Below are 114,195 nucleotides of genomic sequence, written 5' to 3' on the forward strand. Positions count from 1 at the left end.
TTTAAAATTAAATTTTCTATTTTTGTAACCATGTTAAAAAATAAAATTTTTAGAAGAGAAGTTTTAAATTTTAAAACATGGTTTTAATTTTTAAAACTTTCCTTTTTTAACATCCACTTTAGGAAAGAGAGCTTGTAAAATTTTATAAGAGGATTTCTTCTTGTAAAATTTTATAAAAAATTATTTTCTTCTCTCCTTGATGATGTGGCCGGCCACCCTTGCTTGGTGCCCAAGCAGGGGTCGGCCTATCAAAGTTTAAATCAAATCAATCAATCTATGATTTGGTGATTGATTCAATCAAGAGGAAAGAAAAGGAAAAACAAGAGAAAGATTTTAATTTTTGTAAAAGTCTTCCCTTATTTGCCTTGAGCAAATAATAATAAAAAAAAAGGAGAGGAGGCCTCATGAAATAACACAATTCTTATTCTCTTGTTGGTGATCTCTTTGGTGGCCGGCCCTCTCTCCCTCTCTTCTCCCTTTGCTCTCTTTTGCTCCTTGGTGGTGGTGGCCGAATTCTAGAAGGAGGAGAAGCTCTTTTGGGTGGTGTTCATCTTGGAGGATCGTCGCCCACACGATGTCTAAGGCGAGGCGAGGAATACGGCAGAAGATCTTGAGGTCATTAGCTTGCAAAGAAAGGTATAACTAGTAATTTTCTTCCGCATCATGCTAGTTATTTTTCTTTGTTAGAATTCCAAACACAAGAGGCATTAGATTCTAGTTTTTCGGATTTGTTTTGAAGTTGTGTTTTTTCTTTGTTTTTTCGAATTTGTGATTCGATTGTTCTTTTTGGTTAAACCTAGAGTTATATAAGGAAATTAAATATTAGCTTTCCTTAAAAGGCTTTATCTAGGAAGTGGTGGTTGCTCCCATATCCAAGAAGGCCTAGTGTCTCGCCATGTTTAACCTGGAAGCCAATTTTGGAAATTAATATTTAATTGAATTTATAACATAGATGGATTTGGATCAATAGTATTAAGTTCCACTTACGATCCAAGTCTAAACCATTAAGAACAAATAAGTTAAATTTGGAATCAACAATGTTAAGTTCCGTTTGAGATTCCTAATTTAACTTCTAAAGAACACAATAGGTTATTTAGGAAAGGTTCGACACTTGTACAAAAAATTTTTTATAGTGGAACCGGTATGATCTTCCTAGGTATAACGACCCGCCTTCTACTGACTAGGCTGTGAGGCCGATCGCTACATTATGCTGTGCTAAATTACTATTGCGGAAATCTGGAATGATTAAAATTTTACTAAACTGATTACTGTAAAATCTGAACTTAATATTCTAGGTGTACCTAGGAGTTGTACACATGCTAGGGAAGATAATCTATGCCTCTCGGATGTCCTGCTAGCTGTAACCAAGCATTTCAATCGATCCATGAATCGATTGGGCTGTCGGATCGATCCGGTGATCGATCCAACATGCTACGGAGAAACTGGATCGGTCGGTGACCGATCCATAAGCTATATTGCTTCAGTATGGCTAGATCTTTTGCAGTAAATGCTCATGATTGGTTCGGTCGACCGATCCCGTTTATCGGTCGACCGATCGAGCTTTCTCCTTGTTCGTTGCGATCTGCCGAGATCCATAACGCAACTTTAATGTTGATTGGATCGGTTGACCGATCCTCCAATTCGATCGACCGATCGATCTGGGTTTCTGATTTCGAATCAGAACCCCTGATTTCAGCACTATTTCGTGCCCAACTCATACACATCAAGTCTATAACAGCTAGAAACATTTTTAACATGTATTAGCTAACATTTTAAAAATGATATCACGCATGGTTCACTAATTCATGGCATGCAAATGTACTATGTGTAGAATAATAAGGTTCTAACAGTTAACTAATTTTGCTGAAAGTTCTAATGCATAAATAAAGCTTGTTAGATTCCTAAGATCTTTTTATTCCAAGTTCCTTCCACACACATCTTCATCGCATTGTCCTCCAGCCTCCGCTAGTCCATTTTCCCTTTACCTTTATCTGCAGTATAAGGAAAAAGTATCTGTAAGCTTAAAGCTTAGTAAGAAACCGACTACCTCACAAAACATGCACACGATGCAATTTATGTTTTGAAAACATGCTATTTGAAATACGTACTGAACATAGATAAGCATGACATAGCAAAGTTACTAAGCACAAATACTGAAACATAGCATGCATATCAAAATCTAAGCATGGAGCTAACTCATGGTATCAATCAGGAAGAACTAAACTGAAACTGAAACTGAACTAAACTAAGCTAATACTGAATTAAATCCTGATCACATAGGTGACTGAGAGTTTTGAAAACTGTATACATAAGTAGATTAAAATAATAATCATGCTGCTGAGGGCCCTGACAACTGTACGTGCTGTGCGCGCATCCCTAGCTAGAATCGGGATTGCAAGTTCCAAATCTAGTAGGGTTTACTAGGTTATCTGAGCCTAGGGACGACTGTGGGAGTCCAACCCAATGGATATCTGATCCTGTACAGTGCCACTGCTGAAAATAAAATACTGAATAGCTGTACTGTTTTATTTGGTCGTTTCTAGGTTATCTGAACCTAGAGCTAGGTTGTCTGAACCTAGAGGCGACTGTGGGAGCCCACCCATTGGACATCTAGTCACATGAAAGCTGTAATAAAGCGAATTAACTGGATCAATACGTCTATACGGCATTTGACTGAGCTGAATAAATGCCCACTGAATCAAAAGCTGTCCTAATCTTTTTATCGAGCATTTGGTGAGCTCTAAATCTCCTCTCTAGTAGGGAGACCACCTCTAGGCACCCGACAACGTCTAACACCTCAACTGAAGGGGGCAAACGCGTCCGGCCCATCTAGAGGTGCTCGACTAATCCCTAAAGCTGCGAGGAGGGTTAAATACACCCTAGATGTCAACAAAAATCCGAGTATAACTAATCTAAAAGCATGCATTCAAACGGAAGCTACTTATACTGCAGGTGAGGGGTTTCTTACCTCCTATTCGAAGTTTCTTACGATTCTAATCGCTAGATTTCCGGAGGAGACAATCCTTTCGACGATCTTCTCGCGTCTATGCGTTCTTCTCGCGGAGAGGAACGTCCTCGTGTCGAAGTCATCGCCGGAATTGCCCTTGGAACCAAACCCTTGCTTGTTCTTGTGGTTGGCGCCGAGAGAGGAAGAGAAGGGAGAGGGTCGGCGGAAACTAGGGTGAGGAGGAGCAAGTCACGTTAAAAGAGAAAAAATAACTCTTCACCCATTAATTCCCTATTTATATTAAGTGGGTATTTCCGCCCATCTCAAATATAAATTTAATTGATCTCCTTTCCTTTCAGCACGGCCCTGCTGGGTTCACTTGGTTACCATGGTTCACCACAAGTCATAGGACCCATAGGTCTCGGGTTCAATTCCCGTGTAAGCTATTTTCGTTTTCTATTTATTTTTGCTACTTCTGCTATTCTAAAAATTCCATAAAAATATTCTAAAATTCCAGAAAAATCATAGAATATTCCTAAAATAATTTTGAGAATTTTTGGGCGTTACAATCCCCCATACCTTATAAAAAGTTCATCCTCGAACTTAGAATAACTCTGGGTACTTCTGTCTCCATGCCTCTTCTCCCGTGTTGCCTCTTCTGCTGTGTGACTGTGCCAACTAACTTTGACTAATGGTACTTCCTTGTTCGCACTTAACCGCTCGGTCTATTATCCGAATAGACCATTGTCATCCGAGGTCCTCATTTGTACCGACGGGGCTCAATCACCGGTGGCATCGGGATATGCTTCTTCAGCATAGAGACATGAAATACGTTGTGGACAGCTGACATTTCCTGGGGTAGCTCTAACTCATATGCTACCTTGCCCACTCTTCTGCTGATAAGGTATGGTCCCACGTATCTGGGACTTAGCTTGCCCTTCTTCCCAAAACGCATTACTCCCTTCATGGGAGCTACTCTGAGGAACACTGAATCCCCAACTGAAAACTCTAAAGGTCTGCGCCGTGTATCAGCATAGCTTTTCTGGCGGCTCTGAGCTATCTCTATCCTCTGGCGGATCTGCTGTATAGCTGCTGTGGTATCTGCCACTAGATCTGTCTGAAGTTCTAGTTCTTTCTGTTCACCACTCTCATACCAGCAGATTGGAGATCCACACCTCCGCCCATAGAGAGCCTCGTAAGGTGTCATACCGATAGTGGCCTGATAGCTGTTGTTGTATGCAAATTCTGCTAGACTCAGATATTTGCACCAACTTCCTTTGAAATCTAGGGCACATGCTCGGAGCATATCTTCCAGTACCTGATTTACCCGCTCCGTCTGACCATCTGTCTGAGGATGGAAAGCTGTGCTGAACTTTAACTTCGTGCCCAAAGCTGACTGTACACACTCCCAGAAGTGTGATGTGAACCTACTATCTCTGTTTGAGATAATGGTTCGTGGGACTCCATGTAATCTGACAATCTCCTTGAGATACAACTGAACTAACTGTTCCATGGAGTAGGATATCCTGATAGCTAAGAAGTGGGCTGATTTAGTCAACCTGTCGACTATTACCCAGATGGTATCAAAACCATTCGTGGTTCTGGGTAATCCCACTATGAAGTCCATGGAAATATCTTCCCACTTCCATTCTAGAATCTGGATAGGCTGCAAAACTCCTCCTGGTCTCTGATGTTCTGCCTTAACCCTCTGACAGGTTAGGCAGGTGCTGACATATCGTGCGATGTCTCTCTTCATCCCAGGCCACCAAAAATGTTTCTTCAAGTCCTGATACATTTTAGTGGAGCCAGGATGCATCGCGTAGGGAGTCTTGTGAGCCTCATCTAAAATCTTCCTTCTGAGTTCTTCCTGATCTGGAACACATAATCTATCACCAAAATATAATACCCCGCTATCTGATATTCTGAACTCTCCACCTTCTGATTCTGCTAAACCTTGCTTGATTCTCTGAATTCCAGGATCCTGCTCCTGAGCTGTCTGGATGTCACCGAGCAAGGTAGACTCTAATGTCATAGTAGAGAGCTGTCCGACTATGAGCTCGAGATCGAAATCTGAGATCTCCTTCTATAGGGGCGGTGACATGGCTGCTAAAGATAATAGGGCAGCACTGGACTTTCTGCTAAGTGCATCTGCTACCCTATTTGCCTTCCCTGGGTGGTAGAGGATGTCTATATCGTAGTCCTTGACCAACTCTAGCCATCTGCGCTGTCGCATATTCAGATCCTTCTGAGTGAAGAAGTACTTCAGACTCTGATGATCTGTATACACTCTGCACTGAGCTCCAGACAAGTAATGTCTCCAAATTTTGAGAGCGAACACTACTGCTGCAAGCTCAAGGTCATGAGTAGGGTAATTCTTCTCATATTCCTTGAGTTGTCTGGAGGCATAGGCGATTACCTTGCCATCTTTCATCAGCACTGCTCCTAGTCCCAACTTAGAGGCATCACTATATATATCAAAGCTGACTGTGTTTTCTGGTAGAGTCAGAATAGGTGCACTGGTCAATCTTCTTTTTAGCTCATTGAAGCTATTCTCACGATCCTCCGTCCACCGAAATTTTCTTCTTTACGGTGAGAGCGGTGGGAGGCTATCCTAGAGAAGTCCTCTCTACGAATTTCCGTAGTAACTGCTAATCCCGAAGCTTGATCTCCCGGCGTTCTTGGGTCTTTTTCCAGTTGCTCACGGCTTCTATCTTCTTGGGTCTACCATGATACCATCCTTTGAGATGATGTGACCCGGAAGGACACGATCTAGTCAAAATTCACATTTGGTGAACTTGGCGTCTGGTGATTCTCATGAAGGGTGCGTAATCTTTTTCGGCTCGTGTTCTTCCCGAGTTACGGAATAGATAAGGATGTCATCGATGAACACGATAACGAACCTATCTAAATATTCTCGAATACCATGTTCATAAGGTCCATGAAAGTAGTTGGAGCATTTGTCACGCCAAAGGGCATGACTACGAACTCGTAATGTCTCGTATCTAGTCCTGAATGTTGTCTTGGGTATGTCCCTTCTTTAACCTTCACCTGATGATAACCTGATCTGAGGTCTATTTAGAGAACACTGCTGCTCCTTTAGCTGATCAAACATGTCATCTATTCTTGGAAGAGGATACATTCTTGATTGTGACTTGATTCTGCTCTATATCTATACACAGCGCATGCTCCCGTCTTTCTTCTTCACGAACAATACGGTGCTCCCCATGGTGAGTGACTAGGACGGATGAAGCCCTTGTCAAGCACTCATGTAATTGCTCATGAAGTTCTTTCAATTCTGCTGGGGCCATGCGATAAGGCGCTTTGGAAATAGGATTTGTACTGGGAACGAGTTTTTATTTGGAGCCGGAGAAACTGATGAAGTTAATATGGATTAATCCTTTCGTTTAATCCTTTGCCCGTCTCTCGGTCCACTTTGTCGTTCAGGCCACCCTGCACACTAATTCCCAAATTATTTTGTCCAATAATATTTCTAATAAGATTATGTATTGGATGAAATGGATGATGTTGGAGCTGAATCTTTTGTTCTTTCACCACTAGGCCTATTGTTATTCGCGGGGACTAGACCTACATCCTATGCTTGGGATGCCAAGTTGGACATTACAATTATAGGACGGACCACAATGACTAAAAGCCATGAAGTTTGAGATTAGCTTCACCTACTTTTTTGCAGGCTCAACTTTTTAAGCTAGTCAGTCTTTTAAACATTTGCATTCAGTTATCTGTTGCTCTTTGCCGCCCAACTTTCGTTTAATCCTTTGACATTGTAAACGAGTTTTTATTTGGAGCCGGAGAAACTGATGAAGTTAATATGGATTAATCCTTTCGTTTAATCATTTGCCCGTCTCTCGGTCCACTTTGTCGTTCAGGCCACCCTGCACACTAATTCCCAAATTATTTTGTCCAATAATATTTCTAATAAGATTATGTATTGGATGAAATGGATGATGTTGGAGCTGATACTGAATCGGCTGGGGTAGAGGAAGACTAGTCTTGTTCGCACCGCTTAGCCATATGCCCTTCCTCCTGTCCACACTCAAAGCATCCTCGTGTGCCCTTACGACAAACTCCGGGATGGAATTTCCCAAGTAGCACACTTTGGATAACGGGCCGCTTCCTGGTCCTCCTTTGGATAACTCCTGGTTTGCGCTTGTTCTTGGAGTTCCTTTCGTTAGAGCCGTGGAGGGGCCTGGTGTTTCGAGTACCGAGCTTGCTTGTCCTTGGACTCAGAGAACTTGCTTCACGCTTGATATCGCTCGTAGTGCTCGGTGGTGAGCACCGCCGACTAGTTCTTGGTGGTTTGTGGCTATGAGCCGCCACCACGTTCATTGCTATTTCGGCCTCGGCTTGAGCATCAACCGGACTCGTTCTTTCTCTGGCCGACTAGTTCGGGCATAGACGAGCCAATCTGTTGAATTTCTTCACGGCTTCCTCCACTGAAAGGTTGCCCTGACGAAACTCGGTGAACTCGTCGTAGTGGCGGTTGTAACCCGCATGTGAAAGAATTCCTTCTCAAGTCATCCCATGTCATCCAGTTTCATCCTCGCTTCCGCCAATTCTCACATACGTGCATCTCCTGCCGACATAAGGAGGCGCACTTCACCTTCTCATGTTCCCCGGAGCTCCATCGTACTCTCCAGTGCCAGGCCTATGCATCCCATGGTTCGTTGGTGCTGAAATTCTCGCTTGACTCTCCGCCACGGATCGATAGGCTTCTCTCGTGTTCCTCGCCGGAGCTACTGGGCTGCAGTGGATGGTGGAACCTCTAAGACTCTGGTCGCTAAGTTTGGTTCAGTGGTAGCTGTGAGAGTATTCTGATTAGCCTTTAAGGTGGTTATTTCTGTTCTTTGCTTCACTAGCTGCTGTATGAATGAGCCACTAATCTTGTAAGGTCGGGGAGGCACCGAACCGCCCGCCTCATCCGGGGCTCACAGATGGTGTGTGCCCTTCTAATCAAGGCGTCCTCGTGCCATTCTAGAGACATAGAGGACATACATGACTAACACAAGCATAATAGAGTAACTATTGTTATCATGTTAACTACTATCATAAACAAGCATGCTTTAGTTATATCCGAACATGAAAACAAGAAACATAACGAAAGTGAGAGATGTTCTTACTTGAGACTGCAGGTTCAATGCTGATGTGTGTGTAGGAAGTATGGAAACTGCTCTGATCTGTAACGACCCGCCTTCCACTGACTAGGCTGTGAGGCCGATCGCTACATTATGCTGTGCTAAATTACTATTGTGGAAATCTGGATTGATTAAAATTTTACTAAACTGATTATTGTAAAATCTGAACTTAATATTCTAGGTGTACCTAGGAGTTGCACACATGCTAGGGAAGATAATCTATGCCTCTCGGATGTCCTGCTAGCTGTAATCAGGCATTTCAATCGATCCATGAATCGATCCGATTGGGGTGATCGATCGATGATTGATCGATCATGGCTACGGATCGGTCGGTTGACCGATCCATAAGCTATATTGTACGATGCGGTTGGATCGGTCTGCAGGCCAATCCGAGTACATCGATCGGTCGGCTGGCCGATCCGGGCTCACGATCGGTCACCGACCGATCGGTGAGCTTCTGTACTCTGTTGCATCCGGATCGGTGGTGACCGATCCATAACAGACGCTAACTCTCTGTTCGCGATGGTTGGTCACCGACCGATCCGATGCCTTCGACTGTCCGATCCGATCTGGGTTTCTGATTTCGAATCAGAACCCCTAATTTCAGCACTATTTCGTGTCCAACTCATACACATCAAGTCTATAACAGCTAGAAACATTTTTAACATGTATTAGCTAACATTTTAAACATGATATCACACATGGTTCACTAATTCATGGCATGCAAATGTACTATGTGTAGAATAATAAGGTTCTAACAGTTAACTAATTTTGCTGAAAGTTCTAATGCATAAATAAAGCTTGTTAGATCCCTAAGATCTTTTTATTCCAAGTTCCTTCCACACACATCTTCATCGCATTGTCCTCCAGCCTCCGCTAGTCCATTTTCCCTTTACCTTTATCTGCAGTATAAGGAAAAAGTATCTGTAAGCTTAAAGCTTAGTAAGAAACCGGCTACCTCACAAAACATGCACACGATGCAATTTATGCTTTGAAAACATGCTATTTGAAATACGTACTGAACATAGATAAGCATGACATAGCAAAGTTACTAAGCACAAATACTGAAACATAGCATGCATATCAAAATCTAAGCATGGAGCTAACTCATGGTATCAATCAGGAAGAACTAAACTGAAACTGAACTAAACTAAGCTGATACTGAATTAAATCCTGATCACATAGGTGACTGAGAGTTTTGAAAACTGTATACATAAGTAGATTAAAATAATAATCATGCTGCTGAGAGCCCTGGCAACTGTACGTGCTGTGCGTGCATCCCTAGCTAGACCCGGGATTGCAAGTTCCAAATCTAGTAGGGTTTACTAGGTTATCTGAATCTAGGGACGACTGTGGGAGTCCAACCCAATGGATATCTGATCCTGTACAGTGCCACTGCTGAAAATAAAATACTGAATAGTTGTACTATTTTATTTGGCCGTTTCTAGGTTATCTGAACCTAGAGCTAGGTTGTCTGAACCTAGAGCTAGGTTGTCTGAACCTAGAGGCGACTGTGGGAGCCCACCCATTGGACATCTAGTCCCATGAAAGCTGTAATAAAGCGAATTAACTGGATCAATACGTCTATACGGCATTTGACTGAGCTGAATAAATGCCCACTGAATCAAAAGTTGTCCTAATCTTTTTATCGAGCATTTGGTGAGCTCTAACTCTCCTCTCTAGTAGGGAGACCACCTCTAGGCACCCGACAATGTCTAACACCTCAACTGAAGGGGGCAAACGCGTCCGGCCCATCTAGAGGTGCTCGACTAATCCCTAAAGCTGCGAGGAGGGTTAAATACACCCTAGATGTCGACAAAAATCCGAGTATAACTAATCTAAAAGCATGCATTCAAACGGAAGCTACTTATACTGCAGGTGAGGGGTTTCTTACCTCCTATTCGAAGTTTCTTACGATTCTAATCGCTAGATTTCCGGAGGAGACAATCCTTTCGACGATCTTCTCGCGGAGAGGAACGTCCTCGTGTCGAAGTCGTCGCCGGAATTGCCCTTGGAACCAAACCCTTGCTTGTTCTTGTGGTTGGCGCCGAGAGAGGAAGAGAAGGGAGAGGGTCGGCGGAAACTAGGGTGAGGAGGAGCAAGTCACGTTAAAAGAGAAAAAATAACTCTTCACCCATTAATTCCCTATTTATATTAAGTGGGTATTTCCGCCCATCTCAAATATAAATTTAATTGATCTCCTTTCCTTTCAGCACGGCCCTGCTGGGTTCACTTGGTTACCATGGTTCACCACAAGTCATAGGACCCATAGGTCTCGGGTTCAATTCCCGCGTAAGCTATTTTCGTTTTCTATTTATTTTTGCTACTTCTGCTATTCTAAAAATTCCATAAAAATATTCTAAAATTCCAGAAAAATCATAGAATATTCCTAAAATATTTTTGAGAATTTTCGGGTGTTACACTAGGACTAACCAACAATTCTCTAAATAGTAAAGAATATAAGTTTTCATAAAACCACTCTAAGAATTAAGGAAAAAACCAATGTAAAATTTGATGAAATTACTAAAGAATCTGATTCAACTCAACCTCAATATCAACCAATTGATTTTGTTAGAGATAACACTAATCTAGAGGGAGAAAGTGAAAATCCAATAAACGAATATAAAGATGAATAAAATCAACCACAAGAAAATGAACAAACACAAACTAAGCCTAGAATAATAAGAGTAAGTTCATATCACCCAATTGACCAAATAATAGGTTATCCATAATTAAGGGTTCAAACTAGATCCTCATTTAGAAACCTAAGTCAAATTTCCTTAATTTCTAAGATTGAACCCAAAGTAGTAGAAGAATTCTTAGTTGATCCAGACTGGGTTATTGTCATGCAGGAAGAATTAGCCTAATTTGAAAGAAACCAAGTCTGGAACTTAGTTCCTTTACCCAAGAATAAGAAATTCATAGAGACTAAGTGGGCATTTAGGAATAAGTTAAATGAAAAGGGAGAAATTGTTAGGAATAAAACTAGACTAGTAGCTAAAAGGTTTAGTCAAGTAGAGGGACTTGACTATGATGAAACCTATGCCTCAGTTGCCAGACTTGAGTCCATTAGAATGTTACTAAGTTATGCAACCCATAAAGGGTTTAAGCTCTATCAAATGGACACTAAATCAGCCTTCTTAAATGGACTAACAAAAGAAAAAGTATATGTAGGTCAACCACCTGGATTTGAAAATTTAGAAAACCCTGATTATGTTTTCAAATTAAAAAAAAGACGCTATATAGTCTAAAACAAGCACCTAGGGCTTGGTATGAGTGATTATCCACCCATCTAATTTCAAAAGAATTCAAACAAGGTCGAATTGATCCAACCTTGTTTGTCAAGACTGTGAAATCTGATATTTTTATCGCCCAGTTTACATCAATGACATAATCTTTGGATCTACAAACTTAGACTTTCTACAAGAGTTTATTGACCTAATGGAACAAGAATTTGAAATAAGTCTAGTAGGTAAGGTAATTTCCTTTTTAGACTTACAAATTAAACAAACTAATGAAAGTAATTATGTTTATCAAGAAAAATATATAAAGAAATTACTTAAAAAATTTAGAATGGATAATGCTAAAGAAATAAAAACACCAATGGCAATAAATAAAAATATAGATAGTGATCCTAATGGAACACCTATAGACCTAAAGTATTATAGAAGTGTCATAGGTAGTCTATTATACCTAACTGCAAGTCGACCTGATATACTATTTAAAGTTAGTATGTGTGCTAGATATCAGACATGTGCTAAGGAGTCCCATCTCAAACTTGTCAAACGAATCTTCAGATATCTAAAAGGTACACAAAATATAGGAATGTGGTACTCTAGGACAACTAATTTTGACCTTCTGGGATATTTTGACTCAGATTATGCTTGCTCTAAATTAGATAGAAAAAGTACAAGAAGCGGATATCAATTACTTGGACCATCACTTGTCAGCTGGTTTAATAGAAAACAACATTGTGTTGCTTTTTTACAACTGAGGTAGAATATATAGCTATGGGTGAGTGTGTAGCACAATTATTATAGATAATGCGCACATTACAAGACTTTAACTTAAATTATAAACATACAAAAATCTGTATTGACAACCTAAGTTTAATAAACTTAACCAAAAATCTAGTGCATAATTCAAGAACCAAACATATAGAAGTTAAACATCATTTCATAAAAGATAATGTAGCCAAAGGTGATATTGAACTCAACTATGTTGAGTCAAAATCAAATTTGGCTGACATATTTACTAAACCATTATCAGAACTTGAATTTAGCAACTTACAGTGAAAGTTAGGAATGTGTATGATAGACTAGGGCTACTACTTTCAAAATAATTTTTAAATATTTTATAAATTCTAGGAAAAATTCCTTATATTTTCTAAAAATTTATATTTTCTTAGTATTTCAAAATTATTTTTGGCCTTAGACTAGATCAAATCCATAGAAAGCATATTCCTTTATATCTAGATATCAAGTATCTCACAAACACACTAGGTCTACCTTGATTATGTATTCAAAAACTTAGAACAACGTGAGATACATAGGCCTATTGTCTAGACTTCAGATGCTTATATCAGTGTATCAACACAAGTCTAGGAAAAAAAATACTAAAATTACAGAGATCAAGTTAAGTAATTCATTTTAGTCAAATACTAATTGGATACATTTACTTAACTTGACTAACCAAGTGAATACTACTATCTTCTGATAGTTAGTTAGTAACTAACGGTTAGACAGTTAAGGCTAAATTTTTTAGATGAATATTTTTTTAAATATATCAAGTTCAGAGGGAGGATAATTGAAAATAATTTTTAAAATAATTTATCTCCTTTCCTAATACTTGTTGTAAAAATCACTTTCAAAATTGGATTCAATTTTTTTTGCAAAATACTTTCAAAAAGACTCTTAGGATACTTGCTTTGAAAAAAAATTTTATACTTTTTCAAACCATCCGTTTTGAAAAATAAAATGCAAGTATTTTAAAAATATATATATATTAAAAGATATTTTCGAAAAACAACTTTGAAAGTTTTTGAAAAGTCTTATTCATAAGTTATCTTTTCACTTTGAAAAATATCTTTGAAAAATCTTTAAATATTTTTGTTTGAAAACTACTTTGTAATTACTTCCAAAATTATTTTTTGGAGAAATTCTTTGAAACTACTGTAAAAAAAATATTATTGAAAGATAATTTGTAAAGTAATTATTTTTGAAATCTATCTTGAAATTAGTTTGTAAAATTTAGTTTTACAAATGGTTTATGTTGCAAAATTAATTTTTAAAATATTGAAAATCTTTTGAATGGTTAAAAATTTCTATTAAAATACTTTTAAATGTTACTAACTCCTCCCTCCAATAGACCTACAGTTTTGGTGGGTCAGATTGACGTCACGGAGATAACTTGACACATGGCAAGTGAAGGTAAGTCACTAGAGGAGAGTGACTGTAACACCCCACCCTCCTCACTACTGGTCTGTGAGGGTGGGGCGCTACTGGACTACTAACTTTACTTAACTATCCTTGTTCACATGTTGATAGAACTTCCTAAAACTCTCGGAGAACTTAAAACATACAATTAACTAGCAGCGAAAGACTAAATGACTCATCTAATACATTCTTAATAAATTGTTATGCTAAATCCCAAGGCTTCTATAGTCCAGGCATCACACATCCATCCGCACCTCCTTGTCGCCTTCCTTTGCTGTAACTTTTCCTTTCCTTTATCTGCAGTAAGAGGAAATGCAACTATAAGCAAAATTGCTTAGTAAGCGCTATCTAACTCACAAAACTCGAATATGCATGTTGCTGGAAGAAATCTAAAACTGAATGCTCAGAAAGAAATACTACTCATGCTCATCTAATAGCAAAAGAAACATAGGATACTGAAATACTAAACATGTAAGCAAATCTAAATAACATGTCAGCATATAGGAAAACTAAAATTATTGAATTCTAAACCTATGTGAAGCTTGTTTCTTTTATTTAAAAAAAAACTTATACTTTAATACTTCAAAATAATAATCAACTTTCTTCTTGGGCCCGGCAACTGTACTTGCTATGCGCGCATCCCTAACTAGACTCGAGATAGTTGGTCCCGAATCTAGTAAGGTTTACTAGGTTATCTAAACCTAGGGACGACTATGGGAGCCCAACCCAAGGACAACTAAGAGTCCAGCACAGTGCCACTGATAAAAATAAAATACTAATTTATAAGCTGATTTATCTTAATTACTTCTTCTTTAAATGCCTTGACATTTTAACGAGCACCTTGTGTGCCAAAATCCCTAAAGTCTTGACTTTGGGATCTACTTAAGGTCTTGGCCTTTTTCTTTCTTTTCTTTATCTTTCTTATACTTGTTAATACCTCTAATAAAAGAATGCTTCTTTAAAAACTGAAATGTTTTAAACAAATTCTAACTTTAAAATGTATAAACAAAAATCTGCATACTATGCTAATCAAAATTCTGCATACTATACTAATCAAGATTCTGCATTCTATGCTACACTATTTCTACATACTATGTAAACATAAATTCTGCACTATAATACTTAACCAAACTGCATTATAATCTTTTTCTTTAAAAACTGCATTATAAGTTCCACCAAAAATATGCACTACAAGTTCCACCAAAAATCTGCACTATAAATTCCACCAAAAATCTGCACTACAAGTTCCACCAAAAATTTGCACTATAAACTTTAAAGAAATCTGCACCATAAGCTCTTAAGAAATCTGCACTACAAGCTCTAAAGAAATCTGCATTTTAAGCTCTAAGAAATCTGCACTACAAGCTTAATTAAAATCTGCACTATAAGCTTACATAAAAATCTGCACTATAAGCTTGATTGAAATCTGCACTATAGGCTTAATTAAAATCTGCACCTATAAATTTAATTAAAATCTACACTATAAGCTTAATTAAAAATTTGCACTATAAGCTTAATTAAAATCTGCACTATAGGCTTAATTAAAATCTGCACTATAAGCTTACATAAAAATCTGCATTATAAGCTTAATTAAAATCTGCACTATAGGCTTAATTAAAAATCTGCACTATAAGCTTAATTAAAATCTCCAATATAAGCTCTACATAAACATCTGCATTATAAGTTTAATTAAAATCTGCACTATAGGCTTAATTAAAAATCTGCACTATAAGCGCTTCTTATACTTCGAATTCAAGAAGAACAAAGGTCCGAAACTACTCCTACTGCAGGTGAGAAGCACTTACCTTTGCGTTCTTGGGCTTACAACCGAAAAGAAAACTTCTAGGGTTTGCGGGAATTGCAAGCTTCGACCCCTCCTTCGTGCTCACGGTTTCCCCTTGACGAGAGGATCACAACTATGTGAAGATCTCCCGGAAATCTCCCTTGGTCGGCCGCCGGAGAGGAACTCTAGATCCCCCCCCCCCCTTTTTCCTTCGCCCAAACAGGAGATGTTGTGTCGTCGGGAGAGAAAAGGAGAGGAGAGGTTTTGGTTTTTTGGAAAATAATCCCTAAGTTCTCCCTTTTTATAACTTAATAATTCTGTTAACTATCTTAAATAAATTTTTCTAACTTTTCTAAACAGATTTATCCAACATCAACTTATCCCTTTTATAATCCAATATTCTGTTAACTATCTTAAATAAATTCGCTACCTTTTTTAAACAGATAAATCCGTTTGCACACCTAGTCAGCCGGGTTTTGACCGAGTCAAAGGTTGTGGGTTCAATTCTCGGCTTGGACATTTTTTTGTCGAAACTTCCTTCGTTTAGTAAAAATACCAAACGACCTCCAAAAATTACATAAAAATACTCTAAAAATTTATAAAAAACCCTAGAATATTTCTATAGCATTTTTAAATATTTTTAAATTACTTTTAGGACTCTAATTGAGGAAAATTGGGTCGTTACAGTGACTAAGTGAGGAGACATCCTGATTGAGTGGACAGTAGGCATCGGTCCAATTTAAATCAATTTCGGAAACCTAAATTAAGACCTTGACTAGATCCTAGTCTAAACAACAGGGTTTAAGTCATAAATTAATCATATTTTTGCTATGCTAACTTTATTTTGCAAGTTAGATATTGTCATATTGAACTAACCTAACTTTTAGGACAAAAGGAGCAAAAAGACCTCGGGTGAACAGTATATGAGGTACCTTCAAGCATTGGAAGGCACCTTTGTACTTCTCATAGAAGGCGCCTTTGGTGTTATGGAAGGCGTCTTAAAATGGATAAAATTCAAACTTCATTACAGATAAGGAGCAACGAGTTCAAGATCAAATTTTACACATTGGAGGCCCTTTCAAGGCTATGGAAGACACCTTCCATGCCCTTTAAATGGGTGTCTTGACCAAGTAATCAAATATAACTTCTATACGAGTTTCTACGCATCTGATTAGATTTTCGACTGCTCTAGCTTTGTTGGAACCCCAAGGTTGTTTTGATGTAATCAACCAAGTTAGGTTAGGTCCTGTGGTGTTTTGACCCTGCGTCTAAGTGTGTAGAAATTTAGGAGCACAGGAAGTCGAGCGGAGCACGCAACTAGCGAGAAGGACGACACGGGAGAGAGAGCCAGTGGGCTCAGTGCGTCTGAGGAACAAGGTGCTGCGGAAGAGTACACCGGCAGACAAGAAGGGAGTGTGCAGTGTTTCCGAGGGACAAGAAGCTGAAGCGGAAGATTGCTCGAGGAGCAAGAGACGCAGCAAGCAAGAAGGTCTACACGAGAGAGAGCCGACGGGCTTAATGCGTCCGAGGGACGAAGAGCTGTGGATGAGTACACTGGCGGACAAGAAGGAAGCACGCGATGATTCCAAGGGACGAGAAGCCGGAGCGGAAGCCTGCTCGAGAAGGTCAGAAGTTGGGTTTGGGTGAGCCCTATTCCGGATGGCCGAGATCACCCAAGCGAGCGGAGCCAAAGATGGAGACCCAGAGAAAAAGTAAACAAAATGTTGACTTTTTCATTCGGGGCACCCGGACCAGTCCGGGGCGCTCGGAACAGTTCGGGGCGCTCGGACCAGTCCGAGCGCCTAGAGCGATTTCGGGCGTCCAAAACCCTGTTTTTATCCATAATGACATGGATTTTGACCGTTGCATCAGGGATAACTTTTTATCCAACTCCAAGCACCTGGAACTCTTCCAGGTGCCCCGACCAAGGCTATAAATATAGCCTTGGTCCAGAAGCTTTAAATAAGAACATGCAATTGCATATTCTACACTTGTGCGCTTCTCTTGTCTAGTTTAGCTTATCATTTTTTTTACGTCATTGTTGTAAGAGGCTTCTCCACTTGAAGAAGATCTTTAGTGTGTGATTCATTCCTTGGATTAACAACCTCCTCGGTTGTAACCAAGTCAAAATCGTGAGCCTCGTCTTTTCAGTTTCGTTCTTTATTTAATTATTTACGCAAGTGTTTCTTTAAAGTTCGAGAAGGGCGTTTTTATTTTTGTAGGGATATTCAACTCCTCCGACAGCCAGCCACCAACGGTCCCTAATAAGTGGTATCAAATCCAAGGTGTTTCAGGAGGACTAACCACCGACTGAAGCAACGAGATGACTAGAGCTAACATCTATCCATCAACGTTCGAGGGGGAGTTCGCGTTTTAGAAGCAACTAATGGAGGTATTTCTTAAAACAAATTTAAGTATTTTACTAATAATGAAATATGGTTATGAAGCACTAAAGAATGCGAACGGAGAAGAAATTGAAAAACGCATCTGGACCAAAAAGCAGCGCGACGATTTCATGTCAAACGGTAAGGCTGAATATCATCTCATAAGTGTACTACCGGTAGAGGATCTCGACAAAATCGGCAACTACCAAAGTACAAAAGAACTTTGGGAAAAGTTCTTGAAGCTCCACAAAGAACTGATTGAAGTCGAATCCGACTCCTCGATGGACACCGAGTCATCGTCAGAAGAATTCGAGACCAAAGAAATTGTCGGGACAACCCTTATAGCCGAATTCCTTCCCGAGGACACATAAAGCTCATCCCAGATGAGTATTGATAAAGGGGGAGAGTTTTCAGAAGAAAGCATCTCAACAGGGGGAACATCAGAAGCGACAAGGTAAGTTAAGTACGGTCTCTACCACCTGACCAAATGTTTAAATTTGTTAAATTATTAACTAAAGATTGTTTCATGCTAAAAAAAAAAAGAAAATAAAAAGATTAAATTAACTTTAGATAAATCTTATCTGTCGAAAGATCTTAAAAGATTAGAAGTAGAAAATGATAAACTAAAATTAGAAAATGATAATTTGAAAATGCAAGTGGATATTTTGAAAAACCATGCATGTTCAAAGAATCAACATATTAGAAAATTTTATGAATTAAATTGGTACCTTAGATATCATAAGAGACAAATTAGAAATATTTCAAGGAAATATGACCCTAAGAAATATCTAATTAATCCAGTTGACTGGAACTTATATTGGGTTCCTAAGTCCTATCTTACTGGAATCTTAATTTAGACTTAGCGCTTTCAGCGAGAAAATTAAACATTTAATTTCCTTATGAGGCTTTGTCTAGAAGTGGTTGATGATCTAATAACCAAGAATGCCTAGTGCCTCGCCACAGTCTGGAAGCCAAATATTGAAATAAAGTGTTTAATTGACTAACTGATAAAGCATTAAATTGAAATTAGATAATGCTTTAAAGGGTTACTCAATTTTCTTTGAAAATTCTCAAAAATATTTTTGCTTGCAAATTTCTTTTAATTAGAAAAATTTCACAAAAATACTTTTGCTTTAAATAAATTATTCAAACAATTTTTGGAAATTACTCTTTTTTTTTTTTTTTTTGCAAAGTTCTCTAAACTTAGAAATTTCTTTTGCAAAGTTTTTAAATTAGAAATTTCATTTCTGCTTGAATTTTACTTAGAAATTTTTCAAAGTTTAAAAGTTTCTAAAATTATTGCAAATTCTTTTTGATGATATCAAAAATAATCTTCAAATTTTTCAAAGTTTTCAAAGTTATAACCCTTAGACTTGTTATGATACCCCATTTTTTTATGTGATCAAAGGAGGAGAAGGAAAATATTAAGTCTAAGGGGAGGTAGATCAAATTTTTGCACTTTTATGTAAAATTTATTACTCTTAATTTATGTTGGTTTACCCTAACTTAACTTGGGTTGCTCACATCAAAAAGGGGGAGATTGTTGGAACCCCAAGATTGTTTTGATGTGATCAACCAAATTATGTTAGGTCCTGTGGTATTTTGACCCTATGTCTAAGTGTGCAGGAACTTAGGAGCACAGGAAATTGAGTGGAAGACGCGGCTAACGAGAAGAACGGTACGGGAGAGAGAGTCAACGGGTTCAATACATCTGAGGAAGGAGGTGTTGCGGAAGAGTACATCGGTGGGCGAGAAGGGAGCTGTTAGGATCGATGGATTGCGGCTAGAGAGGGGGGTGTGAATAGCCGCCCCTAAAACGTTCGTTTCGTTCTACAAATCAAGGTTAGCGCAGCGGAAATAAAAATAATAGAAACAAAAGTGGAGAAATCAAACCTCAACACGCGTCGATGTAACGAGGTTCGGAGATATACTCCTACTCCTCGGTGTGTCCGTAAGGTGGACGAAGTCTATCAATCCGTCGGTGGATGAGACCCCGGAAACCCGGCTAATAATCACTCCTTCTGGGTGGAGAAACCTCGCCACAATGTCTTGCAACAGCAAGATGAACAGGAGTACAAGAATACAGCAGGAAACTAAGTACAATACAAAAATGTAATAACCCTAGCTTGCCTTCTTGCCGACTGGATGCAGCAGCAAGAAAGCAACTTCACGGATCCAAGCTCAGCTTGAAACCCAGTAGGGAAGCTCACGCGAAGCTTCAGCGAAGGAGAGCTCAACAAAGCTCAAAAATACTTCAGATCGGTGGAAGAAGAGGAAAAGACACTCTGAGAAGCCCTCACCTCTTTTATACCGCATCCACCGAAGAAGAAGCGAAGGCAAGAAGGTAAGACCGTTGTGAGCCAGCGGATAGTTACGGACCGATCGGGCTCTAACCCGATCGGTCCACACGATCGGTCTTGGGGACCGATCGAGCTAAGCCTGGACCGATCGAGGCTATGTCACGATCGGTCAAGGAAGACTCGATCGGTCACGGGACCAATCGCATCTTTTTCTCCCGAACTTCTTGCCTTGATCATTGTTTCGATCGGTCCGGTGATCGAGATAACACTCGATGAGGCTACTGTTTGTTACTTGATCGGTCACGGACCGATCGGATACTCATGTATCAACGGATCGATCCATCGATCGATCCGAGCTAATTTTGCCCAAACCAAGTCCCAAGCCTTGCAAACCAACATCCGGTCAACCTTGACCTGTTGGTACATCATGCTTAGCATCCGGTCACTCCCTTGACCTGCTAAGACTCCCCACCAAGTGTCCGGTCAATCCCTTTGACCCACTTGGACTTTTCTCTTAGTGCCAAGTATCAGGTCACTCCCTTGACCTTCTTGACCTTCACAACACCAGATGTCCGATCAGCCTTGATCCATCTGGATTTTTCCTTGCCCGGCTCCTCACGGGACTTCCCAACCGCTGGCTTCACTCACCAGGACTTTTACTGCCTGGCTTCACTCACGGGACTTTCACCCCTTCTGGTCTAGAGAACGAGCTCACCGAGCCCTCTCGGCCTAGTCAGAACGAGCTACGGCCTCTCGACCGTCCTGGTCCAGAACGAGCTACCAAGCCCTCTCTGACCTAGTCCAGAGAACGAGCTACCGAGCCCTCTCCGACTTCGTCCGGTCCAGAGAACGAGCTACCAAGCCCTCTCTGACCTAGTCCGGAGAACGAGCTACCGAGCCCTCTCCGACTTCCACATCCGGTCTAGAGAACGAGCTACCGAGCCCTCTCTGACCATAGTCTGGAGAACGAGCTACCGAGCCCTCTCCGGCTTCCACATGCCAAGTTCCCATACTTGGACTTCTCCGTGCCAAGTCTCCATACTTGGACTTTCTCCCGTGCCAACCTCCCTGCTTGGACTTTTCCCGTGCCAAGCTCCCTGCTTGGACTTTTCCGTGCCAAGTCAACTCACCTCGGGTCAACCAGGTCAACTTTGACCAAGGGTTGCACCAACAATCTCCCATCAAAATACAACTCTTCTGTTCTTGTCAAACATCAAAATACAACTCGAGTCAGGTCAACTCGAGTCGGGTCAACCAGGTCAACCTTGACCTAAGTTTGCACCAACAATCTCCCCCTTTTTGATGTTTGACAAAACCATAACGTAACTTAGGTTTTCTAATGTTCTTCCTTGAACATTCTCCCCAAACCTACACTCTCCCCCTTTTTGACACACATCAAAAAGAGTGAATCAAGGTCAAGAGTTTCTTTCTAATGAAGGTCCCACACCTTTCATTGAAACCCTTAATTTCCCCCTTGATACTAAGGTCAACAATTAACTTAGTGATAATCACATATCACTCAAGTCTTTAGGAGTAAAAACTCCCCCTAAAAGTCAACTTCCCCTTGACTAATAGGTAAAACTCCCCCTAAAGGTCAACTCCCCCTTGACCATTACACCAACAATGTCTTGGAGAGTTTCAAGCCTTTAGAAATCCAAAAACACCAACTCCCAGCTGAAATTTCAGACAAAACAGTCGAAAATCAGCATTTGGCACGTCCTGATCGGTCACCAGACCGATCAGGCTCCCTCTGGATCGGTCCAGTGACCGATCCACACAAACCTGGACCGATCAGGGAACCTCCTGATCGGTCCACGACCTCTGATTTCTGATTTCTGAATTTTCCTTCTCCCGAAATTCAGAAACCTCTAGAAAATCACAGAAAATTTCAAAAATTGTAAAATTTTGAGGATACATTCCTCATAACATATACTATCATGGAAAAATAGTTTTCTATGAAAATAGCTTCCATTTTTCAATCTTGATACAAAGCTCACAAGTCTTTGAAATAGCTCAAAGTTAACTCATCTTTGTATCACTTTGCTCAATGATGAATGCTATCACTAGAAAAACTTCATCAAGGTTTTTCAAATCAATTTTGAAATGAATTTAAACCATTTAATTTGGGACCACAATCTTAGGGCTAAATGTACATGACTTGTACACAAGATTTCCCTATGATCCCCAATTAGAATTAGGCTCATCTAGGTACAAGAACTATGCACCTTGATCCTAACTCACAATCCTAATATCTCACACACATCTAAGGTGTATCAAACACATTCAAGTCAATTTTGATGTGAGATATGGGTTTAGGTCGTCTTAAGCTAAGTTCTCATGCATTTTCTAAACAACAATTTGATCTCCATATCAAATTGTGTTTTTATCCTTAAATCAAATTAATTGATTATAAATGCAAAAGATGATGACATGGCATAAAATAGTATCATAAATGAAAACATGTGCCAATGTCATGATATCATGGCATAAAGTGTGAAACTTAACTAGAGCATGACATATAAATAACTTAAGCATTATCATGACATTTCAAATGATGATAAATTAAGTATGATGTCATGACATGGCATATGGCAAGCAATATATGGCAAATAACACGTAAAGGTATAGAAAATACCTAACTCTAGCCTTAGTTGCCATTTTTGATCATTTTGCCATAAAATCCATATTCCTAAGTGTATTAGACCTAAAATCATATACTAAGGATTTTTAGATCACTATGTGCCAATTAGATTGACCCTAGAAAACTCTTCAATTGTGATTGGCACATCCTAAACACCTTAGGAATAATTTTCCATTTCATTTCCAAGGCTTGATTACACCTTGAAAATTCCTAAAGTGCCACCTTTTTCCATGATTAGGTTAACTACCTATTCAAGTAAGGTTGGCACACCCTAACTCATCTAGCGTGATGAAATCACACTCCTAGGAACCCAATACCTATTGGAGCTCATTGGGTTCACTAAATATTCACTAGGGATGACTTCCCTAGCAACCCTCCTAATGACCCTCCTAGGCTTTAAAGCCTTGGTCATTTGGGACTCATCAAGATCCACTCTAGGGGTGACTCCCCTAGTGACCTTGGTGATGGTCTTTCTAGCCCTAGGTCTTGTTCCATAATCGAATAGAACATTGTGATAAGTGGGCTTGACCACTTGGGACTTAGGTTTGTGACCCAAACCTTTCTTGTCCTTGGACATTGGTTTTTAACCCTTAAACCCTAGAGATGACTTCTCCAAGTTCTTAAGAGCCTTTTCCAAAGTATCAAGTCTTGACCTCAAGACTTGATTCTCCTTCTCTAATACCTCAATTTTTAATTTTTCATTTTTCTTTGAGGTATTCCTAGGCATGTGTCTAGTTGATTTGGGATTTCTACCTAGGTTCTCCCTAACCTTAGATGAGTTAATTCTAGGGTTGGCTTTCCTAGTGTTATCCTTATCTAGGCTCACATGTTTGGCACCTAAGCATGTGTATAAATTTCTAATGTTATCATATTTACCATTATTAACAATAGCAATAAGGCTACTAGCATGTGTCTTATTATTATTGCAATAACGTGCCTTAGAGATAACCTTAGGGTTTGCCTTAGCTCCCCCTATCGATGTGCTCGTCTTCTTGTCCTTGTGAGGTTGCCTCCCCCTCGGACATTGGCTCCGATAATGTCCCCTTCGCTTGCATTGGAAGCACACCACGTGCTCCTTGCTCTTGCGTATCGGGACTCCTGCTTCCTTGATCTTTGGCGCCGGTGGAGTCTTCCTAACCCTCTTTGGACATTTACTCTTATAATGTCCAAGTTCCCTACACTCAAAGCATAATATATGCAATTTACTAGAACTTAAATTGCTTGAGTTACCTAGGGTTGAGGTGGGATGTAAGCTCTCTCTTTCATCCCTTCCGGAGGTAGAAGCTTCTTCTCCTTGCTCCGAACTTGAAGAGGAACTCTCCTCCTCTTCTTCTTTAGATGTTGAGTAGCCCTCAACTTCTAATTCCTCTCCTCCATGATGTGAGCTACTTGGCTCACTTGACTCCTCTTCATGACTTGAAATGGAGCTTCCCTCATGGAGCTTGGCCAAGTTGTTCCACAACTCCTTGGCATTGTTATATCCACCTACCTTACACAAAATGTCATTAGGTAATGAAAATTCAAGAGTTTTCGTTACCTCATCGTTGATTGTGGATTGGTGGATTTGCTCCTTCGTCCACTTTTTCTTCTCTAGGGTTTTTCCGTCTTTATCCACCGGATGGGTAAACCCTACTTGCACACAACTCCAATGAACTAGGTTAGTCATAAGAAAGTACTTCATCCTTACCTTCCAAAACGCGAAGCCGTCGCGATCGTAGAAAGGTGGAATTGTGACGTCTTCTCCAAATAACTCCATTCTCTAGCTTGTGCTCCCTTGGGTGTTAATCCGTCGAAGAGCAACCTTGCTCTGATACCACTTGTTAGGATCGATGGATTGCGGCTAGAGAGGGGGGGGTGTGAATAGCCGCCCCCAAAATGTTCGTTTCGTTCTACAAATCAAGGTTAGTGCAGCAGAAATAAAAATAATAGAAACAAAAGCGGAGAAATCAAACCTCAACACGCGTCGATGTAACGAGGTTCGAAGATATACTCCTACTCCTCGGCGTGTCCATAAGGTGGACGAAGCCTATCAATCCGTCGGTGGATGAGACCTCGGAAACCCGGCTAATAATCACTCCTTCTGGGTGGAGAAACCTCGCCATAATGTCTTGCAACAGCAAGATGAACAGGAGTACAAGAATACAGCAGGAAACTAAGTACAATACAAAAATGTAATAACCCTAGCTTGCCTTCTTACCGACTAGATGCAGCAGCAACTTCACGGGAATCCAACCACAGCACCAACTGTCCAGTTGAAGTCCCAGCCGAGGGAAGCTCACGCGAAGCTTCAGTAAAGGAGAGCTCAACAAAGCTCAAGCAGAAAATACTTCAGCAGTCAGTAGGAAGAAGAGGAAGAAGACACTCTGTAGAAGCCCTCAGCCTCTTTTATACCTGCATCCACCTGCGAAGAAGAAGCCAGAAGACAGCAGAAGATAGAAGACCGTTGTGAGCCAACGGATAGTTCTGGACCGATCAGGCTCCAACCTGATCGGTCCACACTGTCCTTGATCGGTCTTGGGGGCCGATCAGGCTATGTCCTGATCAGTTCAGGAAGACCCTGATCGGTCCTGGGGACCGATCAGCATGCTTTTTCTCCCGAACTTCTTTCCTTCTGATCGTTGTTTCCTGATCGGTCTGCAGACCGATCAGATAACACTCAGTAGGCTACTGTTTGGTTACTGATCGGTCACCAGACCGATCCAGATACTCAATGTATCACTGGATCGATCCACTGATCGATCCAGAGCTTGGTTTTTACCTAAACCAAGTCCCAAGCCTTCCAAACCAACATCCGGTCAACCTTGACCTGTTGGTATATCATGTTTAGCATCCGGTCACTCCCTTGACCTGCTAAGACTCCCCACCAAGTGTCCGGTCAATCCCTTTGACCCACTTGGACTTTTCTCTTCGTGCCAAGTATCCGGTCACTCCCTTGACCTTCTTGACCTTCACAACACCAGATGTCCGATCAGCCTTGATCCATCTGGATTTTTCCTTTCCCGGCTTCACTCACCAGGACTTCCCAACTGCCTGGCTTCACTCACCAGGACTTTCACCAACTGCCTGGCTTCACTCACCAGGACTTCCAATCTGCCTGGCTTCACTCACCAGGACTTTTCCGTCTGCCTGGCTTCACTCACCAGGACTTTCTATCTTCCTTCCTGGTCTAGAGAATGAGCTACCGAGCCCTCTCTGACCTAGTCCGGAGAACGAGCTACCGAGCCCTCTCCGACTTCGTCCGGTCCAGAGAACGAGCTACCAAACCCTCTCTGACCTAGTCCGGAGAATGAGCTACCGAGCCCTCTCCGACTTCGTCCGGTCCAGAGAACGAGCTACCAAGCCCTCTCTGACCTAGTCCGGAGAACGAGCTACCGAGCCCTCTTCGACTTCCACATGCCAAGTTCCCATACTTGGACTTCTCCGTGCCAAGTCTCCATACTTGGACTTTCTCCCGTGCCAACCTCCCTGCTTGGACTTTTCCCGTGCCAAGCTCCCTGCTTGGACTTTTCCCGTGCCAAGCTCCCTGCTTGGACTTTTCTGTGCCAAGTCAACTCACCTCGGGTCAACCAGGTCAACTTTGACCAAGGGTTGCACCAACAATCTCCCATCAAAATGCAACTCTTCTGTTCTTGTCAAACCAAAATACAACTCGAGTCAGGTCAACTCGAGTCGGGTCAACCAGGTCAACCTTGACCTAAGGTTGTACCAACAGGAGCGTACGGTATTTCCGAGGGACCAGAAGTTGGAGCGGAATATTGCTCGAGGAGTAAGAGATGCAGTAAGCGAGAAGGTCTACACGAGAGAGAGTCGACGGGCTCGGTGCGTCTGAGGGACGAAGAGTTGCGGATGAGTACGCTGGCGGACGAGAAGGAAGCACGCGACGATTCAGAGGGACAAGAAATCGGAGCGGAAGCCTGCTCGAGAAGGCTGGAAGTTGGGTTCGGGTGAGCCCTATTCCGGATGGCCGAGATCACCCAAGCGAGCGGAGCCGAAGATGGAGGCCCGGAGAAAAAGTCAACAAATGTTGACTTTTTCATTCGGGGCGCCCGGAACCCTATTTTTATCCACAATGACATGGATTTTGACCGTTCATCGGGGATAACTTTTTATCCCACTTCAAGCGTCTGGAACCCTTCCAGGCGTCCCGACCAATGCTATAAATACAACCTTTATCTAGAAGCTTTAAATAAGAACAAGCAATTGCATATTCTACACTTGTGCGCTTCTCTTGTCTAGTTTAGCTTCTCATTTTTGTTCGTCATTGCTGTAAGAGGCTTCTCCGCCTGAAGGAGGTCTTTAGTGTGTGATTCAGTCCTTGGATTAACAACCTCCCCGGTTTTAACCAAGTCAAAATCATGAGCCTCGTCTTTTCAGTTTCGTTCTTTATTTAATTATTTACACAAGTGCTTCTTTAAAGTTTGAGAAGGGTGTTTTTATTTTTGTAGGGCTATTCAACCCCTTCGACAGCCGACCACCAACGGTCCCCAACAGCTTTCTACTGCTGCTCTGCTACGACGCTGCTACGCCCGACTACTGCTGAGGAGCCACCTGACACCAAGCCTAAGCTGATCATCTACTAAGAGTGTTGGGTAACGATTACTTAATTTCTACAAATGGAAAGTGTAGCTTGTTACGCTCTTTTGATTTTTTTTCTAGTACTTGATCCCCTCTTCCGGTGATTTCGGAAGAGGTATTTTAGTGGATTACCCGTCGATAGGTCCACGGGACCTAAATCTTGGAGTAAGAGTCGTCGAAGGCTCCGAGCCAAGTAAAACTGAATCGTGTCCTTTACTTGCTTTTGCTTTTTGTGTTTTCTTTCCGCTATGTACTTATTTCAAAAAGCAAAAAGTTTTTCAAAACCACGTGATTCACCCTCCTCTCTCACGTGTGTCTCAATCCAACAAGGACTTCCTGTCAGATCTCAACCAATCTGAACTTCAGCTAGTTGTCAACATAACTGGGCTTCCTTCTGCTAGATCTCAGTCAATCTAGATTTCCTGTCATCTATCAACTTAGCTGAACTTTAGCTTGGTGTTTCGGTCCTCTAAACTCATCAAGTCCTGCACACTTGGTAAAAGGTTAGACAAATAACACATCTAACTTTAACCTATTTGTCATATATCAAAATTTGATTATTAGTGCAATATGCACCAACAGACTAGAGGCACCCTCAACGCTCTATAAAAGTCCTGTTCAACTAGCCATCTACACAGAACTCCAAGAAACACAATTCCAATGATTTACTCTCTTGCGCACTACTCTAAAGACGACTCGATGATGCTGTAACATTGCTCCGATGACCGAAAGCACGAATCTCAGAATCTTTAATTGTCGATATAATTTCATTTATAGCACTTAAACTATTATCACTTTATACTTGTAGTTATTCAGAATTATTAGTGGATTTGCCAATGAAAATAATCGATGATTGCAGACATTGGAGTAAGAGTCACCACAGGCTCCGAACCAAGTACAAAAACAATGTGTTAGCTTTCTCCCTATTGATTCTTTTTTTAAATTCTTTCTTTCTGTTGCGTATACTATTGATTTACGAAAAACGTGAAAAAAGCTACAAGTACTATTTACCCCTCTCCCCTCTAACGCTTTTCAATCCTACACCCACTACTTCTTCACCCTCCTCATCTTTATGTATCTCCTCGACAATTTCCAACGCTTTAATACCACCAAACTCATCCCTTTGGCTACCAAGACACAATCTTTTCTCCTCGTCCGGCTCATCGAACCCATAGCCTCCGAATCAATACTCGCCTCCGGGAAATCAACATCCTTTCCCTTTGTGTTCGAGTCGACCCAACTAGGATTTTTTGAATCATCCATCGTCGCCGCTTCAACCATCTCCTCATCATAGCCATTCCCATCAAAGGAGGCTCCTTTACGATGCTCCTCGTGCGAATCTAACATGAAGTAGTGGAGCATGATGGCTCTGTCGTCGGAGTCGTGCTCCTACGAGGGGTTTCAATCGTCCTCACCGATGTCAGGGCCCATCAATACCTCTTAGTCATGGAACTCGAGATGGTCTTCCATGGCGAACACACCGCTCAAGAGTAGAAAGATGAGGAGGCAAAGAGGGATGAGATCCAGAAGAGAACAGGGACAACATGATATTGTGGTGTTGATTTTAGATAAACAATAATAGAGGAGGGATGAGGGAGGAGGATATTATGGAAAATGAACTCAACCAGGCTGAAATGGGATAACCATAAAATCATGTATGTGTTTTGGTAAATTGTTGTATGTTCTAGATTGTGTATGTTTGTATAGCTGAGATATAAATTTAAAGATCTTATTAAGATCCAAACGTATGTTTAGATATGTGGTACCCTAACTAATAGTATATTTCTTCTAAATGTATTAATGCATGTTACTTAGGATAATATTATTGTTGACTCCTAGATTAGTTTACTAATTAAAATATATTATAAAATAACTTCTTAAGATATATATAATAAAATAATAATAATTGAATTAGGATTGAGTCGGTATACAGAGACCTTTTATTATCATTGGGCAAACGTATCCAATTTCTTAAACACAAATAAAAAAACAAAGGCATACTATTTTTTCAAAATTAAAGGGCGACAAAAAAAAGGCGGTTCACTTCACTAGCAACCTATGTACAACTATTTATTTATCCTTTAATATAATATTCTCATATTATTATCTCTTACTATCTAATCGCATTAGAATATAATATTCTCATATTATTATCTCCTACTATTTAATCTCATTAGCTATTTACATCTAATCGCATTAGAATATAATATTCTCATATTATTATCTCCTACTATTTAATCTCATTAGCTACTTGTATAAATAAGATAAGCCTATATTAGAACAGCTATGATAGGTAACTATTATAATTATCATAAAAGCTATTAATTATAATTACTATAATATAAATATTATTAAATAAAATAAATCTATATGATAACTATTATAAAATTATAACTAATTACACTATAAATATGATTGAATAATATAAATATGTGTTGCCTGTTTAGTTATAAAATTATAATTACTATAATATTGTACGATTTTATAGCTTATTATAATGTTAATATTATTAAACATGTTAAGTTTATCGGAAACTGTATTTAGTAATGGAAGATAATAATATTAGATAATGTTAGACACGAGCTTCTGATTTATTTGATGGGTCAAATAATTAGTCTCATCTAGTTCATCATCTGATCGATCAGTACATGAAGGTTTCGTTATATAGAGTTTTGGAGAAGTATTTATTATATAATTTTATCCTACTTTTACCATAGACTAATTTTAAGATTCAAATTCATAAATTTTTGATTATATAATAATAATTTGATCGTCAAAATTCCTCTTCTTTCCAACAAATATATTCGAAATGAAAATGATCTCCTTGAATTCATAACCCACAATAATTATACGGTATCGTTACCGGGCAAGTTACGACACCTTCCAACTACCGGTCAGAAAACGCATGGTAAACGGAACGGAGCGCTAGGTTGATCCATAACGTCACCGCCAAGCGAAGCCATTCCGATCTCCTTCTCTGTCCTCTCCGCTGCGCTCGCTCTGCCTTCTCCCTCATCCCCACGATCCGTAACTCCTTTCCCATAGAAATCCTTGCTTCTCACCTTCGGCCTCGATCGGAGACTGGCCTCGGCGCTGCAATGGGCACGGAGGTGACCTCCGCGGCGGAGATTTCGAAGCCGCTCTTGTCGGCGGAGAATGCCGAAGAAAAGATCCCACCGTGGAAGGAGCAAATTACCGTCAGGGGCTTGCTGGTCAGCGCGCTCTTGGGTTCTCTTTTCTGCATCATCACGCACAAACTCAACCTTACCGTCGGGGTGATTCCGTCCCTCAACGTGGCCGCTGGGCTTCTGGGTTTCTTCTTCGTCAAGAGTTGGACCGAACTCGCGTCTCGGATCGGTTTGTGGTCGAAGCCGTTCACCAGGCAGGAGAACACTGTGATCCAGACGTGCGTGGTGGCGTGCTATGGACTGGCATTCAGTGGTACTTGCCTTCTTCCTGATGATTGTTTGTTTGAGCTGTGATTTGTGTTTATGTTTTTATCCAAAAGAATTTACATATCTTCAAAATAGTATGATATTGTCCACTTTGACCTACTCCGCCCTTGTGATTTTGTTTTTTTGAGTTCTAGCCAACAAACCTCATATCAATGGAGATAAATTTATCCTTTTAAACCCATGATTATTTCCATGTTTTCCAATATGGACTTTGATTGTATTCTCAACAATCCTCTCCTCAAACGAAGGACCACTATTACTTTCATGATCCGACCCTCCCCACAAACATCTGATCACTCTTGGCTTGTTCCGGGCCTCCCTGTAAGCATTTGATCACTTGACTTACTCCCCTCAACTTCGTTCAAGGCCACCCACATGACATCCGGTTTGGATCATGACTTTGATACTATTTGTTGTGTCCAAAAGAATTCAAATACTATCAATAGGATCGCAATGATTCCTCTACATAATGCTTAGACCCCAACATACTAAAATAAACCTGAAAAATCGTAACAATTCTATTAGAAAAAAATCGTAACAGAATTCTGTTACGAAAAACTTTAAGGAATTTTTCCTTCCGTGATGCCCCTTGCATTGACCTTCACTCAAATATGAGTCATCCGTCAACAATCTCCACCTTAGTGAATATTCATCCCTTCGAAGAACATGAGTATTTGAGCAAAACTCCACCTAAATCTCTGGGTCTGATATTTCTTCCTCAACATGTCTGCAGCATTGTCTGTAGCATGAACATTCTCAAGTTGAATTCCTGCGGAAGCAATCAGCTCTTTGATCTTGTGAGACCTCATATTAATGTTCTTAATTCTCGCATAATACACCTGATTCTTCGCCAGATAGATAACACTTTAACTATTGCATAACAACTTAACCTTACTGAACATCCAGTTCTCTGACCAACCTTATAAGTCATAAAGCTTCCTTTGTCACCTGCTGCCATGTATCTCTGTAGACAATGCAATAATTGTAGGATCGAAAAGAATTTAGATATCTCCACAATAGCATGAAATTGTCCACTTTGGGCCTAGACCCTCATGACTTTGCTCTTGGGCTCTCCCTAAAAGGCCTCATGCCAATGGAGATATCTTTTCTATTATAAACGCATGATCTTTCCACGTCCAATCCCCCCCTCAAACAAAGGACCATAGGCTTCCCACGTCTGATCCTCGACCCACCAGCTCTTCCTGCCCCTCAGTCCATCCGACCTACTAGGACTTCATTGCCTAGTCGCAACTAGGACTTCCTGCCTGGTGTCTGGTCCTCTTGATCCGAACATAGGAGCCCCCACTTTCTTTGTTCGAGGTCAATATTGTACCCACATGGCTCAATCAGACCATAGCTCTTATGCACAGTCGACACAATCTCCATACCAATTGTAGGATCGAAAAGAATTTAGATATCTCCACAATAACATGATATTGTCCACTTTGGGCCTAAACCCTCATGGCTTTGCTCTTGGGCTCTCCCCAAAAGGCTTCATGCCAATGGAGATATCTTTTCTCTTATAAACCCATGATCTTTCTCATGTGTTTTCAATATGGGACTATGTTTGCAACCTTGAAACCCCAACAACAATAGCTTAAATCATAGACTTCCAACAGATAGGTTATCTTTCAACAGTGAACATGTATCCTGTAATAGATCTTCTGTCATTTAAATTTCCTGCATAGTCTGCATCTACGTACCCAGCAATTAAAGGATCTTCCAGTTATCTACTGAACATGATGTCATAATCAGTTGTATTTTTCAAGTATCTGAAAATCTATTTCACTACATCCTAATGCGGTCAACCAGGATTTGAGAGAAATTTGCTCACCATATTAACTACTTGAGTCAAATCTGGTCTCGTGCAAATCATGTCATACATCAAAAAACTAATTGCACTGGCATAAGGAACCTTTGATATCTCTTGAATTTCCTCATCCGTCTTTGGACACTGTGTACTCGATAACTTGAAGTAATGGGCCAAGTGTGTGCTCACCGACTTTGCATTCTTCATGTTGAACCTATCCAACACCTTCTCCATAACTCTACGCTAAGATAACCATAATTCCCCTACAGCTCTATCCCTGTGAATCTTCCATCCTATGAATTTTCTTGACATCTCCCAAATCTTTCATGTCAAATTTCTTGCTCAGTAGTCTCTTCAATTTATCGACCTCTTTCATCTTCTTCGCAACAATGAGCATGTTATCCACGTGTAGTAGTAAGAAAATCAATGCTTTATTTTCAAAACTCTTCACATATATGCAACAATCATACATCTCCTATATCCGTTTTGAATCATGTATGAATCAAAATGTTTGTATCATTGCCTAGGAGATTGTTTCAATCTATAGAGCGATTTCTTCAACTTGCAAACCAACCATTCTTATCCGAGCTGACTAAATCCTTCAGGTTGTGGCATAAAAATCTGCTCTTCCAAATTCTCATGAAGAAATGTCGTCTTCACATCCATTTGCTCCAGCTACAAATCGTAATGTGCCATCAAAACACCGCTCTAATTGACGTATGTCTTACCACTGGAGAGAAAAATCTCTTCATAGTCAATCCCCTTTGCTACCAATCGAGCCTTGAACTTTAATTCTTCTTTCTCTGTCATTGCTTCCTTTTTCTTAGATACCCACTTGCACCCTATAGCTCACTTTCCTTTAGGAAGTTCTACTCGATCCCACGTTTAGTTCTTATGCAATGACTCCATCTTCTCTGCCATAACACACATCCACTTATCCTTCTTAGAGTTGTGTACCACCTTCTGGAAAGATGTAGAGTTTTTGCTACTAGTGATAAGCACATAAGATACCAAGTCTTCAAAACCGTATCTAGTGGGGTGGCTTTATGACTCATCTCGTCTTGCCTCCGACTATAGTGTGATGTTCCGTGTGCCTGAGTTATCATTATCAGAGTCATGAGTCTCTAGCTCCACCTACACAACGTCCTTCTGCTTGTTGCTCTGTGATGTTTCCTTTTTATTTTGCCGAGTACTCTGTAACATGACCTTCTTGTCAAACACCACATCATCATCATCTTGTTTGCCTTAGAATTCAAAAACTTGAAGCCTTTAACTTCTTTTTGATACCTAAAAAAAATGCATTGCTTTGACTTCGCATCTAACTTTGATCTTCCTCACTAGACATGTTCATGTAGGTTGGACATCCAAAAACTCGAAGATGAGAGTAATCTACTGGATTCCTGTCTATACTTGATTTGATATCATTTGTTGTGTCCAAAAGAATTCACATATCTCCACAAGGGTATGATATTGTCTACTTTGAGCCTAATCCCTTAGTTTTGTTTTTGGGCTCTACTCAAAAGGTTTTATGCCAATAAAGATATCTTCATTCTTTTAAATCCATGATCTTTTCCATATTTTTTCAATGTGAGACTTTGATTGTATTCCTAACCATGTTTATTTTATTTTATTTTATTTTTTGTGAACCATCCTCAATATGTTTCGTAAGTGCTCAAACAGTGCAAAAGTGGAAACAAGGATTAAAAGTGCCTCTTGGCTACGTAGGTTCCAAGTGAGACTATTTAAGGTAGAATATAAGTGTAGAGCCTTAGATGCCAGGGAAGTTAAGTTGTTTAAAGAGATAATCAAGTTGTATTCTTACTGACTCACAAACAATAATAACAAATCTTAGATTTTCTCTGTTTTTTTTTCTAAAAAAAGATTTGTCTCTCTACAATTATGTTTGATCCCTGAGCTTGGCAAGTGAGATATTGATGGCTGAATGATTGGCTCTTTCTTAATGATATACTGATGATTTTTTTATTGTTTTAAAATTTTATTCATTGTAGCATTGCATAGGTTCTTTTGATTCCGAGTTAGCAATCGAACAGCAGAGATGACTGGATGACTGTGATTATGATTCTTTCTGACAGGGGGGTTTGGCTCATACATGCTCTCTATGGATCAAAGGACATATGAACTTATAGGAGCTGATTATCCTGGTAACAGAGCAGAGGATGTTAAAAATCCTTCTCTGGGTTGGATGATTGGTTTCATGTTTGTTGTGAGTTTCCTTGGGCTGTTTAGCCTCGTGACACTGCGCAAGGTAAATCTATCACAATTTAACTTGAGAATTTGTCAACTAAAATAGTAGTTATTATTTGTTCCATTAAAGTAGAATCATATCATTCTTGTATTGTCAATATTAGTTTGGATATAATGCAATTGTAAACTGCAAGTTAATATGTTTTAACCTGAATATTTGTAGTAAAAGTTCTTGAAGCTTCCAAAAATAATAATTGTTAGCTATTCAAATACCAATTTGCCAAATGAGGTAGTAATTTGTGGTGTTCAAGGATCTTAATATTATTTTTACTTAGCAAGTCTGCCAGATAGTACATAAGTCATTTGGATTTCTAACTTCAGAACTGTTAGCTTACATATAATTGCAGGTGATAAGTCAATTTCACGTGCTTGGTATAGTTTTGTAAGTTGAATAAGGAAGATATGTTTGTTGGTTAGTGCTTTGAATTTGATTTTCTTTTCACGTTAATTCACGTGCAATGGTTAATTTGAATTTTATACATCGCCATATGAAGCACTACTCATCTTTGTTTATTTTGCATCATTGGGTGGAGAGTGGACTAAAAGCTAATCAATTTTTTATTTTGGAATATGGTCATTTCTAAGCAGAGTTGTGGAAAACTCTGATTTTCTAGGCTTATAAGCTCACTATACTTTTAAAAGGATTGATAATTAGTTTGCAATTGTTTTACATCTTGAGAAATCTTTCAGTGTTATCTTGTACCTTGAAACCAAGTAGGAATTTTAACAAAGATAAGAACTATGATTATCCTGGTGACTTTTGCAATATGTGAATGAAGCTTAAGCTATTTTTTGTGCATCTATGATGTATTAAAATTTTTGCGCGTCTATCCTAGTGTTATAGCCAATTTCACCTAGTGGGATAAAGTTTGATTGTTGTTTGTTGTTTGTTGTTGTTGTATCTTAAGCTGTTTTTTTGTGCGTCTATGATATAATACAAAGACATATAAATACCTCTTAACCATGATAAAGTAGTTCAATGAACACTCATGCAACATTAACCAAAATATCAGAAGATATAAACTCTAAACAAATAAGGAATCAATAATATGCCTTATTTGCTTAGAGTTTAAATCTTCTGATATTTTAGTTAATGTTGTATCCATGCATGAGTGTTCATGGAACTACTTTATCATGGTTAAGAGGTATTTATATGTCTTTGTATTATAGTTATAGTTGTCAGACGGGTCAACCCGTAGTGGACTGAGTCGGTCCATAGCGGGTCGGCCATTTGGCGGGGCGGAGTAGGTCGATCCATCATTTTGGCAGATTGGGAAATCTCCAATCCTACCCAAGACGGTTTGCGGATTAGACAAGCCAACACACGAGCTCACTAAAAAAATAAAATATATATATATATATAAAAGATTTAAAAATTTAAGTTTGGGTTACAAATTAGGTGGGTCAAACCCACGAGCCCATTGAATTTTCCACTTTAATTTTAAGTTTTGGAGAATTTTTTTGCAACCCATGGGCCAACCCAAGCCTATCACGGATCGATCCGCATGGGTCTACCTTTAAATGGTTTGATAAAATTTTAATTCAACCCGCTTAAATTGTTTAGTGGGACCAACCCGACGGATCCAATCCAAATTAACGACTCTAATTATAGTGGAGCTTATTTTTAGAAGAGATGAATCAATTAGATAGATAGTGCAAGGATAGAAGATACCAAACAAAATTTTAGTTAATGTAATAAAAAAACTATTTAATTCATTTGAATATTACTAGTAACAAGCCTTACATAGAGTTAATGGAAGGATAATATCCATGTAGTCCATTTCAAATATTTAATGTAAAGATAGATTGATGATTATAATGAGGTATTATGTTGAAGTTTTTTTGGTTGGAATATGAAGGTCTATGTTACAAATTAGAGAAAATTGTTGTCGTCTTCATTAATAACAAGCAAAAATAGCTTGGCTTTACCAACGTCCAACCTAAAGAAGAATATTGTCTCGATGTTGACTTACAAGGAAGATGAGCCAAATAAAAGTGACAAAAGAATATATAAATTTCAGCCTAATGTTTTGCAAAGTCTACTCATGCCACGTCCAAATTCTGGATATACAACAACAACAACAACCAAGCTTATCCCACTAGGTAGGGTCGACTATATCTCCTACTATATCATCATCTATACTTAAATAAATTTTATCTTATTTTATTATTGCTAACCAAGTCTTTTTTGGTCTTCCTCATTTGATATGCATATTTGTCATAGTTTCACATCGCCTAACTGGAGCATTTATTGGTTGTCTAAGTACATACTCGTACCATCTTAAATGTATATCTCGGAGTTTTTCTTCAATAGATGCAACTCCGACTTTCTCTCTAATACTCTGATTTCTTATTCTATCCATTCTCGTATATCCATACATCCACCTTAACATCCTCATCTCGGCAGCTTTCATCTTTTGCTCATCTGCTCGAGTCATAGCCCAACATTCAGCTTTATATAACATAGCAGGTCTAATTGTGGTTTTGTATAATTTCCCTTTAAGTTTACCCTCATGTCCAATTTTGGATATATAAAGAGTAAATAGTGGCATTTAAAGAAAAGCAAAAAATTTTGATTTAACATTTCATCTATTGTCTTGCTTGAATTTTTCAGGTAATGGTAATCGATTACAAGCTTACATACCCTAGTGGGACAGCTACAGCATTGTTAATAAACAGTTTCCACACTAGCACAGGAGCAGAGCTTGCTGAGTAAGATATATAAATTGGCTTATTCACTTGTACAGTGCTTAACTTTGAAAAATGGTATTCATAACAGGAAAATTAGTTCATGCAAATTTTTTAACTCAGTGCTAATATTAAATTTTCTCATTTCTAATGAATTGCGTCAGCTCTGAAATATTCTGGAACTGCAAAACAGCTATAACTTATATCGGTAATCAGTGGCTGCTTATTTGATTTCTCCACACTTCTCTTTTCTATTGATTACATGGTAGTTTGATTAGGGGGGAAAAAAAGAATTCACTGATGTGAATTGTCATATAATAAGTTATTCGTACAGCAAGGACTCCTTTGTTCATGAGATTGTGCAACTGAAATACTTTTACTTGTAATAATAGTACTCATGTAAGCTACTGGATGCTGAACCAAAAAAAAGGATGCTAAGGTGTCATGCTCTCATTAATGCCCAGTATTGATAAAGTGGTGATATGCTTTCAGTAATGGTTGGTGAATTTCTGTCTCTGATGATCAAGAGAAATAATTGATTCACAGTTATCTATATTGTTAGTTCTTGTAGTTTGTTCGAAAAATATGCTGAGACATAATTAAATTCTTTGGCAACATTGAACTACCTAATTTATGCTTCTCTAGAGTTGCTGATTGTTATGCAATATACCGCAGGAAACAAGTACGTTGCCTGGGAAAGTATCTAAGCATAAGTTTTTTCTGGAGCTGCTTTAAATGGTTCTTCAGTGGTGTAGGAGATTCATGTGGGTTTGATAATTTCCCTAGCCTTGGCCTTGTAGCATTTAAGAATACGTAAGTATTTTCTGAAACTACCTTTATGCCTTATGTTTCCATTGGCCAAATTTAGGTTGATGTGTTTTAGTTAATTTTGTCTGATTGATATTTCTATTATTTGAAAAACCATTTGTTTCTTGTTTCATTTTTTTCTGAAATCTTGCCGAATTTAGTGTTTTCTGCCTCCATACCTATGGTAGGTATCTACCTGTGCGCATGTAAGTGCATGCTAGCCAGCAATAAAGTAACAAGTGAGCTACCACCAGATTACGGGGGTTGAACCTTTCTTTCCATGAATCTAATCTGCATATACTCTCTGCAAAATTTTACTATCAGCATGTGCCCCTGCAAAGAGACAATTGCATATATCGACAGTTGTTTTTCTTTTTTATGTATTTGTTTTTTTTTTATAAAATTGAAAAAAATGCATCAGGAAAAACTCCCTATACCAGCTTGGGATCACTAATCTTTATGCTATCTAATTCTATTTGGCTTACCTGTTTGCAGGTTTTATTTTGATTTTAGCCCTACATATGTTGGATGTGGTCTCATCTGCCCACATATTGTTAATTGTTCAGTCCTGCTTGGAGCCATTGTATCATGGGGTTTCCTTTGGCCATTCATCTCTACTAAAGCTGGGAATTGGTATCCAGATAACCTTGGAAGTAGTGATTTTAAAGGCCTCTATGGTTATAAGGTATTACATAGTTCCAGTGTCAGACGGTTTGCCATCTGGATATTTCTCTGTGTTGAACTTGTAGATATAAGTAGAAACCTTGTCCTAAAACAATGAATAATGTAGAAGGTTTTCTAAATTTTGCTACATTAAGATTGCAATCTTAGTAGTAACAAGGTAGTTGATGATTGCAGGAAACATTGCACACGCTTAACGTTCTAGTTTGAGATGTTATTTTGATGGGATCCATTTATAATTCCCCCTAACAGTTATCACCATATCTTTATGGTTTTCCTTATCAAATTAAATATTATGGTTCTAGATTTCTAGTTATATGTGGAATTTGACATGATTTAATGAAAGAATTTGCAAGTATTCTCAGAATACTCTTTCAACATGATGTGACTTTAATAACATGTTGGGAGTGGGAACTAGGAGGTGCTTAGTTTCTTAAACATGATTACCTTTTTGGATAATATAGGTTTTGAGTGTAATTTTGATTTTGTGGTTGTGATATTTCAGTTAACAAGATTAAATCTAGTCTAGTACACTTGCTCCAACTTTTAATGTCAGGAGCATCAAAAGTTTGTATGCTATATTTAAGTCACTAATTGGGTTTTTATTGTCCATTCTATCAAGAAACATTAATGATTTTCTTAATTCTGTTTATATAATTTTCTGCAACATAATTCACTAGAGATTACACTGATTTTCATATCCTGAATTTTGTTTTACCATGTCATTGCTTTAGCCATACCCTTTGATCATTTGATAAAACAACTGATGATCAATGGTTCTGATGTCTGCCAAAGTTTCTAGGTGGTGTTGTGTTTTGTAGATTTTCTTTCTAGTATTAACTAATCCTCTTAACTAAATGATTCAAGGATCATCAAATGTAGCTGTAATATTTTATACTTTCTAAAGTTACTAAAGTTTGTGTTGAGTGTGTTGAGCTTCTCTCAATGTCATAATAATTATGATATATTAGTTAATCTAAAAAAAATTATTAATATGAGGCCATGTCAAACAAACAATAAACAAATAAATTCTTGCCTACTTTGGAGGTTCATTACATTCTGTGGATGTTTGTGGAATTTGTTATTTTCAGTGAAACTGCCAATATGCTTTATCCTTTGTGCATAGGGATTTTGTTTGTCACTCACGTTAAGGTGTTGTATATTCGTGTTTTATTATGTACCTGATTATCATTCAGAACCTTGGACTCTAATATTTGCTTCATCTTGTACTGATTCTGTTTGTTCTATCTGATTTTTAAGTACTTATTACATTAGGATTGTGATTTCATCGAAGTTGTATTTTTAAGTTTTCTGGTTTGTGTAGAATAACTCATAACCAGTCATTATCCGAATTTCTAATTTGCAGTTGTTAAATTCTATCTGCAGGTTTTCATAGCAATCTCTCTTATCCTAGGCGATGGTCTTTACAACTTGATTAAAATAGTGATAATAACTGTAAAGGAAATTGTGAATGCTCGCTCAAAGCAGACATCACTTCCACTGGTAGTATCTCCTCAAGGTACCTATTTTTGTTGATATGTTGCCCAGAAAATTACTCATTATTTTTTCTTTGCAAAAGACAATGATCTAGCCAAGAAGCAATACAGAAATTCACTTGCTCAATATATTTACTAATGTAATTTATGCAGACTGTTTGGTTGAATGACTGCCATGAACATGGTCGTTCACATGTCTAATCACGGTTCTTTATCCTTCAATGAATACTCTATACAACTCATTTTTCATATTTGAACTAGGGATCTAACAGATGATCAATTCTTCACTATAGATGTTGTATTGTACTGTACTTCATGCACATTATTATCTCTATTATTGTTTCATTTTCACTGATATTTTATCGTCATTGAATCTGTTTTATCCTTTTACTCCATAATAACAACTTGGCCGTGTCATACTTTGTATTTTGTGATAAAAATGCATATTCATATTAAAAAGGAGTAGCCCAGTGCACAAAACTTCCGTCCATACGGAGTCCGGAGTCAAACTACATCAGGTCTATTGTGTGCAACCTTATCTTGCGTTGCAACCTTACTTTACATTGCAAGAAGTTGTTTCTGCTACTCAAATCCGTGACTACAAGGTCACATAGTAGCAACTTTGTCATTGCATTAAGGCTTCCCTTTTCAAAAATGCATATTCATATTGAGGGAAAATAAAAATCCAGTTAACTTGTAAACCAACTTGTCTGCAGATGATGCTAGCTCCCATCTTTTAACCGAAGAAAAACTACGAGAAGAAACATTTATAAAGGATAGCATACCATCCTGGTTTGCAGCTTCTGGGTACATTGGTCTTGCAGCTATATCAACTGCAGTGATTCCAAACATCTTTCCTCAGATGAGATGGTACCTGGTCCTTGCGTGCTACATTGTTGCGCCTGCACTGGCCTTCTGTAATTCCTATGGTACTGGCCTCACCGATTGGAGCCTTGCCTCAACCTATGGGAAGATTGGACTTTTCATCTTTGCTTCATTGATTGGAAGCAAAGGCGGGGTCATTGCCGGCCTAGCTGCATGTGGTGTTATGATGTCCATTGTTTCTACTGCTGCTGACCTTATGCAGGACTTCAAGACAGGCTACCTTACCCTATCCTCGCCGAAGTCCATGTTTGTATCCCAGTTGATTGGCACAGCCTTGGGTTGTGTCATTGCTCCTCTCACCTTCTGGCTCTACTGGACTGCTTTCGACATTGGATCACCTGATGGTGTCTACAAGGCTCCGTATGCAGTCATATATCGCGAAATGGCCATCTTAGGCGTTGAAGGCTTCTCTGCGCTGCCAGAGCATTGCCTGGAGCTCTGCTGTGGGTTCTTTGTAGCTGCACTGGCTATCAATCTTCTCAGGGATGTAACCCCAACGACCGTATCAAAGTACATCCCAATACCAATGGCAATGGCAGTTCCCTTCTACATTGGCGCATATTTTGCAATCGATATGTTCGTCGGGACAGTGATTTTGTTCGTCTGGGAACAGTTGAACAAGAAGGAAGCTGACGACTATGCTGGAGCAGTTGCATCAGGCTTGATATGTGGCGATGGGATATGGACTGTTCCTTCAGCAATCCTCTCAATTTTTAGGATTGATCCACCAATTTGCATGAACTTTGTCCCTAGCAGTTGAAATATTTTATGTTTTGGAGATATTTGTATAAGTGCAAAATACAGTTGGTTGATTGTTAATGTGAATTCCCTCAACGTTATGCTATGCACATACATTTCTGTTATTTATTACGCTTATGGATTTTTTTTAAGTGTAATCTGTGCCAAGTATGATCTAACTTAGTCCTAGATAAGTTTAGCCTGGCTTAGGCACTAAACATGCCATAGTGCAAAGTTATTAGTTTTTTCTTCCCACCTGTTTTTTCAGATGATCATATTGCTCCTAAAATACTAAAGCATAATTTAATTTATAAGGACATCTACTAAAATTTTCTTAAAGATCATGTTTACTCGAATTATACTTTATAATAAAGAATAGATATAGAATCTTAGAATTTTCAACGTTCTAATTTGCTTTATTTATATGTATATATATATATATATATAAACAACATGTAAAACCTCATTCGCTCGTGGACTAGAGAAAATTAGGGTAAAAGGAGAAAATAAAATACTAATAGGTATGGCTAAGAAGTATTAGTTGAAGATAAAAAATATATAGTAGAAATTTATTAAGGGTGTTTGGACGTGTCCATTATCCAGTTCAACCAAGGCCATCCATGTTCTAGGACTCTATACCTATTATTTATTAATGAAATATTCATCAAATCAAGACAAATATTATGAAGGAAAGAATTAACTTTAAAAGGACCTTCCAAATTAAGTCTTTTAAAACAAATTAAATAGGTATCTCATCAATAATTTTATTACCAAAGTACTCTTGATCCAATATTATTGTAGCAGATACCAATATCTATTACAATGTGTAAAAGTTAACAGATAGTTGCTATAACGTGTAGAAACTAGCAATCAGTTACTACACGTTGTAATAGCTACCTGCTTGCTTCTACACAGTCAATCATGATCAAATAATATTCGTTTAAAATGAAATGTGTGTCATGAAGTTCTCTTAGCTTGATTTGCTCATTGAAGTGTTGTTTTAATTAAACTATCACTTTTTAATAAATAAAATCAATATAAAATAATGATACTATTTGTAGAAGCTAGCAGTCAACTGCTACATCTTGTTGCAGCCACCTGCTAGCTTTTACATAGTCGATCTTAATTAAATAATATTCATTTGAAATGTAATAGATGTCATAGAATTCTTATTTTATTCATTGAAATATTATTTTAATTAAATTATCGCTCAACAATAAATAAAATCAACATAAGAGGATATTATTATAGAAGATAACAACTAACTGTTATATGTTGTAACAATTACATACTAACTTCTGATCGTGAAAATTTATTTAAAATATAGTGGGCGTTATGAAATTCTCTTAGTTTGTTTTTTTAATTGAAATATTATTTTAATTAGATTATTACTTTCCAATAAACAAAATCAATATGTAATAATCATATTATTATAGGAATTAGTAACCAGTTGTACGTTATAGTTCACAGCCAATTGCTACACATGGTATAAACTTGTAGCCCGGTGCTATAATCTAAATGCCTAGGAATATTTCAAGTAATTTACATTAAATGGGATGGACTTTAATTGGAAAAAGGATCCTTTTGATTTTTGCCCAAATTATTTTCAAAACGTATATATTAGAATATAATAAAATTATTAAAAAGACTAACATCGCAAGCGTTTGTAGTCCAACGGTTAGGATAATTGCCTTCCAAGCAATAGACCCGGGTTCGACTCCCGGCAGACGCATTTTTCTGAGGGCTTTTTATTTATAGTTTTAGTTTTTTATTTTCAATTTCCTTTTCACCTCAAACGAGTTCGTTGGTAATCACTTGGCATATACGCTTATCTTTAGGTATTCGATCCCGTCATAATCTAGCACGCTTAAATTTTCCCAGGGCTTGCAGGCGAACGAAATGAAAATACTGCACCAATAGTTTATCTGGCTCAATTAGATTGACCCAATCAGTTCAGTTGCCCAGCTTAATTGGACCTGATGATCTGCCCACTTGCTTTGATAAGCTTATCTAGCCTGTTTAACTTAAGCTTCAACTCAGTGGATATATTTAACGTGACTTCTTTAGGCTTGACTTGGAGATTTCACTCTAATCAGATTACTTCATTTGACTAATTTATCTATCATTTGCCTCCAATATGGAAATATTATCTCATCGACACAATTATATTAAACTACTATACTTTATATTTTTAACAATAAATCAAATATCAGAGTGGCGCAGCGGAAGCGTGGTGGGCCCATAACCCACAGGTCCCAGGATCGAAACCTGGCTCTGATAGATTTTCGAGCTTTTTTTTCCTTAATTCAACAATCCGGTCCATACGAATATTTGGGCTTGTGGCTTGCATCCGATTATAGCTACCGGGCTTAATTCGAGATGGGCTTAACAATCAAATCCTTTTTTAAAAAAATATTTTTATTTTTATTTCCCAAAAACATGGAACTATTTTCTTTTATAATTTTATATCCATTCTAAAAAAAATAATAATTCCCCCAGCGAAAATAAGGTTAACAAACATGCTCTTAGCTGCCTCCCCTTCTCCATTCGTCCTGTTCCTCTCTCACAAGCGAACCCTCCCCGTCGCCGTCCGAATGGCCGCCTCCAATGCCGAGGCCATCCCTTCTCCTTCATCTCGTCCTCCTCCCAAAATATTGGACTCGCATCTCCACGTATGGGCGTCTCCCAAAGAGGTAAATCCCCCCATGCCTTTGAATTGAAAGGTGCTTTCTTTCGACGCTGATGATTCCTCCTTGGCATGTAGGCTGCAGAGAATTACCCTTATTTTCCTGGCCAGGAGCCATCCGTCCCTGGGGACGCTGATTTCTTGCTCAAGGTACTTGGATTTTTTTGGATAGGAGTTTCAAATAATCTCTGGGGTTAAGGAAGTCGGTTTGAAGCAATAAGAGGCGAAGAATTTAGCTGACCTAAGTTGGAGTTCTGTTTTAGGTTTGCATGACGGGTTGTGTGCCTGACATTTGCCGTATGAATCTATGGTCTTTCGCCGACTATGTTGGACGTTTGAGATTTGGTCTTTTAGAATTTTATTGCTGGAGATCAGTCATTCCTGTATTGTTCCAAACTCAAACAATCTAACTGTCTCATATTATCTATTTATCCTTGTGCACATTATTGGAATTATTGATCCAGTGTCATGGTCGATAATTGGCGGTATAATAGCATTTTATGCATTATTAAAAGGAACTGTATTTTGTTGATACTTGTTTGATACTTTGCCTAATAGTAGTGTATCGTTGTTATCTTCACATTCCAATTTTTTCACAGTTAGATTTGCTATATATTCAGTAAAAGAACTATTTGTAATACTTGTTTAGGACCCCCAACCTACCAGTAATCGTGAGTTTACTGATACGTTACTTTTTTTTGTTCGAGAATGATTGTATATCACATTGTGGAGCAATTTATTGAATATACTCTTCATCTTTGCTAAGAATAAAGTGATAGAAGGAAGAACTACCATTTCTTACACTACCATCTGGTGGTCAGACTCCAAGTTGTCTTGCTGCAATCAATCATATGTGATTTGTTGTAACTTATTTAATGCTCTTAAATGAAAAAAAAAATCCCTGACATATTTGCCTTTTCTTCCAGTGCATGTCAGAGGCAGGAGTTGATGGTGCCCTTATTGTGCAACCAATAAACCATATGTTTGATCATTCTTTAGTAACTAGGTTGTATTTTTTTTTTGCTTTATATGCAACACAAACAAACTAGTATTCTACTTTGTGCATTCATTTGATGAAGTGCAGTTATGTAAACGTTAGGTTAAGATTTTTGGATCAGGAAAAAAGTTTATTTTCTTTTGTATTTTAATGCAATAGTGTTTTGAGGCGTCATCCATCCAAATTTGTTGGTTGCTGCCTTGCAAATCCTGCAGATGATGGATCTGGGATTAGACAACTTGAGGATCTAGTACTGAAGGTTTTTTACTATAGGCTAGTGATTTAATACATGGAGTTGTTAACATTAATCGGTTAATCTAACACTCATTCTCATCTTCAAGGATGGATACCGAGCTGTTCGATTCAATCCATATTTGTGGCCTCCTGGTCAAAAGGTATTCCATTATCATTTTTGTTCTTTTACTTTCTTGAATCACATTTTATCTTTCAACTACTGCACAATAACATCACACTTGCCATATTTATGATTGCAATATTTTGTAAATATGCTGATTACTCCTTTTTGTTGCACATATACTAATTGTCTACGTCTGAACAGATGACAAATGAAATTGGTAAAGCATTGTTCTCTAAAGCTGGCGAACTAGGAGTTCCAGTTGGATTTATGTGTATGAAGGTAGATCAATATTTGGTATACGACAATCCTGAGATCAAAATATGCCTTCATTCATTATTAGTTCCCCCCTTAATCCTGTGCTAATGACAAAAAAATGCAACATATATTTGTTTCTATTTCTATAGTACTATATACAAGAGTTATTTGTCTCATATCAAACATATCATTAGTCAAAAACTAATTAGTCATAGCAGTCCTTGTTAAGTACCAATTCTGTGCCTTCTGCAGGGTCTTAGCCTACACATATCAGAAATAGAGGAGCTCTGTGAAAGTTACTCTTCAACAGTTGTACTTCTTGACCATATGGGTTTCTGCAAACCTCCATTGTAAGCTAACGTGCCAGATGTGCTCTATAGTAATATTGCGCTTATAGCTGTTCTAACTGTTTATTATTCTACCAGAACTGATGAGGAACGCTATGCGCTCTCTTCGTTGCTAAAGCTGTCCAGATTTCCACAGGTAATTGGTTTATTTTTTTCTGCCTTAGTACATGTTCAAGGAAAGCTTGTATCTTCTTGTACCTGGCCACTCAGTCACGATTTTGCTGACTTTGTTGTAATGTATTGGGTGTGTTGATGATTTTCATGCATTATTTATGGAAATAGCCAGCATTCTTTTGACTAATATGATATAGTTCAAGTAGGATAATATAATCCATGCAAGTTAAAACTTTATAATTGTTATACTAGCCAACCAATGTCCTGTCATTGTTTGCACACAAAGGAGTAATAGAAGCTGCTCAATCCAAAGTAAACAATTGTTAAGTTTTATGGAGACTTTCATCTTGCACCAGTGTGGTTTTCTTGCTTTCTAATATACAAGGATCTATATCTAATCCAAAAAATTGCAATGTATTCTGATAATTTGAAGGACTTTCATTTATGAAAAGTTATTTTAATTCAAACATATTACTAGTAAAGAAAATTAGATAAGAAAACCATATTTATAGTGATATTTCTGTACCATATTATTTTATGACTTTGAACTTGCATTGTCGTAAATACACTGAGATAGATGAGTTTTTCACCCATCAAATTATTAGACCTGCAACCAAAGTTTATATTTAAACTTCAGATAATTATAGTTTAACTCAATTAAATGTTCATCATTCTGTTTCCTTTCTTTGTTGGTTTGGGATCTGTCAGAGTCTGTGTTACTCTCTGCTTACAGAAATGTTTGGGTTGAATAGGTTTATGTGAAATTTAGTGCACTTTTCCGTCTATCAAGAAACCAGTATCCATATGAAGACACTAGAGACATTCTTTCTAAAGTTATCTCCAGCTTTGGGGCTAACCATGTCATGTGGGGAAGGTACTTGTTCAAAGTTTTTTCTGTGAGTTGATAACTGCAACTCTTCATCAAAAATAAGATCATTAATTCTCTTGGCACTCTAATATCTGATAATTATACGAGAAGGCTAATGTTTTTTATGCTTCAAAATGATCAGACATTTCACATCATTTGCTGGTGATTATATCTGAGTATTTCATGTTGATGTTATGAAAAAGGCTAAGACCTTACAATTGATGAGTCTTATGATGCAGTGACTTCCCATTTGTTGTCAAGGAGTGTGGTTATAGAGAGGCAAAGGAAGCTGTCTCTCTCATAGCAAACCGTATACCCTTGTCATCGGCCGATATGGAATGGATTATGGGTAGGACGCTTGGGCAACTCTTTCACCGTTAATGGCAAGCTTAAACTATTTTAGTTTTTGTATTTGGCATATTTTTAATGCAGATAAGAGTTCCTATCACACAACAAAAGAAAGTGTCCAGTGTAGTGTTTTAAAAACTCTTTATGGTTCTAAACAAAAGATTTGTTTACTAATATAAGTGGACTCGGTGTTCAAACTAATTGTTTGAATTGGATGACAGTGATCATGCACTTTTGCCAATGTTCTGCACAACATCATGCCAAATATTGCAGTTTATTCTGATATCTATCTCTTTCTACCACCCATTTTAAAGATAGCAATAGAAGTGCACATTTCAATTACAAATCACTTGGATAGTTTATGCAAAACATTTAGTTACAAGTAAAGCACATGGCGGAATTAACTAGAACAGCAACGATGGAGGATCATGCCGCGAGTCACTATGCGGGGACAGCAAAACTCGGCTCCCGCCAACTTGGTGGATCCATAACCAAACACGGGTCTGATTTCTCAAAGTCAGCGACCTGCGAAACAGGAATTCTGTGAGTTGCAACTTACAAATACAGTTTATACCTTGGAGCAGGACCGAAATCACAGACAAGCAATGAGTTCAACCTTTTGTCCACAGCTAGGGCAGTAATGGTACTTGTGCCACAAGCAGTCCATGGATGGGCAAAGGAAGCAAACTCCCAGCATAAATGGCATCATGCAACCAACAGCAGCTGCCAGGCTCGGTTTTGATCTGTGCCAAATCAAATAAGAGTTTGTGACTTAATTCAACGCCTTATAAACTATTTACGTGTAATGAATGGATCACAATTCATAAGTTCATACTAACATTGAAGGCAAGAAATGGGGAAAAACAATAGCTAAGACACCACAGCTTCTCAAATTTACTTAAATTCATTGTCAAGGCATACTCCGCACGTTGCTAGTTTACATACAAATTGAGAATGAAACCATAATCAAAAGAATGAGAAGATAACTACGACTGCCTCTCTTATTTTGCTAGTCTTTGATAATCTTTGTGCTTATCTAGCTTGATTAGCTTGATTGAGGTGTTCAACGTTGGTTTATATTGATTTTTATATAACTATATAATTGGAACATCCATCTTTGAAATAAGATCCAGTATCAAACTCCAGCAAATGCAATCCTTCACTAGTTCTTGTTTCTTTTGCTAAATCAAAATTACCAAGACTGTTCAAAATAAAAGGATGAAACTAAACTGCAAAGTATGCATACTTCCTTCTATATATTAACTTCCAAGTGTATGAATAGCTCTACATTTATTTAACCTCGACAAGACGCATCTAATGGCCAAAAGGCATAATTTGGGCTTACATTAAACAGTTTGGATTCAGGCTCTTCAGCTAGGAAAACCAGTGAGTAGAAACATGCCGACTGATTTAAACGTGACATAAAGAGAATATATACTGAAAAAAATATAGTTAGTCTGTCATCTAAATGAAAAGAAGAGGAAATCAGTAAAATATATAACAGATTTTTACCGTAGCTAAATTTTATAAATATCCAAATCATGTACCCAATTTTTAAAATGATCAAATCATGTACCCTATACCCATTTTACCCCTCTCATTTACACCCGTGCTACAGTATAGCAGTAAAATGGGTATAAGATAGGTGATTTGGTCATGCCTAAGCAACCCCATTTGAGATCAACCCTCAATTAACATGTATGTATGTTAATTCTATGAAGTTCTACATTGATTATCATGTTAACTAGAGTTATCTTGGATATCACTACCGCTACCTTTCAACTCTGTTTAACTCAACTAGTTTAATCAAAAAATCTCAATCGATAGATATGAATTGGTTAAAATTTCAAGCACAAAGAAGATAATAGATGTATCTCTATATTCTTGTTTAAGGATAAATGGTGGATCAAATCAACGATGTCCCATTAACAAGGATTTGTCAAAAATCAAGATCACTTGATTCATGGATATCAACCATCAGTGACACAGAAAATATGCCTGGAGTAAAACTTTCTTATTGTTTTAAACAACGCCGCAAGAGACAAATTTCAAGGATAGGATGAAGAAAAAGATTGCTATATGAACCCTAGAAACAAGATAGAAAGAAATTCAAAATTTAAATCAAATTCAACCTCGTCATCGGCCTTCATTTACTGTGATCTGGTCCAGAGAGGGGTGTCATCATTGAACTTGCGATCAAACCGATCGTATATAAACAATTTTACTTTTTAAAATTAAAAGAACCCTAAATGAAGGGCAAAGCTTCACTTCCTAGATCGTTGATCAATGAAAATTCTAATTTGCAGACAATATTCCATAAAGCATCAAATCTCGGCACTCTCCTCAATCTTAAATCTCTTACCTGTTCGATGCTATCAGAAACCACCACAAAAACCATTCGGATCGACAAACAGGAACTGACAGAACCAAGAGGGAAAAAGTACGATCTTAATAGTAGAAGAGGGATCAAGGTACTAGGCAAAGGAGAATCGAAACCTGATGGTAGTGAGGCCGGAGGACCCGCAATAAACACACTGGAAGGGTGCAGGCGTGTCTCGGAACATCGTCTGCTGTAAGGGAATCCCTTTCGGGTCGCCGTATACCGCATTGGGCGGGATCATCCCCGCCTGGTAAGGGTTCTGACCCACGTAATACACCTGCGGCGGAGGTGGTGGCGGTGGCGGAGGCTGCGACGGCGGAGGGCCATAAGCGTAGCCGTAGGGCACGCCCAGCGCCGGATCTTCTTCCTTTCCTTTCGTCGCCATCGCCTCTCCTCTTCCCTTTCTCTGGCGATGGATCGCGATTTATCGTGCTACCCGACGTTGACTGGGCGACTCGTCGGAAAGCGTGTTTCTTTTACAAAAACATCCCCCATATTTGCAATATCACATGTGGGAGGTTTCGGGTCAACATTTATATTGACTTGGAATTCAAACATCAACCACTCTAAAATTATTATTATTATTATTATTATTATTATTATTATTAAAATAAACTATTTTTTTAAAGAAAATTGAGACGGATCATTAATCGGTGGGCATATTTTCCTATTTAATGGAAAAAAAATTAATAAAGAAAAAAATCCAATAACTTCAAACATGACAGATTCAATAAATCTCAATTTTTTTTAATTCAATCAAACAATTTTTTGTTTTTGTTTTTTTTGTTTTTATATTAGAAGTATGAATAACAATAGATGAAAATATTTTTAATGGAAAATAAAATAATTTTACATTATCATTTTATTTAAATAAATTTATTTATATTAAATCACAAGTGATGGCAAAACCACATACGCCATTAGGGGGTCAAAAAATAATCCGACCAATTCAATTCAGAGACTATCTAGAAAAAATTAGATTTGTCGGGGATTTTTAGATTTGAGTCAAGTTTGGGTTAAAGGATTTTCGGGTAGAGATTTTTTAGTCGGACCCGAATTTAAATTTAAGTGTTTTTTTTGTGTTAAATTAAATTTATTTTAAAAAGTAAGATAGTTTTATATATATCAATATCATATTATGATAAAATATTAAGATAAAAATAAAAAAATTATAGAAAAAATAATTAAAAAATATTTTAATCGGGTTAATCAAATTAGGTTCAAATTGGTAAATTTCAGATTTAGGAGTTTCAGATTTGAATCATCCAGAGAAAAAATTTATATAAATTTTTTCATCCCGATCTAAATCTGATCGAATCCATTTCAATTGACACTCAGGTCATGATATTATAAAACATTCAAATTGTTACCCAGATATCCATGGTTTAAATCATAGTTACGATATATTTGTAGGAATTTTTTTAAAAAATGAATAATATAATCAAAAGATACTTAATTTTTAAATTGATCGTCGCATGCGTTTCTTAATTTATCAATGATGATTGATATGAAAAGTTCAATATCCCAATCTCTTTTATTACTGTAAGAAGGTGAAGTCATCACGTTAATAATTTTTTTTAGAGTGACCTAATATATATTGGAACAGATAAATTATGAAAATTATTTATCCTAGCAGGTCCTTTATATGAGAAGATAAAGCATCCTGTGAAATATTTTCGTATCCGTGGAATTGATTCGAAAATTTATTATAATAAATATAGATATTAATTGTTGTCAATTCGTGGGAGTGTCACGTCTCTTTTATTGAATACATCCAAAATTTCAAACGCAGGAGGAGGTATTCCGCGGATTAGGTCAAGTTTTAAAATAATAATAAAATAAGGATAAAAATTAGAGGGGATTCATCGAATCTTCATATATTTTTTTCCCAAATAAATCAAAAAGAACATCTTAATTTATTTTAAGAATATTTTACTTTTAACATTAATGTACCCAGTATAGCTACTATTATAAGGTAACCAGATCCGATTTAAGACATAGGGCATTTTTTAAGACATCCGTAATGCGTTAATATTTTTTTTATGTTTTTTTTAAATCCATAAATATTAACACGTTTTTGAACTGAACGCGTTAATGTTATAGTAATAATAAAAGTAGACCATGTTAACATTAACGTTTCACATTAACGCCATTGCATAAGCAGTTAAGGTCTATCTAAGGTCCTAATAAAATCAGGGAGCATTATTCTTAACACTTACAGCCGCCAATATTAACGTCGCCGTTGAATATGAATTAATGAATTCGTTATATCGGCACCCTTGTCCATGTTAAAAAATGTCATGCTATTTCGATTACAATCCAATTCTTAATTAATTCATGGGCAGATTAAACTTCCCATTTACCCCTTCCACATTAATTGCATTCCCCAATTTTGTATGAAATTCTATTCTAGAAGTACGTATTTATTTATTATTACTATGTTCATTTTGTAATTACGCAACACTAGCCAATTTAATTATATATCTTATTTTATAAGACAATCCAAAGTTTTCTTTTTAATATCTTTAAAAAAATTCCCAGTCATCTATCATACTTTTCTCTTTCTCATCAATACTCCGCACCCTTTTCTTTCCTTATCAGCAATTCCATAAGTTTTTATATTGTCAGACTGAGACAGCTCCCTTTTCCTCTCTTGCCTGTAATATTTCTTCATGAATTTTTTACCCACAGCTCCCTTTATAAAATACTAATGACCATATGTATTATGTAGCTTTAAAATTAATAAAGACTTATTCACTTTCAACAATATCTAAAAAAATAAATAATATAACAATTTTATTCATTGAAACAAAAATTATTAAAACTTGAATATAAAATTTTAATTAATAATTTTACACTAGAAAACTAACTTTTATATAAAAAATCTATTTTTTAAAATTAATATTTTATTTTAAAAAAATATTTATACTTTGTCCAAATGAAAAAGGTTAAGAAAAAAATGTTAATTTTTTTATAAAAATATTAAAGGCCTAAATTTTCGTTTTACTAGGGTCTTACTAACAACTATTAATTACTTTATTATACCAGCTATTTAGTCATTTTTATACTTATTCTAAAGTAATTTTGATAAATTTAAATAATTAATTATTTTAATATAATATAATTCAAAATTTAAAAATTTAATATTAATTAATTAATAATTTCTACCACTATTTTAAAGTGATATCGGTAAAGGTTAAATAATTTTAATCAAATTGATAAAAAAACAGTATTTTAATACAATAGTTTAAAACTTAAGATTTTAAATTTTAAAGTTTAGTTATAACTGATTTAACAATTTGATAACTTTAAAATAATTTAAATAAAATTTAAATAATTTTGATTAATAAGTATTATAATAATATTTTATATATGATAATATTTATTTAAAAATAAATAATTTTTCATGTACAGTAACAGTAGCCTTTGAAAGTAAAAGTACTTTTAAAAAGTAAGTATTTTTTTTAAAGGAGTGTTCACGTGACGATTTGATAAATCGAAACTGCGCTTATTTATTTTTATCTATAAATAAATAAAAATATTAAAATTTAAATTTAAATAGAAATGAATATTCCTAAAATAGCAAGTGCATATAAATTATGTTGAAAATGTATCAAATAACTAAATCAGAATGAAGATTAACCCGTTGAAACTGCTAAATTATTTGTATTTATTAAAAAAAATCGAAAGCCTCTTGCAACGGAAATTTATCAATGCGCATCTCTATTTAGAAAATTCTTAAATCACGTAGGTAGAATGACGAAGGATACATTGAAACTTTCCTATTTTATCCCATCGTCAATAATAGCTTTCCACACGTCTATTTCATATACATATGTAGACCCGACCCGGGTTGGGTCTGGCCTGGACCCGGCCCAGGCCGATAACCGGGTCAACAGACCGGTTGTCCGTTGATCTGATCTACCGGGCCAAACAGAACCGGCCTGGCCAGTTACTGGACCGGTTCCGATCGATTCTTTGGTGCAAAATCGACGGACCATCGGTTCGGTCCGTCAGTTCAACCATTTTATTTTATTTTTTAAACAGCTTGAACCGCCAATTAACCGACGGTTCCTATCTGGTGGAACTGCTTGTTAACCGGTGGTTCCTAGCCGTTGGGGGAAAGTGGGGGTTTTTTTTTGGTATTTTTTCAACGATTAAAATCATTTAATCGTTTTTTGATCAATGACTATGATTTAGTGTCCGTTACTATTAAAACTCTATAAATAGAGAACTCATTTTATCATTTTCACACACTTCTTCTCTACTCTTTTCAATTTTGTATTCTCTACGCGCTTTCGTTTTCAATTTTCAATTACAATGGAAGGAGGCCGCGAAGGTGCATCATCTCGAGCTCATAAGGGAAAGGAAATAATGAATCTGTGAGAGAAGGACCCCAACATTCAATCCACCGATGATGAGATCGAGCATCTTCCGAATCCAACACCCGAAATACAAGGAAGTGCCGATGCAATTACTTCTAAGGTTCGGGAACTTCCTCCTCTAAAATCTTCTATTTTCACTAAACATTTTGAGAAGATCACTCTTCAGTTGGGAGAAATTCGTGCAAAATGTAAGCACTACAATGCTTCCTACAAATTTCAAGTCGGCGGTGGCTATGGGACATTGAAACGACATGTAGAAACGAAGCACCCGACGAAATATGGACTAGACTATTCTCAAACACAATTATCAAGATTTTCTTCAACTAGCGGTAGTACCGATTCTGGTTTATTTTTATATTCAGATAATAAATTAAGAAAACTATTAATTAAATTTATTTCCGTAGAACATCTTTCTTTTAGTTTTGGATCTAAATGTACATTTGAATATTTTTTGTAAAGAATCTCTTAATCCATGTGCTAAATGTGTTCCTAAAACTACACTTACTTGTATAATTAAAAAATTACTAAAATAAAGAAAAAAAGAATTTAATTGATGAAATTAATAAATTAGATAATAAAGTTTATTTATGTTCTAATATTTGGAGTGATGTGACTTGCCATTGGATCGATAATTCTTGAAACCTCCAAAAAGATTGTTAGCTTATATAGAGTTTTTGATGAATGTTCATAACATCACACAATTATTATGTTTAATTTTAGAAGAATATGACTTAACTCATAAAATATTTTCAATATCATTAAATAATACTAGTTCCAATACCGCTTGTATAGATGATCTAAAATTTGTTTGTCACCCTATTATTGCCAGTTTATTTTTTCATATTTATTATGTATGCCATGTTTAAAATTTATGTGTTTAAGATGTATTAAAAATTTTAGAAAGTTATATTAAACCAATTAGAATTATAATTTCTTATTTATGGCCTCATCCATCTATATGAAATAATGGGGTAAGTTTTGTAAAACTAATAGAACGAAACTTAAAAAATTTTCATGTGATGTATCAACACGTTGGAATTCAACATACCAATTATTACAAAATTCATTTGAATATAAAAAATTATTATGTTCATTTTTTGTATAAAATATTAATACTAATATATAATTTATTTTCACAACAATAGAATATTTGTAGTAGTATTTGTGAAATTTTAAAAGTATTTAATGATACAACCGAACAACTTTCCAGTGTTTATTATCCCATCGCTCAATTAGTTTTTAGAAATTTTTTCTAATATAGTATTAGTTTTAAATGAGCATATTAATAATGAATCTTTATCCCCTTATATTTTAGCTATGAAAAAGAAATGGGAAAAATATTTTTATTTTATTCCTGAAATTTATTTAATTACATTTGTTTTAGATCCTAGATTTAAATTAGAAATTTTATAAGAAATGTTAACTTTATATTATAACACTTTAATTCCAATTAAAGATCTTTCTTCTCCTGATTCAGTTAATATTATATATAATGTTAGAATTTATTTATACGATATTTATGTTGGATCGAATAGGTGTGATAGGAGGGGGGGAGGGGAGTGAATATCGTGCTTTTAAAACTTTTCTTTTACTCGTTAAAAATAAAATCATGCAGTGGAAATATAAAGAACAGTTCGGTTACTTGGTTCGGAACCTGGGTCGACTCCTACTCCAAGGCCCGCGATCCTTGACCGCACCGATGAGCAATCCACTAATACTCTTTTTTCCGAAAACCTCGGAAAGAAGCAGTGTGTACAATATGCAAGATAGTAACACCCTACGATCTTGTAAGATTTTAAGTACAATGCAAGCTTTTCTAAAATAAAATATACCGACAAAGATTTACGATGAAACTTGGTCGGCCCTTTTGGATGGAGCAGCTTGCAAGTCGTAGACCAGTAGCAGAAGCTTGCACAGAGATGATTTTTGAAGTAGGACAGCGTTGTACTCAGCCTTAGACCTCGATCACTCTTTTATAAGAATCATCAATGTTCGATCGACCGATCCCTGGGCTCGATCTACCGAACCAGCTCCCTTCCTTCCTAGCTGAGATTCGTTGCTTATTCGATCTTCGGTAATTAATGATCATTAAGGGTTCGGTCGACCGATCCCTCGGTTCGGTCGACCAAACAGGCTCTTTCCCTGCTCGTCGAGATTTGCCGAGATTCGCATTTATTGTGCCTTTAATGATTAATAGTTCGGTCGACCGATCCTTTGGTTCAGTTGACCGATCAGTGTAATTTCCTTCTATTTTTTATCGTTACTAATTAAATTGACTGTGCTAAGTCACCCTGGTTCGGTCAACCAATCCCTACATTCGGTTGACCGATCAGGTCATAACCTGCTAAACAGTATTAGACAAAGTATCCTGCAAAACAAAGGTTAGCACAGTAATATATAATGCATGAGTAATATTAGACAGTAGAACCTGTCTTGATCTCAACTTAATTGGAAACATTTCCGATTTTTTCAGTTGGATCAGCGACCTTAAGTTGTTCCCTTCAGGAATACGACCTCACTGTCGCTCCTCCAGTTGCTTACCTCAACTTACCTGCCAAACATTGGTCCTCCAGACTTGTTTGGACTTTCTCTGCTCAGTGTTTGATCACCTGATCCACTAAGGCCTTTCCTGCAATACTACATTAGCCAGCAACAATAATAGTAATACAGAATACTATGGTAAAACTAAACCTAGAATCACCAAGATTCGCTGGTCTGATCGATCGCGCGCGATCGATCGGAAACCATCCGATTAACCTTGCTTGGAGTTCACTCCTCCAAGACTTCTCACTATCTAAGGTTATCTCCCCTTAGGATTTTCACTATCTGGCTTCACTTACCAGAACCTAAGGTTACCCCCTAGGGTTTTCTCCACCTGACTTCACTCACCAAGATTCAGTATTCGGCTACCCAGGGATCAGGTCCTCCAGACCTATCCACCTGACTTCCATGATCTACCGAGATTTTCCTTGCCTTAGTATTCGGCTTGTTGGTACAATCGACCTCTAGGGTTTCGATGTTTGACAATATGACCAAGGGTTGACCCAAACAGGACTTGATGTTTGGGAGAGAGAGAGAGAGAAGTCTAGTCAGGACTAGATGAGTAACAAAGGTAAGTCTTAATCAAAGGTTAGGCAAAGTGGAAGTCCCGGTGAGTGAAGCCGGACCCTAGTGAGTGAAGCTAGGTGGTGGAAGTCCCGGTGAGTGAAGTCGGGTCCTACTAAGTGAAGCTAGGTGGAGGAAGTTCTAGTGAGTGAAGTCAGGCCCTAGTGAGTGAAGCTAGGTGAAGGAAGTCCTGGTGAGTGAAGTCAGACAATGGAAGTCCTAGTGAGTGAAGTTAGGCAACCCTAGGGAGGTAACCCTAGGTTATACTTGAATTCTGTTAACATTGTTTTTATCTATTGTGCTAACTCAGTGTTGCAGGGAAGTTCAGTTAAGTCGACGGGCTGACCAGGTAGCTGACACGAATTCTAGACGGGTCGAAGGGCTGACCGAACGTCTGGCCGGTAAGTTAAGGTAAGTCACTGGAGGGGAGTGACTGTGAGGATGCATTCCCGGGAAGGGAACATTAGGAGTTGATCCAACTTAGATTCATTTCGGAAATCTAAGTTGAGATCGTAACTAGATTCCGGTCTCGAGGAGACGGAATCTAATTACTGCTTTTAATTACTATTATAACTGTATTATGCTAACACTTTATTTTGCAGGGTAGTTTTGCATTTTTACCTCGGACTAATGTTTTTGCAGGTTGCTGAAATAACAAAGGTCCGGGCTGTCACGCCCCCAAAGGAGTCCCTGTCCGAAGAAATTTCGACAGCATCTCCCCTGTACGGGTGACAATCTGAAGCATTACTACATACAAAATATACCTCAGCCACACTCGGCTCAAATATATATACAAAATAGAAATAATATAACCACGCAGTTAATATACACAGCCTACCCGGCTGGACATAAATGAATAAAACATATAACATAATACAACAGCCCACACGGCTAGATATAAGCACAACCACGCAGTTAATAACAACTCACTCGGCTGGAACAAAATAAACACACGGTAGCGGAAGACATAAAACAATACGAACGTAAAACCAACAACGACACTAACAAAAAAATACCTGTCATCACAGACTTGACCCAAAATTCACATCGACTTGTTGAAAAATAAAATACATAAAATCAATATACACCCCAAACGATAACAAAACCAAAACGAAAACTATCCTCGAGTGTGACGTAGGACCCAGGACTGGCAGCCGGCATCTCTCCAAGCATCCATGACTCATCTACTTGTTACCTGGCGAAAGAAAACCATTTTGTGGGGTGGTGAGTATTGGAACTCAGCGGGTAAGGAAAGAGATAGTGTATAAACATAACATATAAGTATAGAGTGTCAACAGTATACAGCCTCATAAGAAGAATAGCAGATACTATAATAGAACCAAAATAAATGCTCATACCTGAAACCATATCCTATGCTAGGTATAGTAGGTCAGAACTGGTACTAATCTGCTACAGTATTGCTCATACTACAGAGGTAATAAGCAAGGTATATACAAATTTCCAATGACTAAACATCTACAATGAGAATATATCTCAACATAAGTAAGCATATCAGCATATGTGAACAACAACAGTAAATGTAAATAGCAACAGCCAAAGCAAATATAATAATAACGTATGCACGGATGGTCACTCCGCCCTCTCTGCACCTGGTCGAGGGGCGGGTCGATGTGAGGCACACCACTCGACTACCACTCACACGGTGGCGAGACAGTTGCATAGTAGCTAACTAGCTACATCTGCGACGGGGTCCCTACTGCTCGTACTCCAGCTACCACTCACACGAGTGGCCGAGTGCGGCACAACAGGACAAGCGGCATCAACTCCAGCTACCACTCTCTCGAGTGGCCGAGGATGCGGCATGCATGCAATGACATAATGCGAACAATGCAACAGTCATCATACCAATATAAGCAGAAACAGGCATGCTACATGAAGCCATCATGCTCAATATAGTACATAAATAAACAACAGTCAAAGCATACAAACATGGTATCTAGTATCTGCTACTAATCATGGACAACAACAAGAGACTGTATAGATATGGAACGAATTTCTCAAAGATTGCGTGAAAGTATCAAGCGCAGGAAAGTAAGAGTGGAGTCAAGGTAAACAGTCCTTATCCAAAATAATTCATGCACTAAGGTCAAGGTATTAAAAGAAAGCAAAGCAAGAAGTACCCGCCTTTATACGTAGACCGTGTCAAGTAGTCTCACGTCGAGACGCTCATCCCGAACCAGTATCCTGCAACATAGAATACATAATATAGCTAAATTCTATTATGAACCAAGTAGCTAAACCAAATCTAAATCCGGTTAGGAAACATCACTTTCACTATATTTAATAATTCAGCATTTCTTTTACATCAAATCTCCTTATGAATTCGTCCAATTCAGTTAGTTAACTCATCCGGTTAATATATCTCAATTTAATCCAAGATCGATATGAACTAACAATTCAACCTATCCAATTAATAATAGATTACCCACATACTCCTCAAATCCAGTTTGGTGCTTCTACAACACCATGGGGATCAACACAGCTATGGAATTCAACCCAACATCCATAGCAATTCAATGAGCAGAACTATCTCAATTGAAACCCAAGAAAGGAGGTTCAATTGGAGATAATAGAAAATCTAAACCGCTTACCATCCCAAACACAGAAACAATCAATTCTTCCAATCACAATGACAAACTCTCCGAACAATTCAGCACAGAACCTCATGGAATAAAACATAGGCAACATTGAAAATCCAAATCCGCAACATCCCAGCAACGCAGAATCATAAAACTAGCATCGTCGAATTCAATCAAAAACCCAGATCCACACGGAACTCCCATTAACGCCACCATCCATCAAGAACTTTCACAAAAATCACAATTCCAAAGCACCCTCAAAAAGAACACCATTCGGATCAAGAACGACACAGAAACGTCGAACTAAATCAAGCACAACACTGGATAGAAACGAATCACGATCGATTCAATCATACGAACTTCATAAATAAGGATTTCAACCTCTTCTAGATTTCTATACCATACCTCACATATCTCGCAACTACATAGAGAATGAACTTACTGGATATCTTTTGTTGTGGCCGGAGGTGGCAGTGGATCGGGCGGCCGACGCTAGGGCAAGGGTGGTGTCTGAGGTGCTCATGCGAGGAGGAGAAGAATCTTGCCGGCTGCTGGTGCGGGAATTCGTGAGGGAGAGTGAAGGAGGGCTCAGCGGTGCGGCTCGGGAGAGAAAAAGGAGACTGGGCGGCGTGCAACTCAGGGAGGAAGAGGAGGAGAGGCCGTTGACATCCGGATGCTCGCGGGAGGAGGAGGGTCGACGACGTCTTAGCGTTCGCGTGAGGAGGGTCGGCTGAGCTCGGCGAGGGAGGTGAGTCGCGAGAGGGAGAGGGCTAGGGAAGGTGTTGGCGTGGGTTTTAGGACACGCGGGTGAGGAAATAAAAGAGAGGATTTATAAACCTAGGTATATTTGATTAAGCCCTAGATTAGTTTCTCAATCAACTCCCATCTTCGGGTATTCTAAACAGACTTTTTCTCGAGCCCATAAATGCATCACCTCAAAATACGTCGTACGTGCTCCGATTAATTCTAGAAAAATTTCTAAATATTCCTAAAATTTCCAATAAGATTATTTGTCAAATAATCTTATTATTATTATTATTATTATTATTATTATTATTATTATTATTATTATTATTATTATTTTTTCGTATTTTACATTCTCCCCACTAATAAAAATTTAGTCCCCAAATTTACTACTAACTCAGGAATCCTCATCTAAGGATAACAACCAAATCACATACCCATACACTAGTTCATCATAGTGGCATGATCAAATCCTTAACCGAGAAGGATGCTTCTGTGGGTTGTGGACTCATCTTGCTTCCCCTGCGCCACTCTGTTATTCTGCCTTCACTTGTTGACATACAGAGAATCTGACTTCAAAGTTCACAATATCGTCCTCTACATTTTCCCATTCCATAATTGCTATATATACAGGGAGTCTTAGACCTATGAAAGAGTAAATCAGTCTCCTACTGATCGAGCTAATAAGAGTAAATCAGTCCTCTACTACCCAAACCAACGCGAGTAAATCGGTACACTATACATCGGGTCCACAAAATATCTAGGGTATTGTAAACCTAGATAGCAATATAAAGGACTCCTCATGTCCGTACAACAAACATACCCAAAAATAAGATCACTGGCATAAAGTCTGTAATCTAACAATCAACTAAAATCACCAACTCCATAAATATCAAGGCATTATACTCTTTAAGTTATTATCAACATCAAAGGCTAAATAATATACCATCAAGTCTAATATCCACAAACAAGTCATTAAAAGATAATATATCACTATATCAGATCTAACCAATGACTAACACCACAAATCATACATGGTATAAACACATGGTACAAACAACTAAACAAGTACACATGGTATAAACTAACCAAGTACTAACAAAAGTGTATGATAACGGTATACCACATACCTCCTATAGCTTGGAGATTCCTGTCGCTGCCTGGTCCCGCAACTCGAGAGTCACATCGAGGGTTCAACTTACAACGGGAAAATCAAACAATCGGAACACCGAAAATCATAAATCAAAACAAGATCGAAACTGCTCTGATACCATAAAATTGGTATCAGATTAACTTGGAAATCCATAATACGAAAAACAAATCACAAAATTTGAAACACAAAAATAGGCTTCGCAACTTGGTTTTGATACCACTAAATTGTCACAAAATTTGAAACACAAAATTTTTACCTCGGACTAATGTTTTTGCAGGTTGCTGAAAAAATAAAGGTCCGGGCGCCTCGAAGGGAGCCGGACGCCCGGAGGTCCGGGCGTCGGGAAGGGATCCAAGCGCCCGGAATGCAAAGTATATCCTCTTGCCACGTCGCCACGTGGAGCTTCATGGTGTTAGAGTGTATACTGAAAGCCTAAGCTTTTGTAAACATTTATTTTGAATAAAGAATCACATTTGGTCAAATTGTCTACATTTAGTTGTAGTTGTTCAATTAATTTATATTGTAGATAGCATAGTATGTCGTGCCACATACAGAAGATGATGTTATCAATACCTTATAAATTATAAACAGTAGCTCACGACCAAAATAGAAAGGAACAAACCATTGGAAGGTCGTAGTGTAATTAGGAATTAGTTTATCTTGACTATATAATTACACTAGTAGACTTAGAGTGTATTGAGTAGGACCATTTGAGGTCGTTTCTTTTATACTGACTTTATAAAGGAACAAATACCTCAGTTATTATGGAAGTGTGAGCTCTTAATCCTAATATAATAACAAGCACATATATTTGATATTTATTTCTTTAATTTATCAATGGGTGAGATTTAGTTCGATGAATCAATAAGCCCGATAAGTTGAAAAATGATATCACTTATAGTGTGTGTTGTTGATTATAGAAGGAAATTGTGTCCTAGTAATCTAGGTTGATAATGTCCCCAAGATGAGCTCATAAAGATTGTCATGTTAAACCCTGCAGGTGGACTTAGTCCGATATGACGATAAGGTTGAGTGGTACTATTCTTGGATTAAGATATTAATTAAATGAGTTGTCAGTAACTCACTTAATTAGTGGACATTCGACATCTTAAAAACGGGAAGACTAACACACTCATAATAAGGAGCCCAAAAATGTAATTTGGGATTGGTGCGGTAGTTCAATAATAGTTCTCTAGTGGAATGAATTATTATTGATAAAATTAAGTTATGTGTTCGGGGCGAACACGGGATGCTTAATTTTATCGGGAGACCAAAACCAATTCCTCCTCTCGGTCCCTATCATAGCCTCTTATTTATAGAGTACTATACCCAACTATACCCACCTTCGTACCCATGATATAGGGGCCAGCCAAACTAGCTTGTGGTTCAAGCTAGGGTCGGTCAAGCCTTGGTTCATGGGTGGCCAGCCCTAGCTTGAACCCAAGCTTAGGTGGCCGGCCCCCATTAAATTAAAAAGAATTTTAATTTTAAATTTTTCTTATGTGAAGTATATAATTTATTGGAGAGATTTAAAATTAAAATATCTCTTTTAAAAGGATCTAAAAAAAATTAAAGAAAGAGATTAGATCTCTTTCCTTATTTGTAGATTGGAAAGATATTTTATTTTTTCTTATTTATAAATTATTCACATGTAGAAAAATTAAAATTATAGAAATTTCTTTTTATCTATCATGAAGGGATTGTAAATAGAAATTTTATTTTTTTAAATTTCTGAAGACAAATAAGGAATTTTTAATTGTTGATTGAAGATTATCTTATTTGCTCTCCATGAGGTGGCCTGCCATATACAATTGATTAGGAAATTTTATTTAATTTTTCTTAATTAATTGTTATCAAGGAAAGTTAAGAAAATTTTATTGTAATTAAATTTCCTTATTTACCAAAGCTAAGGAATATAAAAGAGGGGGTTGGGGTGTCTTCATGAGACACAACCTCTATTATTCTCTCCCTCTTTTCCTTGGTGTTGTGGCCGGCCATCCTCTCTCCCTCTCCTCCTCTTTGTGGTGGCCGAAACCCTTCTTTGCTTGGAGCTCTTGTGGTGGCCGGATACTACTTGGAGAAGAAGAAGAAGGAGGAGAGAAAGCTTGCATCCCTTGGAGCTTAGTTGGTGGAAAAAGTTCTTCATCCTTGGATTTTGGTGCTTGGCTGAAACTTGAAGGAAGAAGAAGAAGGTGCTAGGTGGTCCTCATCTTGGAAGATCGTTGCCCACACAACGTCCGAGGTTAGAAGAGGAATACGGTAGAAGATCAAGAGGTCTTTCTAAATGGTATAACTAGTATTTTTCCTTTCCGTATCATACTAGTTATTTTTGGAAATAATACCAAATACAAGAGGCATACGATTCTAGTATTTCAAATTTGTTTTCGATGTTGTGTTCTTTTGTTTTTTCTTTTCCTTGTGATTTGATTGTTCTTTTCGGTTGACCTAAAGTTATTTAAGGAAATTAAATATTAACTTTCCTTAAAAGGCTTTGTCTAGTCGGTAGTGGTTGTTCCCATATCCAAGAAGGCCATGTGCCTCGCCAAGTTAGTACTGGGAGCTAATTTTGGAAACTAATATTTAATGAAATTAATAACCTAGGTGATTTGGATCGAACGTGTTAAGTTCCGCAGGAGATCCGAGTCTAAACCTAAAAGAACAAATAGATTAAACTTTGGATCAAATGTGTTAAGTTCCGCAGGCGATCTAAGTTTAATTTAAAAGAACACATGGTAGCTAGGAAAAGGTTCAGACCTTTGTACAAATTTTTTGTACAGTGGAATCATTAGGTTTTCCGAGTAGCAACCAACAATTGGTATCAGAGCTAGGGTTTTTCCTCTGTGTATTTGGTATTAGTTTAATTATGCACATGTCATACATAATTTAGGCAGGTTAATAGTAGGATGTGCTAACTTTGTGGATACAGGATCCAACTATTATGGTTTTTAGTTATTATGTGTGTGATTGGACCCTTGGACATGTCAAGGACATTTATATGTGTGTGCATGATTGTATTATAAAATACAGCAGGAGCTGTATTTAGTTTTATTAGGATTTTATTTTTGATCTAGTTACATGTACATTCCTTTTATGGAATATAGGATCGATGGATGTAAATTTTTATTTTATGTTCGATCTAGTTTACATGTACATTCCTTCGAGGAATATAGGATCGAAAAATGTAAAATTCTATTTGTGTCGCGGATCGAATCTTGCAAGGCGTGGAACCTTTTGAGGACCAGAGGCGCAGCGGAACAAGGAGCAAGATGGATGCGACAGCAAGACCCGGTGGCGGTGGCCAAATATGGCAGCAGCTTGGGATGACAACACACGGAGGACAACCATAGATAAAAGTCATAATAGTTGAAAATTAGATTTTCTATTTATTGCTTTTATATTGTGCTGTGTGTGCATGTTAGTATACATGTTTAGTAGGCTAGCATAGTTAAAATTCCTCATTTATAAATAACTAAGTGGAAGAGGGATTTTAAATAAATTCCACAGTCTCCATTACTAGTTTGTAAGTGATGCAAACAAGCTTGCGCGTTGGCTCTGAGTGCCTTCCTCCATATCAGATGAGCTTGTTTGTGGATCACTAGAACAAACTTCCATTTTGTATGACTATAAGAAGTTAATTAAGAGCGTGTGATCTTCCCCATCGGAAGGGGCACAATCTTATTAATGGACTTAGTGTCAAGTAGTGGTATACACTTAGGCACGTCTAATAGTATCCTCCCCATCGGAGTCACTGCTATTATTCGTGTGACCAAAGGATAACAACTATTAATTTTATTTGTCAAAAAGTTAGGTTGACAAGATAATAAAATTAATGGGTTAAACCCTCCTTTTACAAATGTTGAATTTGTATACGTCCACACTATCGTAGCATACAATATTCGCGGTGTTTTGAGGTGTTGGTTAATTTAAAATAGTATTGTTTGAGGAATCAATATTATTCTAAATTTAGAGTTCTGACCAAAAGTTATTTGTGATTCTTAGGATGACTTTCAACCCACTGTCCATCATACTACAACAGAATAGACTTACTGGTCCTAACTACATAGATTGGAAAAGGAACCTGGACATTGTTCTTACTGCTGAAAGCTATAAGTTTGTACTGACTGAGTCTTGTCCTGATGCACCCACTGGTGAATCTACCCAAGAGGAGATTGAATATCATAAGAAATGGGTAAAGGCGGATAAGATGGCGCGGTGTTACATTTTGGCTTCAATGTCAAATGTATTGCAACATCATCATCAAGATTTACCAATAGCTTATGATATTATGAACAATCTCAAGGAACTCTTTGGTCATCAGGATCGGGCTTCTAGACAAGAAGCCATGAGAAAGATAATGACAGCCACCATTCAAGAGGGTACTCCTATGAGGGATCATATCCTAAAGATGATGGCTTATCTGAACGAAATACAAATCCTTAGAGGAGAAATTGATGGGGAAACCCAGATCGATATGATCCTCCAAACACTACCTAGAAGTTTTGAGTAATTCCGCCTGAATTACAATATGAACAAAAGGGTATATTCATTGGCAGAACTACTGACAAAACTTCAGGCAGCATGTTTCGTCACAATTCTCATATTCACTATGCTGAAAATGGTTCTACTTCTAAACCGAAAGGAAAGAAGAAGAAGAAACAAGTTGGTTTAGCAAAGAAAGTGAATAAATCTCAGAGTACAGGACCTAAAGCTGGAATGAAGAAGCCGAAGGGCAAGTGCTTCATCTGCAAGCAGTCAGGGCATTGGAAAACGAACTGTCCTCATAGGAATCAGAACAACAAAGGTATATCTCATGCTCTAGTTGTTGAAACATATTTAGCGGTCTTATCTACCAGCACCTGGTGTGTAGATACGGGAGCCACTGATCATGTCTGCAATTCCTTGCAGGGGTTCCAGGAAACCCGATGACTAACTGAAGGAGAGATTACCGTCTACATGGGCAATGCTACTAAGGTGGCGGCTGTTGCAATGGGAGATGTCTACTTATCTTTTAATAGGAATAGAAATTTGGTTTTAAGAAATTATCTTTATGTACCCAGTTTTAGAAAGAATTTAATTTCAGTTTCTAAACTGTTTTTGAATGGATATTCAGTTTCCTTTAGTAACGATGTAGTTATTAAGAGAAATAAAGTGATTATCTGTTCTAGTGCATTAGTTGGTAATTTGTATACTTTAAATCCAATTTCTCCCACAAAGCAAAACATGGAAATTTATAACTCATCTTCTAACTCAAATAAGAGAAAAGAACCTTCAGAAATGAACCAAGCATATCTTTGGCATCTAAGGCTTGGTCATATTAACTTAAGTAGGATTCAGAGGCTTATAGCCGATGGACTTTTGGGTTCATTAGAGTTGGAAAATTTTTCGACTTGTGAATCTTGCTTGGAAGGTAAAATGACCAAGAGGCCTTTTAAGGCCAAGGGGTATAGAGCCAAAGAAATGTTAGAATTAGTTCATTCTGATTTGTGTGGTCCTATGTCTATCCAGGCAAGAGGTGGTTTTGAATATTTTGTCTCTTTTATTGACGATTATTCAAGATACGGATACATTTACCTAATGCGCCGCAAGTCCGAGTGCTTTGATAAGTTCAAAGAGTACAAGGCTGATGTGGAGAAACGACTAGGTAAAAGTATTAAGACACTACGGTCTGATCGTGGTGGCGAATACCTCTTAGGAGAGTTTAGGAATTACTTATCAGAGGCCGGGATTCAATCCCAACTGTCTACACCTGGTACACCCCAACAGAATGGTGTGGCAGAACGAAGGAATAGGACTCTTATGGAAATGGTTAGATCGATGATGAGTTATTCAGAATTACCAAATTCATTTTGGGGATACGCTCTGGAAACAGCAGAGTACATTTTGAACTTAGTACCTTCTAAATCAGTTTCTTCTACTCTCACAGAATTGTGGAATGGGTGAAAGCCCAGTCTAAGATGTTGGTGCAACATCCCTCAGGTCAAGGTTGACCTGGGTGACCAAGCTGAGTCTTGGTTTGAGTTTAGATGTTTGACAATAAGAAATTGATTGAAGAAGAGTCAAGTAGGTCAAGGTTGACCGGATACTTGACAGGGAAGTCCTGGTGAGTGAAGCCAGGCAAAAGGAAAACCCTAGTGAGTGAAGCTAGGTGAAAGTCCTGGTGAGTGAAACCAGGTGAAAACCCTAGTGAGTGAAGCTAGGTGAAAGTCCTGGTGAGTGAAGCCAGGCAGAAGGAAAACCCTAGTGAGTGAAGCTAGGTGAAAGCCCTGGTGAGTGAAGCCAGGTGAAAGCCCTAGTGAGTGAAGCTAGGCAGATGGAAAACCCTAGTGAGTGAAGTTAGGTGAAAGTCCTGGTGAGTGAAGCCAGGCAAGGGAAAATCCAGATGGATCAAGGATGATCAGACATCTGGTGTTGGGAAGTCCAAGTAGGTCGAAAGTGTGATCGGATACTTGGCATAAGGAAATCTAAACTGAAGGTTGAGACATCGATGGAAGTCCAAGTAGGTCGAGGGAGTGACGGATACTTGGCATGAATAGAAAAGTCTAAGTGGGTCAAGGTTGACCACACTTGGTGGGAAGTCCTAGCGGTCAAAGGTGACCAGATGCTGGGCATGATGTACCAAGGTCAAGGTTGGCCGGATGTTGGTTTGAGAGGCTTGGAACTTGGTTTTGGGCAAAACCAAGTGTTGATCGATCGATGGATCGATCCGGGCTTCTCGTAACAGAGAGCCTCTGGATCGATCCGTGGATCGATCCAGATGTTCCAATCGATCGGTGGATCGATTGGGGGTTCCGCGATCAGCTGGATCGATCCGTGGATCGATCCGGTGTTTCCGCGAAGGCGCTGGATCGATCCGTGGATCGATCCAAAGCCTCCGATCGATTGGGAACATTGAATCGATCGGGATCCGACCGTTAGCGTCGATAAAGGCCGCATTTCCTTCGGTATCTCTTCACCGTTTCATCTCGGATCTTCCTCCACAGCACTCTCAAAGCTCGTGATCGCCAGTTCTTGAAGGTTCTTGGAAGCTCTCCGAGTCAAGAGGCGGATCAAAGGCAAGAAGAGAAGCTAGGGTTAGGGTTTTCTGCATTCATTGTAAGCTTTGTGCTTGTATTTTGTTTCCCTTTCCTTCTTCTTGTACCGAGAGTCTTGTAGGGCTTCTCCGCCCTCGGTAGTTACCGAAAAGGAGTGTTTCATAGTGGAGGGTGCGTGCGTGGTGTGGATCCTTGGATTAGTCACCTCCTTTGGAGGTGGATACCAAGTAAACCAACCGTGTTAGCGTTGTGTGATTGTTTCTTTGTATTTCCGCTGCACATCTTTGAAGGAACAAGCAACGCCGAGCAACGAGCGAACGCGACGAGCTATTCACCCCCCCCTCTAGCGACTTTTGATCCTAACAAGTGGTATCAGAGCAAGGTTGCTCTTCACCGGAATCACCGCCGGAAGGGGCAAACATATCAAGAAAAGCTAGAGGGTGAAGAAGTTGGAGCAAATTCTTCAAGTTCAAGACTTTATCAAAAGCTCAACTTCTACAATGGAATTCCGAGATGGGCTCGGATTCGACACGAGGGTGGCTCCTCCATACACTTCCACGAGCTTCGATTCTTGGAAATCAAGAATCAAAAATTTTCTTATGATGGAGATAGAGCAATGGTTTGCTCTTATGGAAGGCTTCAAGACTCCAACAAACTCAAAGGGCAAAGTTCTCAAGAGGAGCAAGTGGAGCCAAGAGCAAGTCCAAAGGTGCGAGGCCAATGACAAAGTGACCAAGCTTTTGGTCAACTTATTGCCAAGCACCATCCTTTGCAAAATTGGAGAATTTGAAGATGCAAAGGAACTATGGAGCAAATTGGCCAAGCTTCATGAAGAGATCCCCTCCACTGTACAAGATCATGAAGAATCCGGAGAGGGTGACTCTTTGGAGCAAGATCAAGAGGAGGACTCCAAGGTTGAGAGATGCTCAACCTCCGAAGAAGAAGAAATCCAAGAAGCTTCATCCTCAAGGGAATGCAACGAAGGGAACAAGGAGGGAGCATACTCCTTGTTTCATATTCAAGATGATGAAGCCTCCACCTCTAGGATTGAGGGGGAGCAATCCTTGGTGACACCGGATCAAGAAGAAGGAGAATCCTCTACATCCGGGTCAAGAGAAGAAGAGGATGAAGAAGCTTCTACCTCCACAAGTCAAGAAAAATCAAATGGAGGGGAATCAAGGTTCGATCAAGAGGAAGCTTCCACCTCCGGATCCAAAGGAAAAGATGCCATCTCTATAAGCGAAGGTATAAACGTTTCAATTAATAATAAAAATCATATTATATGCTTTGAATGTAGGGAACATGGGCACTACAAGAGCAAGTGCCCCAAATTGGCCAAGAAAAAAGGCCAAATGGCACAAAAAGGAAAGGAGAAGCTCAAGGAGACCATCCCTGGAACAAAGAAGAGCAAGGAGCACATTGTGTGCTTCTCTTGCAATCAAAAAGGGCATTACCGAAGTCAATGCCTCAAGGGGAAGAAGATGGTCAAGGCTCAAGGAGGCATTCGTCAAGGGGGAGCCTCCAAGGTAAAGAAGAAGGTAACATTTATTGAGCCTGCCCCCTTACATTATGGTGAAAAGCATGATAGTTCTAACTTTTATCATTTTAATGCAATTTACCATAAGAATAGAAAGCATGAGGGCTTTAAGGAAAAACATGTGGCCCTACATGTCAAAACTACCCAACCTAAGGTTAGGAAGGTAGATAGACACTTGGGCAATAACTCTAAAGATTTTAGATACAAGCCCAAGAACAAATATGCTCATGAATCAAATGAAAAATCTAAAACTAAGGACTTAGTGATAGAAAATCAAGTCTTGAGGTCAAGACTTGATAAAATGGAAAAGACCCTAAAAAGGATGGAAAATATCCTATTAGGGCAAAATGAGCATAACCTAGGTTTAGGGTAATCAAAGTCATCTAATGGCCATAGAGGTTTGGGATACAAACCAAAGGCTAAGAAGGATGTGCCCTCTTACCATAGAGTTCCATATAGTTATGGAACAAACCCTAGGTCTAGTGGTCAAGTCAAAAATACTAGGGAAGTCATCCCTAAGAGTATTTTTGCAATAAATGTGACTAAGACTTCTAAGAAGTCTAAGAAAGTCACAAACAAGGTCACAAGGGAGGTTATCCCTAGAGTTGACCTAGAAAATGTGACCAAGGCTTCTAAGAAGCCCAACAAGGTCACTAGGAAGGTATCTAGGGAAGTTATCCCTAGTGAGTACCTAGAGCATCCAAGGAGCACCAATAGGTGTTGGGTTCCTAGGAGCATCTTCTCTACCCCATAGATGGGTTAGAGAGTGTCAACTCCGATTAGAAGGGTAGTTAACCTAACTTTGAGGAAATTGACACTCAAGGAGCATTTTCAAGGTTTTAGTTAACCTTTGAAAATGAAATGGACCTATTGTTTACTCCTTGAAAGAGTAAAATGTGCCTAATGGTGGAAGAATTGATTTTAATCTAAAATGGCACAAATTGGGAAAACCTTGAGAAATACCAAGTTGGGATTTTGGTTATTCTCTTGGAAATTTAAGGCAATCCGGGCCTTGATTTATGTAATCACTCTTGAGGAAAAATGGAATATGCCAACATTTGAGGACATGTTTACTTTCAATTGGCATACATTAAATCAAGGAAATTAGAAATGCAAATTTAGGCTTTGGCATTCTCTTGTAGCACTTTAGGGCAATCTATGTTTAAGTTGTAAGTTTAGCTAAGACTTTAAGGATACTTAGATAGTTAATCTAGGTATATTTTATTTATGCTAAATCTTGCCATGATTGTTTGCCCATCATATGCCATGACATCATGTCTAGTTTTGCATTCATGTTTTATTATGAAAAATCCAAAAATACCATGTCATGACATTCATACATCATGTAGTAATAGGATATTTTCTTTTGAAAATTATTTTCTTTTGATGTATGTCATAACATAATCATGCATTAAGTTTAATTCCTTGTAATTAAGGACGTATGGCATTTAACGACACTTATTGACAAGTGACATCCTAGGTGGATGTCTAATATCTCTAGAATGCCTAGATAGATATGCATGATCCCTAGATTAGGGCAAAAACCAAAATCTACATCTCACAAAGACTATAAGGTGACTTGTATGTGATTAGTGTACATTAGATACAAGTGAGATGTTAGGATGATGAACAAAACTCAAAATGTTGATTTAGTGCATTCTTTTGAGTTTTTAGGTTCATCAAAACACATAGTTATGTGTTTTCCCATCATTGGGAAAGCTAATGTACAAGTCATGTGCATTATGCCCAAGGAACATGATGGGATATTGGTTTTGAAAATGTTTTTAAAATGTTTTTGGAAAACCTTGGTGAAGGCTATCTTTTGATAGTAATCACCATTGAATAGTTAGACACAAACTTGAAGAAAAACACTAAAGTTTTTGCAAGTTTTCGAGTTTGTGTCAATCTTTGAAAATATGATGTATTTTCATAGAAAGCTATTTTTCCATGATTAAGTATGCCCTAAATAATGTCTACACGAAATTTCATGATTTTGGATTTTGTAGAATTTTCTAGGGTTTCTAATGAAATGGAATTTCAGCAACTATCGAGCAAGGGATCCATGGATCGATTGGGTGCCCAATCGATCATGGATCTTAACTAAGAGTTTCTCACTGAAATCAGGCCTCTGAATCGATCAGTGGATCGATTCAGAAAGGTTCAATCGATTGGAACCCAACTCCAATCGATCCAAGTTGCTGATTTTGGCTGGGAAGGCTTGATTTCAGCATCTTTGAACCTCTTTGAGTCTAGGTAACCATTCCAAACCTCTAAAATACATTTGTATACATACAAAGGGTGTTTTCATGTGAAAACAAGGATGGATTGGTTAAGGAAGGCTTCATTGAAGTTTAGGTTGAAGTTTGTTTCAAATTTTGATTATTTGAACCTCAAAACTTCTAAATTTGGGTTTCCTAAAGGTTTAGGGATTCCAAGTCATTGTTGGTGCAATGACAGAAGTCACCACCATGTCTTTAGGGGGAGGGACTCTTTAAAGACATGAAAAATTACTTTTCATGAACCTTGGAAGGTGGTTAACCTTCTTTAAAGAAAATGCTCATGTATGAGCTTTTGAACTTGAAATGGGGAGTGGATATCCTCATTATTTCAAGTGGGAACTCAAGTGGTTAGATAATGCTCAAGGTTGGGCATTTGTCTACATTGAGGGAGAAGTTAAGGATAAATGAAGGGTATGGGACCTTCATTATCGTGTTGATCACAACGAGTGATGTTGTGAACAACGATGAGCAACTCTTCAGGGGGAGAGTTTTCAACAAATGGATTTGTTGATATGTACCCAAAATTGGGGCATGGGTTGATGTGTGCCCAAAGATGGGTTGATGTGTGCCAATAGGGGGAGAATGAAAGGACCTATGAATGGGTGTAAGTTAGGCTTTCATTACCTAGAGGGAGTGTGCCCTCGTAGGGGGAGAATGAAGAGCTTAATTTATATGTTCATTACCTAGTGGCATGAAGATTGAGGCTATAGGATTAGCCTAACTTACATGTGGTATTGTAAGTGTTATTGTGGTATTGTCAAACATCAAAAAGGGGAAGATTGTTGGTGCAACATCCCTCAGGTCAAGGTTGACCTGGGTGACCAAGCTGAGTCTTGGTTTGAGTTTAGATGTTTGACAATAAGAAATTGATTGAAGAAGAGTCAAGTAGGTCAAGGTTGACCGGATACTTGACAGGGAAGTCTGGTGAGTGAAGCCGGGCAAAGGAAAACCCTAGTGAGTGAAGCTAGGTGAAAGTCCCGGTGAGTGAAACCGGTGAAAACCCTAGTGAGTGAAGCTGGGTGAAAGTCCTAGAGTGAAGTCAGGCGGAAGGAAAACCCTAGTGAGTGAAGCTGGGTGAAAGTCCCAGTGAGTGAAGCGGTGAAAGCCCTAGTGAGTGAAGCTGGCGGATGGAAAACCCTAGTGAGTGAAGTTGGGTGAAAGTCCCGGTGAGTGAAGCCGAAGAGGAAAATCCAGATGGATCAGGATGATCGGACATCGGTGTTGGGAAGTCCAAGTAGGTCAAAGGATTGTTGGATACTTGGCACGAGGAAATCTGATGAAGGTCAAAGTAGACGACTAGTCGATGAAGTCCAAGTAGGTCAAGGGTGACCGGATACTTGGCATGAATAGAAAAGTCTAAGTGGGTCAAAGGATTGACCACACTTGGTGGGAAGTCTTAGCAGGTCAAGGGTGACCGGATGCTGGGCATGATGTACCAACAGGTCAAGGTTGACCGGATGTTGGTTTGAGAGGCTTGGAACTTGGTTTTGGGCAAAACCAAGTGTTGGATCGATCGATGGATCCATCGAGGCTGAATCGATCGGTGGATCGATCCGACTTTTCCGAGCGGAAGAGCCGGATCGATCCGTGGATCGATCAGATGTTCCAATCGATCGGTGGATCGATTGGGGCGCGCGATAAGGGCTGGATCGATCCGTGGATCGATCCGCATTTTTCCGTAGCACGAGCCCCGGATCGATCCGTGGATCGATCCAAAGCCTCCCCGATCGATTGGGAATATTCGAATCGATCGGGATCCGACCGTTGGCGTCGATAAAGGCCGCAGGCGTTCATTTCCTTCTGCATCTCTTCACCGTTTCATCTCAGATCTTCGCCAGCTCCTCCACAGCACTCTCAAAGCTCGTGATCGCCAGTTCTTGAAGGTTCTTGGAAGCTCTTCGAGTCAAGAGGCGGATCAAAGGCAAGAAGAGAAGCTAGGGTTAGAGTTTTCTGCATTCATTGTAAGCTTTGTGCTTGTATTTTGTTTCCCTTTCCTTCTTCTTGTACCGAGAGTCTTGTAGGGCTTCTCTGCCCTCGGTAGTTACCGAAAAGGAGTGTTTCATAGTGGAGGGTGCGTGCGTGGTGTGGATCCTTGGATTAGTCACCTCCTTTGGAGGTGGATACCAAGTAAACCAACCGTGTTAGCGTTGTGTGATTGTTTCTTTGTATTTCCGCTGCACATCTTTGAAGGAACAAGCAACGCCGAGCAACGAGCGAACGCGACGAGCTATTCCCCCCCCCCCCCCCCCCCCCTCTAGCTACTTTTGGTCCTAACATAAGACATATTCGGATTTGGGGTAGTCCAGCACATGTGCTGAATCCAGATGCTGATAAGTTAGAATCTCGTACAGAAGTTCGCGTGTTTGTGGGGTATCCCATAGGAACGAAAGGTAGTTTATTTTATAGTCCTAAAGACCAGAAGGTCATTGTTAGCACCAATGCCCAGTTTTTAGAAGAAGACTATATAATGGATCACAAGCCCAGTAGCAAAGTTATTTTAGAAGAACTTAGAGAGGACACATCTACTTCAGTACCAACAGTACAAGATGAAGTACCACAAGAGACTGCAACACGTGTCACACATGATACACAACCACAGACAGTGCCTCGTCGTAGTAGGAGGGTTGTAAGGCAACCTGTGTAACACCCCAAATTTCATGATTTGGAGTCCTAAAAGACCTTATTAAAATATAGAAATGCTTTAGAAAAATTCTAGAGATTTTTAGGAATTTATAGAATATTTTTATGCAATTTTTGGAGGTCGTTTGGTATTTTTACTAAACGAAAGAAGGTTCGACAAAAAAATGTCCAAGCTGAGGCTTGAACCGGCAACCCCTGACCTGAGCAAAACCCAACCAACCAACTAGGCTAGTAGTTATTAATTAATCTAATAAAGGAAGAATTTTATTTAAGTAATAGAAGTTAATAGCGAGAAATAATAGGAAGAAAATGTTGCAACCGGGATTCGAAACCACGAGCTTCGCCTTAAGCCGAACGCAGCCAACCAACTGATCCAGCGATCATTTCTTATTAAAGGAGGAGAAGAATTCCATTTAAGCAGAAGTTGGGACATTTAAAATAAATTGGAAAAAAGGTTCGCGACTGAGGGATTCGAAACCCAGACCTGTGATTTGGTCGAAACCTGGCTAACCAGGTGATCCAGCCATCGATTCTGTTTAGAAAAGATAGGAAAATTATTTAACCAGTTAACAGAATATGGAGATTATAAAGAGGGATAAGTTGAGGTGGTAAATTGCCAAACCGAAAACCCTTTACCCTCTCCTTTCCTCTCCCGATCGCGAGCGACTGCGACTCCCTCTCGGGCGAAGACGCAGCAGGGGACCTAGGGCTTGGTCTCCGGCGCCGGCGAAGGGTTGTTTCCGACCGATCTTCACCCGTGTGTGGCCACTCCGACGAGGGGAGCTTGGAAACACAAAGAGGTTGCCGAGAATTGAAGCTCCTCCGAAGCCCTAGTTGCCTCCTTTCGGCTGTGAGTCCAAGAACACGAAGGTAAGTCGCTACTCACCTGCAGTAGGATAGTTCCGGATTTCGATTCGTTTTGGTGTTCTTTTCCTTTTGTTTCGAATTTTTTGTGAAGAATGTGGTTTAGGGCTTACTGCCGTGAGATGTTAAGGAAGAGGGAAAGAGATTTTGTTTGGATGTTTTCTTGTTTTCCTTGAATTCGCAGCATGTTGTAAGATTTGTTGGTTGTGACTTGATGAGAATGTCCGGGTTGAAGGGAAGCTTGCAATCTTGTGTTTTTCTTTTATTGCCGTGGCACATAGCATGTAGAACAAGTATGGTCTTGAGGTTACAATAGCAATTTTCATTAGATTTATTGGTTGTGACTTGATGAGAATGTCCGGGTTGAAGGGAAGCTTGCAATCTTGTGTTTTTCTTTTGTTGCCGTGGCACATAGCAGGAGGAACAATTACCACAGTGCAGTTTTGATTTGTTATCAATTCATTGGTATGTTGTTAGCCATTTTATCACTTATTCCCTAACCGCAGCTTTAGCTTTCGTTTAAGTTGTGTAGATTAGCAATGAAAAGATTGTGTTCAGGGCTGGCTTTATAGATTCAGTGCAATGTGGATTAGATTGCTGTTAGACCCTTTTCGACCATGCTCAGTACTGATGCTTTCTTAATTAGTTGGAACAACCTTGCCTTAAGCTTGCTAGTTAGATCTTTTTACGCTATGCATTGGGCAAGAACAGTCCTCATTTTTAAAGTATGCAGTTTAGATTTTCTGTTAAGCTATTATGTAGATTTTTATTAAGCTAGTATGCAGATTTCTGTTAAGCATTAGTGCAGATTTTAGTTAAGCTTAATATGCATATTTCTGTTTAAACTTGTATGCAGATTTTGTTTAATCATTGCAGTGTTAGAGTTTGGTTAAACATTTCAGTTTTGTAAGAAGCATTCTTTTATAAGAAAAGTATAAGAAAGATAAAGAAAAGAAAGAAAAGGCCGAGGCCTTAAGTAGATCCCAAAGTCAAGACTTTAGGGATTTTGGCACACAAGGTGCCTATTAAAATGCCGAGGCATTCAAAGAAGAAGTAATTAAGATTATAAGTATTTTACTTTTAAGAAGAGGCTAGTACCCGACTTCCGAGGTTGTCGTTAAACAAATCCAGGTGTCCAATTCCGAGGTCTTGGCCCTGGTAGACCGAGGTCTGCTCTTTTAGGATTGGTGACTCGCTACTCCAACCTATCAGGGAACGCGCATAAGATGGTACTACGCCTGGGCCCAAGAAGAAGTTGATTATTATTTTGAAGTATTATAAGTATAAGCTTTTGAACTAATAAAACAATGTGTTTACAAAAGTTTACAAGTATTAAAGAATAAGTTTTAAATAAGTGAAATAAAAGAATAAGTTTTAAGTAAGTGAAAGAAAAGAATAAGTGTTTAAGTAAGTTTAATAAGAATCAGAAAGTGTTTAGCCTTTCAGTATGTTTCTTTACTGTTAGAAGAGCATGAGTTAGCTTACTGTTATTTGCTATTTATGAGCATGAGTAGCTTTACATGTTAGCATTCAGTTTTAGCATGTTTTTATTTATATACATGCATATCGAGTTTTTGTGAGTTAGATAGCGCTTACTAAGCAAATTTTGCTTATAGACTACACTTCCTCTTACTGCAGATACAGGAAAGGAAAAGATATAGAAAGGAAGGCGACAAGGAGGTGTTCGAGGGATGTGTGATGCCAGGACTATGGAAGCCTTGGGACTTAGTCTAAGAATTTATTAAGATTGCCATTTATTAAGAATGTATTAGATGAGTCATTTAGTCTTCCGCTGTTAGTTAACTGTATGTTTTTATTTTGTTTCCGCTACCGATTACTTGCATGATTTGATTTCATTAAACTGCGTGGTGATGTTATTCCTTTTGTGTGTTTGATATGTGTTCCAGCCGCCTGTGGCTATGTATATTATGTTATGTATGATAGTTTAAGGTCACCGGTACAGGGGAGACTCTGTCGAAATTTTTCGGTAGGGTTTCCATGTGATTTTTAATCATACCGGTTAAGTAGAGTTAGTAGTTAAGTAACGGTCATCCTTAGAGTGTAGTAGTAGTAAGAAGGGTGGTCGTTACAGTTGGTATCAGAGCAGTTCCCATTCTCCAGCATCACACATCAGCACCATCCTTGCCGTTTTCAAGTAAGAAAGTATTTAATTTTCTTTTATGCTTTCTTCATTATTTGCAGTATAGAGTATCTGCTTATATGTGCTTAGGAAAGAAGAAAATTCATGTTTTAATTTTCTATGTTTTGATACATATGCTTAGAAAGAATAGAGACAATTTTAGTTTTGTTTCTCTTATATTCATATATACATAAGTATGTTTAGAAAGGATAGAGAAGATACCAAGTTTTTCAAAGACCACTAATGGGTACGATGCGAGATAAATGATAGAGGACCGAGAAGTTAAGAGACTAAGGAACAAAGAGTATCATTAGTGGGAGTCATTTAGAACCAGAAGCATGAGGAAGTTACTTAGGAGCGTGAGCATAGTATGAGAAAGAAATATTCGAAATTATTCTAAGTTCGAGGACGAACTTTTTATAAGGTAGGGAGAATTGTAACACCCCAAATTTCATGATTTGGAGTCCTAAAAGACCTTATTAAAATATAGAAATGCTTTAGAAAAATTCTAGAGATTTTTAGGAATTTATAGAATATTTTTATGTAATTTTTGGAGGTCGTTTGATATTTTTACTAAACGAAAGAAGGTTCGACAAAAAAATATCCAAGCTGAGGCTTGAACCGGCAACCCCTGACCTGAGCAAAACCCAACCAACCAACTGGGCTAGTAGTTATTAATTAATCTAATAAAGGAAGAATTTTATTTAAGTAATAGAAGTTAATAGCAAGAAATAATAGGAAGAAAATGTTGCAACCGGGATTCGAAACCACGAGCTTCGCCTTAAGCCGAACGCAGCCAACCAACTGATCCAGCGATCGTTTCTTATTAAAGGAGGAGAAGAATTCCATTTAAGCAGAAGTTGGGACATTTAAAATAAATTGGAAAAACGGTTCGCGGCTGAGGGATTCGAAACCCAGACCTGTGATTTGGTCGAAACCTGGCTAACCAGGTGATCCAGCCATCGGTTCTGCTTAGAAAAGGTAGGAAAATTATTTAACCGATTATAAAGAGGGATAAGTTGAGGTGGTAAATTGCCAAACCGAAAACCCTTTCCCCTCTCCTTTCCTCTCCCGATCACGAGCGACGGCGACTCCCTCTCGGGCGAAGACGCAGCAGGGGACCTAGGGCTTGGTCTCCGGCGCCGGCGAAGGGTTGTTTCCGACCGATCTTCACCCGTGTGTGGCCACTCCGACGAGGGGAGCTTGGAAACACAAAGAGGTTGCCGAGAATTGAAGCTCCTCCGAAGCCCTAGTTGCCTCCTTTCGGCTGTGAGTCCAAGAACACGAAGGTAAGTCGCTACTCACCTGCAGTAGGATAGTTCCGGATTTCGATTCGTTTTGGTGTTCTTTTCCTTTTGTTTCGAATTTTTTGTGAAGAATGTGGTTTAGGGCTTACTGCCGTGAGATGTTAAGGAAGAGGGAAAGAGATTTTGTTTGGATGTTTTCTTGTTTTCCTTGAATTCGCAGCATGTTGTAAGATTTGTTGGTTGTGACTTGATGAGAATGTCCGGGTTGAAGGGAAGCTTGCAATCTTGTGTTTTTCTTTTATTGCCGTGGCACATAGCATGTAGAACAAGTATGGTCTTGAGGTTACAATAGCAATTTTCATTAGATTTATTGGTTGTGACTTGATGAGAATGTCCGGGTTGAAGGGAAGCTTGCAATCTTGTGTTTTTCTTTTGTTGCCGTGGCACATAGCAGGAGGAACAATTACCACAGTGCAGTTTTGATTTGTTATCAATTCATTGGTATGTTGTTAGCCATTTTATCACTTATTCCCTAACCGCAGCTTTAGCTTTCGTTTAAGTTGTGTAGATTAGCAATGAAAAGATTGTGTTCAGTGCTGGCTTTATAGATTCAGTGCAATGTGGATTAGATTGTTGTTAGACCCTTTTCAACCATGCTCAGTACTGATGCTTTCTTAATTAGTTGGAACAACCTTGCCTTAAGCTTGCTAGTTAGATCTTTTTACGCTATGCATTGGGCAAGAACAGTCCTCATTTTTAAAGTATGCAGTTTAGATTTTCTGTTAAGCTATTATGTAGATTTTTATTAAGCTAGTATGCAGATTTCTGTTAAGCATTAGTGCAGATTTTAGTTAAGCTTAATATGCATATTTCTGTTTAAACTTGTATGCAGATTTTGTTTAATCATTGCAGTGTTAGAGTTTGGTTAAACATTTCAGTTTTGTAAGAAGCATTCTTTTATAAGAAAAGTATAAGAAAGATAAAGAAAAGAAAGAAAAGGCCGAGGCCTTAAGTAGATCCCAAAGTCAAGACTTTAGGGATTTTTGGCACACAAGGTGCCTATTAAAATGCCAAGGCATTTAAAGAAGAAGTAATTAAGATTATAAGTATTTTACTTTTAAGAAGAGGCTAGTACCCGACTTCCGAGGTTGTCGTTAAACAAATCCAGGTGTCCAATTCCGAGGTCTTGGCCCTGGTAGACCGAGGTCTGCTCTTTTAGGATTGGTGGCTCGCTACCCCAACCTATCAGGGAACGCGCATAAGATGGTACTACGCCTGGGCCCAAGAAGAAGTTGATTATTATTTTGAAGTATTATAAGTATAAGCTTTTGAACTAATAAAACAATGTGTTTACAAAAGTTTACAAGTATTAAAGAATAAGTTTTAAATAAGTGAAATAAAAGAATAAGTTTTAAATAAGTGAAATAAAGAATAAGTTTTTAAGTAAGTTCAATAAGAATCGAAAGTGTTTAGAATTCAGTAAATTAATTACTAATAGAAGAGCATGAGTAGCTTTACATGTTTAGCACTTCAGTATGTTTCTTTATTTACTAGTAGATGAGCATGAGTAGCTTTCCTTTTAGCATTCAGTATATTTACATGCATATCGAGTTTTTGTGAGTTCGATAGCGCTTACTAAGCAAATTTTGCTTATAGACTACACTTCCTCTTACTGCAGATACAGGAAAGGAAAAGATATAGAAAGGAAGGCGACAAGGAGGTGTTCGAGGGATGTGTGATGCCAGGACTATGGAAGCCTTGGGACTTAGTCTAAGAATTTATTAAGATTGCCATTTATTAAGAATGTATTAGATGAGTCGTTTGGTCTGCCGCTGTTAGGTAACTGTATGTTTATTTTGTTTCCGCCATTCATTACTTGCATGATTTGATTTCATTAAACTGCGTGGTGATGTTATTCCTTTTGTGTGTTTGATATGTGTTCCAGCCGCCTGTGGCTATGTATATTATGTTATGTATGATAGTTTAAGGTCACCGGTACAGGGGAGACTCTGTCAAAATTTTTCGGTAGAGTTTCCATGTGATTTTTAATCATACCGGTTAAGTAGAGTTAGTAGTTAAGTAACGGTCATCCTTAGAGTGTAGTAGTAGTAAGAAGGGTGGTCGTTACATCCAATGACAATCAAGTCAGAAGATCAGATTTCATCAAGTCGTTGGTAACAACTTGTATTTCATATCTGTAAAGTTTCACGCTTCTATTATTCTTTTGTAAATCTTTCCAAACTGATAGTGAATTTCCCAATGAAAACGATCAATGACTGCGGGCCTTGGAGTAGGTGTCGCCATAGGCTTCGAACCGAGTAAAAGAACATTGGGCTGATGAAAGCGTATATTAAAGTACACGAGAAGGACCGGAGATTATATGCTAATTTACCAAGCAGACGATTTGCTTCCATGGGTTACACGATTCGATTTCTAATTAGATAGGGACAACACAGTAAGTCTACATCGGGCTATGTGTTTACTTGGGAGGTGGAGTCATGGAGGAGTGTTAAGCGAAATGTGTTTCGGACTCAACCATGGAAGGCGAGTATGTAGCAACCTCTGAGGCTAAAGAAGCAGTATGGCTCAGAACTTTCTAATGGACTTAGATGTGATTCTGGTTTGCCCAAAATCATCACAATTTATTGTGATAATAGCATGCAGTTGCAAACTCAAGGAACCACGAGCCCATAAGACAAGTAAACATATAGAGCGCAAGTACCACCGATACGAGATTGTGAAGCGAGGAGAAGTTGTCATAGCCAAGATTGCATCAGCAGATAACCTGGCAGATCCTTTCACTAAGGCCCTTCCAACAAAAGCTTTCGATCCGCATGTGGAGGGAATGGGAATCAGATGTATGGCAGAAGATATGGCAGCTTAGTCGTTAGTATAAGTGGGAGATTGTTAGAGTGTATACTGAAAGCCTAAGCTTTTGTAAACATTTATTTTGAATAAAGAATCATATTTGGTCAAATTGTCTACATTTAGTTGTAGTTGTTCAATTAATTTATATTGTAGATAGCATAGTATGTCGTGCCACATATAGAAGATGATGTTATTAATACCTTATAAATTATAAACAGTAGCTCACGACCAAAATGGAAAGGAACAAACCATTGGAAGGTCGTAGTGTAATTAGAAATTAGTTTATCTTGACTATATAATTACACTAGTACACTTAGAGTGTATTGAGTAGGATCATTTGAAGTCGTTTCTTTTATACTGACTTTATAAAGGAACAAATACCTCGGTTATTATGGAAGTGTGTGCTCTTAATCCTAATATAATAACAAGCACATATATTTGATATTTATTTCTTTAATTTATCAATGGGTGAGATTTAGTTCGATGAATCAATAAGCCCGATAAATTGGGAAATGATATCACTTATAGTGTGTGTTGTTAATTATAGAAGGAAATTGTGTCCTAGTAATCTAGGTTGATAATGTCCCCAAGATGAGCTCATAAAGATTGTTATGTTAAACCTTGTAGGTGGACTTAGTCCGATATGACGATAAGGTTGAGTGGTACTATTCTTGGATTAAGATATTAATTAAATGAGTTGTCAGTAACTCACTTAATTAGTGGGCATTCGACATCTTAAACACAGGGAGACTAACACACTCATAATAAGAAGGAGCCCAAAAATGTAATTTGGGATTGGTGCGGTAGTTCAATAATAGTTCTCTAGTGGAATGAATTATTATTGATAAAATTAAGTTGTGTGTTTGGGGCGAACACAGGATGCTTATTTTTATCGGGAGAACAAAACCAATTCCTCCTCTCGGTCCCTATCGTAGCCTCTTATTTATAGAGTATTATACCCACTTATACCCACCTTCGTACCCATGATATAGGGACCGACCAAGCTAGCTTGTGGTTCAAGCTAGGATAGACCAAGCCTTGGTTCATGGGTGGCCGACCCTAGCTTGAACCCAAGCTTAGGTGGCGGCCCCCCATTAAATTAAAAAGAATTTTAATTTTAAAATTCTCTTATGTGAAATATATAATTTATTGGAGAGATTTAAAATTAAAATATCTCTTTTAAAAGGATCTACAAAAGATTAAAGAAAGATATTAGATCTCTTTCCTTATTTGTAGATTGGAAAGATATTTTATTTTTTCTTCTTTATAAATTATTCACATGTAGAAAAATTAAAATTATAGAAATTTCTTTTTATCTATCATGAAGGGATTGTAAAGAGAATTTTTTTTTTCAAATTTCCGAAGACAAATAAGTAATTTTTAATTGTTGATTGAAAATTATCTTATTTGCTCTCCATGAGGTGGCCGACCATATACAATTGATTAGGAAATTTTATTTAATTTTTCTTAATTAATTGTTATCAAGGAAAGTTAAGGAAATTTTATTGTAATTAAATTTCCTTATTTACCAAAGCTAAGGAATATAAAAGTGGAGGTTGGGGTGTCTTCATGAGACACAACCTCTATTATTCTCTCCCTCTTTTCCTTGGTGTTGTGGCCGGCCATCCTCTCTCCCTCTCCTCCTCTTTGTGGTGGCCGAAACCCTTCTTTGCTTGGAGCTCTTGTGGTGGCCGGATACTACTTGGAGAAGAAGAAGAAGGAGGAGAGAAAGCTTGCATCCCTTGGAGCTTAGTTGGTGGAAAAAGTTCTTCATCCTTGGATTTTGGTGCTTGGCCGAAACTTGAAGGAAGAAGAAGAAGGTGCTAGGTGGTCCTCATCTTGGAAGATCGTTGCCCACACAACGTCCGAGGTTAGAAGAGGAATACGGTAGAAGATCAAGAGGTCTTTCTAAAAGGTATAACTAGTATTTTTTCCTTTCTGCATCATACTAGTTATTTTTGGAAATAATACCAAATACAAGAGGCATACGATTCTAGTATTTCGAATTTGTTTTCTATGTTGTGTTCTTTTGTTTTTTCTTTTCCTTGTGATTTGATTGTTCTTTTCGGTTGACCTAAAGTTATTTAAGGAAATTAAATATTAACTTTCCTTAAAAGGATTTGTCTAGTCGGTGGTGGTTGTTCCCATATCCAAGAAGGTCATGTGCCTCGCCACGTTAGTACTGGGAGCCAATTTTGGAAACTAATATTTAATGAAATTAATAACCTAGGTGATTTGGATCGAACGTGTTAAGTTCCGCAGGAGATCCGAGTCTAAACCTAAAAGAACAAATAGATTAAACTTTGGATCAAAAGTGTTAAGTTCCACAGACGATCCAAGTTTAATTTAAAAGAACACATGGTAGCTATGAAAAGGTTCAGACCTTTGTACAAAATTTTTGTACAGTGGAACCATTAGGTTTTCCGAGTAGCAACCAACACATGGTTGGCTGGGCTACCTCACACTCCAGGCGCTCGAAGCCTGCTATATAAGGAGGATACGCCCTGGAGCAAAGAATCAATGAACAACAAGATCTTCCAACACTTGCTATGCCATGTTGTGCTCCTGTGACGCTGCGAAGCTCCTCCGACAACGCGCTTTTTTTCATTCCTTATTGTTGTCGGTATTTTTCCTTTAAAGCAATTGTAATTTCACTTGTAATATTTCGAATTGCTAGTGGATTGCCCAACGAAAGCACTCAACGAGTGCGGGCCTTAGAGTAGGAGTCGACCAAGGCTCCGAACCAAGTAAAAAATTACTTGTGTTAGCAGTGTTCCAATTCGTACTCAATCTTCTTTACGATATTTTTTTATATTGATATTCACCCCCTCCCCTCTATCGACTTTCACGATCCAACACGGCTACCTAGGATCAGGTCCTCCAGACCTATTGAATCCACCTGGCTTCTACGATATACCGAGATTTCCCTTTACTAGCCTACAACTATGACTTCTCATGCCTAACCGCAGTTAGAACTAGTCACTTGGTTGACTTCTCACCCTTGCCTAGCCATGACTAAGACTTCCCATGATCAAACTCTATTAAACATACTTAAATATATTTGTTGGACATTAAAACCTTGGAGGTCGATTGCACCAACAAGTTATAATCAATATTATGCAAAATATGAAATACAAATTAATATTTCTGAAATACAACAAACTACTAGTAGTAATTTAAAACTTACAAAAGCACAACTTTTATTAAAAGAACGGACAAAACGTCTACAAGGATCCTCAAGTTCCACACAAGAACTTGAGAATTATTTTATGACTTTTTTTTTATTTTAATAAAGCAGATAGTGAAAATTTCGATATCTTAAAGTAGTGGTCACAGAAGACTCAAAGCTTTCCCGTCCTCTCCATGATCACCAAAGAAACTTTAGCTTATCCAATGTCAACTGTTGCTGTGAAGCAGACGTTCAGTGTCGATGACAACATATTAGATGAACGATGATTAACTTTGTCTCCTGACACATTAGAAGCCCAAGCATTACTGGACGATTGGACTAGAGCGGAGAAAAGAATCCAAGGAATACAATTTTCAGATGACGAAATTGAAGATTTTGATACTGAAGTAATAAATACGATAGGAACGGGAAATGGAAGTGAGTGACAATGCAAAAAAATAAAAATGTAAAAGAGCTACGTGTGCTTTAATTCCCCTAAGGGGATACGTAGGCAACTTAAATATGTGCAAGCCCTGTTTTCTAATAAATTTTAATTTGTAATTTATAATTTATAATTTATAATTTATATTTTTTAATTTTTTTAACATAATAATCTTGAACCGTGACAAACTGTGACGAACCGTGAACCGGCAGTTCCAAACTGTGGACCGTAACCATCTTGGCCGGTTAATGTTAAGGGTCGACCTGCTTAGAACCGTCGAACCGACGGTTCCGAACCGTGGTCAGGTCTATACATATGAGTCATATTTTCATAAAATTTAATTCCAAAATAATATTCCAAATGCACATGACCTTATCATGTCTCTCACACTCTCTCGTTGACATTAAGACATAATAATAATTATCGTATGAGCTAACGAGAAGTGGAAATGGAGGAGAAGTCAAGAAGAGAAAACTACCATCCTCCATAATTTTTTGGAAAAAAGAAAATTTTATTTAATAACCCTCGAACAATAAAATACATGTTTACATAGAATTTAACCTTAAAACCCAAATAAAGGAAATAAATCATAATATATGAATTACAGTTCCTAAATAGTAAAGTAAAAAAAAATCTAAAATAAAAAAATATAATTATTAAAATATTAATAATAATAATAAAAATCTTCGGATACTCCTGCCACATACTTCTTCCTACTATTATAAACGCAACACCATCATGAACAAGACCTAAAATAAGTAATAAAGAATACCGTTAGACTTCTTACAATTTCATAAACTCATGAGACCTGAAATAGGTCCAATCGGGCCTGTCTAGGTCGATCAATGGATTTTGGTCAAAATCCACTGATAAACTTAGATATGTCTGATTAAATCTATTTCAAGTCCTGTGGGTTTCTGAGACTGCAAGAAGTTAATGGTATTCTTCATTACTTATTTTGGTCTCACTGGAAGTGTTATAATATCATGCTAATTTTTATCTAGAATGTAGTCCTAGTCTCTAGGAAATCAAACTCATGTCGAGCTTGATCTGAATCAGACCAGGCTAAAGGATCTAAATTAGCACTACCACGAGCCTGATCTGATTCAGATTAGGCTTAAGGCTTAATTTCCAAAAAACTAGGACCACATTCTAGCTGAAAGTTAGCATAACATTATAGCACCTCTAGAGAGTCCAAAAATAAGTAATGGAAGATATCATTGGACTCCTTGCAGCCTCAGAAATTGATAAGAACTGAAATGAGTCGAATGAAACCTGTTTAGGTCCATCAGTGGATTTCGGTTAAAAATCACTCATCTTAATCCCTTGGCGATTAGCTAGAAAGGAGTGAATAGTCTGCACAATAAAAACTAATAAAACCCCTTCTCGAACTTTATAGCTTTATTAGTCTAACATTTGCATAAAAGAAATAAGAGACTATAAAACAAGAAGCACAAAAGAGTTACTTGGCTTGCAATCAGAGGATTGCTAATCCAAAGAAGTTGAAGCTCACTAAACAATCTCCTTCAGGCGGAGAAGCCTCTTACAGCAATTGAAGCACTCAGTTACAGAATAAAATTAAAGAGGAATCAATTACAAGTATTTTTTTGACCTTCTGGGGGGTTGTATTTATAGCCCTTGCCAGGGCGCTTGCAAGGGTTCTAGGCACCTGGAGAGAGATAGAATTTTATCCCCATCGCAACAAATCACGCCACGTTACAAAATGATGAAGTTTTGATTCCAGGCGCCTGTACTAGTAAAGTCAACTTTTTGATTGACTTTTTGGTGTACGTCTTCCGCTCCGGTTCCGCTCGCTTGGGTTCGGGTCTTCTGCTCTGGTTCCACCCACTTGGGTGATTTCGACCATCCAGAATAGGGTTCTCCTGAACCCATTTTCGAGCCTTCTCGAGCAACCTTCCACTCCGGCTTCTCGTCCCTCGAAAATATCGCGCGCCTCCTTCTCGTCCGCCCCGCGTACTCTTCCGCAGCACCTTGCCCCTCGGACGCACTGAGCCCATCAGCTCTCTCCCATGCCATCCTTCTCGCTAGTTGCGTCTTTCACTCGAATTCCTGTGCTCCTAAGTTCCTGCACTCTTAGACACAAGGGTTAAATCATAACAGGACTTAACCTGACTTGGTTGATCACATCAAAACTACCTTGGGGGTAATATCAACTCATGGACCTAGACAGGTTGATTAGATCCATTTCACTATGAGTTTCTAAGGCTGTAAGGAGTCTAAGAGTGTCCTCAATTGCTTATTTCGGTCTTTCCGAAGGTATTGCAATATTACGCTAACTTTTAGCTAGAACATGGCCCTAGTGTCTGAGAAATCAGTTCCACAGTGGGCCTGATCTAAATTAGATCAGACCCGGAGGATATAAATGAGTACTTCCACAGGTCTGGTTTGATTCAAATCAGACTCAACATGAGTTTTTTTTCTTAGATACTAGGACCATATTTTAGTTGAAAGTAACATAACATTGTATTACTTCCGAAAAGACCAAAATAAGTAATAGAAGATATCGCTGGACTCCTTGCAACCTTAGAAATTCATAGGATTTGAAATATGTCTAATAAGACTTGTCTAGATTCATGAGTAGATTTTAATCGAAATTCACTATTGACCTAGACAATTCTGATTGAAACTATTTTAGGTGTTGTGGATTTTTGAATTTGTAAAGAATTTAACAATTTTCTTCATTATTTATTTGAGGTCTATTCATGATAACATTACATTTATAATAAACAAAGAAGTATGATAATTACGGAGTTCAATGTCATATAACGGAAAGAGAGGAGTGAGAAACATAAGGTCATGTGCATCAGAACAATAAAAATTAATTTTGAATTAGATTTTTAAAAAATATGATTCCGATGCATTGAAGATTGACATGTTTAAAATTAATAGGGGTGAGAGGGAAAGGTCAATCCAAATCATTTTTAAAAAATTTCAAATAAGCAAGCCTCTTTTTTGTGAATTCGAGAAGATTAAAACTCCTAAATTATATTTCATTTAAAAAAAATATTTTAAAATATCGGAAGCCTCTTACAAACTAAATTTTTGTTGCTACATAAATTACAAAAAACTAATGAAACGATGAATCCCTGCGTGATCTTGGAGAAGAAGTGTACTTTTTTTTTTATATATATACCGCGGACAAACAGATGGAGACAAAGTGGCCAACACCCTTCTTGTCTCTATCTCCTTCCGACATCTCCTAAATTAACACCTTCCTCTTACTTTCTTTTGATTTCCTTGTTTTTTTATTGCTTAATCACAAAGCGTCAGAGTTTGAGATGTTATGCAAAATAATTGGCCAAAGTTTAATTTGGACGAAGGATGTCGTATATATCTTGGGAATGTTGCGTTAACAGTGGCACCTTCAGCTACTGCTTCCTGCTTCCTTCTTCCTTCTTCCTTCCATGGATGTTTTCTTTTCCTTCCCAAACCATTCCCAAAGGCTCCTTCCTTAGTTACTCTGCTTTTCCTCTTTTTTGTCTCTCGCTTTTTCTCTCGATGACGGCTCCCAACATTGAGATGATTGCGGCTTTGCTTCGGAGCTGCACGGTGGGGAGGGAGCGAGGTCTACGTTCTCCGGCGACGCATCTCGTCGGCGGAAGCCCAGAAAGCGTCTCCGTGGAGCTCAACTCGGAGACGGCGCTGCCTTTCCACTGGGAGCAGTGTCTCGACATGCAGGTAGACGTCCCCACCTCCTTAAATGCATTCCTTCTTTTCGTCAATCATTGATTATAAATGGACCGAATCCGTCTCCAAAATCGTGTTTTGGAACCATTTCCGGCGTCAAAATCGTTCCTTTTGTGCATTATGGCAGACAGGGGAAGTCTACTACTTCAACCGGGAGACCGGAACCAGGACGAGCAAAGACCCCCGAGCCGCCGCCGCCTACTCGTCGAGCTATCATTCTGAGGAAGACGTCTCCTCGTCCTCCGACGACAGCTTCTCCGGCGTCGCCAGCGGCGGCAGCAGCAGCAGAAACGACAACGAGGACAGCAGCGACAGCACCGCCAACTCCTGTCTCACCTCCATCTCCTCCTCCTCCCCTTCCCGGGCGACCGCCGCCGAGCCTCTCGTCTCCGCCGGATGTCGGTCCTGCTTCATGTACTTCATGGTCCCCAAGAGCGACGACTCCTGCCCCAAGTGCAGCGGCCGCCTCCTCAAGCTCGGCCGCCACGGCAACGTCTGAACCACTCACTTCTTCAAACTCCAGTCTCAATTCCTCTGTACTTTGGATCGATCCAACGAGAAAAAAAGATCCAACTTTTATTCCGTGTTTCTCCAAATTAAACTGATTTCTGCAACATCTTATGCTTCTTGGAATTCTTTAGAACTTAAAGTCTTAGTTTCATCCTTCTGCGATCACGTCCATCACCTTTCTGAGATCACCACCACGCTCGGTCTGCTCGCAACGACTGCCACTGTTTCTCCTTCAATTACTTTCTTGCGTTAACAGTTACGCAGAACACATTGAATTGCTGCTGCCTGAGGGCAATTAATCGACCAGCAATGGAATTTTTGAAGTCGAGTGGAAGAAGAGGAGGGAATAAAGTGGAATGGTAAAGTTTAAGTGTCTCAGACAAGAACCTCGCCTCGGGCTGGCTGGCAGAAAGGAATCTACACAGAGCGCAGAAAGTAAACCCTCTTTCTTTCCCTCCTCCTGCACAGCAGAGGAAGAGGGAGAAAAGGTATCAGAAATCTACCACATTGTTCCCTTAAACCAATGATCCAGCGGTCTTTACCTCGAGAAACAGAACCACCCATGCGTATACTATTCACTTATCAAACACATTTTATATATATATATATATTAAAAATTTATACAGCAGCAGCAGCAGCAGCAGTGGCTGTAGTTGCGCAAGTTTTCACCAAACCTTACACTATCCGTGGAGAGTTAGTCAGTTAATCATCAAGTTCTGGAGTAGATTGATGAACTCTTTCTTTAGAATGTGGTCATTCCAAAATCCAAATCCAATGGAATGATCATTTGAAACAACTCCAAAATTGCGGTAGAACCAAAACTGTAACAGGATCATGTGCAGCTGTTATTTGTTGGCGATATGCGTAAGTAAACATGTAAGACTGAGTGTGAACAGTCGCTGCAAAAATTCCTTTTGTTTTTGTCCTCCGCGCTCTCATCTGTCATTTTTGTTCTTTTGCTTCCTCTGTGAAATGGCAAAATTGAATTCCTGAAAGTTTTTAGATTCTGGAAACAAATGCTAACTAATAATGAGAAGTGAGAAGTGGCATGCTGTTCTTTGTCTTTGTCAATTCAAGGAAATGCAGCACAAACCAGCTGCAAATAAACTCATGCATATTCTATGGCTCGACTTACCTTTTTACAGCATAGAAATTAAGAATCAGAAGAAGGCTTGTTTTGCTAACTTTGCCCATTTTCTTTGGTGTTTGGGCTGAGGATTCTTCCATGTGCTCAAGCTTGACCTGTCACCATCTGAAACTTACTTTGCATGGCATGGAAAGCTACTGTGGATTATGAGCTTCACATGAGCAGGTTTTAAGTGATTGGAATTAATGAGAATTTGTTTAATCTTTTGGCATGCCAGTTTAAGTGACTTAAGATGATCGTTTCTTAAAGTCAAATAATATAATACATTTTTTGTTTTTTTCTTCAAGTATAGCACAATTTTTTTTTATCAAGATTAATTTGAACCTCCTTCCCTCCTCTGACTCATAATCAGTATTGCTGAGGAGGTCGCACGGATTGACACAAGTGGTACATATATATGTGTTTATTTCAATGGAGTTTGGGATGAATTTCTAACGGATATAAAATGACTTGTTAGGTGTCTGATCTTCCTAATATAAAGAGCCGCTGCATTAGGATAAAATGCCCATGTGATTTATATACATGTATCTTATCTTGGGGTCAGCGATACTGAGTCATTTGGGGTTAGCGATATCATCATTTGCTTCAGTATCGCTTGGGATAGGCCCCATGGGTTGACCCAGTTAGTACCTACGTGAGTGTGTGCTCTAATAGGTCATGAGGTTAATTCTTAGTTGGTGCAAAATGTTTTGTTAAGTGTCTGACCTACCCCATGCAAAGAGTCGTTGTTCTAGGACAACATGTCCCCTATAATTTATTTACCTGTATCTTGTCATGGGGTCGGTAATATTAGGCCGCTTGAGAAGAATGATATCACATTTTGCTCTAGTATTACTTAGGAAAGGACCCTCACGGATTGATGCAATTGGTATCTATATAGGTGGTTGCTCCAATAGGTCATGGGATAAATTTCTAATGGGTACAAAATGCCTTACTGGATGCCTAATCTCTCCCATATTAAGGGCCCCTGAGCCTGGGCAAGATGTCTCTCATGATTTACCTGTTTGTATCTTATCGTGGCACCAATAATACTAGGTTGCTTGGGGTGAACTGTTAGAGTGTATACTAAAAGCCTAGCTTTTTGTAAACATTTATTTTAAAATAAAGAATCACATTAGTCAAATGTCTACATTTATATGCTAAGTGTAGTTGTTCAATTAATTTATATTGTAAATAACATGGTGTGTAGTGTGACACATAGAAGATCATGTTATCAGTTCCTTATAAGTTATAAAAAGTAGCTCACAACTAAGATGGAAATGAACAAACCATTGCAATAATCGTAGTATAATTTGGTATTAGTTTATCTTAACTATAAAATTACACTAGTACACTCTGAGTGTATTGAGCAGAACCATTTGAGGTAGTTTCTTTTTATACTGACTATATAAAAGAACAATACTTCTGTTATTATGGAAGTGTGTACTCTTAATCATGATATAATAACAAGCACATATACTTAATACTTATTTCTTTAATTTATCAAATGGTATGATTTAGCTCGTTAAATCAATATACTCGATAAGTTGGGAAATGATATTATTTATATGGTGTGTTGTTGATTATAGAATGAAACTATGTCCTAGTAATCTAGGTTGATGATGTCCCCTTGAGAGGCTCATAAGGATTGTCATGTAAACCCTGCAGGTGGACTTAGTCCGACATGACGATAAGATTGAGAGTTACTACTCTTGGAGCTAAATATTAATTAAGTGAGTTGTCAGTAACTCATTTAATTAGTGGACATTCAATATCTTAAACACAGGGAGAATAACACACTCATGATAAGAAGGAGCCCATATAGTAATATGAGATTGGTGCGGTAGTACAATAATAACTCTTTAGTGGAATGAGATATTATTGATGAACTCGAGTTGGGTGTTCGGGGTGAACACGGGAAGCTCAAGTTCATCGGGAGACCAAAACCAATTCCTCCTCGCAGTCCTTGTCGTAGCATCTTATTTATAAAGTCTTATACCCACCTAAACCCACCTTCTTACCCATCCATAGGTGGCCGGCCAAGCCAAGCTTGGAGCCTAAGCAAGGGCCGACCAAGATAAGCCTTGGATGGATCAAGTGGTGGTCGGCCCTAGCTTGGAGCCCAAGCTTAGGTGGTTGGCCACAATAAAAATAAAAAGAATTTTATTTTAAAATCTTTCCTAATGTGGAAAACATGATTTTAAAAGAGAGTTTTAAAATTAAATTTTACCTTTTATAGTTTCTACAAAGGATTAAGAGAAATGTTTGATATCTTTCCTTATTTGTAGATTGAAAGGAAGATTTTAATTTTGGAGAAAACTTTCCTTATTGTAATCATCCACATGTTTTAATAGAGAGATTTTAATTTATAAAAGTTTCCTTTTATAACCAACCATGAAGGGAATTTTTAACAGAGAAATTTTTATTTTAAAAAATTCCGGAAACAAATTAGGAAGTTTTAATTTTGTGTTTAAAACTTTCCTATTTTGGAGGACTTGTAGGGGTCGGCCATTAAAAGAATAAAAGGAAATTTTAGTTAAATTTTCCTTTTGTTCATTGGCAAGGGAAAATAAGGAAGTTTTAATTATGTTTTAAAACTTGTCTTATTTGCCAAGACTAAGGAATATAAAAGAAAGAGTAGAGGTAGACCTGACCCCGGGCCGAGTCTAGCCCGAACCCGGCCTGGGCCCGTAACTGGGTCGAACCGGAACCGACACGGCAAGTTGCCGGACCGGTTCCGGTTCAGTTGATGCAAAACCGACGAACTGTCGGTTAACCTGCGGTTCAGCCCGCCGGTTCAGCCTCAACATTTTTTTTTTTAACGGCTTGAACCGCCGGTTAACTGGCGGTTCATAGCCGTTGGAACCGCCGATTAACCGGCGGTTCATAGCCGTTGGGGGTATTTTTTGGGTTATTTGTTTCAACGGTTAGGATCATTTGATCGTTTTTTGATCAATGTCTATGATTTAGTATCCGTTACTATCAAAACTCTATAAATAGAGAGCTCACTTCATCATTTTCAGACACATCTTCTCTACTCTTACTCTTAATCTCAATTTCGTATTCTCTACACGCTGTCGTTTCCAATTTTCAATTACAATGGAAGGAGGCCGCAGAGGTGCATCATCTCGAGCTCGGAAGGGAAAGCAAATAATGAATCAATAGGAGGAGGACCCCAACATTCAATCCACCGATGATGAGATCGAGCATCTTTCGAATCCGACACCCGGAACACAAGGAAGTACCGATGCAATTACTTCTAAGATTTGGGAACTTCCTCCTCTAAAGTCTTCTATTTTCACTAAACATTTTGAGAAGGTCACTCTTCCGTCGGAAGAAATGCATGCAAAATGTAAGCACTGCAATGCTTCCTACAAATTCCAAGCCGGTGGTGGCTATGGGTCGTTGAAACGACATGTAGAAATGAAGTACCTGACGGAATATGGACTCGACCGTTCTCAAACACAATTATCAAGATTTTCTTCAACTAGCGGTAGTACCGATTCCGGTTTATTTTTAAATTCGTATAATAAATTAAGAGAATCATTAGCTAAATTTGTTTCTGTAGAACATCTTTCTTTTAGTTTTGGATCTAATGCTCATTTGAAGATTTTTGTAAAGAATCTCTTACTCCATGTGCTAAACATGCTCCTAGGACTACACTTACTCGTACAATTAAAAAATTAGTAAAATAAGGAAAAAATAATTTAATTGATGAATTTAGTAAATTAGATAATAAAATTTATTTATGTTCCGATATTTGGAGTGATCATTGGCAAATACATTCGTATATGAGTGTGACTTGTCATTGGATTGATAACTCTTGGAACTTCCAAAAAAGATTGTTAGCTTATAGAGTTTTTTATGAATCACATATGCTCATAATATCGCACAATTATTATGTTTAATTTTAGAAGAATATGGCTTAACTCATAAAATATTTTCAATATCAGTAGATAATGCTAGTTCTAATACCGCTTGTATAGATGATCTAAAATTTGTTTGTCAACCTATTATTGGCAGTTTATTTTTTCATATTCGTTGTGTATGCCATGTTTTAAATTTATGTGTTCAAGATGGTTTAAAAATTTTAGAAAGTTATATTAAACCAATTAGAATTGTAATTTATTATTTATGACCTCATCCATCTATAATGAAATAATGGGATAGATTTTGTAAAATTAATGGAATGAGACCTAAAAAATTTACACGTGATGTACCAACACGTTGGAATTCAACATAGCAATTATTACAAGATTCATTTCAATATAAAGAATTATTATGTTCATTTTTTGCACAAAATACTAATACTAATATATATTTATTTTCACAATAATGGAATATTTGTAGTAGTATTTGTGAAATTTTAAAAGTATTTAATGATGCAACCGAACAACTTTTCGGTGTTTATTACCCACTGCTCAATTAGTTTTAGAAAATTTTTCTAATATAGTTTTAGTTTTAAATGAACATATTAATAATGAATCTTTATCTCCTTGCATCTTAGCTATGAAAACTAAATGGGAAAAATATTTTTATTTAATTCCTTAAATTTATTTAATTGCATTCGTTTTAGATCCTAGATTTAAATTAGAAGTTTTACAAGAAATGTTAACTTTATATTATGACACTTTAATTTCAATTAAAGATTTTTCTTCCCCTGATCCAGTTAATATTATATATAATGTTAGAATTTATTTATATGATATTTATAATCAATATTATACAAAATATAGAACACAAATTAATATTTCTGAAATACAACAAACTACTAGTAGTAATTTAAAACTTACATAAGCACAATTCTTATTAAAAGAACGGACAAAACATCCACGAGGATCCTCAAGTTCCACACAGGAACTTGAGAATTATTTTACGACTTCTTTTGATTTTAATGAAGCAGATAGCGAAAATTTTAATATCTTAAAGTGGTGGTCACAGAAGGCTCAAAGCTTTCCCGTTCTCTCCGTGATCGCCAAAGAAATATTAGCTTGTCCAGTGTCAACTGTTGCTGTGGAGCAGACGTTCAGTGCCGGCGGCAACATATTAGATGAACGACGATAAACTTTATGTCCCGACTCATTGGAAGCCCAAGTATTACTGAATGATTGGACCAGAGCGGAGAAAAGAATCCAAGAAATGCAACTTTCAGATGACGAAGTTGAAGATTTTGATACTGAAGAAACAAATACAACCAGAACAGGAAATGGAAATGAGTGAAAATGTAAAAGGATAAAAATGTAAAAAAACTACGTGGGCTTTGATTCTTCTAAAGGGATACGTAGACAACTTAAATAAGTGCAAGCCCTTTTTCCAATAAATTTTAATTTCTAATTTGTAATTTTTAATGTTTAATTTATAATTTATAATTTATAATTTTTTAATATAATAATCTTGAACTGTGGCGAACCGTGACGAACCGTGAACTGACGGTTCCAAACCGTAAACCGTAACCGTCTTGAGCGGTTAAGGTTAAGGGTCGACCTGTCTGTAACCGTCGAACCGTCGGTTCCAAACCGTGGTCAGGTCTAGGTAGAGGTGCCTCACCTCATAACAACAACACATCTATTATTCCTCTTTTCTAATTCCTTGGTGGTCGGCCCTCTCCTCTCTTCTTTCTCTCTTCTCCTTTTGTTGAGGCCGGTGGCACTTGGAGGGTTTGTTTCATCTTGGTGGCCGGTTGCTTGTGGAGAAGAAGAAGAGAAAGAAAGCTTCCTTTGAAGAATAGTTGGTGGTCAAAACTTGCAAGGAGAAGGAGGCTTGGGTGGATTCTCATCTTGGTAGATCGTCGTCCACACGATGTCCGAGATAAGAAGAGGAATACGACAGAAGATCGTGAGGTCTATAAGCTACAAAGAAAGGTATAACTAGTTGTCTTGTTCCGCATCATACTAGTTTTCTTTGTATGGATTTTGAAATACCAAACACAAGAGGCTAACGATTTTAGGTTTTGAATTTATAATTCGATTTTGTGTTTCTTTTGTTTTTCGATCTTGTGATTCGATTGTTCTTAATGGTTAAACATAGGGTTACTATAAGGAGATTAAATATTGAATTTCGTTGAAAGACTTTGTCTAGGAAGTGGTGGATGATCCCATACCCAAGAAGGCTTAGTGTCTCGCCATGTTTAACCTAGAAGTCGATCTCTGAAATAAATATTTAATTGAGTTTGTAACATGGGTGGATTTGGATTAATAATGTTAAGTATCGTTTGCGATTCAAGTCTAAACTTCTAAGAACAGATAAGTTGAATTTGGAATCAATAATGTTAAGTTCTGTTTGTGATTCCAAATTTAATTTCTAAAGAATACAATAGATTGTTAGGAATGGTTCGGGACTTGTACAAAAATTTTGTACAGGGGAACCAATACGATATTCTGAGTAGCAACCAACATGAACGATATCATTTTTTACTCCAGTATTGCTTAGAAGAGGGCCCCCATGGGTTGACGTAGTTGGTATCTGGATGGATGGTTGCTCCAATAGATTTTGGGGTCAATTCCCAACGGATACAAAATGCTTTGTTAGGTGTTTGGCCTCCCTATGTAAAAGGTCGTTGCGTTAGGACAAATGTTCACCATAATTTACCCCTTTCCATAGTGTGGAGTTCACCTTTTACTCCAGTTTTGCGTAGGAGAGGGAAGAATAGTCACACACGGATATAGTCGAGTTGGTACTTGAGTGATAAAATTGCCATATAGATGTAAGGTTCAAATCTTTTAGTGTTCATTCACTTAGGGAATAAGATCCTCCCACCTAAGAGATCGTTTGGTACCATTCTTTATCACCATTCCACAAGCCTTAGGATGGGTGATGAAAGGATATTTGGGATGAACGTTATCATCATTTTTCCACATAATATTGTGTAGGAGTGGGAACAAAAATCAATGATGATGTTGAGGCAAGCAATATAGTGGTTGGCAGTGTCGTAGTCAAGATTTTCAATGGAGGGCTGAATTTAATAAATTAAAAAATAATATAGCACAAAATGTATAATAAAAGTCATATATTAACTTCATATGATTTTACAATATCACTCTCCTAGATTTCATACTTTGAAAATGTTAAATAATAGCTTCATTATCAACGGTATCAAACATATCTCACTCGATATTATAGGTCCTGAGCGATCGACAAGAGGTGGGTGAATTATCCTGTAAAGAAAACTCACACCTTTCTCGAACTATTGGGCTTAAAAAATTACACACTTAACAAAAAGATAATAGAAATAAGAAGAGTATGGGACAAATAAATTTACTTGGTTTGTAATCAGAAGATTGCTACTCCAAGGAAAGTAGGCTCATTATGAAGATCTCTTTCTCGAACAAAACTTCGGATGCGGAGAAGCCTCATATACAAAAATAAAGCTCGGAAATGAAAAGAAGAATTAAATTCGAAGTACAAAAGTATGTTTTTTCAAATGAGGAGCACCAGAGCTCCTTTTATAGGCTCACTGGTCAAAGTGATTGTTTGCTAATGTAGTGCGGTCTAGGCACCCGGACCCTCTCCGGGCTCCCCCAGCTTGGCAAAACTCTACCTCCACGTAATGGATACGCAATGACCAAGTGATAAAATTTTATTCACTTCCAAGTGCCCGGACTGTTGTTGACGTGTACCCAAAAGTTGATCCGTAGTGACGAGGCACCCTTCAAGCACCTTGGTGGTCCAAGCACAAAGACCAGCTAGTCCAAACGCCCAGATCAGTCAACCTTGTGCTAACTGTTCGACGTCTTCTTCGATTGCTTGGGTGATCTCGGTCATCCATAATTAGGCTCACTCAAACCCATCTTCCTGCCTTCTCCTCGAGCAATCTTTTGCTAGGGCTTCTCGTCCCTCGGAAATGACATTCGATTTCTTCTCGTCCACCAGCATACTCTTTTACAGCACCTCGTCCCTCGGACGCATCGAGTCCGTCGACTCTTTCCCGTATCATCCTTCTCGCTAACTACGTCTTTTGCTCAACTTCTTATGCTCCTAAGTTTCTGTACACTTAGACACAAGGATCAAACACAACATGACCTAACTTGACTTGATTGATCATATTAAAACTAATACGGGGTACTTACAATCTCCCCTTGTTTAATGTGATCAACCCAAGTTAAGTTAAGATTAAACAAAACAAAAAACAGTAAAGTAATAGGAAAATAATTACAATTAATAAATATTTATGCAATGCAAGATTAAAAATGTACCTCCTCCTAGACTTACACCTTTCTCGAACTATTGAGCTTAAACAATTACACACTTAACAAAAGGATAATAGAAATAAGAAGAGTACGAGACAAATAAATTTATTTAGTTTGTAATCAGAAGATTGTCACTCAAAGGAAAGTATACTCATTATGAAGATCTCATTCTCGAACAAAACGTCGGAGGTGGAAAAGCCTCGTGTACAAAAATAAAGCTCGGAAATAAAAAAACAGAATGAAATTTGAAGTACAGAAGTGTGTTTTTTCAAATGAGGAGCACCAGGGTTCTTTTTATAGGTTCACTGCTCAAAGTGACTGTTTGCTGATGTGGCACGGTCCTGGTGTTCAAACCCTCTCCTAGAGCCCCCAGCATGGTAAAACTATATTTCCACGCAATAGCTACGTAATGACAAAGTAATAAAGTTTTATCCACTTTCGGGCGCTCAGACCCTCTCTGAGCACCCGGACCATTGCTGATGTGGACCCAAAAGTTGATTAGCAGCGATGATGCGCCTTTCGGGTACCCTGGTTGATCAACAGCTAGTCCGGACGCATGGATCAGTCAGCCTTGTACTGACTGTCCGACGCCTTCTATGGCCACTTGGGTGTCTAGAATCTGACTCACTAGAACCCATCTTCCAGCCTTCTTCTCAAGCAATCTTTTGCTCAGGCTTCTCGTCCCTCAGAAATGTTACACGTTTCCTTCTCGTCCACCAGCATACTCTTCGGCAACAACTTGTCCTTCAAACGCACCGAGCCCGTCGACTCTTTCCCGTGCCATCCTTCTCACTAGTCGCGTCTTTCGCTCAACTTCTTGTGCTCCTAAATTCCTACACACTTAGACACAAGGATCAAATACAATATGGCATAACTTGACTTGGTTGATCACGTCAAAATCAACACAAGGTACTTACAAATATATGGCATCAAACAATCATTTACCATATCATCTCCCAACCGATTACCTGATTACGTAGTGAGATTTTGATTATATTTATTGTTGAAAACACTCTCTTTACAGCTACAGTTGCAACAAGTAATATCAATGCTAACTTTAAAAGAATATATACCAAAGAATACAAACAATATTTCTTTAATTAAACCATTCTTTTAGCAAGCTAGCTAATCCCTATAATCTCCAAAAATTGAATGTTACTTCGTATATCAAAAATAAAATTATTAAGTTGGTGCTTGAAATACATTAACTCCATCAAGGAAAAATTAGATGGATAAAACTAACCAAATTGAAGTAATTTTATTGTATCATAAGCAAAGAATGAATTTGATGGATCAAGATAAGTCATACATAGCAACAACTTCGTGTTTGAAGTATGTTCGTCTTGTATTTTCTTAAAATACCTCAACATTGTTATTTCACCTAATTTATCATCAACATAATATTTTGAAAACATAATCACCTAATTTAATAACTATTTTTTCCAACAATTCAAAAATAAATAACAAATGAAATTAATAGAACTTACTTGAGAATTAATGATCCTTTTTTTCACACATATTGGTAGGGGTACTAAATCAAATGTTTACATTATAAAAATATGCTTTTCTTGTTATATAACTATCCAATTTTAATTCTTATCCTAATACATGTGGTTATTATAAGATGTCCGTGTGAATTATACGATGAGTCTATCCATGCAATAAATGATGTGATTCAATTGATTAAATTTTTGAATGATCATCAATGAAATTGATCACCTTCATATAACAAATCAAACATTAAATGCATGGAGCTAGTACCTCAATATCTATAAATACTTTATTAGCAAACAAAAATACATAAATATATAAAAATTGTTTTTTCAACACTTAAATCTGTAATCGAAAGAGATCAAGCAAGAAAATTTCATCTCAATAAAAAGGTGTTTACTATGGAGCGTCAGCGAAGTGATGACGACGGCGTTATTAGCAAATGACAGCAGTGCTAACAGAAATAGTTGTTGGTGCAATTTGCACTAAATGCACTAACGGTCTAACTCAAGTTTTGATAAATGATAAGTGAGGTAAGTTAGGTATTATCGTGATCTAATGTACTTACTGAGTGTGCAGGATTGACTAACCTGACGAGTCAAGAGAACCTGACATTAGGTAGAAAGTCCAATCGAGATGTACGAATTGGCGAAGTCTAGATGTGGGATTTTGGCAGGAGATTAGAATGTTAGATTCCTGATGGGAGGAAGTCCAAATGTCAATTATAGCAGGAAGACTTGGTGGGTTCGATTGGACACCGAGAGGACAACTTGACACTTGATAAGTGAAGGTAAGTCATTGGAGGAGAGTAACTAAGTGAGGGTGCGTCCTGGTTGAGGGGACAGTAGACGTTGGTCCAATTTAGGTCCATTTTGAAAACCTAAATTGAGACCCTGACTAGATCATGTTCTGGAGGACATGGTCTAAGTCATAAATTAATCATATTATTATTGTGTTAACTTTGTCTTGTAGGTTATTATCGGTTGTGTTGGACTAACACGTTTTGCAGGATAAAAGGATTAAAAATTATCTTGGGTGAATAGTACTCGAGGAGCCTTCCATGTGATGGAAGGCGCTTTCAGTACTGTTCATAAAAGACGTCTTCCATCGGATAAAATCTGACTTTGTTGGCAATAAGAATCAACACTTTTGGGATAAACTTTTATCTATGGAAGGCGCCTTCAACCACACTCTATAAACATGCTACTTGACCAAGCCTTCTTCACCAACTCTTCTACGAGTTTCTGGGCATCCGTTTGAAGTTTCGACCACTCTGATTTCCTGTTGTTGCTCTGCTACGATGTTGTTGCGTCCGACTACTTCTGAGGAGCTGTCCGACACCAAGCCTATGCCGATTATCATTGGTAGTGTTGGGTAACTAAATTCAGTTTTGTATTTAATTATAGTAAAAGGAAAAGTGTAGCATGTTACATTTATTCCTACTCTTTTTGTAATTGATCCCCTCTTCTAGCGGTTTCGGAAGAGGTTATTAATGGATTACCCATCGATAGGTCAGCGGGACTTAGATCTTAGAGTAAGAGTCGCCGAAAGCTCCAAAAATAAAACCGTTTGTGTTCTTGTACTTTTCTATTTCTATTTTTATTTCCGTTGCACTCATTTACTTACTTTGATTTTAAAAGAAAAGAAAAGTTTTTCAAAATCATGTGATCACCCTCCCCATGTGTGTCTCTATCCAACAACAACATTCGGCGACAATGACGTGTGTAGATAGTGACATGGGTAATAATGGCAGAAAGTATGATGAAGAATTTTGAGGGCAAAATAAAGGTTAGGAAAAGAATAACAAGGGGATTAGGGAAGGATGGAGTATATGAGATAGAGGAAAAAAGGAAAGGAGATTAAGATTAAGGGAGGATGAAGCATATGAGGTAGATAAAAAAGGAAAGGAGATTAGGAGAGAAAGAAAAAAAAAGGGAAGAGGAAAAAAACAAGTTAGGCCGGAAAAAAAACATTCAATGGGGGAGATGAAGGGGAAAAAAATCGGAAATATGGGAGAGACAAAAAATGGTTTGGCTGATTTTAATTCACTGTTTTGTAAAAAAAAGTCCAAAATTTTTTAGAATTTATTATTAAGTCCTTTTTATTTTTTTTTCAATGTAGGACTCGAAAACTTTTGTTATCTATAGGTTGATAATGATAGAAAGAGAAAAAATTTATGATATACACGGAGAAGAGTCTTCTTCGTGGAGAGAAAGAAATGAGATATAATAGTCGAATACGTATGTATTTTCAAGATAAAAGCAAGTATGGGGAAGGAGATCGCTTTAGGCAAAAATGAGCATGGCTGATTTTTAGGGGCAATGATGTTCAACTTAATTGATCTAGTTGATGTTAATATTGTAATGGAGATTATAAAAAAATGATTAATTAGGTTGGGTAACGTCGCTCACGGACAACATAGGAGTCCAACATTTTTTAGTTGCGTGCTTCATTTGAAAGAAAAATTCCTATAAATTTGTCATACCTGGGACTCGAACCACGGATAACTGAGTGACAATTTGGATTACCCTGCCGCTGTACCATAATCCCGGGGTTGTAATGGAGATAAAAAAGAAGAAAGGGTTAATAGTTAAATTGACAATTCATTTTACCCCGCATAGACTGAAGAATAGTTTTTAAGTGCGTTAATATTCTAAACATTGTCTTAAGAAAAATAATGGAATATTGACATACGTTAAATTTTAATATGAAACCTAAATGTGATGTTAGATTTGATAAAAATAAAAGGTTATGATATTTATGATAAATTTATGTATTAATTAATCCTCCTAGATTTACACTACTACATTAGCATATATAAACTACTTAAAGCTTTCTAAAACATCATAGTGCATAAATAAACACACAAATTGATTTCAAAATTAACTTTTACGTAAAGGCGTCCGGAGGTTTTTAAAGAGATTTATAAAACAAAAAAATTGAAGAAAAAACTCTTTATTCTTAAACTATTTTTAGGAGGTGGTGAGGGAAGGGAAAGAAAATGCAACAAGGAAAGGGAAACTTTAAATATTATTTGGTGAGAGAATACAGGAAAGGTATTAGGTAAGGAAGGGAAAGTGAAGGAAAAGTAAAAGATTTTTTTTTAATTTTATCTTAATTTGTAAATAGTTTCATTTTTCCAATTTTCAATTGTGCCAATCCTAACTATTGGAATTCTCATTATCAACGTTCTCTTTTAGTTTTTTTTATTTGTGGTTTCCAAAATTTTTTTTTTTCATTATTTCTCATTTAATTATTTTGTTATTGATGAAGAAGTCATTATTTTCATAATTCTCTTATGGGTAGTATAAAAGAATTATCATTATTTTTATTTAAAAAATAATTAATTTAAATGATAATATAAATATTAATATTATAAAAAATGCCTAATTTATATATTTAATTTTTATTTTCCTCCCATTTCTTCCAAATAATATAACATATGCTATATTAATGAACTAATTTGTATAATTATATCTACTTCCCCTTCCTCCTTTCTTTTCCATTAATGAGTCCTTGGACTATGATACTATGGTAAGATATTTAAGTTCTCACTCAGGTATCCACGATTCGATCTCCAATTATGATATATTTGTAGAAATTTTTTCTCTAAATGAAGTGCAACCAACGGATGTTGAGCTTTTGATTACCCGCCACGCGCACATGTTTTCTGATTTACTCCGATAGTCGGTGGAAAAATTTCATATGACCTAGTCGATTGCCTCCAGGACTAGTCAATAAGACTAACTGGAGTTTATTATTTTTTTTCTTTTTTTATTAATAAACTTTCCCTCACACCACCCAAACAAAAGCTAAGATTTAGGGAGAATTTCAAGTATATAAAATTTGAGGATTATAGTTTACGAACAAAATTAAAATTTCAAATATTCTTTTCGATCGCAAAAGAATAATATGAATGAGCAATAATTAATGATGGAAAAAAATTAATAATACAGGGTCACAAAAAATATACAGAGATTTTTTTTTATATAGGGGAGAGAAGAGTAGATTTTATATTTTTAAGGTGACATTGCGATGATAACTGTAACATGTTTGATGTTTCAAAAAGTTCACATTCTAAACGTGTGGGCTAGAATTTGTTGATTCTCTTAATACATTAGATGGGATACATGTCCAACGACTCATTTGTGATATTTAAAACATCTTCGTTATATTGTGAATCTTTTGGTTAAACCCCTGAAGAATTAGAAGACTTGGTATACTATAATGTGTGATTTGATCAAAATCTACGTTTTCCCAGTCGGATTCAGACTGAAGTTTTACAATCGGATTGAGCTGCCCTCAGCTCTGACATGCATTTTTCAAGTAGAAGTAACCTGCAACTCAAAATTATAGAGGTAAACAATACTTCCAAATAAAAGGTGAATTAATTCATGGGCGATATTTTTTCTAACAAACGGGGTGTCTCGTCTTCAGGTCTGAGAAATAATAATACCTCGTCCAGCACACAGCACAGCCAGCAACAAAAGGCCAAGAAACTGCGACCCAACACAAAAAAAAAAAAGTAGTAATAGCAGGAATGATGGGCTTCGACCATACCGCAGAAAAGAAAAGACACTCCACGTGACAAGCTTATCCTGGAGAGATCCACCTTCCTACAATGCTGAATGCTTCTGCATGCCAAAGTAAAGTGAGCCCCAGACGACCACATAACAGGAGCTCATTGATGTAGTAAGAAGGCTGGCTACACATGTTCAATCACACAGTGAAGGCCTCCAACATCATTTTCAGTTTTTACCATGCCACGACAGCTTCATGATCTACCAACTGGAAGATTATCAGTAGAGAAAAGTAAAAAACATCGACCAATAGGTGGGAAGAAATAGGATAAATACCTGATAATACTTGGTGTTTGCACAATCTTATTCTGAATAGGCAAAGCCTCTAACAAAGGATGCATTTTTGTGAATTGCTAAGCGATTTAGATTTAACTGATACTGACAAATAGAGTTCTAAACATAAACAGTACAAACAACAAGTCACTTATGGAGAAAGCAAAATCTACAAGTGTTCGTCCTGCCTAACTTCAATCTACAAACACGATTAAGGTAGTGATGACGCTAGAGGCAATAGGAAAAGAAAAATATTACAATCATAACTAGATTACCTTATGGGCTACTACTAATACTCATGCTGAGAGTTGGAGAAATCTAAAATGTCCAGACAAAATCTGGTGCATCGTCCCTTGGCCCTGTCAGAGTTCGATACACATACATCTTTTCCACTCTGTGCATGTCACTAGGATTTTCCACCATCTCATCACTTTCTTCCCTCTCGTTTATGACTTCAACGTTTAATCTTGGCATCTTTGCAGCGAGTGCCTTGCAACCCCCTTGGGTAACATCACAAGATGACATCCAAAGGGATCGCATTGTTTCATACTTCCCTACATTCTCCAAAAGTGCAGCATCACCAAATGGACTGTCTCTGATTTCAAGCTTTTTAAGGTTCTTGCATCCATTGAGCACATAAACCATTCCTTTGTCACTTTCACCAGCAAATGCAATTGAAAGCATCTCAAGACGCGAAGCATACATGCCTATATACAAGAAAACCTTGTCAGTTAGAAGGCCTGATAATGATAGTCTCTTCAGATCTTTGCATGACTTCACAATTGCCCCAAAACCTTCATCCAATGGTTCGTTACTGATGGGATCTGGCTTTACAGGATCAAGAATACACAATCTGAACCGTGTGAAATGCGGGCAGTTCTTGGCAACTGTGATAAGTGCAGCATTTGTCATCTGGTGGCAGAAATACAGTAAAGAGTTCAACTTAGGGCAGCCTGAAGATATAGCAACAAGCCCTTCTTCAGTTACAGCAGCAATGCCAGTACCATATACGTCCGATGGAAATACCCTCAACTCCTGTAACTCTTTACAAGCACAGGCAACGGCTGCTAAGCCTTTGTCTCCAATTGAATCTAAAACCTGAGGATCAATCCAGCCAAATTAGATAAAACAACAAGGAAAACACAGAAACAACTAAAGAAGCAACATCAACTCACCCAGAGTTTTTGAAGTTTGAAACAGTGACGAATCATCTTTATTAGATCATTAACCTGGATTGCAGGGGCATAGCTTAAGTTAAGGACAGTAAGGCTTGAACAGATGGAATATATGGCCTGCAGGTAGCGAGGAGCAGCATCCCAGAAACCTGACAAATTCCTTATAGAATTGCATTTGTAGAAGGCATTTAATAGATTCTGATAAGCTTCGGTGCGGTGGTCAGCTGTGAAAGAACCAGTTCCAAGTTCCACCAAATTGGGGGCTCGGGCAAGTATCTTGATAAGTGACTCAATAGATATTGCTCGATTAAGCTTCAAGCACCTGAGGTTCTGGCACCTAGCAACAAGTCGCTCAAGGGCACTTGTATTCACCTCTCCTTTTAGACATGCGAAGTTTAGAGATACCAAGGAAGTACAGGAATCAGGGAAACAACTTAGCCACTGCCGGCCATGATCTTCCACTTCATTTTCCTGTAAATCTAACTCCCTAAGACCCCTAGTAACAGAAAGCAATATAACATGAGAAATATGGTAATAGTTTGAGAATCAAATATAAAGCTAATACACCCAGGTAATCCATCACTTTCACTGATGGATCAATATAGCTAGCATAACCATCATAAGAGGAATTCAAAATAATACTGATCTTTCCTATATCGAATATAATACAATTGGTTCACAAAGACTAATCTATTAAGCGATACCATCGCTTGTCTCCCTCAACAGATTAGTAAACATGACACAAAAGGTATGCCAGTGCTTCTGGATTCCATGGTTTTAATTTGACTTCAGATAGGTGAAAATGCATACAGTTCAAAAGTACAGTATAAAATCATTAGTGGCGCTCACCAAGCAGAAGCTAGGTATGAAGGTATCGAAGAACCAAAAAAAAAAAAAGCATAAGCGAAGAGCATTATAAAAGGAGTTGTTAAGCAAATTAATTTAGCGGAAACCAGCAACTTCTCACCTGCAGTGAGTAGCGATCTCAGCAAGCCCATCAGTGCTGAACCCCTCGCAGCTAATTAGAACAAGAGACTTAAAGTTGGGGAAAGCGCGGGCTAGAAGCTCCAGGCTTTCATCCGAGACCACCATCCTCTTCAGTCGGAGCTCCTCCAAACCAGGGCAACAACGTGCAGCCGTCTCAATCCACGGTAGCGCATCGCCGCCCCAATCGTGGGGAACCAGGTTGAAATCAGCAAAATGGGGCTTCCCCTTGACGGTGAGGCACTTCATTCCAGGGAATCTAGCCATTACTCGTTCAGGCCGGACGGCATAACAGTTGCCGACGAATACACGCAAGCGGCTAAGCTGCTCCACAAGATACCACGCCTTGCACACTGTGGATACATTATTACGGTCTCGATGCGAGCTGAGGAAGTCAAAGATGTGCTCCACCACCTCATCCGGGAAGTAAGTCATAGCTCCACAGCAACGAAAGTTTTTCTCTCGCACCTTGCTCTCCACCTCAAGCTTAGTAAGAACAGGAACAACAAAAAGCACACAACCCAAACTCAGATCTGCAGCGGAGTTCCATAGAACACCACGAAAAATGCGACAGGAACAGTGCTAAAGATCCAACCTTTGATGCAGCTGTTTCCAGCAGCTCCAGCTTCACATGCAAAGGAACGTAGATCTGCTCCAGAAATAGTAAAACTAATCCCTCGTTTACGAATAAAACCACAGAAGATCGTTCGGAGATGGTAAATCAAACAAAAGACCATCTTTTTTCATCCAGATCACATCGGGAACTCACCAACAGCAGATTGGGGGCAAAACAGAACCAAAACACGCGAAAAAAAAAAAGCAAAATCCTAAAAAAAAACGCAAGAACAAAAGCCCTAAAACCGGCAAGACAAATGCATCAAGAAAAAAACGCAGCGCGTCGAAGGAAATAACTAGATAAAAAAGAAGGGAAATGGAGGCGTGATCTACAGAAACACGGAGAAGAGAGAGAGGAGGGCCGACCTCAGCTTCCCATTCCCTACACACTCCCTCTCTCTCTCCTCGCTCGGCTGCTTTTTGCTCGCACTTCGACGCTTCTCTACTCCTCTAACAAACCATGGTTGAGAGGTCAGGTCACGTTTGGCTGAAGGCCAGTTAGAATATCGGAGGGTGGATTTCCGTTTGTCGGATAGTATGGATCGATCCGGACCGTTGAGAGGCGATGGGAGATCCTCGTCCACCGGTTGCGGATATGCGATGAAGGGAAGGGTAGGGAGGAGGAAGGTTGCGTGGTTGGTATTAAGTCGCGATCGACGCTACCGTTTCGTTACCATTATTATTACTATAATTATTATTTTTGAGTAACGGAGTATTCAATTTGTAATGATTAGGTGTGACAATGTTGATGACCCAAAAATTTAATTTGTCTCAATTTCTATATTTTTATTTTATTTTTTTTTAAAAACAAATTTTTATTTTCAAAATTTTTAAATAGTTTAAAAATAATAACCGATGAAAATTTCAAATTTCCAGGAACGACATGGACCGAGAGCGGAGAGCCTATGAAAATCTGAGAGTTTTTTTTTTTTTTTTATATGTACACACTGTTGTAAAAAAAATGGATCCTGACAACTAGAGCAGTTGAATTGAGCTTAGATCAGTCGAACTAGTCTGTCTTATTAAATAATTTAAATTGAGTGAATTAAAATTTTATTAATCTAAACTCGTGATTTGCATGAGTCAATTTATTATAGACTTGATCCATCGATTAAGAAACACATATAAATTAAATTTTATATTAATTTATTATTATTTTTTATTATAATTTTAAAATAAAAATAATTTTTTTTATCAAATAAGAATACTCATTTATATTTATTTATATTTAAAATATTTATCTCGTTTATATTTGTTTATGTTTAAAATATTTATTTTTGGATACATATGATTAATAAAATATTTTCGAAGTGAAATATTGAAGGTATAATTTTTTTATATAAATTTTTGATAGGCTCATGGGTTGACTCGCTTAACCTACCATAGTCCGTCTTGGATTGAGTTCGGTTGTGGATTTCTCAATCTACCAAGATAACGGATTGACCCACCCCCGTCCTACCTCATCAAATTGATGGTCCACCATAAATCAATCTATCCCATCACGGGTTAACATATCTAATAACTCTACTAACAACCTTCCTTGTAAAAAATTTACATAAGTACCTTCGAATGTCCCATTTTTCATTTTTTTTTTTAATTTTCATATCTCCTACAAAGTGAATGTTGTGGGACAGACTAAATTTATGTTATAATAGTTATGATTTTATACTTATGTTGATGAATATTAAATGAACAAGTAAATTTAAATTATAATAATTATGATTTCATAATTTCTATCATAATAATAGTAGCAAATACCAAATCATAACTGGAATATTCTTAAACGGGTGAAGTTCAACTCAATTGATTCGTTATTTAAACTTGAAATCGATCAATCAAAAAATTAAAATCGATCCAACATGGTATTGAGGGCAACATTTCTTTTATTTTTGTTGAATTTATTTACCTTTATATAAGAAATTATTGGTGAACGAAGGATTTGTAATAACAATAATAAATAAGTTCCACTTAGATCGATTTTTAACGGGTATAGAATTTCATCGGTTGTCTCACCCCCTTGAATATCTTATTGGTCATGGCTCTTTATATTGAATAAATATTTTTTTTCTTTTTTCAAGGAGCATCACTTTATTTTATTTATATATATATATAATAAATAGTGGTCAATGATTCTCTATATATGTGATGTACATTAGTTACACTACTTTCGACCAAAAACTGACAAAGAGGATATTAAAACTCAGTTATGTATATTTAATTATTATATTCTGCGTCATAAATTAACATGAAATAAATGCACATGAAATAAAAGCTGTTTTTTTACTCTATTTTCAGAAAGAAAAAAATAATTGTTTCTAGAATATAATGAAAATACTTTTTCTTCTTGTGAAAATCTCATGAACTTTTGTGAGGTTAATTATTTTTTGTCCTCAATCCTCATGAAGTCTATAAAAATTAGAGATCGGAAGACAAATTAAGGAAGTATTATTAACACGTAGATGAACACAATTAACAGTAATCCGACTACACGAATTAGATACCTTAATTGGCTTGCTTAAGCAACTAATTAACCCTTTCAACACAAGTGCTCCATTAATTATTTAAAGCGGTGGCCGCCACTAAATCCATGATTAATTAGTTTAATTAGAACATGCAAATTAATATTTTGCCCACGTAATATGATACGAATGCATGCATGTTCCTGCAAATTGGGCCGTATTTAAATAAATTAGTTGCATGATTGGGAATAATTAATGTGTGTTGTGGATATGCTTTGGTAAAATGGAATCATGTTGGAAACAAGTGGAAGACCACTCAAGGGATTAATTAGAAAATTACTTAGTAGGTGGATTAGAGATGTAACTAACCTATGAGATCCTACACTAGCAAATATTAACCGCCACAACCACTTCCTAATCACACGGTGTGCGTCCATTTAGTTTAAATTAAATTATAAAAGGATGCATAAAACTCCTCTTAATTAATATGGAAATATCGTTACTAGCCTGCAAAGTTTTTTTTTTTTCAGTCCAAGTACTCAATGATCTGCACATCACAAAATAACAATTTTGCTACTGTGTCAAGCTCCCTTTCTTCAAATTGGATTAAAAAAATAAATTAAGATTAACTATTTTTTTCTTTATTTTAAGTTTGGAATCAAAATAATTGGATTTTATTCAAAATAAGAGCATCTCCAATGCAAGCTTTATTAGAGGTTTGTAAAATTGAAAAACCTCATCAAAAAGAGTTTTTATGGTTGTGTATATAAGGTTTGGGGTTTTTAATTTAAGAGCCGGTTTGAGTTTTCAAACCTGCTTTTTTCTCTTAAACATAGAGCTAATAATTAATGTCAATGATTATCATAATGTTTTATAATGTTTCATTTTATAAATAATTAATAATAAGTCCACTTATGGAGAGAATTAATATGCATTAGCCATGCAATTACATGTGGAGAGAATTACAAAAAAGCTCACTTAGAGCTTTAACCATTAGGAATATTTCAATGAGTTTTTATAATGTTGATGTGGCATATTGAAATCTTCAAAAAAGCTCATTCAAAACTTTAACTATTGGAGATGCCCTAAGTATAGTTGCTATTATCATTGAAAATAAATAGGAAGAATATCTTACTATTTTATTAAAAATCTGCCCCCCCCCCCCTTAATTAACTAACTTTGGTGAAACCTAAAATGAATTTACGTTAATATCCTTTTTCCTATTCACACTAAAAATAATTCCAAGATTTATTAGTAATTCCACAAGTGAAACAATCAGTGATCTAAAATTCGAGGCTCAGCTGCGGCGTATTATTATGAATTTTTTTCATCATTAATTTTCTCTGGTTGTTTTATATAAAAAAAATATAGTTATCTTTAGTCCAACATCTTAGAATTAACAACACTATGATCAAAGAAGTTTCTATAAATATTTTAGGCTGACAATATTAAAAAATATATTTTTCTTAGTTTTTTTTACTAAGATAAGTATAATATTAAATTAAATTATTTTTTTTTCATAGGGAAGCCTGTTACAGTTACCCTTGCATTATTGCACTAATATTCATTATTGCACTAATATTACATGGATCTGACGAATCTTATCCAAATAATTAATTCTTGATTCTGAACATAAGACAATTCAGATTTGACCCAAATAATTCAGAGTTTCAAAAGTCATAGTATTTTAATGCTAAAATACTTTAATTAATATAATTTTATTATAAAGGGTCAATGTGATTTTAATATATTATATCACACACGCAACGCGTGTGCATGATCACTAGTAACAAATGATATTTGTTTAACAATTACTAAAATTTTGGTAAAGATATATCATGCCATTTTTGGCAAAAATAATATGGGTCAATTTTCATGTTAACAAATAGAGCTGTAAATGAATCAAGCGTTTGTAAACAAGTTTAGTGTTTGGCTTGGTAAGAGCTTATTTATGTTCGTTCAATATATATAAGATTAATTAAACAAACAAGTTTGAATAACTTGTTAAACTAAATAAACAAGCTTGAAGCCTTGAACACATATGTGTTCAGCTCGTTAACGTTCATGAACAAAGTTCGTAAACAACATTCATGAACACGACCCATATTTATTAATAAAACTCTTTTCTATATGCTAAATAAACAATAAAATAAAATAAATTTAAATTATCAAACTTAATAATCAATCAAACAACTAAAAGTTTCAAACAATCAAACAAATCTGAATTGAGAGCTTGATAACATCTAAACGAATCAAACTCGAACCAAGTTCAAGCTAAACTTGAATTGAGAGTTTGATGTCCCCAGGGCGTAGCACAGATGGGGAGTGCATGGTTCTGTGGCTGAAAGGTCCAGGGGTCGATCCCCGGGGTGTCACTGCCTGGGGTTAACGTCTCCGCAATGCACTTTCCACCTGTGTACCTGCATTTACCTCCCTCCATATCCGTGGGACCGGCTCTAGGGGGACCGCTGATGTAGCGGTTCCACAT

The 114,195-nt window shown here is 37.7% G+C and overlaps 5 protein-coding genes and 2 non-coding genes across 8 annotated transcripts; 5 read left to right on the top strand and 2 right to left on the bottom strand.

Annotated features, from left to right (window-relative positions):
* The first annotated feature begins 30,135 nt into the window (after window positions 1–30,135).
* On the top strand, window positions 30,136–42,175 carry LOC122022683 (probable metal-nicotianamine transporter YSL6). Its single transcript, XM_042580741.1, has 7 exons — window positions 30,136–30,659; window positions 34,577–34,749; window positions 37,363–37,460; window positions 38,112–38,249; window positions 38,739–38,928; window positions 40,311–40,443; window positions 41,137–42,175. The coding sequence occupies exons 1-7, from the start codon at window positions 30,317–30,319 to the stop codon at window positions 42,063–42,065; spliced, it is 2,004 nt and encodes a 667-aa protein (XP_042436675.1). The 5' UTR covers window positions 30,136–30,316; the 3' UTR covers window positions 42,066–42,175.
* Window positions 42,176–43,703: 1,528 nt separating this feature from the next.
* Window positions 43,704–43,775, top strand: TRNAG-UCC. The gene has a single exon. It is a non-coding gene; the product is annotated as a tRNA-Gly (tRNA).
* Window positions 43,776–44,251: 476 nt separating this feature from the next.
* TRNAM-CAU lies at window positions 44,252–44,323 on the top strand. The gene has a single exon. It is a non-coding gene; the product is annotated as a tRNA-Met (tRNA).
* Window positions 44,324–44,541: 218 nt separating this feature from the next.
* LOC122022692 (2-pyrone-4,6-dicarboxylate hydrolase-like) lies at window positions 44,542–48,217 on the top strand. Its single transcript, XM_042580754.1, has 10 exons — window positions 44,542–44,736; window positions 44,808–44,879; window positions 45,656–45,735; window positions 45,886–45,985; window positions 46,068–46,121; window positions 46,286–46,363; window positions 46,592–46,689; window positions 46,765–46,822; window positions 47,553–47,674; window positions 47,908–48,217. The coding sequence occupies exons 1-10, from the start codon at window positions 44,563–44,565 to the stop codon at window positions 48,047–48,049; spliced, it is 978 nt and encodes a 325-aa protein (XP_042436688.1). The 5' UTR covers window positions 44,542–44,562; the 3' UTR covers window positions 48,050–48,217.
* Window positions 48,218–48,274: 57 nt separating this feature from the next.
* Window positions 48,275–50,822, bottom strand: LOC122022696 (GSH-induced LITAF domain protein-like). The gene is made up of 3 exons (XM_042580768.1): window positions 50,513–50,822; window positions 48,633–48,759; window positions 48,275–48,541 (listed from the first exon to the last, which is right to left on the bottom strand). The coding sequence occupies exons 1-3, from the start codon at window positions 50,779–50,781 to the stop codon at window positions 48,458–48,460; spliced, it is 480 nt and encodes a 159-aa protein (XP_042436702.1). The 5' UTR covers window positions 50,782–50,822; the 3' UTR covers window positions 48,275–48,457.
* Window positions 50,823–88,758: 37,936 nt separating this feature from the next.
* On the top strand, window positions 88,759–90,922 carry LOC122001892. The gene is made up of 2 exons (XM_042556871.1): window positions 88,759–90,299; window positions 90,436–90,922. The coding sequence occupies exons 1-2, from the start codon at window positions 89,943–89,945 to the stop codon at window positions 90,805–90,807; spliced, it is 729 nt and encodes a 242-aa protein (XP_042412805.1). The 5' UTR covers window positions 88,759–89,942; the 3' UTR covers window positions 90,808–90,922.
* A 15,049-nt stretch (window positions 90,923–105,971) lies between these two features.
* LOC122022706 (transport inhibitor response 1-like protein Os04g0395600) lies at window positions 105,972–109,715 on the bottom strand. Of its 2 annotated transcripts, none has more exons than XM_042580779.1 (5): window positions 109,229–109,701; window positions 108,617–109,119; window positions 107,650–108,145; window positions 106,750–107,572; window positions 105,972–106,409 (listed from the first exon to the last, which is right to left on the bottom strand). In XM_042580779.1, exons 2-4 carry the CDS (start codon window positions 109,066–109,068, stop codon window positions 106,793–106,795), a joined length of 1,728 nt encoding a protein of 575 aa, XP_042436713.1. In that variant the 5' UTR covers window positions 109,069–109,119; window positions 109,229–109,701; the 3' UTR covers window positions 105,972–106,409; window positions 106,750–106,792. The 2 variants fall into 2 exon arrangements, with proteins under 2 accessions (XP_042436713.1, XP_042436720.1); XM_042580786.1 differs by lacking the exon at window positions 105,972–106,409 and having other exon boundaries at window positions 106,542–107,572; window positions 109,229–109,282; window positions 109,615–109,715.
* Window positions 109,716–114,195: the final 4,480 nt, after the last annotated feature.

Source organism: Zingiber officinale, chromosome 1A (assembly GCF_018446385.1).
Source record: "Zingiber officinale cultivar Zhangliang chromosome 1A, Zo_v1.1, whole genome shotgun sequence".
In the NCBI taxonomy this organism is placed as follows: Eukaryota; Viridiplantae; Streptophyta; class Magnoliopsida; order Zingiberales; family Zingiberaceae; genus Zingiber; species Zingiber officinale.

Bases quoted from the DNA above. Each gene is read 5' to 3' on its own strand.
- LOC122022683 (XM_042580741.1), top strand. From the start codon at position 30,317: ATGGGCACGGAGGTGACCTCCGCGGCGGAGATTTCGAAGCCGCTCTTG. The intron at 37,461-38,111 runs GTAAGATATATA...AATATACCGCAG, and splicing joins ACAGGAGCAGAGCTTGCTGA to GAAACAAGTACGTTGCCTGG. The intron at 40,444-41,136 runs GTACCTATTTTT...ACTTGTCTGCAG, and splicing joins ACTGGTAGTATCTCCTCAAG to ATGATGCTAGCTCCCATCTT.
- LOC122022692 (XM_042580754.1), top strand. From the start codon at position 44,563: ATGCTCTTAGCTGCCTCCCCTTCTCCATTCGTCCTGTTCCTCTCTCAC. The intron at 45,986-46,067 runs GTTTTTTACTAT...CTCATCTTCAAG, and splicing joins TTGAGGATCTAGTACTGAAG to GATGGATACCGAGCTGTTCG. The intron at 46,823-47,552 runs GTAATTGGTTTA...TGGGTTGAATAG, and splicing joins AGCTGTCCAGATTTCCACAG to GTTTATGTGAAATTTAGTGC.
- LOC122022696 (XM_042580768.1), bottom strand. From the start codon at position 50,781: ATGGCGACGAAAGGAAAGGAAGAAGATCCGGCGCTGGGCGTGCCCTAC. The intron at 48,760-50,512 runs GTTTCGATTCTC...GATTTGGCACAG, and splicing joins TCCGGCCTCACTACCATCAG to ATCAAAACCGAGCCTGGCAG. The intron at 48,542-48,632 runs GTTGAACTCATT...CCTGTTTCGCAG, and splicing joins GCCCTAGCTGTGGACAAAAG to GTCGCTGACTTTGAGAAATC.
- LOC122001892 (XM_042556871.1), top strand. From the start codon at position 89,943: ATGTCGTATATATCTTGGGAATGTTGCGTTAACAGTGGCACCTTCAGC. The intron at 90,300-90,435 runs GTAGACGTCCCC...GCATTATGGCAG, and splicing joins AGCAGTGTCTCGACATGCAG to ACAGGGGAAGTCTACTACTT.
- LOC122022706 (XM_042580779.1), bottom strand. From the start codon at position 109,068: ATGACTTACTTCCCGGATGAGGTGGTGGAGCACATCTTTGACTTCCTC. The intron at 108,146-108,616 runs GTGAGAAGTTGC...TTCTGTTACTAG, and splicing joins GAGATCGCTACTCACTGCAG to GGGTCTTAGGGAGTTAGATT. The intron at 107,573-107,649 runs GTGAGTTGATGT...ATTGATCCTCAG, and splicing joins TCAAACTTCAAAAACTCTGG to GTTTTAGATTCAATTGGAGA.